We start from the raw sequence: 143,591 nt of genomic DNA, 5'->3' as shown, positions 1-143,591 counted from the left end.
TCAGAACTAACTCTACATTACTTCTAAACAAATGGATCTTTATAATTACCAAAGAAAATGGAGAACTATAGCAATGGAAATGTTGTTCTCGAACCCTAGGAAAGTTATCTCTGCTTTACAGTTTTAAGCTCTAATGGTGAGACTGGAAGAGCAGAGAGGTTGAGCTGCACAAGTGAAGCCTTTTAGCCAAAATATGCGCTTTACAAGGTTGAATCCGAGGCCTGCATAGCTATAGTTGACTTATCATTTCGCAGTGAATGCAATTATGAATGTGAGTGGCGATTTATGAAAGGTTTGAAGAGAGATATATTAGAGATCTGTTGCATGGTGTTGAATGATTAGCCGTTATTCATCTCATCAAATGTTAAATATGTTGGGAGGTTTTCTTCGCGCGATTTGGATGTTGAGTCGACCTGGATTCTAGCCTCTGCAATGGATAAACAGTAGCAGCACCTGGGTATCTTTGGCTAGGATAGCACCGGATACAGCTGCAATCGTAGTTACAGTATTATGCATAGCTCTTGTTACAGAGGAAACTGCATACATTACTAAATAAACCATGACTCCATTCCATGGTTTGTCCCAAACATGCACATCGGAAAGGAGAAACAGCATCCCAACCTCACAAGTACGGCCAAATTCAAACAGTGTGAAGATAAATAATCAGAAAGAGATTCAGTAAACTACCATCTCAGAAAATAAGCTCCATAATCTAGAATTTCAAATTAAAGTTTAAAGTTCCAACAATATAACTTCATCCTTGAAGCTACATACAGCCTCAAAAGTAAAGTGGTAAACCATACGTGATTTGGAACAATCAACACTGTTCAGAGTATTTATTCTATAAACAAAAGAATGAAACTATATTTCTGAAGTAGAAAAGCAACATTGAAATCAACAAAGGCAAGCGTCAACTGCTCCTGGGAAACACCACCAACTCCATCCCTCCATGAAATCCCCCATCAGCCTCATATGCATCCTCCGCAGCCAGCAACAAAATGCCTTTCGCCAACCTCAATGCTACCTCTGCCAAATCAAACCCCACACACAAAATACAAATCACAATCCAATCAATCGAACGAGCCAAGTTTTTAAAGCAAACAGAAAATAGAAAAACTTTGTAAAGAAATTATGCATACCTTGCCAGTTTCAGCTTCATCAGGAACCTTGTAGCAATCAGCACTAACCTCCGACAACCACTGACCAGGGAAAAGGGTCTGCACAAGAAAACCAAACTCAAGAGCTGTTTTTTCTTTTATTTAAGACACTCAAAACATAAGGAATGATATGAAATAACACATAACGAATTGATCAGCTTACATCCAATTGTTTCTGAGCGTTTCTGGGTCGCTTCTTGGGCCGGCGGGGAGGCCGGTGGCCCACCAAATTCATGAAATCCTCCTCAATCTCCTTCTTCGTCAGCGTCAGAGAAAACTTCACTGGTCGCTCCTCTTTCTCCGGCGACCCTCTTAATTTCGGCAACTTTCCGGCGCCGGAGAGACTCCTCAACGGCGAAAACGACGTCCCGACCCCGGCCTTCCTCTCGTCAATCCTGACCGCCACGGGGGCCCGCCGCGTCCGCAGATTCCACGTCCTCACTCCGGTGGCCGACGGCTGTGCCTCCTCTTCAACCGCCACCGTCACGGGCGGCGCGTCCTCGATGATAACATCATTGTCCTCGGCGACCTCCTTGCCGAGAATCGCGTCCTTCATCCTATCGGCCTCGGTTTTGAGATCGAGCATGAGCTTCTCCCTGACGGCGTCGATCCCCTCGTCGCCGAGGAATCGCGGCCGCTTGAGACGCAGTCGCGAGTCGGCATTTACCGGCGGTGGGGGGTCGAATTCCCGCGGCGCCGGAGATCGGCGATCTCCGGCGTCAGTGGAGGAGTCGGAGGCGAGTTTGGTGCAGCGGAGGTGGCGCTGACTCCCCCACTTCAAACAGGGCAACATGAAATTGTGAAGAGGCTTCGATCTCTCGGGTCCCATGGCCATGCTCTCTTCTTCCCCAGAACACGTAAACACCATTTAATCCAAACACAGCCCCAAAAGAAAAGAAAAAAACAGCGACAAGTGTATTGCTTTTCTTCTTCTTCTTCTTCAGCAGAGCCCAAGCGAGAACTTCTGAAGCTGAGAAATTTAACCCACGAGAAAGACGCAAGCTTTTGGCTTGGGTTTCGCACTTTTGCGACTTTCGCTTCGTTGCATACTCGCCGGGAAACGCAAACTCTTTATTTATAACTCAGAAAGAAAGAAAGAACGAAGCGAGGCGGTTTTAACGTTCGGGTTCGCCTTCTAGGCTCAACGCTAACCTGCGCCTCGAGGGGTTGCCTGCTTATACTTACCTCCTCTTTTTTTTCTTTCTTTTTTTTCCTTTTTTCCCGGGTTAAATACCTCGTTTATTTTAACTGCCCCTGCGCCGTTCATTTTCGTGATTTCGAAAAGGGGTGATTCGATCGAGGCCGTTCATTTTTGTTTCTGTATTTTGGATTAAAATTTGATTTCCGTGTGGTGCTAGGTCAACCGGACCATTGATTTTGGGTTCTTGGTGGTCAAGGATTTGAAAGGATGAGGATTAATATACCATCACGAACATTATCTTTTTTTTTTTGTTAGTTAACAATTTTACATTTTAATCATTTTGAGTGAAATAGATAGAATGCAATTTGGTTCGTGTGAGATGGATCCACTTTGTTTATAATTTGAATCAAATAAGATAAAATGCTCCTTTTAGTAAAAGATAAAATGTTATTTCAATAATATGATTTCAATAGATTGATAGGTTGTTACTGTATTTTAATTGAATTTTAAATATCAATTATTCGTAGCTTGAAATTTAAACATTAATTTTATTGTTTGGAATTCAATTTTAAATCAAAGTAAATTGTAAATAAATAGTGTTTTTTTTTTTTTGTGTTTGTAAAGGAGCATCGATGAAGATTATGCAAGTCTTCGTGCATTTAAGAATGATTAAATTTTCAATTTAATTATTTTTTTTATACATGTTCTAATAAAGTTGAAGAGAGCCTGTTATTTTAGACACAAATTTTCAATAAACGAATTTGAAATAGTAAGCATCTTATCATGACTATTTTTTTAAGGAAATCTTATCATGATTATTATAATTATTTCCATGTTTCTCAAAATCAAATCTTTCTAATTATAACGTACCTTTAAATAGGTTAATAATTCAAAAATTCATTTTTTGTATTCAAAAAATAAAATTTTGTACACACAGCTTCAGAGGATGAAAACGACAATACGATGGTTTAATCATCAAATTGGTGCGTTCTTTTAGAATTTTATTAGATAAATTGTTTTAAAAAGGTACCTAAATGAGCATGTGATGCTTTAAAATCTAAATTTACAAGAAAATTAAAATATAAGGTTTTTTTTTTTTAATATATGTGAAGAAGTTATGCATTAAAGCAGCAGTTCAGTCTCAAATAATATTTTTAAATATATAATTTACATGTGTGATATGATAGAAGATTTTCTTATCTATGTATAATTTTAAATATCAATTTGGAGTCCTTTTGTGCAATAATTCTTTCTCACATTCCCTTTTTAATTTATGTTATTATTTCACTAGTTTTATTTATGAGCTTATTTTGGCTATGGGTTGTTAGAAAAAATATCATTTGTAATATGCTGAGATTATTGTGAAAAAATTATCTTTGGCGAATGTAATTCCATATTGATTTGTGAATGCACAAGAATATTTTCACAGTGTCCTTTCTCCTTAAATGATTATATTTGGTCCTAAATAAAAACACAATCTTTTTTCGGCTAAATTAATATTTTAGCATTGAAGAAAATTATTTTAAAATTACTATTGCAAAATGGAGTAATTATTCTTCAGAAGTAACTTTACAAAAAAAATATATTAGATTAGTAACATTTGATCAATTGTAAAGCCATCTTTTTGACAACCAGATTTAAAAAACACTGATATTTGTTTAAGCTTCTCAAGAAAAATTGTGGGAAAGTTGTTTCCTCACTTTTGTCATTCTTCTGATAGTAAAGGAAATCAGGAAAAAAAAAGAGTTGTGCATTTAGGTCAAAGCATTCAAAAGTGACCAATTTAAACATTTCCATGTGATTCCATGATCCATCAAATTTAACATAATTAAGGTGTCATTGTTGGAAATCTCGTGGGACTTGAGAAAATATACGGAAAATATAGTGAGATTAAAATAAAATAAATAGAAAAAGATAAACAAATAAAATAAACATTAAAAGAGAAAAAATAAAATAAAATAAATGATACCCGGAATATAAATAAATAAAATAGTAAAAAATAAGGAAATAAAGATAAAATTAGGAAAATGAAAAACAGTAAATGACAAAGGAATAAAAATACGAATAAGATAAAACTATGAGGAATATTTTAACAGTTAATGTTTACAGCGAGAGAATTTTTAATTACAGATAAAATATTAAGATTGTGTACTCAAGCTAGCTGTATATCCATATGTAAAATTTTAACTAAATCAAACTAAATAATAAATTGGTTTTTATCTCAATTTAATGTTAATCAATCGAATAACTAACTTATATAATTGAAGGATTTGATAGATTTGTGTGGTTAAATCAATATAAAAATTCGCTATGTAGTATTTTTTTTTCTCTCCTCGAATTTTATTTAGTTTATATTCACTCATTAGTGGTTTCGGCTTCTTGAGGATACTTCTTACAAAATATTTATAGATTATTGTGATAAAATCTTTTTGTGGAAAAGACAGAAGGTAGCTTAACTGGTTAATGAGTGTTTGCTAGTTTACAACTAAATAACAACAAATTTTTAAGTCTAAATATCAAATAAGAAAAAGTTAGCTATACTTTTATAAAAAAAAAAAAAAGGCTTTTGACTATTCTTGCAAGATTAGGAAAAAAATGGTTTAGTTGTGATTAAAAAAAAATTATAAAATATGAAGATAATAAAAATAAACACTAAAAAAGTAAAGATGTATAAAACAAATAAAATAAAAATAAATAGTAAAAGATAAAAAAAGGATTAAAAGTAAAATTAACTCTAAAAGATAAATAGATAGAACCTTGAACAATTGAATTGGTATGTGTGATGAATAATATATATATATATATATATATATATATAAATTATAGTATAAATTATCATGTAAAATGTGAAAATCTTCAACTATATCCCTATGAAATAATATAATTTATCATAATGATTTTTGAAATATTTGTATTAAGTTGTGAGTGGTATCAATACCTAATTTAATGCTTAAAGTCATTGTGAGATAAGTACGTTGTTTTTTTTAGAGTTAGTTCATAGTATATATATGTATCATGTAGATAGCATGATACATATATTATGCTATCTACATGATATAATACATTTTATCATATGGTTTTTTAAATATTTGTATTAAGATGTGAGTGGTATCAATACCTAATTTAATGCTTAAAGTCACTGTGATAAGTATGTTTTTTTGGAGTTAGTTCATAGTATATATGTATCATATAGATAGCAGATAAGTGTTATTCTATTGTCTGTGACAAATTCAGCATTACTCAACTTTTCTTTTTAAGATGGATACCATTATACATAAAAGTGAATTAATGTTGATCAAGGTTTGAACAAAGATATCAATAACATGGGATAGTGTCTCTGACACATTCAACATTCTTTCACTTTTATTCCTAATATGGACACCACAATAGATAAGTGAATTAATGCTGATCAGGGTTTGAATGAAGATATCAATACCAGTGTCTCTGACACATTCAACATTCTTCAACTTTTATTCTTAACATGGACACCACAATAGATAAGTGAATTAATGTTGATCAGGGTTTGAATGAAGATATCATGTTACAATGAGACAATCAATATGAAATTACACCAACAAAATACAACAAGATGTAAGGAAATAAAGGAATGATTGCACCAACAAAACACAACAAGATGTAAGGAAATAAAGAAATCATATGGTATCTGCATTTTGTAATGGGACAACCACTATGAAACTGCACTAATAAAACACCAAGGAATGTAAGGAAAACAATAAATTATTTGATATGGTATATATAAACTTAAATTGTTTTGTAAAAATATTAGAATAACTCAAATATTTTAATATAATATATTATTGTCTTTCATTTTTCTTTTAAATAGTCTTGTAAAAATATTAAAATATCTCAAATATTTTAGTATTACTCTTTTACTGATAAAAAAAATTGTAATAAGCATGTTTCATGATATACTAAACTTAACATATCATACACACTATTAATATAAACCAACACATGTTAGTTATGTATGGATAGTTACTTCTATACATTATAAAACATAAAAAATAATAATATAAAAACTTTATGGATATATCATTCTTATAAAATACAGCATATGATTCATATAACACACAATTCAAAGGACTAAAATATATTTGACTAAATTATTTCAAATTCTTATAATTAAAAACATAATTGAATTTTCTTTTTCAATAATATTACATTTTTTGAAAAAAAAAAGACTTTATTTTGTATACTGCCAATGCTAAAATCTTTACATTGGTACCAGATAAATAAAAATATAATATAATTTTTAAAAGTTGTAGTAGTAAAATTCAATGTTGATTTATTAAGAATATTGATGCTTGAATACAGTTAATATCATAACTAATTCATTGATTTTATTAAAATACCGTTAATATCATATATTTTAAGAATATTAACCCTTGAATAATTAATTATTTATATTCGAAGATCAAACTCATGTACTCTTCAAATAATCAGTTTTTAACTTATATTCAAATATATATATATATATATATATATATATATATATATATATATATATATATATATATATATATATATATATATATATTAATTACGACAACAACTAATGTATAATTATTTACATTTCATTATTTCTTCATTTATTTTATTATCTCACAGATAAAACATAAAATACTAAATATATAATATTTTCTTATCTCACAAATAAAACATAAAACATAAAATACAAAATACTTAATATTTTATTGTGTTTATTTTATATACATGTAGTATATCATGATTTTAAAAAAAAAACATAACCTTTAATCTTATTTAATAAAAAATTGAACATAAAAACTTAAATAAAAAATATATTTTATATTTGGTATGAAAAAACAAGTAAATTAAAATAATTATTATTTCAAAATAAATGAAGAAAATGTATATAAAATAAAATATTTTTCAGATTATTTCTATTCGCAATTTATCAAACTCGTAATTTTATGAGTTAATAAATAATTGATTTATTTTTTATTATAATTGTTAAACTACTATAATTAGCTATTTGTTTGTCAGATTGGGTCATAAAGAATTTGATTTGGAAGAACAGTGATAAGGTTAGAAGAAGGTAAGCACCGTGAAGATTAAAGAAGTTCATACAGATGCTCAGTTGAGCTTTAAATTTTTTTCTTTTTTTAAAAGGGTTATATTATTTTTATAAATAGATTGAAATCATAGATTTGTTGATGTCTTATTTTTCATGGTTAGATATAAGGGAGGTACAAACAAAAAATAGTTTTGCATATCTCTAAAATACTATAAGATTATATTGAGTTATTTTACAATAACATTATAAAAAATATATTGTTTAATATTAAGTATAACAATAAAAAAGAGTTCAGAAAAAAAAAATAAAGAAAACTTGCTACAACTTTTTAGCACACAATACATACATGCACACATACACACCTAATATAATTAATAACCACATTAATAAATTCATAACCATTCTATTTCACTAATATTTTATATAAGAAAAAATTTGTTTACATATTATATATATATATATATATATATATATATATATTTATTTATATTCATTAATAACTTTAACATTTTGATCTAAATGACAAGACAAGTTTAAAGTATCTTCATATTCTTGTATTTTTATTAACTTGTTTTAGATGTGCATGATGATAAGATAAATTTCTCAACCGAATAATATCTAATATCATAACTTAAATTATTAGTAGCATTAGAAATTTTGATTACAGCATAGTTTTTTCATTAGTATATACATTCCACCATTATTCATAAATCATTTCAAACTTAATGACCCCAAAATTTATAGGCTTCATACATGCTTATAGTTTAAATCATTATTATAATTATTCATAACATTAATTAATTTTCAGAAATAATCTAGTTTCAATCAAGTATCAAAGTGAAATATACAAATATATATACTCATAATTTCACTTACAATAAATTAAATGTATTAATATCGTAATGATCTAAATAAAATAAATCATTAATATTCAACACAATGTTTACATGATATATAATATGTGTTCATTATTTATTATATCACAACAAAATTAAAAAAACAATTCATAAATATAAATTATTTTGCAACAAAACATAAAGATAACTATTTATATCAAAGTTCTACTCATCAATCGTATTTAAATATAATTCATAACAAACTTTTAAGAATAAATTATGATATGTATAAAGATATTGGTTAAAAAAACATATACTTAGATTAAAAGTCAAAAAATTAAGAACATGTTTACTAAAATTAATAATTTGACATTTTCTCACTAAAAGAGTCATAAGTATGGTTTTACACTTCTTTTTAAACCATTTCAAAATCATTACAATACTATCATCCAAAGAAACTTTCATTAAAACTACATTTAAAACCAGTAAAATAAGAAAGAACAAAAATACATATAACTTTAATAAAAGATGATAATAACAATTACATAAAAAAAAGTTAAATAAAGTATTATATAATTTATATAATATACTTGAAAAAAAAATTGAATGAACTAATAAAGTTTGATGAGGTTGGGAGAGGGATTCTTTGAAAAAGGTGTGAATTATGTTATAATAAAAAAATAAAAAAAAGTAAACCGATGGAGTGAATAAGAAAGGGATTGTGTGAAGGGAAAGGAAAGAAAACAACCGTTTGCCAAATCCCAATCCCATGTGCTACGATACTACCTCTTCTTCCTTTGTTACATTCTAATTCTTTCTAAATTAATATAAACAATTTTCGATTTCTCTCCTCAAGCATTTAACCATTGCCCCATTGAAATAAGCGATGAAAAACACGTGCATTACGATTCATGATACCACGTCACACATGTCATTTTCACACACCACACAGACCAACCCTCCAATGGATTCATACTTCAGACTCACCGATTGTGTCTCCCACAAGTAACCAACCACGTCACAATCGCTCACTCCACCACATTTTATAACTATCAAAAAACAACACTTGTAGACTGTGATAAATAATTACAGCTTTTTAACGTCTTTACAATGAATGATGCATTCAATTCTCTTTCTTTCATTATTATATATATATATATAAATAAATAAAAGTTCAATGCTCATTTATTACCCCAACTACAAAATATACATTTATATAGAATTTTACACCATACTAAAACCAACTCATCATACCGGTATACAGAATAAATTTATATTACATACACTTGTCACGATCTATATGTATATATATTTTTTAAATATATATAATATTATATTAGTAAATAAAGATAATATAATGTTATTAAATTAATATATAAAATAAAATTATATTTATTAAAAATAAAGTAAAATACAATAGAAAAAATAAGAGAATAATTGTTGATAAATAAAGAAAAAGAAAAAATACAGATAGACGATTTTATAAAAAAAATTGTAAAAATAACGATCAATTTTCAAAAATTTAATAAATAATTATATTTTAAAAGATAAAATTAATATTTTGAAATGTGGACACAAAATAAATAATCATGTTTATATATTGTAATATATAAATAAATAATTACAATTAATATATAATTTAAAGATAATTTTAAGACTTAAATAGTTATTTAGTCCTACTTTTGATTAATTTTTTCTCAATTTGGTCATATTTTATGATTTTTGTTCAATTTGGTCATAAATTTCAAAAATATCATTCAATGAAGTACTTTTATTTAATACGGTTAAAATAGTTAACAGAACAATATATACGTGTCACAGTTAACGTGGTACACGATGCACTATACAATGGCGTGACCGCCTAATTATTGTGACATAATAACATGATGTTTAATTGAAAGTGAGTTAGGTTTAGAAATTTGAGGAAATTGGATTGATAAAAAATCATAATATTTTCAAGATCAAAACTTGAATCACATAAATTTTGTCAATTGATGTTAGGGACAGTTTTCACAATATTATAAGCTATTAGTTCAAACGAGAAGTGATATCTAAAATCTCTTCTTCTCTGCAAATGAATTGTAAGACCACCTGTTAGATGTTTATATCCAAATTCTTCCTCGGCAAGAATCAACAATTCTTGAAATGACGTTTGCTTCAAGTATGATGTGAGGATCACAAACCTCTTAATTTTCTCTTCGGCATAAACGGTTACGTAGCCCTTCAGAGTGTTCACAAATTTTGAAGATACTTAGCTTCCTGCGAATGTTGCCTTTCTATTACCAAGTAAATGAAAACTCATTGTTATGTGAATAGACTTGAAAAGAGAATGTTATGGAAAAACACTTGTAAATATGATGCATATTTTTGAACTTGGAATATGATGGTCCTAAGTAATTAGTTGAGGGTTGTGAAATCGGAGTATTGGTCCATCTGGGAGAATTGGACTTTAATGTTCTCATCAATTTCAAGACTTGATAGTTATTAATAAATAATTTTTTATCATAAATAATTGGATCCTTCCTCGTATGTGCACGAACTTGTATTGTATGGATGGTTTTGATCTTCCGTCAAGCCATATTTCATATTTCCATTTACTAGGGATGGTTCACAAAAATCATAAAAGAAAGATGAAATCTAAATTGTTGAGTTTCACTAAGACTTATTCTTTCGATGAATTTTTTCTCTTTGTTGCACGAGTGATTTCTATTATCTATTAGCAGCAAACTCTCCCAAAAGTTTCTCTTAGCACCAAACCCAATCTGAATTTCCTCCAATTCCTAAACCTAATTCACTTTTAATCAAACATCATGTCATTATGTCACAATAAATAAACGGTCACGTCATTATACAATGCACCACGTCAGTGGAACAGTAACATGTATATACTGTTTTGTTAACTATTTTAACGGTGTTAAGTAAAATGACTTAATTGAATGATGTTTTCGAAAGTTGGGACCAAATTAAAAAAAAAGTCATAAGGTAAGACTAAATTAAAAAAAATTAACCAAAAGTAGAACCAAATGACTATTTAAACCCAATTTTAAATAGAAAAATGAGATAAAGACTAGGTCATTTATAAATATAATTAAATAAGTACTTACAGTCTTAAGTATAATTTAACATCTAAATAATCATTTATCAATAAAAAACGATGTGATTTCCATTTTGATAACTACTTATCATTTGATTAATCAACCTTCATTATTTTTGAATTAGTATCAAAATATAACTTAATTTAAATAAAATATATTGCTTAAATAACTTATGGACGTCATTTGAATAATATAAGAAAATAATACATGTAAAAATGTTTCTAGAATAATCATAAACTAAAATTAAAAGAAAAAAAAATCATATCAATTCAATTTCAGAACAACTCCAAATTTAGTGTAGGTGATTATATCCTTATCTAATGCATTAGAAATTAAATTTCAAACCTAACTTTTTACTCAAAATTCAAAAACCCAATAAACTTCCAATTGGCAAGACTCTGTCATTACCCGTAATAATTCAACTCAAATATGGAATAAAATCTTAACTACAAATCCAACGTAACTGTAATTCACTATTATAAGATAAACTAATACAGTTAATCTAATTATAATATTCAATTACAATTTTAATATTAAAATCAAATTTCAACAAGATGAATAAAAATCAATCACCTAAACATCAAAATTTTCAATTCCTTTTAATTTCACCTACCCTTGCGTTATATAAAAAAATATGATTCTACCTTGTGTTGAGAATCCTTATAAATACTCTATATCACTCTGAAATAAACACAAAAACAAAGCTTGTTAATATAAAGGAAGATGATTATTTAATACCATTTGACTACTACTTAACAATTTTTATAAGGATAAAATAATTTTAACAAAAGTGAGCTCTTGTATTTATAAAAGTTAAAGAAAGTGGAAATAGTTAAGGATAATATCAAATGGTATAAAAGAAATTATGATATCAAAATATCTGTGTCCGAATGTAAAATATATTTTTTGTATCGTCTTGTTATATATAAAACAATTTAAAGAATTACGTGGAGACTAAAACAAAATGAGAAAGCTTCAAAGCTAAAGAAAAGATATAAGTTTTAATCTAATTAAAAATGTATTCAATAAATTTTTATTTATTGTCAATCATATTCTGACCTATACATTCAAAAAGAAAAATAAATAAATGATTGCCGATGTAACTTAAAAAATTATATAAAAATTCAAATTTAAAAGAATAAATACATTTTTAATCCTTAAACTTTGATACGAAATTGAAATCTATCTTTGTTTCAAATTTTGATATAGTTTGATTTATAAACTTTAAAAATAAATATAATCTTTTTAACACAACTACATTACTTTTTTTTATGTGTCAAACAATATTTGAGATTGCTATTTGATCTATTTCCACCATGCTTGACACTATCTAACTTAAATGAATATCAATTTAAGATATAGTTCAACACATAATTTTTTTTAATGTTGTTTGGTTAAAATATTTATTTTTAAATATTCAAGACTAAAATGTATTAAAATTTTAAATAAGAATGAATTACATACATATTTAACTAAAGAAAAAAGAAAAAAGAAATAAAAATCCTTTTAAAACCATTTTCTAATATATTCTTAAAGACACCTTGTATAATAAGAAAACAATTTATTTTACTGTAAATCTGAATATTATTTCAGAATGCTTTTAATTATATTTTTATTCAAATTCGGTGAAAGTCTAATTTTTGAATTAAACAATTTTGACTGTAATATAATATATTATGATGTGATAAAGTTTACAGAAAAAAAACATTATATTATTATTTTTTATTTCCAAAATCTCCGTATTAAACAATTAACCAATCCATTTTAAATGTCATAATTTTCTAAATTCAAAATATTTATTTATTATAAAATTTAATTGTATAAAAAATGGTGACAAATTTAATTTTATTAACCACCTTAGAGATAAAAAAAACTATCTTGTCTCACATTATAATAATACTGGTTATTACGTATTAATATTGGTTATTGGAAAGAAGTGTAGATTAAGAAAGATGTGAACAATGTTGAAAGGGAAAAAAACATAGATAGTTGAAGTGAATGGAAAAAAGTGAATTTGGAGGGAAACCCTACCCATGAGAGGTTCAACGGCTAGTTCTGCACGTTCCCTCAACATGTTAACTACAAAACACAACCGACCACACCTTTTACAGCTTGGCTTCGATCTCTCCACCTTTTTCTAACCTTAAATCACTCTTCCTCTTCACTCTCTTCACCATGTCTCACTGTTCTTACTGCTACTGCATTATACCCCACCAATTTCTCTTTCTCCTTCCATCTTCTTCCAAAAAATGCCCAGAAAAGCATCACCCTTTTTCCACAAACTCTCCCTTCGTCTCCTCAGACTCTCTCTTCTCCTCCACAGATTAAGAAAACCCATATTCCCAAAGCTCCTCAAGAGGTTCAAGAAGTGTCAGGAGTTGAAGCTCCTCAAACACTCTGACTATGGAGACTACCAGTTCTCCGCCTCGACCACTCCCCTCATTCCTCGGTACCGTCGAAACCAATTCAAGAACAGTGTCCAACCAGGTCTGTGTTCTTTCTTGTATCTGTTTTGGTGCCTGGGGAACTTCAACGTAGAACGAAGTGGGGAGCGCCAGCTGGCACTGGAACCATTCGAAATTGGAGATGAAACAAGCCTAGCCCAGGATTTGTTCGAGTGTGGTTCAGGGGATGACGAAGGTGAATCCGTTGATCAGAAGGCTGAGAAGTTCATCCAGAATTTCTACCACCAGATGAGAATGCAGAGGCAGGAATCGCTCTAGCTCTTCAGATTCATTTTATATTTTTTCAATTCATTTCCTTTCTCAATTGTTTTATTCAATCTTTGCATTTCGCCTTGGTTTTCCTTAATTTAATTTTCAACCAGGAGAGTAATGGATTGCTTTCTTGCTTGATGGTTTACAATAAATGCTTTACATTGTTAAATATCTCTTGGCTTAATGATAGGCATTTTTTATTTTTTTCATTATAAATGAGTTGTGATGCTTGGTGTAATGAAGATTTTACTAATTTTTTCTGGTTTAGATGAAGATTGTATCACAGACCATTATTTCGTCTGAGATCTTGTGATATATTATATATCATACATTATTATGCAGCAAGATTTAAGATCTATTCTCTAAAATTTCCTCCAAAGGACAGAGAGGATGAGCATATATGATAAATGATTAACAACATTAGTGGTTTTTTAGGGTTCGGGATTGTCTGTTTAAACATCTCTGTCACGTTTGTTGTGTATTCCCTTCTGATTCTGAATAATATAAAATAAATGGAAGAAAACTGACCAGTTCACAATTTTGTTTTCAAATAGTTTTGTAACCATGTTATATTTATGTGGAGTTGATTTCCTATTAGGAAAAGTGATATCACCAAACCCTTTTTCCCTTGTGAAAAAAGAAAGAAAACTGAGAATTGGTTCAACTGGTCATGATTTTTTCTCTGAAATGATCCAGAATTCGTGTTTAAAATTGTTTAAAAAATCACATTAAAATGATATACCTTAACTCTGGAAAGGAAAAAGAAACTGGATTGTGAAATTCATAACCATATTCCACTTTTCTGGACCACTTTACTAAGAAAGGGAGATATCATTGTTACAATCCCATTATTATTATAATAAATTAAAGTATGAGGAATTGCCTAGTTTCTTTGGAGGGGCAAAAGGAAGAAAACCTTTATCTTCACTCATCGTCAAATGTTGTTAGTTTAACCAGTTAAAGGCTCTTTCATATACAACTTTATAAGTTTCTCTGAGTTCAAGTATAGAAATTGTCGAAATTAAATTCAAGAGCCTCATAATCCTCCTAAGATTTCAAAAATATAAATTGTTTTCAAAAGACTCACATGAACTTTATAAAATCATGTATTCTGGGCTTACTAATCACTGTATATGTAAATTTTCAGTTGATGGATATTTCTTGGTCTTAGCGAGTTTTGGTCTCGATCTTAGGGTCATATGTGAATAAGTGGGATATGCCTAAAGATGATATCTGTAAATATATTTCTACGCTCAAATAAGTGTATGAATATGGATAATGTAGTTATGGCATAAGTAATATTGTTAGGGATGATAACATGAATAAAATTAGAAATAACAAAAATAGAGGTTTTATTTGTGATAAAATAGTTTGAAATAAATAAGGTTTCAAACCTTCACAAAATAGTAATCAAATAATAAAAGATGTTAAAATAGAATTTTCACAATATAACTTAAATACTAAGAATCGTCAAAAATTTTAGTCAATAACTTGTGACGAATTTAACTACAGAGATTTTAAAAAGTTCGTATATTAATTTACAAAGGATAAAAACTACCTATTTAAATAAAAAATCCACTAATTATTAACTTTTTTTAGTGAGTAAATTATTTGATTTAAAAACTGATTAAAATGAATGAACATAAACTACTATAATAGATCCATATATTATAAAATAAAATACATATTCTTCATATATATTTTTTTATTTTTATTTTAATACAATAGAAAAAAAAAACAATTGATTAGTCTTCTAATAATATATCTATTTTCGTTTGAATTTTAGTTATTTGATTAAGGGAGTGGTTAACTATGTAGGTAGATTATACTTGATGAGCATAATTTAAATGGCAAGATATTAATTTATTTAACATAATTTTGTTTTTCATACAGCATAATTTTGACAATTTTCATTTTTAATGAAATTGTTTATAATTTTTATCTATGATATATTATTTTTGAGTAATTATTAAAATAAAATATAATTAAATATATACAATTAATTATATATTTTTAAATTATTTATTAATATGTTTTTTTATTATATATAGTTATTACTTTTATATTAAACAGTACTAATAAGATAAACCATGTTTTTATTTTTTTTATGATAATATTAATATATTATTTCACCTGTCATAATTAAGTGGCGATGAGATTTAAATGTCAAAATATTTTTTAATATTTAGTTAGAATTAATTTCTGATAGTTTCATTTTTTAAGAAATCATTTTACAAATTATTTTATTAAAATTTAAACAATTTTTAACTGTTAAAAATTGTTAGAAATTTCTATATCACATCGCAAAATCAGTTAAATTTGAGTAAATATTTTTCATTAAAAACAAAAATTAAAAAATATCTTATACCAACAAATAAAAATCATATGATCTAGTTAAAATTCAAATGGGCATAAACCCACCGTACCAAAATTAATAACCCTTTTATGTTTCAGAAAAAGTGTTTCCCGGTTTAAACATGGTCACATTGGGGTCGTAATTGCCGTTAACGAAATGGTGTCAGGAAAGTCATTATTGAAGGAAGAAACACAGGAACATTGAGGTGAAGGAGTAATTATTGCAAAGTACATGTATTGAAGGAAGAATAATAAGTTTTATTTCTTAGTTTATTTAATAACATAAATTTTTATGATGGATGCAAAAACACCATGCATGTTCCAAAGAGTGGTCCTTTTTTTGGTAAATAGAATATTCTAGTTTTCAACGAAGAAGTTTTCTGTTCATTTTATACAGTAATCACTTCAAACATTGCTATCAACTCGGCCCATAAAATCAATTCTGTTTCGATAAACTCATTATATTATTATTATTATTATTAGATTTTTTTGTTTTGAAAGTGAAGAATTAAGAAACATTGAATTAGAAATAATATCTTATTTTACTTTGACACGTTTCATACTAATCATCAAAATATTATTTTGTACACATTATTTTGACTATTGAGAATAAATGTATTAATCTATTATAATGTCAATAGTTGAAGTGTTGGTTAAAATGAAACATCACCTCTATACAACAACATCGAAGCCCGATATTTAAATATCGTGTTCTCAATTATAGATTTTCAATTCCAAGCTTGTTTGTCAAAGGAAAAAAAATAGCAATGTTTTTTTCTTTTTTTTAAGTCAATATATATTCCAAATGACTAGTTTCAAATGTTACTATTTTCTTTAGGAAAACTTTCCAATATTATTTAAAAATTTAGCCTATTTGGTTCTAGGAATAAATTTTGCGGATGTTACAAAAAATTAACATTGAAAACCTAATATAAAATTCGTAATCAGTTCTGGTTAAGCACCAGTTGCGGCCGGTAAGCAGGAGAGCATGGATCGGATCATAATTAGGGTTTGTTTTTTATTTTTTTCTTTTTACATTTGTTGGGCCTCATCTTAAATTGGGTGTGTTCATTCTATTGTCTTGTTTGAGCCCAATATGTTTTTCATAGTTAAACAAAATAAAAATATATCAGTTATTTAACTGATAATTGCTTTTTATTGTACAATATAATATATTTTGAAGAGCAAAAAGTTAAAAATTTAAACAATAGCATTTATAATATAACACAACAAGTAAATAATAATTATAATCAGTGTGGCTGCATGTATCTAAAATATCCGTAGTTTTATAGGATCATTTAGCCTTATAAGAAAATAACCTTATGAGAAAAAGAAATGCAATTCAATTATTTAATTAAAATACCAGACAGAGTCAAAGATTACAAGTTTTATTTCATCAAGAGTTAGATAATCAACTTGAGCGAAATAAAAGACATGCAAAAGTATAGAAAGTCAATTAGGTAATTCCAAGGAAGGAAACACTAAGTGAAAAGAAAGGAAAGAAATCACTTATTATATCAGTTAAGATGATAAATAAATAACCTCCATTAATAGATGAGAGAGATATGTTAAGGAACAATGCTGTCAGTTACGTAACTGAAAGGAAACCTAAACTTACAAGAAAATAAACAACAAAAAAGTAAATATTATATATTATATAACAGTAACATTTCCTTACAAATATTTAATCTTAATATATTATATTTAATAATAATAATAATAATATATCAAAGAACAATGCCGTCAACTCCGTAACTGAAAAAGAAACTTAAACTTGAAAGAAAATAGATAAGAAATCAATAATTATATATTATATAGATTAAAATGTGTGATTTTATAAAAAAACTCAATTAAATGTTTTATTTTTATTTAATTTAATTTAGTTTACTAATTTTAAAAAATATTCAATTATTTTTTTAAATTGACGTTAAGATTTATTTATAATTTATAAATTAAATCATTCTATTTATAAAATAAAAGTAATTTAAATATTTAAATTTTTTAAATAAATAATTTGATATTAATTTTAACAAAAAATTAACATAAATCTAAAAAAATTAAATTGATTATTTTATAAAATTAAAAACAAAATTGAATTAAATAAAAATTAAAGATTTAATTAAATTTTTTATAAAAATTAGTGTATTAAAAGAGTATTTTAATTTCAGTATATTATATTTAATAATAATAATAATAATAATTTATCTAGTACCAGTGGTTCTACCCTTTTTCACTCACATTTGACAGTAAGCACTTTCTTCTCTTCATTTCACAAACCCGCTGGTGGTTGGCTGCTGTGAATTTCATGGTTGATTGAAGGTTGCTTTGCCTGGGCAAACTAGTTCACTGCTCAGCCTTTGTCTTAATCGGTGAGTCTTTCCTTTCTTTGATATCCTCCCAACCCTTAACAGGGGCACTGTCGCCCTCTACTGGGTCGCCGACTCCTTTGTCCCCTACTCTCCCATCTTAATCTTGTTGGTCCTTGGAAGAAAAAAAAAAAAACAAAAAAGATCTCTTTTTCTATGTTGATTTGAAGTCACGGGTGTGGATGGTGTGGGTGTTAAAAATGTGACATTTTATAGGTTATGGGTGTCATAGGGGAGACAGGGATCCACCACGTTTATGGTGGCAACGCTGTTAGCATCTCTGGTATGCTCTGAATTGGGGGAAAAGCAAAGAGAGATAGGGTTTGAAGCTAAATTGTGATTTTTTGGATATTTGATTTGCTGCTGCTTTTATAAATGATTATACTAAGGGTTCAAATAATTTTTTTACTTGTTAAACTTTTGAAATTTGAATATCTATTATTTTGAAATTTGTGTTTTGGAACTGTTTGTTCTGTTAGATCTTTTATCTTTTATTACAATCACATAGTGTTTGTGAATAAAATTTCCAGTGTTTGGTGTTTGTGATCAATTATTGAAATAAAAATTGCACTTTGAGGTGAATGCTTGATTAACTCTTGTATAAATTAAATCCGAATAACCCGACAAATGTTAGGATTGGATTTTAAAATCTTACATATGGATTATGCTGGCAGGTTGAACCCGACCCAACTCCACTGCAGCTCAGTCCTATAAGGAACCGGGCTTAAAGAACAGGAAACAGAGTTAGGGCTGAACCGGGGATAGTGAAGAGTGGTGTGTGTGTGAGAGAGAATCTGCGTGTTGGTGTGCTGGTAGCAATGGCTGAAGAGGAGCTTGGTGGTTTCAGGATTTATAATTCCATGACACAGCAGAAAGAGATCTTTAAAACCAAGACCCCTGGTAAGGTTTCCATGTACGTTTGCGGAGTAACTGCCTACGACTTCAGCCATCTCGGCCACGCTCGTGCCGCGGTTTCCTTCGATATCCTCTACAGGTACTTTTTTCACCATCCCTTCTCCAATTCCCACCACCCCTCTTTTCACTTCGTTGCCATGCCTCAATTCATTCTAGTTCTTTCTGTACCATGAAATTGAGAATCTAGCATAGGATTGTAAAGTTGTTTCAGATGCTGTCTTTGCTGCATTTTGGTTCAGTTCGTATTCGGCTTTTTTGCTTTTGTTTATAACCATGTAAATGTGTAGTTGAATTGGTTTGTCTGACTGTTATTGTTAGCCAGATATAAGTAGGTTTAGATATTAGACTATCTCAGGGCATTTGAAAGGTTAAATTGGAATACTTCTTTTGAAACATTTGTTCTGTTCACTCTTTTTGTCTTAATTTCACTTTTCTTAGATGTGAAGATTGAGAGTTGACACATGATTTGTACTCTGTTTGACATGAAAACTTGTAGGTACCTTAGGCACTTGGGCTATGAAGTAACATATGTGCGGAATTTCACTGATGTTGATGACAAGGTGAGGATGAATACAATGTTTCTCACCAGTGTTTTATTGTCGCATTATAAGATTGTATCTTGTTGCAACCAGAGGTGCAACTCCCTGGTTTTTAGACCTTTTCACCATTCAGCTGTGATCTTTGCGATTTGTCATTCCGTTTTCTTTTTTTTGAGTAATTTTCATCCTTCTTTCCTTTGCATAATTCTGGTTGTTTATCACTCCTACATTTATGCCCCACTGTATCTATGAATGATACACAAGTGCAATATGAAACTATATGAATGTACACTGTCAATGTGATAACGATTGAAATAAGGTTTGTGTTCCTTCTCTGAAGTCTTAGTCAATATGTGGCAGTTCTCTCTCTAATAAATGTTGTAATTTTTCCATGATCTTTCCTTTTATGGTCAGTTTGGTATGGAGGTAAGAGTGGGTTATGTTATAAGTAGATCAGGTGGAGGTAGTGTGTATTATACATTAAGTGGATCTGGGTCAATATATGGTAGTTCCTTCTCTAACAAATGTTGTAATTTTTCCATGATTATTTTCTTTTATGGTCTGTTTTAGGTAAAAATGTGACTGAATGTTCTTTAATTATTATTATTATTATTAAATAAAATTTTAAATTTAATCAAATGGCTTGTAAGGTTATTCTGTCCATGTGCCGTTCTGCTATTGGATTAAGAGTAGTTTTCTTAGGAGTTTGCAAGAATCTCAATTTCTGTTACATATGCCATAACCCACTGTGAGAACAATAAATATATGAAATCATTTTAGAGATGAAAGGGTTTATTGGGAAATGGGGACATGGAGTGAATAATGATTTTAAATAATATTTTTTTTTCGAGTCAAAATATAAATTCTTTGATCCACACATCCAGTCACCCCTGTTAGTTACCATGTTCTGTTCTGTGACTTTAGGATTCATTTGTCAAAGTGATCCAAATTTATGGTAGAGGATTTAATTTTGTAGGTTTTCAATTGCTATCAAGTCTTATATTTTGTTTAGTATTATCTTCCAAAATGTTTTCAACTGGACAGAGAATTGCATTGAGTTAGGTTTAATCTGTGCTTTTAACTGTAACTTTTATGTGGACATAACTTTAAGAATAAGCCATTCAGACAGTACACATTTCTATGTTCTTCTGGAGTCTAGGTTTCTGGAGGCACCATTCTTTTTGAGAATAGCTCAAGTGTCAATCTTTAAATTTGGTGGTGTCTTTCTTTCTTTTTTCAATCGTTTGACCATTTTTATTTCTTTATAGTTGTTGACTTTTGTTCTTCTTACTTCTTTTCTATAAGTTGTCATCCTTTTGAATTTGAATGATGAGCCTATTTTTAGCAATGCTGGTTTACCTGCATGCTAAGTGATAACAATCATTGTTTGAGGCATTACTGTCAAAATTGCAACAATTTTTACTTACGGGATTGCATGATCCTGCAAGCTCTCACCTTTAACTTTTGTCCCTGCCTAGCTTTTTAATCTGGTGAGACTGGAGTTAGGTTGTCAGACAAACTCATAGGATATTGTAGGAGTCGTGAACCTGAAACGGGTGTGATTTCTGTTGGTTGTCTCTGGTGAAGCAGCACACCACCCTCCCCGTATTTTGACCTCAATCCTCCCCTATCAATCAACCTACTCCCCCTGCCCATTTTCCTGTCTTCCGTGTGGAGCTCAAATTTCCTTTGTCGGTGTCCCAAATCCATCTGTTCCTGTTCTAATCTCTACTCAGTCTCTATGTAGACTATTCCATACCAACATAGTTTTTGTAGTGGTTCTCTACCTCATGGGGTTTTGACTTGTTGAGTTGGCATTTGATCTTATTCATACTTAATTTAATTTTTAATTAAATTTTATAATTTTAAGATTATTTTCATTTCTCTGCTGTTTTATATGTATAAATACTTGCTGGAGCTTTAGGTTGGGTCTTCCCAATCCTTGGTTAGAAGTTTCATTTGTTGTTGAAAGCATATGACTTTACATAGGTTTCGTATCTGAATCTTTAATGTTTATTACAGACTGCTAATATCAGAATTGCTGCAGATAATTAAGCGAGCGAATGAGACCGGGGAGGATCCATTCATGTTGAGTAACCGGTTTTGCGATGAATATAATATTGATATGGCTGATCTTCAGTGTGAGACACCATCTAAGGAACCTCGTGTTTCTCAACACCTTGGAGAGATAAAGGACATGATAACCCAGGTTTAATTTTGCTAAACGTATTGCTGTCTCTGCTTTTGTTTAAATTATGAAGGGAATCTCCTTGCAAAAAAAAGTTCTTTGCTCCACTTTTTTAATTAAATTCCAGTTGACGGTTTTGCATGCTGTTTTATATTAATCAATACTTCCCTTTTTTCAAGTGCACTTGGAGTTCATATGTTTCTTTGAACAGGTTAAATTAAACCTTACGGGTTAATAAACTTCCTGTATACACTATTGTGCTATGTTGTGTACTATTTATAGGAATCTTGGATATTTACTCTTATTGTTCTAGTGACTAGTGGGAATGAATTTAGATTTTCTGTCCTCATGCTTTGACCACTCTGCTTCCCCAAACTATTGAACCGTCTATATGTTTACATATAATATTAAATATAAAATATTTTCCTTTTTCTTTCTTCAAGCAATGTAATGTAGTGTATCCTATTATGATAATTTAACTTGTTATCTTGTTAATAAATAGATTAAAACCATGCAGGAACTATGTAAGCGAAACAAGGGTTAAAAGGCTAGTTGTTTTATATATTTTAATATTGAGAGATATGAAGCTTGGAAGCTGCATTCAATCTCCAACTGAAATGTTAACGAGACTTCGAATGATAACAAACTTACAGCTTCTTTGCTTTGATATTTTTATTTTTAAAACTCTCTGTTTTTATCTCCCTTCCAAAGTTTCACCTTATATTTTTTCTTTATTTCTTGTTTTCATATATCTGCATAGGAAATTAAAACCTGTGACAAAGTAGCAGTTTTATTAATTAAGTAAAACATGAAACATATCTAGTTGAGGTTGCATGTCATTTTCATTTAAATATATGGCGTAAGAGTTCAATAATGAAAAATTACAATTTCATTGGATTTGGTTGTACTAATTGTCTTTATTTCTGAATTCTAAGGAATTAATTTAGAATTCAGAAGATGGTTAGTTCTTATTCATTAATGTACTTTGCAGATTATCAACAATGGATATGCATATGAAGTTGAGGGCGATGTTTTCTATGCTGTTGATAAATGTCCAAATTATGGTATGCTTTCTGGACAAAAGCTAGAACACAATAGAGCTGGGGAACGAGTGGCTGTGGACTCAAGAAAGCGTCACCCTGCTGATTTTGCTTTATGGAAGGTGTGAGAACCCTTTCTAGTTATTTTAAAATGTTTTATTGTTAACATTTGATCTCTTATATTTCTTAATAATAATAATTGCAGGCTGCTAAACCGGGTGAGCCTAGTTGGGACAGCCCTTGGGGTCCTGGAAGACCTGGGTGGCACATCGAATGCAGTGCAATGAGTTCTTGTTATTTAACTCATAAATTTGATATTCACGGTGGTGGAATTGATTTAATATTTCCTCATCATGAAAACGAGATTGCACAGAGCTGGGCTGCTGACAATGAGAGCCATATCAGTTATTGGATGCATAATGGCCATGTCACTAATAATAATGAAAAGATGTCAAAATCCTTAGGCAACTTTTTCACCATTCGCCAGGTCAGTTCTTAGCCAACTTCCATTCTCCTTGTTAATGATGGTTTTATTTCTTTTTAAATGTTTGTAGAAGGTTTCTCATGATACAAGTTCTTACAAGATGTATGGTGCATATTTTTCATGATATTTTTTCTTGCAGATCACTGAGCGTTATCATCCACTTGCGTTGAGACACTTTTTGATCAGTGCCCATTACAGATCTCCACTAAATTACTCTATCTCACAGCTGGAGAATTCATCAGATGCTATTTACTATATATTTCAGGTAAGCATCCTCCAAATAATCTGTATCAGAAATTGAGTGTTGTTGCTTAGATGTTGATGTGCGCAAGTTCATCTCTCAAGGTTGATAGTTTTTCCCTTATGTAATCTTTTATTGATTTGTTTTCATTTGGGTTAAGCCTGTGAAGTTTCGCCTTTATTGTGAATGTATAAGAAATTATCCTACCTAAATACTGCTATGTAAATTACGCAACTTGTATCTTAGAGATAGAATTTCATGTGCTTCTTTCCCGCCACTTTGATTTTTTGAGGATGAAGGTACTAATGCGATGAAAATCCCTAGTGTATATTATTAAATGTCCAAATGTTTCAAGGTTGATTCTTGTGAGTCTCATTATTAGGTAAATTATGTCTCCTCGATGTTCTTGTTATGACTTGTATCAGACAGTTTGATTTATAAAGGTTGGGTGGTATTCTTGCTGCAAAAATAATTTCTCTTAACTCTACCACAATTTTCACTATGATTTAGTTGCATCGACATAAATTATTAAAGCTACAGATAACTGCGACGCTGCTATTTTTTTTAGACTTAATGCCATTACGCTTGGGAAATTGGTTGAAACAGCTTCCTTTTTGTTTGTTAGACTCTTCAAGATTGTAAAGATGCTTTATCACCATTTCTTCAAGAAGGATCCGAGAAGAATGAAAAGTTGCCTCAAATTAACGAGGCTGCCAAGGAATGTATTAAGAAGTTGAGTGTTGAGTTTCAAACAAAAATGTCAGATGACTTGCAGACGCCAGTGATACTAACTGGTGCTATCCAAGAGGCGTTGAAATTTGTGAACAGTTCATTGAAGATGTTGAAGGTACGGAAATGGAACCAATTTCTTGCATTGCATGAGCGGTGCTGCTGCATTTATTTTTGTATGGGAATTGCATCAGTAATTTTTGAATATGTTTTCTCTATCTTACAGAAGAAAATGCAGAAAAGAGCACAGTTGCAATTGATTCAATCCTTACTGGAAGTTGAGAAGGAAGTTGCAAAAGTTTTGGACGTACTTGGATTATTGTCCTCTAAATCCTATGCTGAGGTGTTTCATTTTATTTACACGAGCTTAATTGCCCCGTTTTATGTAATCTAAAGATACATTCTTTCGGAAAACCATTGCAAATGTTAAAAGAATCGTTGTTGTTATTTGTTCATCAGATTCTGCAGCAGTTGAAAGAGAAGGCATTGAAGAGAGCAGGTCTGGCAGAAGGTGAATTGCTACATTTGATAGAAGAAAGAATTCAAGCTAGGGTTAATAAGGATTTTCTCAAAAGTGATAAGATTAGGACTGATTTGACTGCAAAGGGCATTGCACTTATGGATGTGGGCAACGAAATAATTTGGAGACCATGCATCCCGAGTGAACCAGTTGTTGGAGACCAGAGGGCACCTGTTGTTGAAGAAAAACAGTCCATACCTTCAGTGAATAAAAAAGGGGAAGAAATACCAGGTACAACCTAAAGGTAGGGTCAAAGTCCCTCCATAGCTATTCTGATTAATACAGAAATGTTATAATTTATAAAATACTACACAAGGCTTGAATATTGTATATCAGTTGAAGGTTATTTATGACCATACCTAGTAGTAGTCTAGGACAAAAATATTTTTTATACATTTCTCAGGTTGGGTCTTTTTCGGTCCTGTCCGTGGATTAGTTTAACTGATTTGACAATTGCATGAACAGTGCTCCATACGGAGATTTTGTTTTCGAGTCTCAGATTCGGTTTTTAGCTCTTCATTTGTACTACAGAATGCGGAATATTTTTTCAAGAATCCGGAGTCTGATTATCTTTTATCTTGTTTGCTGTTGATGAAACATTAGCATGATTTCTTAAATTATTCTATTAGTTTGCTTTATTGGTTTGCTATTTTATTTCTCTTGTTAGCGTGGTTACTAATTTGATTTTGTGCCAGACAAATAATTTGAGCAGTCTGAATTTATGATTTTTTCTTTGAAGTTTTATTGTAAATAGTAAAGCTAGATAAACAAATCAATGCAACCTTGATAACTATCTCTCCTGTATCGTATGAAGAGGGTATTTAAAGTTTCTTGAAATTATGAAATATGCCTCTCATTGGGTAAAGTTGGATTGGTTTAAATCATTGCTTAACTCTTTCGTAAGGACAGTTGTTTAAGAAGAACCACCATTTAAGCAGTTTCCTAATAAGCAAGGGTTTCTTAACTTTTACGTGGGTTTACGTGTTAGTTTTCTGTTTTCTTGAAATATAAAACTGATTTATATCTGGTTATTCTTTTATTTATTTTTAATTGACCAGGACATCTTTATTGCTAAAATGAGATTTGTGGGGTTTATTGAAGAAATTTTGAGATATTGGGTGCTTGGATCTTTTAAATGTTTTGACGGGTAAAGCAAACCCGTTTAAGCAAATTGATTAAATAAGTCACAAAAATGGATGAAAAGCTGTTTCAGATTTTATGCATTTTTTAAATGTTTTATTAGTTTTTATTTTACTAATTTTTTGTTAGATAAAAGTCAGAGTTACAAGGGTAATGCGCAGAGCCTGTATATATTTATTTATATTTTGAAAAGATAAAATTAGGTGTAATTTTAAAATTGTATCCATTTTGAGTTATTTTTTGGTAATTTATGCGTTAGTTCACTGTTCAATACTTTACAGAATATTAATATAAGGATTAAATTACACTATTTTCTTTCTGAGAGATTAATGAGTTACAATTTGCCTATTTTATTGTCAGTTTTTCTTCTTTTGTAACTTTAAGCATTGTTGACACGTACGAGAATTGAAATCCATTGGATTTAGGATTTCGAAAGATAAAATTAGGATTCAGTAAATTTGATTATATAAATAATTATTTGTAAAATTAAATACAATATGTCTATAAGGTTAACTTTTGTCGTCCAAGAAATAAATATAAGGAAAAGAAATTCTTGGAAAGTTATTTGTTCATCATCGCTTGTCAGCACCATTAAATAAATTCTTTCGCATTAAACTGAATTTTGTGTAACAAATATTGATCTTTCAAGAAAAAGAAATACAATACAAATTAATAAATATTATGATATTTACTTATCAGTGATGCCGAGAAGAAAGAAATTGATAACGATAAAAATTATAATATTTAGTTATGAAATATCGCCTCGACAAAACATGGATTGTTTCAAACATACTATTTTTAAATTTGTAAGCGTGTTTAAATCACACAAATCAATCAAATAATTAAAGAAAATGCTGATGTGAAACCACTTTTAATGGCGCAGGATCCGATGAATTGAACTTAGGATTTGGCAATCTTATGTTTTTACTTTTATAAAGAAAATTAAGACTTCTTATTTCATTGGAATAATTTAATTTTTAGGTACTAGTCAATTAGAATAAAAAAACTATGGTTTAGCTTAATTACACTTTGAGTATCCAATTCAATAAGAATATTTTGTACTCACGTCTTTGCTAAAAGAAGAGTTTTGAAGTGATCAGTTTATATTAACCGTATGATTTCACACTTCATAATGTTAAAATCATAACATATTCAGAATAAAATATATAAGGTCTTACTTATTAAAAAAAAATAATACATACAAATAGTGCAAAGTCTTTTTCTTTTGTTATATTTTTTTCTAATTATAAAATATCAGTTATACTAAGTATATTGGTTTTATAATATCTATCTTAATAGTTATGCAAAATCAACAATGAGGTAAATATTTATTTGTTGAGAATGGCTTGTGTCCAAATATTTACTTACAAATATCAGTGAGAATTATATGTATGCATAGTATCTATCTCATCCCATCCCATATTTCTTATGATTAATTATATTATATTATTATGATTAATTATTAGTTTAATTACTTAAAGGGGTTTAATGAAGTTTAAGAATTAACTTTTATAGTTTGTTGCAAGTTTAATTAAGTGTAAGAATTAAAACATTGACTATGATTAATTACATTTATAATATTTGGTTATGTTTAAATAATTTAAATTTGTATTTGGATGATTTAATGTTATGTTTGATTTTGATTGAAAAATAATTTTTTAATTGTTATTGTAATTTTTTAATTAATATTTATTATTCAATTTACATATAAATAAAATGCACATAAACAAAGTGAGGGTAATGCCGATGATTAATTACCGTTAAAAGATTGATTGATCATTTGTGAAATCTTTTTTTTCCACTGCATTTTCTATTTTATATTTTAGCACAAATATATAAATTATTGAATTTCAACTATTTCAATTACACAACTAAGATTCTTTTAACAATAAACCCGTGTCATCCATATTCAAAGAAAAACCGTAATGGTTAATTTATATTTTTAATATTGTTTAAGATGTTTTTTTTTATCAATGGGAGATTGAGACAATATTTTGACTTTGTAAGGACAAATGAATTAGTCATTTATATAGTATTTTTTAATTTATCATTACATCTTTTTCATAATATTTCAAATGAAAGGGTGACTGCCGAGTAATGAGTAATGGTAACTACTTAATCAATATTGTCCAAATTTTATTTATGAAATTTTTAGTAAATGTAGTTAAAAACCTTGTATCATCATGAGATCTAGTTAAACCAATTGTCATTTATTGGTTAAGACTTATATAATAAGAGTTAAATAAGTTAGATTAGACTTTTATAAGTCTTTAACAGAATATGATTTATAGATATAATCCTCACATAACAAAATTGTTATAAAATTGAATTTAAAATCTAAAATGATATTAATATGACAATTGAATCTAACAATAATATTTTAGGGAACTTGAAATTGTAGGATCGATTTCTTCCGTTAGAACAAAAAGAAAAAAAATTATCAATATTCTAGATTTAAATTTATTAAGATAAAATTATTATAATCAATCATCACACGTATGTAACATATTATTAACTTTTTAACTTAGTCACTTTTACCACAATTTTGTTTCTAAAAAATTTCTTTGAAGTATAAAATAGAATGATTAGTGAGTTTATTTTAAGCTAAAAAATAAATAACATCACAACTAAAAGGGTTGAAACGTATCAAGTGCTCCAATATATATACTTTGCCGATATGTTAAATTCAAATTAATTTATAAGATTCAACAATTAAAGTTGGAAGGGAGAGGTGAAGAAGTCGTGGGTTCGACTTCTCCATTAACATCTAAATGATGAGTAATATTACCTGTTAAGAAAAAAAAAATTATGATTAAACACTTTTAAATAAAAGTACATCAGAGGGAACAAATCCTAAGATGAAGCATGCTTGAAACATAGTGAGATGGATTGGAACAATAGGATCTTAAGAAGCTTAATTGATGAGTCGAAGCAAAAGATGCATTAAATATGTACATGTGGGTTTTGGGCAATTGGTTTGGTAGAGTGATAGCTGGGAATGAGTAGATGAGGAAGTTATAAAAGAGATCGATGCCGTTCTCCTCATCCCACTTTTGAGATACACCGAATCTCCCAAATAGATTATGATAATACTTCAACTTAACCATTAATGTCTTACATCTATTGATGATTTGGATTTCGTCACCACTAATTTCCACCGTGCATTTCACACTTTAGGACTATCCCAACTCACAAATGCCGTTCAACCTGTCCCCTTTCTTAAAGTTCAAAGTGCCTACAACCCAAGACCTTCGCATAAAGCAAATAGCCTGTTATTACCACACACCAAAATGCTCTTGTGTTGTGGGGACACTCACATTTCTTCCAAAAGCAACAAACATTGTTCTGCCAAAAAGGACCCGATACCACCATTTTTGCTTACCCTTTACCACCGATTCAAAACTTAAGATAAGATAAAGAAAAAAAGAAAAAAAAAAACAGCTCAATAATAAGTAATTGTGAGGTACGATGTTAGTGGTCGTGTGGGATGCATATATTTTGTTTTTTTCCGCGTCCTTTGAGGTTTTAACTAATAGCTTAAACTTACATTCATAAATCATGTCAATGTAGACACATGTAGTAGTCAATCAAGCTTTTTCTTGAGAGAACAATTTTGGGTCCCATCTTTATCTCTTTGTTAAATAAAAGCCCCTAGAGTTGAAGTACACGAAGAACCTTGAGCAGAGACCTCAACCAACTTTTTCTGCTAACTACTCTCATATGCACCGCAAACGTTTGTCTCCAACTTGACCACAGGAGCTTTTGGAGCCATAGAAATTAGAAAGACGTACGAAACAACTGTACCATTCCATTCCAACACTACTACTACACTACTACTATACTACTACTGCTACTACTTCCTCTCTAGCATGCATGTCAGACCTTAAAATATCTTCCACCCTTTCACCTTTATCAGTTATCTACTCCATCGATCTCCTCTTTCACAGTGGAAAAGGATAAAAAGATAAAACGGATAGAAATTCGAATGGTCTTGTCTTGCTTTTCAGCTTCACAAGTACCAAAGGGCATATTGTATTTCAAGTTTTCTGGTAAAACAAAACAATTAGCTATTTTGGTCACATATTCTCTATTCTCTCTATGACGTTATTGAGTTAACAAGGTTAGCCGTTCAAACAAAGAAAGCATCTCATCTCACTGCACAGTACCCTCTGGTTTTCGGCATCTTTACGACCGTAATTGGAAATTTCCTTCCAACAAAATGTCACAACTTATTTGTCAACAACAATACATGCATGCCTTAAGATAAGAATATGCCTCAAAAAGTTAAATAAACTTTAAGCCATATTTGTCTCTAAGTTGCTATCCATAAAAATATATCTATAGTATACAGTATAATGTGGTACAAAGAAAAACCTCTTTATACCTTGTATCTCCGTTGCTGCTTCCTATCCTGCAATCTTAGAATTTGTAACATTAGGGTCGTTAAATCTTGTAAGGTAGGTATATGCAAATCATGAGCCAAACCAAACTTGCATGAGAAGTAGTAGAAAAAAAGGAAAATTGAGAGTTACGCGTGAGAAAGGGATACAAGGTTTGGTTAAGTGATGAAAAATAACCTTTTCGGCGGTGAAGTAATAAATTTCGCATCTATTACAGGTGCACGCTAGGAAACAAGGCAATCTAACTTTATCAAAAGTACGAGACAAGTCGGGGACAATCACACATGTTTCACCTAAAATTTTGATTGGTAGTCACTGTAAAACACTTCATATAATCCAATAAAAGGAATAAGTGTTATAGTTTCGCATAAACTGGTCCTTACAGTTGCTACCACTTTATTTGTTACTGATAAGACTCCTGAATAGTTTATAACTAGCAGTGTGATCTGTGGTTGTTTGAGTGCGCCAAAAGAAGGATTGTTTATTAGCATGTTCGTAAAGTTTTTTCACTTGGAAAAGTTTTTGAGTTGTTCTTCTTATGAAAACAAATTATTTACAGAATAAGGTAAATGATTGAGACATCAGTTGAACTTAAAAATTTGTAATTTGTGATTACTTTTGAACCATTCTTTTCCAGTTTCGTACGTAATTTATTTCTGATGTGAAAATTATGTACTGTACTTGCAGTTACAAAGTAAAGAAGATGTAATTATATTACTACATATGAAAAGAAAAGTACAGGAGAAAACAATATACTGGATTGTAGTCAGAGCCTGACTCATGGTCAAGTCCAATGACTCATGGAACCCTAAGAACACGCACCCTATGTTGGGTTGTCTGAGTATTCTATTTAATGAATCCCTCACCTAAAGGCCCCCACTTTCACGGGAATAGGTTAGAATGTACGCACAATCACTGTTTTCATCACTCATTATCACTCCAATCTCGCAAATCATACACTTATAATTAGCTCAAGTACTCTTTCACCAATGTTATCTATTGTTCCACTCTTAAAAACCCTAACTACAAATTCATGGTATCTTTGTAGGTTCTAATTCCTGCATTATATCACTTGGAATCACTCACTGTTCGTAAAGGCAGTACCTGATCTACATGGTAGGTTTTGGGGGCACTAACTTTATAGTTTTTCTGTCAAAAATATAGATCCATGATTATAATAAATTATTCCATAACTTGAAAGATCATTGCTATCTGAGACTGATTTTCACATTAGAAAAATGAGCTTATTTCTTAACCTTTAGACATGGTTCACCTAAAACTTAATCCTTTGTAACAAGCTAAGGTACATAGATGGTTTTGGTAATATAGTTTGTTTTTGTTTTTGGCTGGAACTTTTTCCATTTTTGGTTGTTGGTGTTGTGATAAAATATGAAATGGGACATTAATTTGAGGTAGAGAGTTGCGTGAATAGTTAAAGACCCCACCCACGGCATTAACATCACGCAAAGCCGGATCGTGCGGCTTTGGATCAGTGTTCTTTTGTCGTCCTTTCTTTTTCCAACTTCCGAGATCTGGTTGGTTGACTGAATGGTTACCATCGATCGCGTGAGAAAAAGTTCAAACTAAACTTCGGATTGTTGCACACGAAAATCTTTCATTGCCACCATTTATCATAAATTCTCAAGAAGAGGACCATCTTTTGTTATTAGTTTTTCAATCACTCACGTAATTTAATCACTCGTGGTGCATGTCAACCAACAAATGAAGACTCATCACTCACTTTAATTTTTGAGTAAAAGGTTAAATCATTTCCATGGCTTCAAACAATTAAATAGTTTGTGTAGTGGACGCTTATATGTCACACACGCTTTCTTCATCTTTTATAACCCATCTTTATGGGCAATTAACAAATAAAGTTTTCTTAGGTACCTTAGGTTGATGACGATTGACACAAACTCCATGAAAAGGCACTGAAGTGCCTAAGATAAGACATCCAAATGCAGATTGAGACCTAGTATAAAGAAAGCCCTATAAGATAGGTCTTTCACCTCCCACATGTCATGTGATCATCATATATACTTTTCTTTTGTTTACAAAAATTTTCACATTTAATCAAGTTATGCTCCTTCCCGAAATAATTATAGCAAAATTTCTATATCATCTACTAAGAAGAAAAATTGGAGTAATTTCAGTATCATTAAGAATCGTGTGAAATAATTAGAAAAAAATATTCAAGGTGCGCGAACATCACTGCTCAAATTGACACATGCATTTTCTTACTCAAAAGTCTTTACACAAGTATTATATATAATTCATTTTTTTTTTAGTATCTGAAATATTTACAACTTCATTCGCATTATATATAACTTTTGAAAACTTATCTCAAAGTGTTGAAATTTTTAGGACTTTTAATAATATGAGAGATATAAGAGATATATGTGATATGTTATACGGAAGAACATATTTTTGTATTTTATTGATATACTCTATATATAGAACAAAATATAACAAAATATTAAGTATAAAATAATTACAATATCTCACTCTTAATATAAAATAATTAATTTTCTAAAACTGAAATATATCTCTAAAACTGAAATATTTTTTAAAAACTAATTTAAATAAAAAAGATATTAAGTAATATTCTCAACACAAAGCACATACTCTCTTATTTGTAACATTTACACATTTTTTTTATTCAAACATTTAGAGAAGACACAAAACCAGCCATTAATATGAATATGAAGTGCATTTTTTAGAGAATATAAAATGTTTCCACCCAGTCACATATTCTACTGTTGTGTGCTTATCAATTACCTAACAATCATCCTTACTTCATAAAATTAATACATTCTTGAAACACATCTATTTTTAAGTATTTGTAACATCATGCCAGAACAATCAATCCAAAGATTTTTGTTTCAAAAAATACTTTAATATTCTAATTCAAAAGATATTTGTGGCTACACTCTCTCCAATATTAAAATTCTTAAATATTACAATTTACAAAATTCTCTAATTGATTTTTTTTTAAATAACGACAAAGGATATTATTGCTATGAGAAAGAAGAGAAAGAAGAAGAAGGAGTGGCAGAGCGTTGCAAGTGAAGTACAACAAGCAAACAAAATGATAGCATTATAAGAAAACATGAAAATACTAGAGAAAGCTGTCATGAAAAAGTGCAAAACACAAGTGAACAAAAGTATCCTGAGTCAATAACTCTCGAAGTATCATAAAGACTAATTGAAAGTTTTACAGAAAACTTGAAATGTAAGTATACCACAGATTTAGTTTTATGGAATTTGCCAAAAAGAAGTGTTGCACAGTTTTGAGTTCATGATAGCACTAGCACAGATACTATTTGTGCTCATGATTCGTGCGATACAGCAAAACAAAGATTAAGAAGTCTCAGATTTTATCCCTTTTATTACTCTCTTTTTCAATTCCCCCGTCGAAAATAATTTTCTCAGCCATGATTATTCCACCTTTTCCCAACCATGCATATGCCAAATGGAAGCAAAAGGTCCAGCAAAAATGATTATACCTAATGCATCGGATTCAAAAAGCCACACTTTCATGCATTATTACTCTAGAGAACTCCAGCTAAATTTAACAACTTGTGTATTCTATAATGTCAAGAGCATATGTCACTGTATATATAATTATAATTTATAATTCTTCATATCTTATTGTTCACCATCTTATCTTTTATTCTCTTCATTTCATATTGATTGACATTTTTACTTTGAAGGAAATATTAAAAATTTTATTCCAGTGCTGTCTTCAATTAAATAATTTATTTCTAAATGCTGAGAAAAAAGTAACAATATTTTAGTAGTTTTTTTTCACCAATTTAAACATTTATGGTTTTCTTGAGATAAATTGTTTGTTAGAATTAATTGGACTTGTATCCTTCATTAAAATCTCAACATATCAATGAAAAATGTGAAATAACATATTCAATAATTTTAAAGATATAGTTACTAATATTTTAAAATTGTTGAAAGTGTGAATATACAAATAGAATTTTTGTACCAACAAAAGTCGGGTATAGAAAAAAAAAAAGAGAGACTAACTTTCAATGATGTAGCTAATTGAGACAAATCCCTACTAAGAAAGGTGGTAATATCTTTAATGAGTGAGAGTAATTTAATTAGGAATATTGGTCTAAAAGAGGATTTATTTTTTTAGAGGATAAATGGTACCAATCCTCATTGTAAAATATTGACTAAAATTGATTGAAAATCATAATTTTCCTTTTCATTTATTTTAAAAACCAACTACCTGCTTCGAAAGATAACATGGGGAGACCAATGAATGTCCAAGTTTGTGGGGATGGAGAATGAAAAAGAAAGGGAGAAAAATATTGTCTTAGTCATCTTCCAACTCCTACAATGTCCCTTTACATCTTAGTTGTGAAATCCTCATTGACCAATAGTGCAAACCTATGCTACGTAAACACAGACTTTCGGAGAAGAGTAATTTGCAAAAGTCACTATCTGCTATAACAAACAAACCTTCTTTTCGTGTAGATTGGGTATCATCACCTATTCTCTCTTAACTTCTTCATCAACCTCAAGCCAATTAGAACCAACGCAAACCAATTCAAATTTCATGGTCCCAACCCACATGCATGCTTTCAGTGCTATTTTATTAGGAAAAAAAATTGGTTAAAGTACATTCCATTTTTGGGATGTGTAAGTGGGTGAAAGACAAGAGAGAAAAATTTAACACATGTAGCCAGAAAACAAAAACAAAAATGGGAAAAAAAACATTTTTTTTTTCACAATATTATGAACACGTATACGAACTTAATCATGTCTGTAATTGGATTAAAGTGAGTAATAAGAAAGCAGAAGATGGTTTTGGGGTTAAAATTTACAAGAAAGCTTGACTAGTTGGTGACTTGCGTGTGTAAGCCATGTTAGATTAACTTGGGAGTTCAAACAGCTAATGGTGTTTTAATTCTATTGTGTAAGAAAGGTTTCTTAGTTTCTTTCTTCACCAACCACTAAGGATAATTAACTCTCATGTGTTGAAAAGCTCTAAAGAAAGCAACGATCTTTTTCTCTAACTGCCCAAGTTTTCAAATATCTCATCATCATGGTTCCAAAATGAACCAACCTTTTTGTTGTTCCACAAATGAAAAATCAAAATTACTGATCCAAGCAAGCAAAATAAGAGAAAGGTAAAACCGAAAGCATATCCAACCTCTTAATAAAATCTAAAAGTATTCTTATTTTTCCCTTAACCTCTCTTGCGAAAACCAACTCCACCTGTTTCCAACTAAAAGATAAATTAAAACCAAGATTTTTGCTAAGCTAGGCAGATAGAATCATCTTATAGCTTTTATTTAAAGTGACCAAATCTTCTTTTGGGTTTGACATGTTTGAATAAAAGATTTCGATAAATATTTGCATAATGGGTGCCAAAAGCACCGACCTTGTATTATCCTAATTCCATTTAATATACATTCAATATTTCTGAACTTCACTTTAAGTCTTGAGAAAGATAGAAAGATCGAGAATTTTGGGAATATACCACTTGTCAACATGACCGTTTCTGGCTACCTCATCACTCTCTTCCCCAAAATTTATTCCTTTCTGTCCTTAACAAAGTCTTCTTGTTGAGATATATAATCAATTTTGGTCCTCAAACTATTCATTTCTTCGCCACTGTTCTATATATTTACACTATCTCCTTTAATAAACTTTGAAAAAGATACTGATGTTAACAAGTTACCACAAATCATGGGATAGAAAGTTTTTACTATAAAATATAACTAATTTATTACATGTTTGCATATTTTTAATACCAGAACAAACCCTGACACAGTGATATAGTTGTGTCTCTATGGTGGGTTGAGCTCAAGATCGAAAATTGTCTCTTTACATATGCAATTATATAATAAAATAATTCGCTCTCATATTTTTACACAATAAACTTTCTAATGCTGGTGTGAGAAATAGTTTATTTTCTGAATTAAAAGTTTCCCTTTTAAATATTAGTGAAAGGCTTGTCTTACTCTTACCCACAAGTCTCTTCAGAGTAAGCACCAATTGTTGTCAATTATTTTCTCAACAAATGAAAACTCTGTCTGTCACCATCGTTGTGTTTGGACAGCAACTTATTGAACATAGATATGAAGCTTGTTGAGTGAATTATGGAAGACAACGAAAGATTGGCGTATTAGAATGAAACACTTTTTCTTCAATCAGCTAATCAAAATAAACTGTGCATTTTCCAATTGCCTTTTTCTCAGATATTAGTCTTCTTGCTATTGGTCCCACATTTTATCAACTCTTTCAAGTTCAAGAAGAAAATAAGGTACCAACAAACCATCGAAGGGTTAATATATTTATATAGAAGCTCTTAGTGTCTAGAAATATTGCAATAATATTTCACGTTCTTTGAGAGACATAATAAAGATCATGAAAATCAATTAAGGGAACGAGGGAATTAATTAATACATCAATCTTCATCCAAGATTCTATCTCTTTCTTGCATGGTTACTGTTATTGAAGCATATATATTAAATTGGTCATTTATGTAACAAGGGACACAATTATTTGGTTTTTCATTGATGTCTCCAATCAGCTATAAGGTATTCGTGTTTGATAAGGCATCAAATGTGGCATTATAACATGGTGACAGAAAGAAACAGATCAGTTATCATTCCCCTCCTCACCCATCATAAAATGTTTACCCAGAAACTTCCCATTTACACTTGAGTGAAATTTAATAATTATTGTTGATTTTTCGTTTTCAAACCATTCCTTGAATCGTGTCATTGCTCAATAATAGACATAGAGCTTCATGTGTTGTGACCACGTGATTCTGACACTATTGTTATTCTCACGATCACCACCTCTTTTAACCATTGATCCAAGGACAGAAGCAATAAAACCATGAAAGGAAGGTAAAAAAGATTGCGTACTACGTTCTGCATAATATGTGCAGAAAATGTATCTAACCTAATCAAATACACACTCATCATAAAATCTTCCTTCGTGGCTACCAATAATTTTTGCCATATTTATCTCAATTGAAGGTTATAATTATGAAAATGTGGCTACGAATCTAATTTAAAACTCTGGTAAGTTAGATTTGCATATATACAGATGTAAGATATATATTATATTCTGATACCATGTAATAACAGGTATTGGGCAGTTACCATACACGTTGGGATGCTTTATCCTTTTCACATTTTTCACCTCAGCTAAGTACAATACTTTCAAAGATCACTGATCATTTGAAGAAAAGTTTTGAAAATTTCACAATCCGCTGGACTTAAAGATTTGTGAAAATGCTTACTACTTAATTATGTGCTTTATATTGATACTGCTATTTTTTTTTTAATAAAAATACCTTTCAATAAAAAATTACTGCTAAAACAATTTTGAAACTCACTGTTACTATGTTTAATGGTTTGAAGTTATTTGAATGAATGGTATAATCTTTTCACATTGATTGTACTTTCTGTGTACAACCTGTCTAAACTAGTGAGGGCCGTTCTTGCTTATGTAAACACTTTTATTCATTTTTGGCCATAGGAATGAATATATGTGGTTATAATATTAACATACTGGTAAAAAATCCAAATCCAGACTTCAAATCTTCGACACGATGAAATAAATATCAGATAGGTCACTCTCCCCAATCCAGACATAAACATCTGATATACAAATTGATGTTTTAATTCTCTTTAATTAATGTAGTCGCTTGCCCACTAGCAAGACTTTTCTGGCATAAAAATTAATTAAAAAGCCAATCATATGTTTTCTGGGTATTGAAAGGTATATTAGCATCCTTTCATTATATTAATGGACCACAATGTGCTCAATAAAAATACCGCACCGATTCCATGCTAAAGATTACAAATATGAGCATCTTTATTAATGATACTAAATTCATTGTGGCAATAATTTTATATAAGTGAGTTAAAACTTTGAAGAGATCCAAAAAATAACTTATACAAGTTGTACTCTACATGTACAAAGTAACTCACTAAAGTATAATCGGTTAAGATACATTTTCTAGAGTTTAAGGTAACAATTTGATTTATTAATTAGGTACGTTTATCAACTATTTAATTACTAGTCTTCTTAAGTCCTTTTGGGTGCATAATAAGACGAAAATTAACAAAAAAAAATGGAATTACAAATGTAGATTGGTGATGTACAAATTTTGAATGGTATGGCAAAGAAAATTAAAAGGAAAATTAGTGGATGTGAATTTATATGAGCAATTGTAATGTGTACTAAGTGAAATAATTTACGTGAAAAAATAGCAATTAAATATGAAAATGTACAATATACGAAGCTGAAACAGCCAATATATATATGCCCTTAAACGGCGCGTCAAGCCTGAACAAAGAGACGGTTACACTCACTGAATTTTAAGCCGAGCCGAGCCGAGAAGTCACGGCGCAGCTGGCGCAAGGCTAAGGTGCAAGTCTAAGCCCCATGCATCATCAAATTTGGGCCCACCATCCCCTTTGGAGAACCTACTCAAAGAGGGCCCATCAACCGTAGCGTGGTGGGCCCGGGCCTGCACCTGCACCGTTGACAAAGCTAATTGCGAATCACCTACAACGCCAACATAGGGAAACATCCCTGCACCCGCGGCTTTCACACCCGTTATGGTAACGTTGCTACTGTTATTACTACTCAACCCGTTGTGGCCATTCGCCGACGGGAAGGCACAGCCGTGCGATACTGACACGTGGAAGGGAGGAGGCGCGGCACGTGGCGGCACGTACACCCACGGGGCTGCCGGGACCACCATGGAACCCGGAGGAGCCAGTAGGTGCGGCGGCGGGGCGAAGGCGGAGATCATGGGGTTACGCGCAAAGGAAACGGCGGCGTTTCGCGTGGCCTGTAATTGTGCACGCTTCAATTGCTGACGCTCTTTTTTGTGCGCGTTCTGGTGTCCACCAAGTGCTTGTGAATTTGCGAACTCTCGGCAGCAGTATTGGCACTCGTATTTCCGGTCGCCGGAGGACGGAGGTCCGGAACCGACACCGGCGGAGTCCGGCGAGGCAGATGGGGAAGTGGAAGAGGCCTTGGTGGTTGAGTCTTCCACGTCATCATGAATGACCACCTCGTCTTCCTCTTCCATGGTGATGTCTTCATGGACGCTGAAGCCAAAGAGCTTTAAGCTGGTCGGGGAAGTGGGGTTTGCTCTTTTGGCTTTGTAGTCAAGTTGGGTTTCCATGGGCGTGATTTGAGTTGAGTTGAGTCGAAGAAGGGGTAGTGAAAGTGTGGAACAAGAAAGGTAGGGGTAGTTTAATGTGCTTGTATTAAGGAGTAGTTTGTTGCATGTGTTTGGGTCTATTTATACCCAGGATTCAATGGGTTTTGACAAAAAGCAAATTTTGTGTAGAAATTTAGAAATAAAAGGTGAAGAAAGTGGGGTCATTGCGGATGTCCCAAGGAGAAGAAAGTGTGTGAAAATATGGGAACACCACCCTAGAAGACCCACAGCCAAGGGACCCAAAGGCTTGGAATTTGTCTCTTGATACAGTGTTTATCTCCATTGCCTTTTTACTCCCTTCTTCAAATTACAAAGGTGTCCCTCTTAAACCTGTGTTTGGATTCATAATCACTTTACAATTTCATTTAACGCAATTTTAAATGAATGTTCTGTATTTGGTTTAATCTTGAAACTGAATAGGAATTGAAATTATTTATATTTTACAAGAAACTTTTTTTTTCTTTCCAATTCTGCAGATGTTATTAGAAACACAGAATTCAGCAGCGTCTGAATGAATTATTTGACGTGTGAAGAGTTTGGGGTAAAAGAAAAAGACAGTAAAGAATATTGATATATGCAAAAGATGGGAGGGTGAGGTTTGAGAATGTGATGCATGTGATGGGAGTATGGCACGGGATGAAAGTCTTAATGATTGGGTTTGGAAGGGAGGCACATATCATTCTCTTTTCTGCTTCACACACTTAAACTCCCTCGTGTATGTACGAGGCACTGTACATAAAATTATATATGTTTAGTTGGTGTGACTCACCAACAAAAATAAAGGGTAGCTATTTTGAAGGGCAACTCCTAGTCTCTTTCAATCAACTTGCATCTGCTGAATTATTTATATGTAGCAGCATCAAACCCATTAAACTGGATGACTAACATATTCAAAATTAAATAGACAGTTGGACCCATTCCTTCGTTTATCATCCCAACCCATCACACACTTTAATAATTGGTATGTCTAACTCAAATCAGTAGAGAGAGAGAGAGAGAAACAAGAAAAAAAAAAGTCATTGGAGTCTCTGTTTATGAAATTAGGGTTTGGAGAATTTTCAAGCCATGCTGTCTTACTATAAATATTCTATTTATACATGTTTAGTTTTAGCGTAGTGTCTGATAAACCCCGCCCAAGAAGTTTTCAACAGGTTAGAAAAGTTTTGTGATATTTGGCAATTTTCAACCTAAGTTCATGCATTTGAACGTTGCGTAAGATGACCAATCAGAAGCTTACCACCTTGCATAATCTACTGATAAACATTTGTTAAAGGTCTGACTCAACATGAACTTCAGCATTGAGAGCCAATTCCTTGATGACACGTACACACACACATATATCACTCCATAATGCTCATGCCACCCTTTTCTCCATGACTTTATTTAAGATTGCTAAACAATTAATTAATCAGGCATCAATTCAGAAAACAGATGTTCCATTTGAAATCGAAAGTTCTCTTTATTGGACACTTTTGACATAACATATTCCATCCTTTAAAACATATATTATTATTGAAGATTGACGAAGGAACGAAACCCAATGAACCACCGTGAAGCCCATGTCTCTATCCTCCCACCCTGGCCTCTGCTGACTCCAACTAATTCTGCAGCTGATGCAAAGAATTATGAAATCCATCCATACCTCACTACCTTATTTTATTTGTTTCCATTTTTAGCTTCTCTCACAGCATCACGTGAATGAAAAATCCCACCACTCAACAACAAAATTTATAGAAAACTCATCTGAAAATTTTTATATTTACTAGTTTTTGTTGTCTGAATCTATAAACCGACAGCTTCACCCACCACCATTGCACATATCTGTGTCTAGAAAAAGCAGAAGGGGCCCTACAAGTGAGATAGAGAGAAGAACTTTCATAGTATAGCATCCAAGATCCTAAACCAGACCATATATGGCGTTCAGATCTAATTAACACCGCCCCACTAATCACTGCTGCATGTCCCACGTGTCAACATCGTATTCACTCCGTATTCATCTCAGGCTAGATACGCTTCTTTCACACAAGGGATGTGTTTTTTGGTACAGACACCGAAATGCTCCAACCAACACCTACATCATCTACTAGATCTACACATATTTTATATATTCAGTTTCTTTTTTTGCAGTGATATCTTGTGTGTAATTTGAGTGTCTGTGAGAAAGAGGAAGGAATTTGCATAATTATTCCAAGTTGGATTCTTGTTACACATGGCATGAGTAGGCATGATGGAAATTTAGTGAATAAAGTCAAAGTTAGAAGAATAAGGTTGTGGATGATACTAAGTTTAGTTCCGAGTTGGGGTTGTCTGAAAGGGCTTTGTAATGTTATGACATGGAGGGCATTGAATTGAATATTATAAGGTTCAGGTGTGTTTGCGAAACTTAGGGTTTGGGTCCCCACCGTTACGTGTTGATGATGATGAATTATTGTTTATGATGTTTGCGTGATTGACGTTGAAATCTATATATAATTTATATATTGGTTTTAGCTTTGAGAGAGATCTCTGCGAATCTTACTAACTCCGAGAGAGAGTGAGAGTGAGAGCTTTTTGTAGGCTTGTAGTCTCCCACTTATAAAGCATAATTAATCATACATAATCCTAATACTTATGCCAATATTTATCATATACCAAATTTTTAATTATAAAGTAAAGCCTTCTTCAATTCTAAAGTTTTCGTCACAACTCCTAATGTGACCCACCCTGTCCCCTCCTTCCAATATGCCTTATATTTTTAAACCATTCCCTCCGAATTAGTCAAATTTTCAAACAAAAATATTTCCAATATCCCTTCACACTTATAACCTTTACAGTGAATGTTTATATTCCTTTTTAATTGCTGCCTAGATTCGTAATAATAAATTATCATTAGCATAATCTCCCTGTCGGTTCCAATTAATTAAGAAGATGATGGATCCAATTCATTAAACGGACACACTTAATTAACTTCACCTTAAAAATCTGTTTTAATTATTTGATGAAGACGGAGAATAAATATTTAATCTGTTTTCAGAAGAATTTTATGGAGTTATATTTATATATAGATGTACAATCAAAAGATGAATTAATAATATATTTTAAAGTGAATAAAAAAATATAGGTTGGGCAAAGTAGGTGTAGCTGGGCCACTAAAATTGGAACATGAGGGTGAAGAGTGGCTACAGGCCCCCTCTGAAATGAACACACAACACAGAGAAACGAAATTGACAATCTCGTATTGATGTGTGTAGTGTGATTGAAAAAGGTTAAAAGGAGTTTCACGTAGAGACAGTAGTTGTTGTTGGGACCAGGGGTGACCAACCAAAATGTTTGTACCAATTTTTGGCTTCATCTTGTGTGTTGTTGCCTTCCATAAATGGCTTTCTTAATTTCTTCTTCTACCCACTTCGCTTTAATTTCTTTGATTACGATGTTTCACACTGTTAAGTAATTCCAAATCATATCCTCACAATCTGCTGCAGTGCCATTCCACTCTTCCTTCTACTATCTTCTATTTCTAACTCATTCATGCATCTGTCCAAATTTTTTATTTCTATAATTTACTTCATAAAATGGATTTTCAATCAAATTAATTTCAAACTGATATCATCTGTGTTTGAAATTTTCCTTCTAAAAAACCATCTTAATAGTAAAATCCAGAGTGTTCTTTTTTATCTAATGCATATAACTCATCTAAAATTACTTCAAACTTTCTATCAAAATCAATACTTTAATATGAAACTAAGCATGTAAAATTTGCATAAAATCATTTTAGATTTTAAAAGAGATAACCTATTTCACATTCAATTAAATTTAACCGACAAAAAATTTAAAAGTAAGGTAAATTCAAAGTAACCTTCTATATGGGACAAATGGTTTGATCTTTGGCTTGAAACTAAATCTATTTAAGTCACAAAGACTTTCACGACATTATTCTTTGAAACGTCGAAAATAGATGGAGAAAATGTTTAGACAGAATTAGAAATATACACTTTATGATTACTCACATTTTTGGGGAAGGAAACAAATATTTAGACAAACGAGTTAACTTGGGTATTGACTCACTTGTCAAGTTCTTTTGACTTTTCAATCTACCCTTAACTTGTTTTTTTTTTTTAATTTTTTAGAAACAGGTTTGATATGCCAAAATTTAGATTTAATTAATCTAACTCATTGTTTGTTTTTACATGAGCTTTGGCTTGATCCTCCCATATTGTACTTTCCTCTTTTTTATGATAATCTTTGGCTTGAAACTAACTCTATTTTTTGTCACAAAAGCTTTTGTGAATCACAACATTGATCCTTGGAACATCACGGGAACATACAATATTAATGAGACATGAGTCCAATCCACATATAAGGGATTGATATCATTCTTAATCAAAAACTTTAAGGCGATGAGTTTATGGATTTTCATCTTTATATGGCACTAAACTTTCTTATTTTTATTTAATGTGAGACTTACACTCATTTGGACTCCCAACAGTTTAGATAGAATTAGAAATATACACTTTATGATTACTCATATTTTTAGGAAAGAAAATAAATGTATAGACAAATGATTAATTTGACTCACGAGTCGAGTTCTTTTGACTTTCCGGTCTACCCTCAACTTATTCATTTGATTTTTCTAAAAACAGGTTTATATGCCAGAATTTAAATTTGATTAATCTAGCATATTGTTTACTTCTACATGGGATTTGACTTATCCTCTCCCATGTTGTACTTTTCTCTTTCTATGATATCTAAGCTTTTATAAAAAGAAAACCTCAAAAGTTTTTTCATTTAAGATGATATGTAGAGTGATCCATATTGATGTTGAAGTGGAGGTTCATATATACCAAGATATATACTAAAAGAAGGAAAAAAACTAACGAAAAGTGAAAGATAAAGAAAAAAAATATAGGGAAAAGATATTTATAATATATATATATATATATATATATTCGAGTGGATAACTATTTAAACATAAATATTTTGTAAGTATAAAGATCAAAATATAAAAAGAGCATATGTATAGAAACTAAAATGTAAGTAAAAACAATTAAGTGTTACGCCACAACATTGTTAAAGGTTTATTTAGTAATTAATAATAACTAATAAAGGTTTCTTTGGAATAAAATCTAAAACAAATAACTTTGTTTACATTAAAAAACTAGTAATTTAAAAGAATAGGAAATAAAATATAAAAATCATTCGAGTACTAGATAAAAAGGTTGAATATAACCCTTCGATAAAGTTAGGTCGTCTAGACTATAAAATTAAGAAATACGAAAGATGAATACTCTGATCTGAATATAAAAGTGCAGACTCTTTAAAATGACCCCAAAAATAGGACTGAAAAATCAAGTCATCTCAAAAGAGATTCATATCCAAGCTAAAATGTAAACCCAAAATAGGATAAAAAGGAGCAATATATATACAGGACCAAACTATTGCAAAAATAATCTATGATATAGCTTATTTGAAAACACTTTATTATAAAATAGCTTATGAAAAAGGTTAAACTTTGTTTCTCTTTAATATTGAAATGGCAAAAGCTTAATGATATTTTTCCTATTGTAACATTGTTTTATCCAAAAAATAGTGAGGTTTGGGACCATGCAGGAGCACTAGGCACTTGCTCACATGAACACTTAAAATGTGTCTTGACTTGATATAAGTTGGGGATGGTGGTGAGAGGATTGCCCAATCACACTTAACCATTCTTATTGATTGATTAACAACTGTCCTCAAAACAATTAAGTAAGAGTTAGTTCCTAATTAATTTTAAAAATTTGAAGTTCTTGTAATGGTTTCCACCATCAATTTTAGAAAAACCACTTCCGTGGAGGGCATTAATCATGCTTTCTTTTGTTGTTGTTGTTGATTGAAGTGACGCCGATATTATCATTAAGATCACCCGGATCCTAATTATGGCCCACCAACTTGTGCTTATAGTAAACTTAACCAATCAAATTACAAACCCAAATATTTAATTAGATTATTGATAGACATGATCCTATCATATTAGAACCCCATTAACTTTCTAATCATCTTTCTTTCTTTTTGCAACCATTACTTTGGAAGCATCCATAAAGGATTAAAAGATAACCTCAATGTGACTTAGATTTCAAGTTGGAAATCCTTTTTATAGATATGTTCCAAGTGCTTTTTTAAGCACCCCCAAACAATGTGCGTGTGACTCAATTAGCCCCTCCATGTATTCCAAGTGACATTACCTACTTCATTTTAAAAACCAATTTCTTCGATATTTTGTGGGGTGGAGTTACCTTTAAGTATGTCTACTTCTCTCTCTCTCTCATATAATTAACAAACCAACAATTAATTAATAATCTAATTAACGTGAAAGGTAAGCCTAAGTAGATTAGATAGTCAAGAATGTCCACACAGAAAAGAAAAGAAAAGAAGAAAAAAACGTAATTTGAAAACCCCTTGCACTTTTAACGAGTTTTAAATATGCATTTTAAAGTTTTGGAGAATGAAGTTTTTGATAGATGAGATGAGAGGGAACTGTTGTAGTCAATCAATGAGACAAGAACAAGTGCGTGGTTTGCTAATAAAGTGACCAACATTTATACCACTATATGCTAATGCAATATGCCACTCACATAACATATAACCCAAACTCATCCATGCTTAGGGAACATTTGCACGTGACATTTTTTATCTAACATTAATTATACATCACCCATTTATATATAATAATAATAAAAAAAAATCAATTTTGCAGATTATCTGCATTCACCAAATTAATGCCATTTTCTGCTGTTCCACCCTCGTTCCTATTTAATTAACTTTCATTATTTTCTATGATTGGAATGCTTTTTAATCTCTATGTGTTCGTCCCCAAACCTAGATTCTCCATCTTCATTCCCCCCCACTTTTGCCAAACATAAGACAACTTTCATTTTTCTGGAACTCTTGTCTTTCTTGTAAAGACAAGTGTTGAATCAGATTCCTATAATTAAAACTAATATGCAATCACAATAAAGTTAAGTAACATAAATTTAAAATTAGATGAAGGTGTCTCGAATCTTGCCATACCTCGACTATTGTTCACCAATATGATGCATAAATTTGCTATCTAATTTCAAATCACGCCTTATTCACTATTCTGATTTGATATTTTATGTATTTTTCAAATGCATGCTAAGGAAGTAGAAAATATAAACTGAATTGCAATAGAATTGATTATGAGTACGTAATCTTAGTGTGAGAGAACTTTCAAACCGAATTCAATAGAACCGTTGAGTAATTTAAGTTCTGTCCTTAAACAACGAAGAGTGATAAAAAAAAAAGGACATGCTTTACTTTGCTACCTACCTAGGTACGACAATTGGATAATAAATTGCAGGGAAAGTGTCCACGAAACCGTCGCATGTATAAACATAATTATTAGATTCTGGTTCCTTGAACGAAGGAGGAACCTAGTTGAGTAAATCCAATAACCCAAAATATATTTGGGCAACTTGCTTTTAATAGTCATTAAAAATTGTAATTATAAAAAAATAACGAAATAGTAGATATCCACTGATTTCATAATTTTGTTTGAGATGTTACTCTTGAATCTCTCGCTTCTACTTTTGCAACACAGTGAAGAATTCTTCACCAACAATTATTTTCAAAAGTTTCACCACATAAAATTACAATTATTGTCATAAATAAGATCATTTTATTTTTGATATAGATCTTGCATACATGAGTATTTAAATTTAGAGAGAGTTGTTTATAAATGAAAAGAATTGTTTTGATAAACAACTCCAATTTTAAACAATTTATGTATATAATCTATATTAAAATAATAAGTTTGTTTCAAATAACTCTTAAAAGTGACTTCAATTAAAGATGCTCTGATGAGAATTGATAGATTTTGTAGAATACTGTGATTAACTATAATTGAATTGATCTTTTAAATTGATAACTAAAATAGAATTAATTTTTAAATTAATTATTAACAATAACTAACAAAAGATTTAGACTATCAAATAAATTTATCTCTAAATTAATTTCTAAACATATTTTTTTGTCACTAAGTAATACGAGAATTTCATTACCCAATTTGTCACTGAATGATTATAAAAAGATATTGAGCATTGAGCACATATTTTTAGAAATGTTTTATTTAAAAATAATTTGAAAATAATTATTTTTCATTTTTTAATCCCATTCTAAAAATTCAGTCAACCGTTATTTTTTCAGTGATTTGATGATGTGTAAATTTGTGTATGTTATGTGGCAGTACTTAATTTTGTAACGAATCCATTGGAAAAGTAGGAAAATTATGGAGGTGATGTGTTGGTTAGGAATAAAAGGTGGGAAAGGAATAAAGTAAAACTAGGTGTAAAAGAAAGGTTGGTCGATTATGTTTGAAATTTATAGTTTGCAACTTAATGAAAAGATGGCAATAACATGTTAGACCCACTCTTCCTCAACTCCTTGTTGGGAGCAAAAGGTAAGGACAAAAACAGTTTTTTGTTTCATGGCTAATCAATCTATAATGGTAATCACAACTTAGGACTATAGTACTTCATATGTTGACTTGTCAATCTCTTTTCCCCCTAATGTAAGATCTATAATTTTATTAAAAGAAATCCAATAATAATAATGAATGAATAAGTTCATACCAAATTAAATCAAAGCAAATTACGTGGCAGCTTAACACATCAATATCAAAGCAGCAAGACGTTAGATAAAATTATAGGGCAGAAAAAACTGGTGTTTATGTTAGAATACTAATGAATATCATGCATATTGCATGGTATTTATAAATATACAAGAAATGTAAAAAAATAAGCACAAACTCATACTATTATATGTTATGCGGAAAAAATTAGCATGGAATCAAATTGATAATTATTAAATATGTAAAACGATAAATATGATTTACAATTATTAAAAGATAATAGTTTTAACATATGACAACATATGAATGGATATTAGGGTAAAGCATGTACTGCATTCTAATTAATTTCTATAGAAATCATCCTCTTTTCAAAAGTAAAGATTCAAACAGACAACATAAAAATATCTACAGTGTTTGTATATGCAGAGCAAGGATGAAGAAAGTGAGTTACAAGAATGAATTATCATTACAAATAACAATATCAAAATTATAAGTGTTGATGATAGGATTCTACAAGGAAATTGGATGGTGTGGATCCTGTTTGTTTGAAGGAGTGCAAAAATATAGGAAACAGTAAAACATATACTGTATACCTTCGAATGCATCACATACCAATGAACTGATTAACCAACTTGTCGGAACCAAGCAAATGAAAAATATTCCAGACATAAACTGCAACTGCAACTGCAACCCAAGCTGACTGACAGAGAAGCAAAACCATGGTTACTAACTAAAATATTAACCCAACCTCTTATCAGAACCCCTAATATTCAAGTTAAACCATTTCTTTTTGCCCGACTTGTCCTTCCCATCTGACCCTCCATCTTCACCGGGGCTCTCTTCACCAGTCATTTTGCTAGAACTTCCATTGCTAAAATTACTACCATTTCCACTGATATTGGTTGCCTTCACAATGGTGAAGGAAGAATGGATACCATCCCTTTGTTTCAGAAGCTCGTCTACCTGCATACCAAAGCAGATAAGGCCTCAATATAGGGTCACAAAGACATAAAACAAACTTTTAATTTATTCGCTTCACATATTGTTCACCAACAACTGCATAAGTATCCCTTTATAATTGGTAAAGGAAATGGTGAAATAAACTAAAACATGTTTTCCGCAATTTCACTTTTACAATTCCAAAACACACAACTCAAGTCATGTTAGACATAAACCCTGAATTCACGCGAAAACACCCAAAGAACATCTTATGCATTTAGGACTTCAGAGTAAGGGCCCTTTAACACCAGACAGGAGAAGGTTATCGAACTCTCAAGTCCAGAAACGGGTTAACAAGTTTTAAATCAAATGTAATTTTTGTGTGATTACCTCCACAATGACAGTGTTCTATTACGAATCAAATTGTTCAAAGAAATCAACACCTTTTTCAATTTCTTTCACATTAAGAATTTATATATGATTTAGGTGACTATGTAGTTTAATCTTATTTAGCACTAATGTACTATCATACTTTATTAATGTGATTTTCTACTTTTCTTTAATATGAAGTGGAAATATTTAACTATTGTTGTATTAAGAGTGTGCCTTTATGCATACATGTCTTACGAGTTGACTTTGGGTCTACGAAAGCTCCCCTCCTCAACCTCCCAAGTTTACAATCTTGGCATCAACGACAAAGTGATAGGGTCCGCTAGTTGCCTGGAAACTATAATTGCTAGAAAGGTCCGAGTGGGATATTCATGCTTGATGCTTCAACCCAAGTGACTAGAATTTGAATCTTATCCCAATGTTGAGTAACAAAATATGGTCATATTAGAGAAAGATAAAACCTTTATTAAACAAGGACTCACTATGATTTGTTGCATGGCCTGCTAATTATATTTGATAAATATTATGATTTCTGTCCAATATGACCATATCCTGTTGCTTAACAATAGAACTTCCAATCCTAGTGACCACTGTATAGGGATACATTAATAAGTTTATTTTAAAAGTTTGAATCTTATCCCAATGTTGAGTAACAAAATATGGTCATATTAGAGAAAGATAAAACCTTTATTAAACAAGGACTCACTATGATTTGTTGCATGGCCTGCTAATTATATTTGATAAATATTATGATTTCTGTCCAATATGACCATATCCTGTTGCTTAACAATAGAACTTCCAATCCTAGTGACCACTGTATAGGGATACATTAATAAGTTTATTTTAAAAGTCAATTCTTTGAAAAAGAGTACATGAATCATGTGATGATGTATATATTAAAGACAACCTAAGATGAGCATCATATGGCACAATAGTTGAATTATTACCTTTGTGTATTTTAGCCCGCCAACACTAAACCCCGGGAATAAAAAGAATGAAAATGTGTGCATTTATAAAAATATAGAGTTATGTAGTACAGTGGCACAAGTTGAAAGAACGTACAGATTGTTTTTCTTTTGTATATCTGTCTGTCACTTCCTGATAGCGCGCCAATGCCTGCAGGTATTAAGAGAAACAACAGTCCTTATAAGTCTCAAGAAAAACACTAACTACGAATGACTAAAGAAAATAATAACCTTTCTATATTCTGCTTCAAATTGGCGTAGCTCATTCCTCTTTCTTAAAATCTGAGCTTCAACATCCTTCAGTTTTTGGGTGGTATCTTCATACGATTTTGCACATACTGCCTCAATAGTATAGCTAGCAGTCTTAAAGAAGTTATCACCTAAACAATATTAAGTTGAATCAGGGTACATGTAACTTAAACCGATTTATTAACAAATAGCCTAAGTTGGCAAAAGAGCAATATGACAAAATAAATTATTCAGACCATAAACAGCAAATATGTGAGTGCCAGCCTTTAGATCTGAGACTTCACAAGGCTGAAGACCTTCCAACCTTTTAAAGAAGGCCCCTTCAGGGTCCTTGGCCATCGCTAACTGCACACAGCACTTACAGTAACCACCTTTTCCAAACAGCCCGCAGCAAAGGAAAAGAAACCTAAAGCACATAAATTTCATACCGCATTCACTGTTGAATCCATTCTATACACTTGAAAATGTAAGAAATACATTCCTGCAGATGTCACCTTGCCAGTCTTCTCACTATCTTCCTGTATAGAAAGACAGATGCATACAATATCAACAAAATATACACCTAATTGGGATTTTCACATACATTACATCAAAAGATAACTAGCTGCAGTTTGTGCAATCTGCAAATCAATTACAAGTAGCGAATAACCACATGATCTGTCTCAATATTATTTATAGAAATAATTGGTTACAACTTGTGGGCCATTCAAAGCTCTTTCACAGAAAAATGGTGTTATGATTCTCTGACTTGTGAGGAGCATCCACTTACTTTATATAATGTATCTGCATGAAGTGTTTTGCAAAGATTGGCTTTTTGGCAACTTGGTTTTATCCAGATGAGAAACACAATTACCATTAGTTTTAAATTTTTAACGGCAGTCATGGCAGTATTCGAAGTTGTGCCATCGTACTTTTCACTTTATTTAAATTAAAAAAATAACGTATTTTTTTCTAACTATCAATGACTATCAACATTATGTTACAAGGAAAAGACTAGAGAGAGTAGTTCAGCTATTTGTTAATGGATAACAGTTGAATAACCTAATAGTCTAGAGACTCTTCCACAGTTGAAGAAAACACAAGATTTGAACTCTCAAAGGTTATGTACCTTTCCCACAACAACAGGTTTTACTTTCACAAGATTTATACGCCCATTCTCAAGCCTAAATGGTTGATGGGGCTTACCACCTCAACTCACTCACTGATGGTATAATTATTTCAATCTTATATTAAACCCACGAATCCAAAGGGTAGAAGGGAGTAATTGTAGAGCAGTAGAAGCACTAGAACATGAAATTTACCTGCAATGCCAGACCGTAGCCTCCATTCACATCTTGTTCAAAGTAGAGCAACTGAAAAATCACCCTTCAATATTTCAATCCAATACCAAACCCAGAAGCAAAAAGCACAAACGGACAAGGGAATTGTTAATAAAGACATAAAAGAATAAGTGATACTTTGAATTTGCTTTGTGCTGTTGAAGTAACTCTAATTACAATGCCTGACTCGGCTTGTTGATCGTTTATTGTCACACCAAAAAAATGAGCACATTGCTTCTCTACCTGCAACAAATTGTGACATAAGTGGAACACATACACGACCAAGATGACTACTGTCTTGCTTCATCCATAGTGAAGAAAGTAAGAACCTTTCCGCTAACTGATGTTCCCATTGGAAGGGGTCTGACTGTAACAGTTCCGTTCAGAGCTTCTTCCAGAACATTAGCTGAAATGGTAGTCTTGATAGGGACACCCAGTTTACTGTAGCAAAATAAAATAAGAAAGAATTCAAAGCAAAGGAAGAACAATTTTGAAAACAAATAGTCTTGCACTAAATGTACACCTGAATAAAGCTGCAAACATTGTGTTCACTGTCCCAAGATTAGACAAATCAATCTCCATGTCCATGCTATCAGCATCAAGTGCCTGATATGTATTGGTGGAATATCTTAAAGAACGTTGCATATCAATATGAGAACTATATCGGGAAGAATATGAATTGAAATATTTAAAAGTTTGTAAGAAATACACACAGATAATACTACATAAATCAAGACATTTACGATACACCCATTAAAGGAGCAGAGCACTGAAGAAAATGAATTTTCAGATAATAACAAACCATTAGAATGAAGATGAATGCATGGATTGAGGGCAAAGAAAAAAGTCTAACAAAATAAAACATAGATAGGTAAACCAAAAAGTAGCACTTATGTACACGAAGTCAATACTGAAATAAATGACAAATATTCACAACTATCGTGTATGAAATACAGTTTTGGTTAACAAAATATCATAAATGTATATATATATATATATATATATATATATATATATATATATATATATATATTGCATTCCACTTGAATTTCAAGTTGCAGACAGGTAATATAAACGTTTTAGCTCCTCCCTCCCGGGATGTAAATGTCGAGTAATAATACAATCTAGCAGGTTCAATCATAGATCACAGGAAAATGAAGATGTTAAAACATGCTGATCATGCTCCCCAGAAAAAAAAAATACAGCTAACAAGAGAAAACACATTTTTTATCTGTTTGCTACTTTGCCCTGCCAGATAACTTAAGATTTGTCCAATGTCACATGCCATATTTTTGTTTTCATGCTGTAGGAAGAGTTTGGGAAAGAAACAGAAAAAGATGAGAAAACAGGGTTTGATTTCGTTTGGAAAAGAAAGGAACCTCAAATCCAGCACTGTCATACTGCCTTCTCTTTTCTGGGTCAGACAAGATACTATAAGAATATGCAACCTCTTTAAATAGCTCCGAAGCTTCAGGATTGCTGGCATTTTTGTCAGGGTGATACCTGTCGATTGTATAGAAATGGGTAAAGAGATCCCATGCATGTTTTCCATCATAATTGGCATACATAACCAGAAAACAACCAAACAAACTCTTGTTTTATAGAAAACCAAAACAAAAACTGACATCAGTACTAGTATACTGGTCTGAATTATGGACGAAACTTAAATGTAATTCCTTATAGATGCTTTTGGTGTTATTCTAGAATAAGAAATAGAGTTTCCAATCAATTTTGATCTGTAATGCAAACTCTGTTTTGAATCCCAAGCGGCCAACCTCAAAAACAATATAGCGGGATAGCTGTTATTTAGAAAGTTTTTACATACTTTATATAATATATACTACGTACATACACATTCTCAAAAATGATAGAAGTTACTCGATATATGATGTTCACAATTTACAATAGATAGTCACTGATGTCTTAAACATACAATTTAATACCAACAAAAAGTCAAATAAAACTTTCCTACACAGGAATCATCGATCATGATCTTCTAAATCCAATATTTCTTTATCATTTTCACCATCATTACCGAAGTAAATTTCCTTTTTGGAATTGAAACCCCAAAAACGGCCCTCGAGAAAAGCCCTGTAGTCACTTTTCAGAGGTTTCTGGAAACAACTCATACCACAGTCATCCCAGCCGCTATTCGGCCCATTATTTGATCTGTTACCGCAACCAAACTAAACAACTCAGCAGAGGCCCCTGTAGTAGCCATCTTCCGCTATGCTGCTACAGAACACCATTTAAAACCCCTAATGCAAACCTTTATTAAGTAGATAACTAAGGTGAAACTCCAAATAAGTTCTGTCCTTACCAGATTTAATCCTCCTCTCAGATCTCCGCTCCCTAGCCCCCTTCTTTGATTCAGTGCCATTTGTAACATGAGAAGTTATTACTACTACAGATTATATAAGAATGTTATCACCCTCAAAAGTTCTTCAATGAGCTATCTCACTTAAGAAGACACGCTAGCGTTTTACATAAGAAAAAAAAAATCAGGGAAACCCTCTTTCTCATTGAATAAAATTATCCAGAATCCAACAAGATGGACACTACTTCATTTGCATAGGAAAGGAAACCACTTAAAAACAAAACAAGAAAACCTAACGCACTTAAAGCAAACAAAGACAGCAACTTCCCAAACAGACAGAACGACATATGCAGGTACCCACATGAAAGTTTCAAACAATACTAAACACACACAAAATCAAGAGGGGAAATGAAAAACCAAAAGACAAGAAGGAAACGTACTTAAGAGCAAGCTTTCTGTACGCCGTTTTAATTTCTTGATCGGTTGAATCCCTTGACACGGACAATACCTCGTATGGGTCACGTCGATTGGCTGGGGTAGACGGTCCTTCCATTTTTGAACCCATTCCCATTTACTACCCCTTCTCTCTCTTTCTCTTCAAACACCGTGCAGCTCCAAAGGTAATAAAAAAACGACCTTTGTGTTTCAGAAACAGTGTGGCATGTTACTCATCGACCCAGCTGCCCCAAGATTCGAATTCAAAAGCAAATAAGATGTTCCCAGCGAAGGAGGACGGCACGCGATTCAAAGCAGCATTGGATCGGTCGTGAGTTGGCTTCTTTCCTCGGAATGGTAAAAAGCAGAAAATTTGCGATGTGGAATTTGGGATCTAAGCGAAACCGTGAGAGAGGTCAATTTGAAATGAAGGAAGCGAAAGAAATATTGGGATTGGATTTTGAATTTGCAGGAAGAGAAAGAAGCTCGATTGAGTCTCGTAGGTATGGCTTCTGTGTGATACGTGCCGCTCCAAGACAAGTTCTTTCTTTTTATTTATTTTATTTCATTTTTTAGTTTAATTGGGAATTACGAATGCTCAAGGGTTAACGTTTGACCCCAATTACACTCCGCAAGTTTTCATTCACCGGTTTTTTAAACTCGTGTGGCTGGATTTTATTTTTTTGACATGTAATTTAGACTTGTTACGATGACATCAAAACATTACAGGCAAATTATACTTTTAGATATTGGTAAATATTTTTTAGTCCGTTCAAAATAAAATTTTATTTATCTTTGATAAATTAAAGTATTAAGTTTTATTTTAATTTTTAACTATAAAATCCTAAAAATTAGATTAGTATCTAACTTGTTCAGCGAATAAATCGCATATTAAACTTTATTTCAATAAAGTACTGATAACTCAACCCAAGGTTTGAGCACAATAAGTTAATTTTGGCTCGTTCAAAGAATTGTTACAATTATCACGGACAGATTTTATAAAAAATTGTTTTGCTAGGTGAGAATATGGTTCGTCTAGTAACTTCAAACATTAACCGAGTCTCATCTAACAACTTTTTTTTTTTAAATCGAATGTTTTCACAAAATTAATTTTGTTCAATGAATTTACATTATTCAAAAAGACAAAATTGATAACCAGATTAACTCGGTTAATTAAAATTTAAATTATTCAAAATACTTAATTGAGATGCAAACTTGAGACGTGGACTTATGAAATTTTGATAATCATATTATAACATGAGATATTATGAGTTGTATAATTACAGTATGAAATATTATGAGTATTTAAAATTTTTAGAATTTGTAAATATATGAGAAATATAAAATATATAACAGGCTTAAGTAAAACTGTCAAAATGGGTTGGAACTTGCGAGCCAACCCTGCTCACCACGGGTTCGGGTTGGGTTGAAATTTTTTTACAAATTTCAATACGAGTTGATTTTTGACCCGACTCATCCGGGTTGAACCCGTGGTGAGCCGGATTGGCTCACCAACCCCCAGATAAAAGGGTTACACAAGTGTTTTTTATTAAGTTGGCCTTTACATTTGGGTAATGTTAGTTTTTGTTTTAACCAACACATAAATAATTTGTATTTTTTTTATTTTGGTTTGTATTTGGATTGTATTAAAGTTTATTTATATTTTAATTAGATTATAATTTAGTTTTGACTTAAAATAAAATAAATAAATATATATATATATATATATTATTTAATTAAGTGAACCCGTGAGCCAACCTGTTTACCCCGCCAACCCATGGTGGGTCGGGCTGGGTTCAAATTATTTTGGCTCGCTAAAAAGTGAGCTGGGTTGGGTTGACTCACTAAATCATCAAACCGTAGTGGGTCGAGCCGGATTGGATGTGTTATAAGAGGAATAATTTATTATATTATTTTATTCATATATATATATATATATATATATATATATATATATATATATATATATAATACAAAGTCAAATGAGTTCATGTATTCTTTCTGAAAGTAAAGTTACAAAATTATTGATCCAAGAATTTTCTCTTTTCAAATACAAATCTAAATAATATACAAACTTAAATGAGTACGAACTTAAGCGAATATTTATTATATCCTCCAATGTTATTAAAATTAATTTAGTCTTCCTTAGTAATAATAATATTCTAAAATTTGGAACCTAATACAAGATATATGATCATAACATATTTTTAAGTGGAGAGAATTAATTTTCTTATTTTGATTATAACAATGACAAAATCATAAAAAAATAAAAAATATATATTCTACTTAAAAACCTGTTTGATTAAAATTGATTATTATCTTCCACTATAATAAAATACGTTCAAACTAGGAGAAAGATGAGGTATTAAAGAAAAAAAATAAATAAAAGAGGGAACCGAGTCTAGCTTCATTAAATAAGTGATTTTCGCGATAAATAAACTCAAATGTTTAAAAAGGTTTAAGATAAAATATATTTTAGATTGATATTTTATTTTTAGTCCATACAAATATTTGGGTTGATTTTTAATAGTTGCGTCAAATTTAGTAAGTAATTTTGTACATAACAATATGTTTGACACGTCTATTAACTGTATTCATTATTTTAGTATTTCGTGTTGTTATCAATTAAATTAATCAAGTACATCGATATATATTTATTTTTGTTAAGCATTTTGGTTATGATCAAGAATAAATTGGTATCTATTTTTTTTTAATATTTTTTAAAGGTGGGTGAATAAATTATTTAAATGAGTTAAATATCAAAATAATAGGAGAACTACTTTTTTTTTCTCAATCCAAATAAAAGATAACAGCTTGAGTTTGTATAAGTATTCAAATTAAAAAAAAAAATTCGATAACAAGTAAATCTAATTAGTATACAATACCTTATATATATATATTTGCAAAGATATTTCGGGACCACTTAATAAAAAACATTGATCTTATTAAAGGAATCCATTTAATTTTGATGACCAAAAATAAAGTATCCAAATTTTATAGGACCAAATTCATAGATTAAAAGTGAATCAAATTTCTTTTGTCTCGTTTGTCTTTGTTCAATTTAGTAAAATTATTTATATTTAGGGTCCAATACCAGAAAAAACAAACTAAAATATAGTAGAGAGAAAATCCTACTTAATAAAGTATATATATATATATATATATATATATATATATATATATATATATATATATATATATATAAATTATTAAAATAAAGTAGATTGTTCTACTTATTATATTTTAGTTTGTTTTATCTAATAATCAACGTGGCAAAAAAAATCATAAAAAAATATACAGCTAAAGAATTGCCAATTTTATTATAAGTTGATGAAGTTTTTTTGTACCATGTAAAATTAGCAATTCAAATCAATAACTTTAACATTTTTTTTTGTGGTTATAAATTTAGGGAAAGGGATGTTGAACGTATTTTACTCTTTAAAAGAAGTACACATGTCCTTCACTTTCTTTTTAATCAAATGGGTCTAAACAATATTATACTTTTAACTCTTCGAGTAAGACAATGAAGAGAGAAAGCAAAAAATAATGTTTTTTAAATAATATACTCTAAGCCATTTAGGTTGGGGTTACGTGTATAGACTTTGAGAGGCTTCTTAATGGGTGCACACTAACAAAGAAAATAATGTTAATAATATTGTTTTAGATGTCTTTTTGCACAACATTATTGTCATTTTCCAAACCACGTACAAATTCCTCAGCTTTCGCCCTATGATTTAATTGCCTGCGTGGGGGAATTAGTGTGTTGAATTTTACTCAAGAAATTAATTTGAATTTAACTAAACTGGATTAAAAAAGATATGTATATTTTCAGCTCTTCTCTTCTAATTTATTCCTTGTTATGTTTTCAGCCTTCTGCTAAGACTTTACTCAATACAATTCAAACAACCTTTTTTTTATCTTTCTTACAATCTGGACAGATAAAAATAACCAAACCATGTCTATTATTTCTATTAATTAAGGGTGATTTGTTTTTCTATAATGTTGTATTTGCATTTGGAAAACCACATGCAACACTGCTTCAAACGTTGGATTAGGTTGAAGAAAAGAATTGTCCAAAAGTTTTTGGTTTGTGATCATGATCACGTAATGTTTTTTGCATATAAAAAAAAAAAAAAACACATGTTAAGTTTTGAACTTCACCTACTGCACTCAACTAACTCACAATAATTTAAATTTTGCACCCACCAGTGGTTGCCCATAAATGTTCGTAATACACTTTTCTGCTGAAGTTTGTTTCAACTATCTGTTTATTTTGGAAATAATAAGGTGGTTAGTTTGAAGTAAGAACTTCACTTCACTCCCTTAATTCATTCACAGTTGCTTTGGCAATGGCAGCTCACAGACTTGCTCTCGTAATCGAAAGCCCTTCAAAGGACGATGAATTTCTGCTCCTGAAGCAGCGACGCCCTCCCAAATTCCACGACGAAGAATACGACTCTTTCGTGGATTCTGATCTCTGGGACTTGCCCTCGGCGCCGTTAAACCTGCTGCCACCAGAGTCAGACCCACCGCCTCTGGTGGAAGTTGCTCCCTCTCATGCCGAATTCGAGGACTTCGATTTGAGGAAATTCGATATCCGTTCGGCACTCAACGAGGTAGTGTTCTTAAATTTTCAATGTATCGAGTCTTTGCGCTTTGGTGATGACGAATTTGTGTGAAACGATATTCCGATTAGGTGTTTGGACAACTAGGGTTTGGGGGAGTTGAAGGAGGAGGTTGGAAGTTCCTTAAGTATGTAAAGGAAGCTGCCTTTGGACCTGATTCGCCCGTTAACACAGTCTTCATTGCTGGGAAATTGGTAGCGGTTGAGGACAACAACTCTATAGGTTTGCTTGTTCTCATGTTTGTCTTTTGCACTTCTCATCATCATCATCATTACTAAAATTGTTTATTCTGGGGTGATGTATGAATTGGGTTGTGTGCTATAAATTTATTGTGCAATTATATTGAATTTTATCTGTGCCCATACCTTGGACTGCCTCAAGATGGTGATGCTTGTTTGTTTATCTCTGTTCAGCTAGTTTCTGTTGCTCTGTTTTGTTTAAATTAGATTAAAAACTAACGTGAATTCGTACCGGAAGGATCCTCGCTATGTGAAGGTGTGAGAGATGGTCATCGTAGGCAGCCTTATCTTTGCCTATGCAAAGAAGCTGTTTCTGGATTCAAAGCTTTGACCAACAAACAACTGTCGACATAGACTAAATTTTAGCCCCACCTTTGTTAAATTAGATCGTTGAGAAATTGTTCTGTCTAAGAAAATATGCATTTTTTTTCTTCTTTTGAACAGAACTTGGAAAGCTGAAGGGTGTTTGTGTCTGTTACTCTGTTACTTTGTTCGTTATTTGTGAAAGGTTAACTTCCTCTTTCATTTGGATTTTGGATGCGTTGCTAAAAGTTTTGATTCTCAGCATATGAAACAATCTTCCAAAGCAGCATAGTTTATTTACTGGTTATATGTTTACATATGCATGAGGTTAGAGATGATGCTAACGTGAACACTCAGCTTCACCTCTTGTTCATAAAATTGCCTCATCTATAACATTACATTATTATATATAACTATCATCCTTTTTGTTTTTATATTATTCCAATCATTAAACATGCATAAAATATATAATCTTTGTGATTTATTCCATGAAATCATTTTAGGAAGTGATGTTTGAGTACCACTTAATCAAGAAACAAGTGTCAGAGATAAAAAAATGTTGATAGAAACAACTTTCACTCTCAGCACTTGTTTGTATAAAATTATAATTGGTATATACATCTGAGTTTTCATAAGTTTAATTTAATAATGATTTTCAATTTGAATATGGTTTCACTCTCACCACTTGTTTGTATATACTATGTGTGTGTGCATAAATACATACTTAGTATATTTGAACATATCGTATTTTATGTTTTATTAAGATGAGACAAATCGTCATGTTGGATACGTGTATAGTATTCCTCCATCATAGAGCAAGTGTTTTCTCCGTGGGAGTTTTTCCCGTTGTATACTTTTTGTGAGCAATCTAGCTAGTTTGAATGAATCACAACCCATTCTCTAATGCAAATGTATACTTTCAAGCACCATTAATCTATCTTGTTTTGTTCATTTTTAAATTTCAATTGTGTCAATAACATTTTTTAATTAATTTTAGATATTTATAAATCTATTCAGATTCATACAGATGGATGTCTGTCCAAAGCTGTCTTAACTGGATCCAGGAATTGAAACCATGTGGAGATCGGGTTGGACCATTGGTTGTTCTTGGTCGTATAAATGAATCATCTTTTTCTACAAAGTGGGAAGTCCCACCAGCCATAAACCATCAGGTTTTCTTTCTTTAAATTTCCTCCATTTCCTTGGTGGGAGCATATATTATTATTGAATATTGGGAATTACAACTTTTAAATAAATAGGGAAGCTGTGATACTGGAGAAGCTGTAGTTTTCTAAATTAGGGCAAGAATTTAAATAAACTGTAAAGCCACTTGTTTTCAGTGGCTATTTTGAAAGATTTTGTCAAATCAAATCTCTGGGAGCAGTAATTTTCCAAATGCTGTCATGGCTTGTCAGTATTGCATCAATAATACACCCCAGACCCCACTCTAAAACATTACTTTTTGGATTTGTTTTCCTATGTTGAGGCAAGGCTCTAGCACTGAAATTTAGCATATGTTTAGTTTACTAGATTTTCACTGCCCTTCTATATCTTCACTGGCAAATCTGCTCAGTCACTTTGTTAAGTGCTTACGGGTTAAAAGGACAAAAGCATTCTTCAATTGAGTAACACATACGGTTAATCTTCAGCAAGTCAAAACTTTGTAGTCCAAGAACATAGCTGTATCTGGATATCTCTGTACATAGAAAGGAGAAAGGGGAAGCTGGCTTTTTATCCTTCAAAGTCATTATTTTATAATCTGCTGCAAAATGAAGTTTGTTTTCATTTTCAGGAGTATCCACCTGGTGTTATCATTATACCTATGAAAAGTAGGACATTAAGGCCTTTTCACACCACAAATTTGGTGGTGTTTGCACCTGAAAATGTTCCAAATAATTCTGAAGAAAATAATTTTGTTGTAAGTGGAGATGCACTCATAGTTGATCCAGGATGCCTATCTGAATTCCACGTAGAGGTATACTTCCAGATTTCATCTAGCTTGTGCATGTAGTCCATAGCATATGGCCTTTGATTCATCTTATATCCAGTTTTCAATTCCATATTCATGTTATGGGCATTTCAGTTTATACTTGATCATACTGAGTTAACTGTTTCTGCATTTAGTTTGATGTTACTTATGCAAAAGCAGAAATAAGTCATTTGTTTGAGTGTAATGACTGTAAGTTTTTTCTACTCTAGTGCAAGTCATGTGATTTTTGAGGAATTTACATGGAGATATATGTTTGATGTTTCATTCCCCTCCCCGATATATACCTTCTATTATTGGTTGATTTCTTGTTTGGCTTTTGAAATTTGGTCTTCTCATCAATTAAATCTTAACATGTCACTCTGTAATGATCAGCTAGAGAAAGTTGTTAATGCTTTGCCAAGACGGTTAGTGGTCTTTGTCACTCATCATCATCATGATCATGTAGACGGTGAGTCTTTATTTAACTTCATTGACTTATGCTTTTTAAGGTAGATTGTGCTACCAGTATAGTTGGTGAATGGTGAGGTAGCAATGATAAATAGTCATTTATACATTGTTAGACCTTAAAGCTAAATTAGAACCAAGAAGCAGCAAAGATATAATCTTATAATTGTTAATTTCCCATGTAAAAATCATTACTTGTTCCCCTCTTCTGGTATGATATTGACTGTAATGGACATACTGTTGTATTTCAGAAACAAACGTTTCAAATATATTTTTTCACCCTTTGTGACAGGTCTCTCAGTTATCCAGAAGTGCAATCCTGATGCTATTTTGTTAGCCCATGAAAAGACCAAGCATCGCATAAGCAGAGGTTATGTTGTTATTTTCATTTCAATAATGTTACATGTGTACAGTTTGCAACTTGTTTTTTTCTAGTTTTACATTGGATAATTTTTTCCTTAAGCACTTATAGGAGAAGAAAATAAGGAGGTAAAGTGGATTAAGCTTCTCCTACAAGTTAACAAATCAACTATGCCCTAAACTTTTACAGAAACACTTTCATTTAACTTCTCCAAAAGCTCTTGTCCATAAGTTTAGTTTAGTTTGATTTGTGGAAGAAAAAACACAAGGCCTTGTTATTTTCTGTTCCTAAAGGGACATGTGGGGGAATTTTTCCAAAAAATGCCTAACTTAATAGTTTAAAACTAGAACCGATAAAATAAATTTACACAACTAGGAACTAAATTACGCACATCCATGGTGATGCAAGATATATTATGTATTCGTGTTGATATTTCATAAAAACCTGGGTTTTGAGTAAAAACTTATGAATCGACTTTCATATGAACTTTAAAATGGTCACATTAAAGGTTCAAAACCCAAACTTTTGGTATCAACTTGATTAATACTTGTGATTCATGATAATTGTATTTGTTGCTATTTATATGTTAGGTGAGAGATGCTAAAGGATATGCTTGGTGTAGTATTATGCAATCAGGGTCTTGATAAAGTTAGTGAAATTTCAGGACAAGAGAGCAGAAGCAGTACAGCTGGTTGCATGTTTTTGGCGTCTTGGATCTTATTTTCTTACAATTAGACCCCAAAGATCAAAATTCGAACAGATTGTTTGGAATCATTAAAAATGGATTTTTGATTTGATTAAGAAACCAATTCCCAAGTCATTTAAAAAAAATATTCGCAACTCATTTAAAATATGTTTGGAACGTGTTACACATAAATTTAATTCATTTCATTCTCAACTTCCATTGCTTATTAGAATAATAGAATTTCTCCCTCAAAAAATCTAATTAGTGCTAAATAATCAATCCAAATCATTAAAACTAAATTTGAATCAAATCCACTAATATTCCATTTGCACCTGATTTGAGCTAATTTCTAAATGTACACAACACTTGTTTTCAAAGGATTTCAACATCTTATCCGTTTTGGTTTGATACTTTCCTTACAAATATATCAATATGCTTCCAAATTATGGTTGCAGATTGACTGGAAGTGAGTTATCCTTCACCGAAAATTTTTCCGTCATTTTCATGCATATTTTGATGACAGTGCTATAGGCATTCTTGTGTTGCATATTGGAGTCAATTCACAATTAAATTTGTTATTCATATATGTGTATATGACTACTGATATACAGTTCTATTAAATTTATATTTCATGATGACAGATGATTGGTCACTTGGCTATACCTCAGTTACAGGGGATGAAGACATTGTCATTGGTGGTCATAGATTGAGAGTAATTTATGCACCGGTACTTTTCACCTGCATAATCCTAGTTGGCTTGAAATATCTTGTCTTGATCTTATTTAAGGCACACCCACTATTTTAAAAGATTTGTATGAGATGCACATTACAAACCATTCAAGGGTAAATTTGAGCAGTTAAGCATATAGGAAGATAAACTTGAATAATGAAAGGAAATAAAGAAATATATTATTAATAACAATCATGCTATCACATTGTCAACTCTTCTATTTTTAACAACCACATTATCTTCAGAAGGGAAATAAAATCTGATGGAATGAATGTGAAGATTCTAATGACTTTTTTAACAACCACATTATCCAGTTAAATTAAGTATTACTTTAATTCTTAACGGAGTTTTTTTGAAGTCATAAGTATGGTGAGAACATATTTGTTCTCCATAAAGATGCTTTCGTTTTCTGCAAAATTTGAAAATTATGTTTGGTTCAGGGACATACAGATGGCCATATGGCACTGCTTCATGCAAATTCTCATTCCTTGATTGTTGGTGATCATTGTCTGGGGTAAGATTCCGTGCTAGATAATAGATAGTAAGTAAAGAAAGTTTAAATATCATGGATGGAATCGATACACTTTGAAAGTTCATATGTTTCATGTTTTTACTCATATTGGGATGGTTGTGAAACTTTCATTACATTTGAATGCTTATCATTTGAAATAATTTCTTAGTTGGGCTTTGGACTTCTGTTTTGTAGATACTTGAAATTGTAGTAAACTATTTTACTTTTAGAGTCCCGATGACTTTTTTGAAGTGTATGTCTGTGCTGTATTTTTTCTAATTATTACTTACATTTTTTATTTAATAAAAAAATAAACAAATATTGCATGTTACACAAGTTGGTGAACTTTCTGAGTTTATGAGATGATTGAAGTTAGCTCATTTGCTGTCTAGAAGTCAATAAAGAGTAAATTATCTACTTTCAACTTTACTCTTTTCTTTCTAGTTAGTGAATTTAGTAAAGACATAAAGGAGAATCAATCTGCTAGAATTACCTTCATCAAAATCCTCTTGTCAAGAATTGATGAGGGAATACATTGTCTACTTAGTTCTAATGCAGACAAAGAAATGGTTTGGCATGCTGAATTTGTGTTATTTTATCCAACGTTGAAGCCATCTCATTTCCTCTCTGCAGTTACAATTATTTCAAATACCTACTTATATTGAAGTTCTTTTGATAATTACTCTGTTAAATTATTAATTTATTTTGTTTCAGTCAGGGAAGTGCTGTGTTGGATGCAAGAGCTGGTGGAAATATGTTTGTAAGTGCAAAAAGACGTCATGTTGGAAATGCATATTATACAGTTTAAATTATAGACTAAGATTCGCTGATAAGAATGTTGAAGACTTGGAGTAAGACCCATTATTCTGCATTTCTGACAAAAGTATCTCTAGACCTAATGGGACAGTTCCTTTGAATGAGACTGTCTTTTAGGATCCAGTTCCCGGTAGTCTAGTGCTATCATCATTTTGCACCCTTTTTCTATATTATTTTAGTGACAGTAATAATTTAGTAGTTGGCTGCTCTTGTTGGAAAGTCTGAACTGACTTAAAGCAATCACCCTTAGCTTATTTTAATTGTGGTTTATGAAAATTCGTTAGCTGTCTCATATGAATACCTATAGAAGGGTTAACCTGGAAGGCAGTGAAGTATGAATGATTGTAATTGTCATCATTCCCTTTCTGTCATGCCAAGTCTCAAAACTTGTGTCATTTGACATGGTGCTTCTGTTAACTCTCAAAGTCAGCACTGTAGAAAAATAACCTTTAAGAGTTGTTGTGTTTATCTCTATGGATGTTACTTTTCATGGCACTAAACCTTTTCATACCCAGCCATTAGCTTCATGGGGAGAGTAATCTAGAGGTCAGCAATTGTTGAGTCATTACCTTTTCTTATGGTGCAAGATTCTCAAGACTCCATTCTTGAAGAAGATACCACTGAGGAAGCCATGGACGAGGCAGGAAAGGTAGATCAATTCTATGGGAAGAATTATCAAGGAGAAAGAAACCCTCTCTTGTCTTGTAGATAGTTTACTTGTTCCGTGCATTTAATTTGTAAAATTCTATTGAGGGTTTGTTCTAAAGTGTTATTAATGACCAATCAATTGCTTTGATCAATTGGCTTGAGAGGAAGGACACGGAAAAAATCTAAAGTACTTTCTTGGGATAGAGATAGCCTATTCCACACTAGGTATCTTTATCTCCCAAAGGAAATATGTACTTAGTCTTGTCAAAGAAACATGTAAATTGGGGTGCAAAACATTCAAAATTCTCATTGAGCAAAATTACAATTTTGGAATTGATAAGGAAAGTTCAACAATAGAGAAGGCTCAATACCAAAGAGTAGTGGAAAAACTCATTGATTACAAGTGTGGTAAGTCAATTTGTGCATAATCTTTAACAGAGATTCCTCGAACAATAGATGAAATTCTTCAATTTTTGAAAGCAAGTTTAGATAGAGGACTTTTATTCACAAGAGAAGATACATCATATTCATGGAAGTGTATACATATGTAAACATTGCAAACTTTGTAGTTGACAGAAGATCCAGCTCAAGGTATTGTGTTAAAGAAATCGTATGATATGTTGGAGTAAAAAAATACAATGTAATTGCTCAATCTAGTGTAGAAAAGAAGTTGTGACCTATGACACACACTATATCTGTTGTATGTTTGGTGAACATACTTGATTACCTAAAAATAAAGTATGGAGACCCTATGAAGCTGTTTTTTATAATAGTTAAACTATGTGCACTGCACATAACTACTTACAAAAGGACAAATCAAGCAATAAAGATTGATGGACACTACATCGAAGAGAAGCTGGACAATGGTCTAATAGCTACAACCTACACCCCTTATGGGGCTTCATTGGTTGATGTTGTCACCATGGGACACCCTATAGTGAGATTCCGAGAACTTACTAACAAATTAGGATTAATTTATATCCATTCATCAACTCGAGAGAAAGTGCTGTACATGCAATAAAATCCCACTGTGTATTTGTTACTGGGTTGATTTGTTTTTCTTTCCTACTTTCCCTACTTTTATTAATACGTTTAGTTTTCCTTTTTCTTTAGTAAGTTTAGCATATAAAAAGGTATAAAAGCTTGTATTGTAAACACAAAATACATTAAATTATTCTTTTTATAGTTGAAGTTGTCTTCCTAATATAGTGTGCTTGGAGGGAAACTAAGGGAAGGGGAGTGGATTATTTCTTAATCCATTCTCATCCTTTGTTAGGAGGAAACGGAGAGGAGCAAAATTCCTCCTTATTCAAAATTTTCTCTATTATGATATCAAGGGAATTTAGAGAGGAGGGGAGATGATTTATAAATTATAACATTTATAGTGTATTGACCAAAACAACACTATTTATATTGTGAACTCCAAAATTATATGGTATTAAAGTAAAATAATTTTAAGATCCCTCTTCTCTCCCTGTGAACCAAACAAGAAAAGGTTACTTTCCCTCTCTTCCATTGAAATCCCTCCCCCTCTCTCAACCAGACTTAATACATAATGTCTAATTAAAATTTGTCCCCTCCCTTCTTCACTCCATTAAAGTCCCTCCCCTCCCTTATAGATATGTGCAAAGTACAGTTACATCTCTGGAAGTGTTCCATGCATTGGGAAATATGTCTGTCTTCGTGATGCACCCCATAGCATCTTCACCTTCAAAAGAAGGCAACGTTTTTCCACTTTGCAAAACAGAGGAACTTATTTGACAAAGTGGGAGTGGAGTATGGTACTGCTTTTGGTGATCCCTGTGATATCAAACTAGAGAATGATGTTTGTTGGTGCTGCAGCTGGAATCCATCCTGCACTTCAGCTTGTAAAATTAGGACTTGATCTTAGTCACACTAGTCATCAATCGGTTGGGTTGTATGTTCTTTCTGTGTCATGTTATGTGAGTGCACCGGTTGATCTTGTCCCATGAGTAATAATACTTGGTTTCTCAAACTTGAACTATTAGTGGGCAACACATGTCTCTTGGACATCCAGTTGACCATTCTAATCAGAATTCGTATTACTAGGAATTAATTAAGATGGAAATGCTAGAAATTATGTGCAGAAGCTAGAGAGAGTTCTTTAGGCTCATAAAAATCAACTGTATTCTCCATATGATCCCATCTTATTCCCTCCTCCTTTATCTAACGTATTTAAAATTTTCTCTTTCTTTAACCAACTCTAACCTCCCACTAGAAATTCCCTCCTAAGGTTGTTCTAAGCACTTTGGCATCTAGGCTTATGTGTAGAGACTGAGAGGCTTCCCAAGAATAGTAGGCCTGGGTTCCCATAAAAAGTACACTAAGGGCATCTCTGATGCAGGAGTCATAACTAAGTTCATAAGTTTAAGCTTTAGATCTTATAAGATATTCTTACTAGAAAATGCTGATGTCGCATGAAATTTAAGACTCTGCTTGGATCATAAGAATAAAAAGAGTTTATTTTAGTTTTGAAAACTTAAACTGTAAATAAAAAATTATTAAAATGTGGGTCTTGTAAGACCTTTGCTTTGAAGAAAAAATTGCAAGGTCTTAAAAGTGATGTAACACAGTGAGACCCACATAAAGTTAAATAAGATACCATAGTAGGACCCTTGCATAGGAAATGACATAACAAATAAAATGAAGTTAATAATATTTGTTTTTTGGATGTCCTTTTGCTCAACATAAAGCTGCCATTTGCAGGAGTACTTCCAAACCACATACAAATTTCTGGAGCTTTCACCACATGCTTTAATACCAATGCACGGGAGGGTTAATGTCTGGCCAAAACAGATGCTGTGTGGATATCTAAAGTAGTGATCATATATTACTTTCTTCCCTTTACTAGATAGCTTAATGTTGATATCTTATGTCAGAGTCGACAACTAGGTGGATTTTTATCATTATTTTCAGGAACCGCAGAAATAGAGAAGCTAATATCCTGAAAGCAATTGAAGGTGGAGCAAAAACTTTGTTTGACATTGTACAATATGTGTATTCTGACGTTGACCGTGGTGCCTGGGTTGCTGCATCAGCAAATGTGAGGCTCCATGTGGATCATCTAGCTCAACAACAGAAGTTACCAAAGGTAATGACTCGTATTTATTTGAGAATCTTTAGTATCTGTTGGTGAAAGATCCTTGTCTAAGATTGCAGTCCTAGTCAGCTTTATTTGCTTAGTTGTTGGCATTTTAATATTTACTGCATGCTCTGCGTCTCTCCTTGAAGTCTCTTCCCTGAGTATTTTGGTACATTCTCTGGGAGTATCATTACACTACTCAAATAAGACTGTGATTTTTGAGATTATGCCTTTAGATACTGTCAAAGTGGTTTTAATTTTGAATAAATCAAGGTAAAAAGTGTTATTTTGCTAGAGAAAATAAGTTAGTTTCTGAGTTTATTTTCCATGATCAATAGTAGTTAGTAAAATCATGAAGCAGGGGATGGAGCCACTTGTAGTCTGATAATTACACTACTTTAGAGATAGTACAATTATAATATAAAAAAGTTATATTAAGAAAAAAGCTTGATGCGATGTTGTATGCACTTTTTCAGCTCCTCTTCTTTATTCGTTGTTTTGTTTTCATCCCTTATGAGCAAAATAGCCCTTTCTCATCTGACTTTCTTTCTAACCATGTAAAGAATCTGGTACCTGAAATGTCAAATAGCTCTGATCAACGTGGACAGAAAAAAATAACAAAACCTTGACAACTATTTCTAATAGGATAATGTTTTTCTAGAATGTTGGATTTTAGTTAGGGAAATCAGACTTAACTGCTTCTAACTTTGGCATTAATTACTTTCCTCCTGCATATCAATATTTATTGCTTTGTTCTTATATGATTGATTAGTTTGAATGGCAGAATAGTGCATAATTCATTGAATTGCAGTTTTACCATTTGTCTTGAGAAAATTGTTCAACGTAATTTGATAAGTGTTCCACATTGAATGAAACTTAGACAATTTTTGTGAGAATGTGCAGGATTTCTCTCTGGAAACATACAATTCCAGTTTGGTTACATTTGTTGACAATGTGGGTAAACTATAATCGTGAAGACCTGCATGATTGGCTGGGTGACTGTCGATTAGTTACTTCAATTGCATTTTTTTGAGAAAAATGAGTCTATCCTCCAAGTTGTTTGCGTTGAAATAGCCCTAGATAACCCTAGATAACGGGAACTCTGTGCAAACTATCCCTTGTTTAATAACTGAGGATAATGACTTGTGAGATTGGCTGTAATTCTTTCATGGAACTGACAGAACATGCTCTCCTTTAGGATTTTTCAACCCAGAAGTTCAAAAATACCTGTGGGCTGCATTTTTTATCTCGATGGATATGGGCTTACACTAGTGGCAGTTTATTACATCAAATAGGGAGGTCTTCATTTCTTATTGGGGGTGTTCTTGTATGCACTGCTGCATTATACTATCGAAACAAGTTCGCTAAATAACCAGGTGTATCTCTGAGAGAGTCATTTTCACTGTGATGATGGGGAAGTGGGATTGCTTAATGGCACAACATGTATGAGAAGGAAGTAGAGTGTAAATTGTGAGCTTTGATGTAACATGCTATTATATTATTGGAAGACCACTTCCAGACTTTAGAGGCGTTTGAGATGTTCTCAGCGAGTTTGTCGTCCATTTACTGGAAAACAGTTTTAATATTATTTTTTGTGCAATTTGCTTGAATAGTCTAATGGTTGAATCTTGTTTGCAGCATCACTTACCCAGTTTCTTAATTTTTTTTTTTAAAAATGATCCATTTTGATAAATTTAAAAAAAAATAAAAAATTCGAAGTCAACAAGTGTAGAAAAGTTGTCATCTCCTAACGAATAGAAAACTTACGGGAACATTTACAAAGTTCATAGTTTAATAATTATTTATAGTTTATCTTGCTAAATTAAAACAAACATTTTTATTATTGAATGTCTTATGTCTTATTTACGAAGTTAATTTTTCCATTTAATTTTGACAAATTAACTTACAAAAAGATTTTTGTTCTCTATCTTACACTTGGTTATGAAAAGGTTTGTTCAAATACACACTAGTAGCGTGTTTGGATGGACAAATTTATACAGTAATTTATTTTTATCAAATAATTTAAAATTTTACTTTCAGAACAAAATATGTTATTTGGATAATAAAAGTTAAAATAAATTTATAATAATAATTATGTTATTTAAATTATAGAAATTCAAAGTTAGAGAGAGGAAACAACGATACAACAATTAAAAATACCAAAGGATGAATAGAAATAATTATTCTAAACTCCCAACAATAAAAACTGATAGTGACAATTACAGAAAATGATACAAATAATTTTAACCCAAAAAAAAATTATGTGAGAAGTAAAAGATCACAAGTAAAAAAAGTAAAAATAAATCAATCAAGTTCCACGTGCTTCCAATTCTAATGCTTAATATGAAAAACAATATGCTACAAATCTCTTTTCAATTTTGAGCTCAATCAGAAGCTAAAATCGAAATTTGAAAATGTTCAATAAATATATAAATTAATGATTGAAAGTAGAGTTGTCAAAATGGGTTGGAACCCGCGGGCCAACTTGACTCACCACGGGTTTGGACCGGGCGAGTTGAAATTTTTTTACAAATTTCAATACGGGTTGATTTTTTACCCGATTCACGCAGGTTGAACCCGTGGTGAGCCGGGTTGGCTCACCAATCCGCAAATAAAAGGGTCACATAAGTATTTTTTTTTATTAAGTTGGGTTTTACATTTGGGTCATGTTAGGTTTTTTTAGCCAACGCATAAATAACTTGTATTTTTTTATTTTGGTTTGTATTTGGATTGTATTAAAGTTTATTTAAATTTTAATTGGAATTATAATTTAATTTTGACTGAAAAAGAAAATAAAAAAATTGTATTTTTTTTAATTAAGTGAACTCGTGAGCCAACCCGTGGTAAGCCAGGCCATGTTCAAATTTTTTGGCTCGCTAAAAGGTGAGTCGGGTTGGATTGGCTCACTAAATCATCAACCCGTGATGGGTCGAGCTGAGTCGGGCCAGGTTACCTATTATTAGTGGCAGATCTTACTCAATATTTGTGAAGATGCCAAAATACACTTAAAATTTATATATTTAATTATGGATCCGTAAGATTATTGAACTCAATAATAATAGAATCAGTACTAAAATTTTCAGTTATATTTTTGTTTTCAATGTAAATAATCATATCATCGGCAACAAATTCATCCTCCATTTTATTTTGCAATCTTATTTTAATAATTTTCATTGTAGAAAATTATCTTTCTATTATAGTTGTAGAAACAAAAAGAGTTAAAATAAGACGAGACATATTAAAGAATCAATAATCAAGTAAATGTAATTGACTTCCTATTTTTGTCAAAGATTGATTTTTTCTATTTTCTTTCTCACGGTAGCTTCCATTTTATCACTTTTAAATAATTAATTTACTCTTTTATTTCTTCATCAATATACTTATGGCTTTTTTTTAAAAAGACTAAAAGATAATTTATCATAATCTAAATAAAAATTGTGATACATAGTTAATAAAAGAAAAATAATGAAATACCAAATGAAACTAGTTATTAAAAAGCACTTAGTACATTATTTTTTCTTCTATATTTATAAAAATGAATATATCAAATACTCATAAGATAAAAAAAATTAAATTAATTATTAAACTAATATTTCACTATTAGTTGAGAAAAAAAGAATTAATTTTTTTCTTCAATAATAGAAGAAAGCATACAAAAAATGAGAGATGGCACAAAATAATTAATTTGTGTTCAACTTTTTTTTTCTTTATAAACAAAAAAAAAACAACAAAACAAATAAAAGTCTAAAGTAGGTACAATGAGAAATTCAAAAAATAGTGAGAGAGAAAATAAAAAATATCTTAATAAATTTGTTTATTTTTTATTAAATTTAATTTTATGCTTTATTATTTATTAACATTAAATGTTATATTTTATAAAATAAATAAAAAGATACCTATTTTAATTTTTATCAATTTCCAATATATACTTTTATTATTTAAAAAATTTCAAAAAATCAAAATTCTTATATATAATTTAAAAAATAAAAAACAAAACAATTTTCATATAACATAAATAAAAAGAATTTCAAAAAAAATTGGGGGGGCCACGGCTCCCCTGTCCCTTCAATGGTCTGCCATTGTTTGTTCTGACAGCTCTAGTTAGAAGTCTAACATCGATTAGAGATAAGGCAATTTCATAGTATATAAATTGATGCAAATATCATCTTATAAGCCGATTTTGTGGAATTAAGTTAAATTTAAAGTTCAATTTTTAATATAATAACAAAGTCATAATTAGAAAACCTATTTTAGCGAGATTTCTATTTCTTGAACATTCACCCACTATCTCAAATCACCCTCGTTCAATTTTATAAATAATTTTAATTCAATAAAAAAATCTTAAAATTGTGAAATTTTATATCCAACTAAATGTATCGTACCATTCAAAATCAAACTGAGTTGGAGTGAGATGATCAAGGCATCCCTCGTTGAAAAAATTATACAGAACATTTTATATTTTATCTTTTTTTTTCTATCTATATGAATAAATTATTGTAAATTTATATTTCTAAGGTTTGTCTTTTAATGGTTAATTTTGCTTTTACATATTTTATTATATTTTTAATTCTTTGAACATTTGATGTTTATTCATTCGAACGTTTTATTTGATCACTCAATTAATTTCACTGTGCTGCAATAATAATAATAATAATTATTATTATTACTATTACTTCATAATTTTCATCTTGTTAAATAATATTTATGTATAAATCATGATATTATGACTCTCATTCTTTATTTTTTTAATTTGATTTATGATAGATAATTAATTAATGCATCATTATTTTTTTTTTCTAAAAAAATCAATGATCTACGGTAAACCAAATCAACAAAAAATAAAAGATAAGAACCATAAAGTCTAAAATTGTTATGCACCTACTGTCGGGGTAGCAATGTTTTTCGGTTTTGTCACCTTATAATCACGATCAACCGGTTCTGTTTGGCATTAGTTATTTCTTTTAATTCATAAAAATTTATCACAAATGTCACGATCTTTAATCTGTTAAGTTAAATACTTTACGGTTTAATAATAGTTTTCAACTTCGTTCTTTTTTATGATAGAAGTATATATTAAATTGATTATGTAAAAAAATTCTGCCAATGACGTATAGTCATATATTATTATTCAACGCAATTTGTCAAATTATAAACAAACAATCTGTGAATTAAGTTATTGTAGCATCGTCTATGAACATTTGGCCACGAGATAAAAACAAGGAATATATTAAATTAGTTGAGAAATAATTGGTGGGAAGAAAGGGATTAACACATAACTTCGGTGGCAACGGATTCTCGTCGTGTCTTCAATACTTCTGACTAAAAAATGTTACGTTGAAAGCATCAGAATAATATGTTAATCTCAATCTCACCCTTTCGTTCTCTGGAATTTGAGAAAAAAAAAATTACATTTCCCTTTTTTGTTAAGTAAAATTGTAAATGTGTTTTTTGAAATAAGTTATGTAAAATACATCCTTAAAGTTCATTTTCTGTTTATGCATTAATTGAAATGCCAAAAATCTCAGTTAAACTGGTTTGAATGATTCTCCAAACTTACACTTAATTTATCTGTTTAGTTTCTACTTTCTCACCCTTTTCTTCGCCTTCTTGCCAGTGGTTTCTGAAAACTTTCTGATGGATAGGGATAAATCTAAATATAAGTATGTGAAAAAACAAATCTAGAATAAAAAAAGATTAAATTTTGCATCGATCACTATTTTCTACATAGTTTGGTCTTACTTTAAAAAAGAATAATTTAATATTTATATTTTTAAAGTGATTCAAATTGTTTCTTTGGTCAACTTAATCTTCATCTTTCACCTTTTTTATTTCTTTCTCTCCTTTCTCTACTCAAATGCATTTTTGTCCATTCTCTACCATACTTAACTTCTTCCTCCCTCCAACTTGCACCCACACCCAACCTCTTTTTAACAAAAGTAATAACATAAAAAAAAAAAAACTCGTTTCTTGGATAAATAAAGAAAAAACAATCTTTTTGTTATCCTTTTTAGTGTTGACAAAAATAAAATCCAAAAAGGTTTATATATACAATGCAAGAGAAGTTAAGTTGGAACAACATTTCAAATAAGGTTTCAAAACAAAGTTTTGTTTTCTATTTTTGAGAGAAAGAAAGAAGAATCGAATAAAAGGGAAAGAGAAAAAGATGAGTTTGAGTATAAGTATTTGGTGGGGAAAGAAAGGAAATGAGAATAAGGTTGATGGAGTGCAGTGGATAATGGGGGGAAGAAAAAGAAAATTGAGGAGGAAAGTTTTCAATAAATTTGTAAGAAAAATCTTATATAATATAAAAAATTTAGTAGATTCTAAGAATTTTTGTTGGTAATAGATTTCTTTTGCAACTTTTACTTATATTTGTAAGAACATATTTTCGTTATGTTTTTTTAAATTACTAAGGCGTATATATGAATTACATATTTATTTAAGAATGTATATTAACACTTTATCCAAAGAATAATATCCTATTATTTCATGGATCTCCTCCAAAAAGTTGATTACTATATATATATATATATATATATATATATATATATATATATATATATATATATATATATATATATATATATATATATATATATATATGTATATATTAATACATATAATTTTTAAACATAACTTGTCCTAGTTGAACTGAATAATTTCGCATAAATCAGTTGACATATGGTTGTGGTTATTTCAACTAGTTATTAAACTCTTATGGATAATAATATGTTTAAAAATATATAAATGTCAACTTTTATTTTATTTGGAAGAAACTAGTATACAATTCACACTTGACAATTTCTCTTCTTAAGATGTTTTGACATTAACAAACTCTCTCATATTTATCTTCACGTGAAAAATTATCTCTCACAAGAAAATTATTAGATGATTATTAAAGATTACGTATTATTTAAAAGTACTACTATATACGATATAGGCGTAAATTTGATGTTATCAAATTGGTATTAGATGTTAAATTAGGCTTAATTAAAGTCTAGTTTCCTAAGATGAGAATAGAGTTTGAACTATGGTGAACTATGGTGCTATATGCTATTATATTACTCTTTATTCTCAGGTTCCCATATTCTTATCATGGGAGAGAATGTTAGAAATTTTAACATTAATTAAATGAATGACCAAATTATACTATACAAATTTTTCATATCATAGGCCCTTTAAAACTCAAAAGATTAATGAAAGATTCTAAAAGTGTGGTTCTTATAACATCTTGTCATTTGAGCAAAATTTACAGAAAAAAGAAAAAGTCTTAAAAGTGATGAAACGTAATTTCTTATCACAATAAAAGTATTATTTAATTAGCTTAAACTTATATAAACTCACCTTATAAAAAATATTTATATATAATATGAGATATCCGCTTTAGATGTCTGCTTTAGAACATAGAATTTAGTCATCATTTGTATATAAGGAGTTCTATCATGGATTTATCTTTAAAAGACGTCTTAAAAGATGGAAGGAGATTAAAATATTTAAACTGCGCTGGACTTTGACTTCTAAGAGATGTAAGACTTATTGACTTATTAGATGTTTCGGAATACAAACAAATATAACTTAAAAATTTGTAAATGAAAACTTTATAGTTGACAATTAATTTTTTTAAGATAACATTTTTTTGCATTTTTTCTATCGTATTTTTTTTCTCTAAATGAGTAATTATAATTTTGAATGTATTTATCTTTTATTTTTGTACACTTTGTTTTATTTTCCTTTTTTTTTTTCAACTGAAAACAGAGTTACAATCTCACCCACCTCTCTTTCATAGGTTCAAAAAGTAAGGTCTTCTCCTCAACCCATTTTACACGGTTCAACTTATCTATGCACGACATGCGTTGTCCCATTCTATTATTAGCATTGCCACCCACATTGACTTTTCTTATAACCTTTTCAGAAACTACACTTTCACACCCTTTGGAAAAACCCACACCGCTTAACAACTCTACCCTAACAACACTATTATGAACAAGTACCAATATACAAGAGTCATCAAATTTTATTTGACAACAATTTTTTTCAAAAACACAAATTCACACGCGTCTAATATAACTACAATTCTATTAATGCTCATTTCTTGCATTATTCTCAGCATATCGTTTTTGATTATTGGATTGAATTTTAGTTTTGTGGAAGAAATTATTCAAGATGCTCCCATCTTCCACGAGACCTCTCTTCTGAATATAAAACACTTTTTTATTTGTTTTACGAAAAGTTCCACAGAAATGGAATGGTCGAAACTTCAGTGACCAAACACGTAAGAAAAGGAGGTGTTGAAAAATATGTAGTTGGCGGCTACATAACATAACCCTAACCAGGTCTTCGTCGTAACATACGTTTTGAGAGAAAGAAAACGTCTTTGTCGTTTCAGCATTGCACACTGTACCAGCAACAGGCGGCACCAATTAACGACAACAGAATCTGCATTTTCCTTGTAAACTTCAACGCGTTATTTAATGATTTCCTACTTCCAATCACCCACATGTAATATATTTATTGGTTTCTTGTAACGAATTTGTATATAATTAATCTTCGACGGGTTTCCTAAACCCGCCATAACTGTTTCTGGATTTTTCAACTTCAGCTTTTATTCAAAGCTGTTACTATTCTAGGAGAGCATAAAAAATAAAGGAATATACTCATCATAATAAGTGACCATCGAGGACAACATAGCAGAAAAAGTCACCTATTCCAAGCCATCGACTCCTGTTTTGAAGGGTCTGTTTGTGCCATAAATTGAGCAAAGGGATAGCTTTTCTTCTGCCTTTCTTGATCTCTCTCCACTTCCAGGGCTTTCTTTCTCTTTCACCCCTTTTCATTTTCTTTCTTTAAGCTTCCATCGATTTTTAAGTCTCAAACTAGGTAAACCTTATATATAGAAAACACTTTCATTTGATCTTTTATCGAGATATTTTAATCAGAAGATTAGTTCGTTGCTGATACAGTTGAGTTGAGTGTTTCATCAAGTAACGTATTTCTTATTGCTTCTTCTTTACAAGATTTTAACTTTGGCACCCATCGTATATACCCATATAGCAGAGTCATCAAGGAATTTGGTGTTTTTGTCCCCTGGAGAATGAAGGGCCAAAATAATCAATACCCCTTAAACTCTGTTTCCAAGTTTTTCAATGCTCAATTTCACTTTGTTCGGTTCCTCGCCTATATCGTTATTCTGGGCTTTGGTATAACCATTGGGGTTATCTTCAGTTTCTATCTAAGAAACTGCAACTTTAGTCTACAATTCACGCAGTTGTCACTCTCTTCCTTTCCGCGAACACAAATCCTGCCAACACCAACAACAAAACCAGAAATATCTAATCAAACTCAAATTCACACACTGATTCAAACTCAAACAGAAATCCAAACAGAAACTCGAGCTGAAATTCAAACTGAGAGTGTTCATGTAGGATTGAAGGATTTCCTTCAGCCTCCGCAAGTCGTGCATGATATGGACGATGAGGAATTGCTTTGGAGAGCTTCAATGACAGCAAAGATCCCTGATTACCCATTTGACCGTGTTCCGAAGGTTGCCTTCATGTTCTTGACAAGGGGTCCTCTGTTTTTGGCACCTTTGTGGGAGAAATTCTTCGAAGGGCATGAAGGTTTGTACTCAATTTACGTGCACTCCAATCCATCCTACAATGGATCACAACCGGAGAGTCCTGTATTTGAAGGTCGGAGAATTCCCAGTAAGGTCAGTTGGTTTCTTATCCAGTTCCCTGTTACATTTACTATTGGTTTATTGTCAATTATGGAAATGACTATTCTTTGTGTGGGTGGGATCATTAACGTAGTCAACGACAAATATATCATCTACTGAGAACCTATAGCTACCTAATTGGAATGCATCATACAATATGCAAATTTTTGTTACCAAAAAAAAAAGTTCATACCCTATGACTGTATTTGTATTCTCTGTTGCAGGTGTCTTGTTATATTCTTATACTTGTAGCTAGCTATGCAATTGTTTAATGGTAAGAACAATTAAAAAAACCAATAGAGGGAAATGTGGAGAAGAAAATAGAACAGAAGAAAACTGGTTACAGCTAGCTGCTACTGGTTTAGGGAAACATTTCTAAATTAGCAAACCCCAATTGATAAAAGGACAATGATATCTACTACCTTTTAGTGTAAATTGTACACCATGTCAAGTCTTTACAAATTGATTCATTTGTCTTATCAGAAAGTAGTACTCATATTTTGTGTGGATCATTTATTACAGCCATAATTTCTTGTGTATAAAAATAAAGTAAAACGAATCTTAGTCCTCACATGATAGGGTACTACAGGTTTTAATTTTATTTCCATTATCTAGTTCCAATACCGACAATTTGCTTCAATTTAGAAAGAAACATTGGTTCTTTCATTATCTCATTATCTGCTATTATCATAATGCAGGAAGTGGAATGGGGCAATGTGAACATGATTGAAGCTGAACGTCGCTTGCTGGCCAATGCACTTCTTGATATCTCAAACCAACGCTTTGTACTGCTGTCAGAATCATGCATACCACTCTTCAATTTCTCAACCATCTACACTTACTTGATGAACTCTACCGAAAACTATGTCATGGCTTTTGATGATCCAAGTTCGGTTGGGCGAGGCCGATATAATATCCAGATGTTGCCCGACATCTCCCTCAACCAATGGAGAAAAGGGTCCCAATGGTTTGAAATGGACAGAGAGCTTGCACTAGAAGTAGTATCTGACAGAAAATATTTCCCAGTTTTTCAAGACTACTGCAAAGGTTCATGTTACGCAGATGAACATTACTTGCCAACGTATGTGAGCATCAAGTTTTGGGAGGGGAATTCTAACAGGAGTTTGACTTGGGTTGATTGGTCAAAGGGTGGTCCACACCCAGCTAAATTTCTGAGGTCGGAGATTACTGTGAAGTTCCTAGAGAGTTTAAGGAATCACAAATGCAAGTATAATAACGGAGATAGCATCAATGTCTGTTTTCTGTTTGCTAGGAAATTTGCACCTAGTACTGTGTCAAAGCTCACGAAGATTGCACCCATGGTAATGCATTTCTAATACTACCATAGGTACACAAACACAGGTTACCATTATGACCATTCATTCATTCTTTTTATCTTGTAAGTTTGTAGACTTGTTTAATCAAATACAGTGAGTTTTCCATTGGTTCCATACATCTGTCAATGATAATTGGATGTTTCAAAAATGGTGACAAAGTCGAAGAAATACAAAACCATTAAAAGATAATACACCTATTATATTAGACATAAAAAATAAGGTAAGTGTGAAAGCACAAAAGAAAGAGCGAAACAAAATAATTTGGATACCTCCCTATTCCTTGACGGTCAAAAAAGACAACAAATGTTAATAATCAGTTAAATTTCGCTAATCAAACCAGGCATGCTTTACTTTTGAAACCCTTCTCATTACACAGTCCACGTCAACCATTATTGCACTGACCCAACAATGAGGTTCTTCACCCACATACCCCAAAACATATATTTGCCCTTTACCTCTCATTTTAGAGCTCTATTATGTTTAATAATTCATACAAACGCGTCATTAATTTCACGCAGCTTTAATTAGCGGAAAACCTCGAAACCAAAATCAATCTTGGCATTTAGGAAACTGGGCAAGGACTAGCACCAAACCAATACGAGATTAAAAATAATTAGGAAAACAAAACCCTCAATAATCTGATTTACAATACTACCACCATCCACACAACCTAGTTAGCACTCAGTCCCTTATTTCACTGACTTGTTCCACACGCATCTTCAGACAAGGAAGGTGACTCGGAAACAGAATCCGTCGAGTCATGACACGGCGACACCTCGACCCCACGCAACTCCTCAATCATCTTCACGACGTGGCTCATCCTGGGCCGTTGATCAGGGGCTGCCGCGGTACACGTCATCGCAATCTGAAGCAGCCCCACCATCTCCTCCTCTATATCCTTATACCTCATCAGCTCCAGATCAAACACTTCAGCCGTCCATTCCTCTCTCACCACTGACTGGACCCACCTCGGCAGGTCCACCACGCCACCGTAAGCACTGCCGGCACTCTCCACCACGGAGGGGCATTTCCCTGTCAGAATCTCGAGCAGGAGCACACCGAAAGAGTACACGTCAGACTTCTGGGTCTGTTTTCGACCATCCGATGCCTCCGGCGCGCGATAGCCGTTGGGCCTCCCACCCAATGGGCCTGGGCCCGCGAAAACCGAGAGCCCAAAATCAGACACGTGCGCGTTGCCCTGCTTGTCGAGTAAGACGTTGGTGGATTTGATGTTACCGTGGGTGAGTCTAAGGGACTTGCACGAGTTATGAATGAAAGCCACGCCTCTCGCCGCTCCCGCTGCTATTTTCAGCCTCGTGGTCCAGTCCAGTGGGGTTCGTCCGGGTCCTCGGTTCCCTGTCGGAAGCACACCAATTCGACCATCAGGTTCCATTTAATTACACATTTGCCACTACATATATAACTTTCAATTTCCTGATGCAAACACCTACTATGCACTTTTTCGACATTCAACTGCCAAAAGATAAAGCTAAAGGCCAAATGTTGCAGGAAAAGAACATAAAGCACTATACTTCTCCTATTCTTTAATTTTTTTATTATTGAAAAGCAGTCCAAGACAAAGAAAAATCAGTCTGCATGGTACAATACATTGTCCCGATTCCCAGGGGTTTATGATTGTGATTTGTACAGCAACTGTTCAGTTAACAGTTCCTTTATCTACAATTGCTGGAAACAATGTATTAAAAAATTACTACAGCGTTGCGAGGAGGGAGAAGGAAGGAATCATCATAAAGAGAACCCACCCAATGCACATGGTTCATGATCAAAATTTGAAGGAGACTCTAAGTGGACCCCCCAGTGAAACCAACTACATCTAACCTACATAGAGGGTAACCTATGGGTATGGTGCTGGCTGCAACGAAAATTAATTTCAAAGCAGTTAACCCACTCTTGAGCTGAGGAGCAGCTAAAGAACAAAAAAAATGTAAAACTTTGTTTTATTTCATTCATGTGGCCTATGACATACAAACAGACAAACAGAAACAGTCATGAAGGTGGAAATGGAAAAACGAAATGACGTAGGTAGGTTAGAGGTACCGTGAAGGAGCCAGAACAAGGTGGCATTGGGCATGTAATCATAGACCAGCAACTTCTCCTCGCGCGCAAAATAGTAAGCTCTCAAACTAACGACATTTGGATGCCTTAACCTTCCCAACACCTCCATGTGTTGCTCGAATTCCCTCTTCCCTGTAATCTGCGCGTCCTTCAGTCTCTTCACCGCAACCACGTTCCCATCATCGAGCACTGCCTTGTACGCGGTGCCAAACCCTCCCTTTCCAAGCATTTCCGCAGATGCTCGCAGCAAGTCCTCAAGTTCAAACCTTTTCTCACCCTCGAAGAACACCATGCGACCCCTCTCAAACCCTCCCTGAGCAGGGTACGGACTTGACGAATACACAATCTTCTCACTCTCAAAAAGCTTCGTTCCCTTCCCCTCTTTTAACTTGTAGTTTCTCCAGAAGTAACAATACAAAAGCAAAGACACTATTGCAAGAACCAAAACATCACCAACTATAATAGCTATAAGCGCCACCGGGCTTATTTTAGAAGCACCCTTCTCGTGGCTTTTACTACTTGACGTTGGTGTTGACGTTTTTGGCATTGAGCTTGGTGAAGATGATACGGTGGTTGTTGGGTTGTTATCGTTATGTGGTAACAACGGCGAAGCAATGGCGCCTTCTGATCCGGGTTTGGTTGGGTCGGATGCGCATTTTTTTACTGGGGCACCGCAGAGAAACGGGTTTTGCCCGAACGATGATTCGGGGAAACTTGATAATGGTTTGGGTATCTCGCCGGAGAGGCGGTTACCGGAGACGTTGAATTCTTGGAGGTCGGGGAGGTTGAAGTCAGGAATGTGGCCGGAGAACTTGTTCCCGTCGAGGCGGAGAGTTAGGAGGTGGGTCAAGTGAGAGACCGTCGCCGGAATCTCGCCGGAGAAGTTGTTGCTGGACAGATCGAGTCGGTAGAGGCGAAAGAGCGACGTGACGGTCCCCGGAAACTCGCCGGAGAAGGCGTTGCGAGACAGGAACAGGAGTTTGAGTGCAGTGAGGTTGGAGAGGTCGGGAACGGGACCGGAGAAACGGTTTCCTTTGAGACTGAGAACTCGGAGCTGAGTTAGTGAGGTCAAGGGATGAATGGAGCCTTGGAGGTCGAGGTTTTCGAGAACGAGTCGCGAGACACGGTCGCCAATGCACGACACGCCGCTCCAGGAACAGGGGCTGGTGCTGCTGGTGTTCCATGTTGTGAGCTTCTGGGAAGTGTCTGAAGCGGTTTTGAAGGCCACGAGAGCGTCGAAATCTGGGTTATTGGAACCTTGAACCGTGAGAAGAAGAAAATGAAAAACCAGAAAAGGAGCAAGGTGAGAGAGTGTCGCTGCCATTGTTACTCTCGCAGAGAGAGAGAGAGAGAGAGAGAGAGAGGAGCGAGCGAAGAGTGTTTGAGTCTGTGCCTATGTAAATGGTTGGTGTTAAATGTGGAATTAATGTGAAAATGAAAGGGCTTAACGGTAATAATTTGGTGGAGTTATTGTTATGGAGAGAGAGGGATTAATTGCAATGAGCGTATCGTGTTAATGCAATGCGTGGTTTTGGTGGTTTGGGAGTACTGACACATCGTTCTGCCTCAAAAGACTATACTAATATGCAACTTTTTGCTGTTACGTTCAACTGAAAGACCACTCTGTCCTTCCTGTCCTCAAATGTTTATCACCAATAATGGATTGTGTTATTGGTTAGTAGTGGTACTAATCTTTTATTATTTTCTAATACGTTTGATGGAGACTTCATCATTTATTACTCAAGTTTATATCCACCCTTCACGGTACCACATCCCTAATTCGTGACGAATACAGTTGCTAATTGCGGGGATTTATTTTGTGCGTGTATACAGGGTAATAGGTATTTTAATATTGGGTGGAAATATTATATTATTCATATATCATAAAAAATTTAAAATTAAATTTATATTTCATTAAGTTAAAATTTTAATTAATATTAAATTTTAATTTATGTTTTATTAAATATAATTTAAATTATATTTAATTTTACATTTTTAATGATTTTATTTAAACTTAATTTTAAATATTTATAAAATATGTTTTTTTAAATATTTGTCGATATTTACGGATATTCGCAAGTTTATTATCATGACTATCAGAAAGTAACTATTTTAATATCTTTATATAAACGTATTGGATGTGAGTATTATATTATTTGTATTTATGGATATTCGTTAATTATAAAAAGTTAAAATTAAAATTAAAATTATATTTTATTAAATTAAAAATTGAATTAAAATTATATTTGATTTTGCATTTTTTATAATTTTATTTAAACTTAATTTTAGATATTTATAAAATATGTTTTTTTTAAATATTTGTGAATATCTATATGTATCCATGAGTTTTAAAATATCTGTGAATATTTTTTAAACGGGTATCCATACGAATATCAAGACGGATAGCGGATAAATTTTTTTGTCGTAGGTCGAGTTACAGATAAACACTATCTGTGTTCAATCCGATCTATTATCATCCTTAACCACGTCTAAGAATAGTTTGAAAGTTTTTTTTTTTTAATTTATGCATAGTTATTAATATACTTCGATTATACCATATTAACATGCTGTGATTATAAAATGAGTTCATATTACTAGGTACAAAATGAGTTCATATTACTAGGTACAGTTAGGAAAACATTTTAGGTTTATTATCTTGGGTCTTTTTCTTTTTTCATTTCGATCGAAAATTGTCTTTCTATGTTTTAGTTTATTCTTATATTTTTATTTGTACTTTTTTTGTACTTATACACGTATAGTATTTAGTGAAATGTTGATACTCTCATGCAATAGTGCATCACATTAGTATACGTGTGTTGGTGTGACATTGTGGTAAAGTGTCACGTTTGTATTTTTATTAATTGTGACATGTTAAGACAACAAAGAAATAAAACCACACTATTCAAATTAGAGTTATTAAAACAGATAATTCGGTCCGACCCGACTCAATCCATCATGAGTTGATGATTTAGTGAGTCAATCCAACCTAGTTCACTTTTTAGCGAGCAAAAAAAATTCGAACCCGATCTAACTCACTACGGGTTGGCGAATTAAACGGGTTGGCTCACGGGTTCACTTAATTTAAAAAAATACAATTTTTTTTTACTTTTTTTCATTCAAAACTAAATTATAGTTATAATTAAAATCTAAATAAACTTTAATACAGTCCAACTACAAACCAAAATAAAAAAAATACAAATTATTGATGTGTTGGCTAAAAAAACTAACATAACCCAAATATAAAGCCCAACTTAATAAAAAACACTTGTATGATCCTTTTATCTACGGGTTGGTGAGCCAACCCGACTCACCACGGGTTCAACCCGGATGAGCCGGGTTCTAAATGAACCAAGTCAAAAATAAACCCGTATTGAAATTTGTAAAAAAATTTCAACGCAACCCAATCCAAATCTATAGTGAGTCGGATTGACTCGCGAATTGTAATCCATTTTTACGTCACTAATTCAAATTATAATAATAAAATTCGTGTAAAAGTGACAAGTTAATATTTTGTTGATTTAATTTGAAGAAATGAATGGAGTGGCAGAAGATAAATCTGGGATCCAAGAGTAAGTTGAATTATAGTATAATAGATGGTAATGAGCTTCACATTTTGGTTTTGGAGTTACTTGCACGTGTTGGCCCATCTCAATGAAGCATTAAATACTTCTCTTTCTGCAATTCTTCAGCGTTTTCTTCTTCTCAGTCCTTTCTCCGTCAAAATCTTCTTCATATTTTTTTTGCCCCTCCATGGGGAACTTCACTTTTTTTTATATTGCATAGCTTTGCATCGAGAAATGAAGAGTGGAGGATCAAAAACGGAGTTCAAATGGTATAAATAAAGGTCAATATGACAGAGACAGATCTTGGATTCAGCTGCGAAACACTTATTTATTTAATCTTCTGAACTAATACTCAATTATTCATTTTTTATTGCTAATTGGTAGAAGAATTGTTCAGAACTGAGGTGATCTGTGAGAAGCTACCTCTCTCTGTAATCCGTACTAGAACCTGCTACTGACACCCATGGCTTACTCTATCATGCCAAATTAATAAAAAATACGTTTCTAATGTACATTTCACATGACCAATCGATTAAAATTTAAAACAGTATTATTTAAATAATTCTCTCTAAATTTAAGGAACCTTTATATGTATAACTTATATTAACACAACATTTTTGTTTATAAATAATTATTATACCCAATTTTCATCGGAGATGTTCTCACACGTTTCGTACCATTTAATTTGTGTTTAGAATACTTGAAATAACTTTAAAAATAAAAGTGAAAGAGATATAAGATAGTTAAAAGTGATATTGTTTATCTGAAATGAGACAGAGCAGGAAAAAATGGAAAATTTAGGTGATTACGTATTTAATAGAAAAGAAAAGAAAATTCTTTATGTATGACTGTTATATTCATGGATTTTATTTTAATTTTTGTGTATAACTATCACATGTTTAAATTATTTACATAATAAAATATGTAAGAATGATAATATGATGATTGCACTCGATCTGTTAATAAATAAGTATTAAAATATTTATTATCTATAAGTAATAAATACTTATAGTATTTTATGAGTATTGTATCGTTAAAATACACCTGATATAAAGATAAATATTTTTGTTATCCTCGATATACCGTTATAAAATACACTGATTTTAGATATTAAAAAGTTTTAATATATTTTAAATTGTTAAAATTTATATATTTTGAAATGTAAACCACCCTAAAATAGAAAATACAAATTAGTAAAGACACAAAACCACTTTGGAAAGAAGTCTTGGAAGGAAGCAAGACTTGATCGAAGCTTTTTAGATTTTTTAGCCCAAGGCAGCTCGGTCACTGTATCTTATATTATTTTGTAATTGCTTCTTGCACCTCTGCAAATTTCAACCTTCATCCCCTCCAAAGGTATGAAATGTTATAATTTAATTACCCTTGTAGATTTTAAAATATCCCTACTATTTTTGTGTTTTCTTCCCGCTTTTTTTCCTTTCCCATTAGTACATTGCAGTGTTACATTCTCCCTTTCCCTTCTCCTGTCATTTCATTACAAAGTTATTTCTTTGTTCTTTTCTCTCTTTTTTGTTTTCCTCAGACTTGGGTTATGAATGATTTTACTGCAGACGAGTGTTGCGGATCGTTACCACCACTCAGGTAAAAATTTACTTTTTCTTTTTTTTACTTTCCCGATTAAAGATTCCAGAACACATCTACCTCTTTCTCCTGAAAATACTGTTACACTTTCCAGATAGATCTTTCCTAAACTCATTCACCTTCACTTCATTCTGGTTGTTAAATTATTCTTCTGAATAGTTGAATTCGAAAATACACTTTGCACATCCACATCTATTCTGATCATTTGTTCCAAAAGCATGTTTCCGGAACACGTATTCCGGTAGCTTCAACTTCGACACCGTCTCTAATTTTGACAAATCACCACTACCTCCACCAAAGTTTGCCGGTGAAATCTTTCATGTTACAATTACCACCACAAACCACTGTCTCCATGAATGATATCACTTTCAAATAAAATTCTCCCAATAATAAAGTTGAAATTTCAAAAAATGAGAGGTGCGGCTTCATGGCATGCACGAAGCTATTGTTTCGCTATTCCCAAATATTGAAACCATACTTTCTTTTCTGGTGCAAATTTTTGCTAGACCAAAATCTGAAATCTTAGACTTGAAATTCTCATCCAAGAGAATGTTATGAGGTTTTATGTCAAAATGTAGAATTCTTATATTGCAACCCTTATGTAGGTATCGTAGTCCTCGAGCAACACCAATTGCTATATGGTACAGCATTTGACAGTCCAATTCATTATCTGTCAATAGGGCATTTTCTTCCAAGATAAACTTCTCAAGCGACCCATTAGACATAAACTCATAAACCAAACCCCCTTTAGAACCTTCATAACAGAACCCCGAAAGAGTGACAATGAGAAGTTCTGCTGATACTTGCAATTTCATTGGTGAATTCCTCGTCTTTATCTTTCAATTCATTTAGGATCTTCACTGCACCATCACGTCCATCATGGAGTTTTCCTTTGTATACACTACCGAACCCCCCTTGGCCTAATTATTTGTGAAGGAGTTGGTCACTTTCTTTATCTCTGAATAACGATACCTCTTGGTTTGAAGGGGTCCATGCCTTTCCAAAAAGAGCTCAATCCGTTGATTGATTAGGGTTGTTGAAGATTTATATGACAAAGAGATAAGATAAGTTAAACAATATATAAATTGGGACAAACCTTACAAATTGAGTCAATCTTAAAAGACTAAACAAATAAACTGCAATCAATATTGAGTCAATCTTAAAAGACTAAACTGCAAGGGACAAAAGGTACGGAAATTGTTCTCTAATTAAATTTAAAATTTGATTTTGATAATTTGAATCTTATCAAATACATGGTATATCATCAAAAAACAACATATGTAAACAAGATTTAATGAGCCAACCTGATAATACAGGAGACATATGTTGCAGAAACTAATCAGTACTCAGAAGGATATGTAGTGTGAGACGTGCAGTTGGTGTGATCAGAGGAACTAGGAGGAGATCTTGGAGGTGAAGAGAGATAAGGTTTTGGTGGTATTTGCAACACCTCCAAGCTTCCTTCCATCATATCTACCACTCTACTCATTGCTGGCCTATTTGATGGGTCTGTCTGAATGCACCACAAGCTCACAATAATCAACTTTCGTATCATTTCTCTATCACTTTCATTTTTTATGCTTCGCAGTCTAGGCTCCTCATTCAGCTCAAGACGCTTGTAAACCCACTGTGGAAAATATACTTCACTTGAACCTTCACCTTCAACATTCTTATTCATCTTTGCCCCCACCATTTCCAAAACAACCATTCCATAGCTATATACATCAGATTTATGAGAAACACCTCCAAAATTTCTAGAAAATACCTCAGGAGCAATGTATCCTGCAGTTCCCCTAGTTCCCAATAAGGACACAATACTTTCCTTTTTCTGACATATCTTAGCCAATCCAAAATCTGAAATCTTAGGACAGAAATCCTCATCAACCAATATATTGTGAGGCTTTATATCAAAATGCAAGATTTTAGTGTTGCATCCTCTGTGTAAATACTCTAATCCTCGAGCAATGCCAATCGCAATATTGTAGATGGTTTTGCAGCTTAATCGAAGGCTAAGCTTGCGTGGATCCTTGTCTTCATATATGAACTTCTCAAGGGATCCATTAGGCATGTATTTATATATTAGAGCTCTTTTAGAACCTTCCTGACAGAATCCTAGTAAACTAACAATGTTAACATGAGAAGTGACACTGATGCTGGCAACCTCGTTGATGAATTCCTCACCGTTACCTTTGGAGTCGTTTAAGACTTTCACTGCCACAAGGCTTCCATCGTTTAATTTGCCCTTGTAGACGCTACCATAGCCTCCTGCACCCAATTTGTTTCTGAAGGAGTTGGTGGCCTTCTTTATCTCTGAATAACTGTATCTTTTGGCTGCAAGATGACCGTGGGTGTTCAGAAATATCTCAATGATCTGGTGGCTGGGGTTTTTCTTGTTGTAAAAGCGTCTTCTAATGCGCCAGCCACCCAAAACTATAACTCCGAGTGCTCCACTCACGCATGCAACTGCACAATTTATATATAACAGTTTAGTACACTTAAGGAGAGAACAAAAATAGATTTATCATATGATGTAATAAGAAGAGAGAGATAGAAAAAAAAATCTAGTATGTAATAAGTGTAAATAAAATCAAGATTATATATAATGTGATAAGAAGAGAGATAGAAAGAAAAAGAAAAATTAAGTATGTAACCGTGGAGGGAACGATCGACCTCATCATTCTCGTCCCGATTCCGACTCGATAAATATTTATTATAAAACGGTAAGTTTCATTAAATATTTGTCATGGGTAAAGGTGATGAGCAAGGAATCTGAGCAGGATTTGGGTAGAGCAGGATCTAAACCGAATAAGGAATCCAAACAAAATTTGGACTTAGCAGGATTTGGTTGAACAATGAATCCAAGCAGGATTTTGACCGAACAAAATCTAGACTGAGTTTCTTGATAGAGAATTAGGATAGGATTATTGGATATCGGGAAGATTCCCGACTTTGGGGGAGAGTGGGTAATCATGTAAAACTTCTCTTCTTCTATAAATAAAATACTCACTTCTCTTGCTAAGGGGAAAAATTATTTTGATCTTAGTGTTTTTAAGTTTACTTACATGGAGAAAGTTCTTTTTATATTTTATCTTTGATAAAAAAAATAAATAAAGAAATTATCTACTAACTTGAGTAGAGAACAAAATTTGTTCTTGATTTTATTTTCCTCAGATAGAGACCAGAACAATATATATAAACTATTCCTATTTAAAATAATTTAATTATTGCTCAATTGACAATTTTTTTATATAACGAAAATAAACACTGTACATAATGTTATTAGTTAAGGGTCGAAGGAATTTATTACTTACCTGCTATCACTATAAGACGAGTTTTTGTTGGTCCCTTTCCTGAAAATTGAAAATAATAAAAATTACAAAAACATGCAAATACTTCTTGATTAGCACAGCAACATAATCAGATAAAGAAACAAATTATTCTAAAGAATAAATGCGAAATCAATTAACATTTAAATGATAAAAATAATATTAATATAAACAAAATTATAAAGTAGGGTTACACTAAAGTTACTTGAAGAATGTATTTTAAAGTCTTAAATACTTTTTTCATCCTCACTTTCGTAGTGTTGGTTGCGGATGGTCCTCATTTTCACATAATGTTTAAAATGATCATCATTTTCGCAATTCGTGTTTTATTTGTTTTTTTTCTGTAATGCCGTTTAAACTAGTAACTGAGCACTGTACATGTGACACTGTTTGCATTACGTTGCATTGGTGTACTTACAGTGCTCCGTTATTGATTTAAACGACGTCACAGAAAATGACCAAATAAAATAAAAATTGCGAAAATAAGGATCATTTAAAACATTCGATAAAAGTGAGGATCATTTTAAACATTCTATCAAAATGAGGACTATCCACAATAAACACTACAAAAATAAAGACGAAAAAGGTATTTAAGTCTATTTTATAAAAGATTTGACATTACTAAAAAAAACTTATTCAAACACTGCATACCAAGTCAAACGAGCTTTTGAGATAAGAAAGGATAAAATAAAAGCTAGCTCAAACAATAATGTTCTTACATATCAAAACATTTGTAAATCTTCTTAAAATAAATCAAATCTCAAAAACATCTTATTCTAAAATGTTTTAATATTATTGCAATATTTTATTATTAACACCAATATTATAAGACTTCGACATCCCACACAGCGACGGTGGTAGAAACCAGGATTTTTTTTTCAAATTACAAAAAAAAAAGGGATTTTAATGTTAAAGGATGAAAACAAGTTTAATGGATTCTTGTATCATGTAATTGAGGGAACGAACCTTGGTCACAGTAAAACATTCCGGTGTTGTCAACTCGACATTGGCCTCCATTAGCATACAGACACCTAGAACAGTTCTGAGACAATTCTATTCCAATTTCGATTTCGAATGTAACGTACTTGAAAGGATCATTGGGATCAAGATCCACAAACCGAACGTCCAAGTTCGTAGGAAGCTGAACCATTGTACATCCTTTGAGATGAGTGTAGCTGGAAGAAGGGTCGTTGTCCACCACTGAATATATTGTTTCGTTTCTGCAAATTGCGGAGTTAGAAACAGAATTGTTTGGTGCAGCACCGAGGGCGGGGTTACATCGGAGTACGTCTACGTAATGATTTAAAGGAGAAGTCTTAGCCAAAGGCGAGCTCACAGTGAAAGTATAGTTCTGATTGAAGGCTTCACAACTTCGTTGTAGCAAAAAGTCTCGGAGTTCATCGTGTTGCACGGTAATCGTGAACTGCTCTAGCTTCAGAATATCAAACCATTTATTGTTGTTTTTTATGGTTTTTTTGGCCCCTGGTTCGTGGTCATCACAGCCATGTATCACCAATATTCCACAGTCTCGGTGACGCGTGTCGGTGAAAGGAAAACTGATGTTACCGAGATCGCCGCAGTTAATCAAGGAAGGACAGCTGCCACCCAATACTGCTTGTACTAGCCATGCCATCAAAACGACACCAAACACATGAAGTGCAGCCATCTTCGGGTTCCTTCTTTCTCGAGAGTGCTTTGTAATGGCCTCCTCAAAGAAAAGTCGTGAAGAACAGAGGAAACAGAGGTCATCACGGAAATGTTCGCAAGAGACAAGCAAAGAAAAACAACCAAATGATGTGTTATTTTCAACCACCGACTTTGGCATGCAGCCGTTTCTGACTGAGTCAACATCCAACAATATTGTTATTACATTGAACCTAAGATCAAACCAGTTTAAAAGTCTATTTTTGTCGAGTTTATGCGGCGGCAAACTCAGAAAGTAATCGTAGTTGTTACTGTATAACTTCCGGTAAATCACTGCAACCATCACAATTATTGCTCTATTTTAGAAAGTAAAACACAAAGAAGCAGAATAGAGTCGATATAAATTTGAAATACTGTAACATTTACTTCATCTTATGTAGTATCCTAGCTCACAAGTCACAAATTACAATGTCTCACTTGATAAATGGATGGGAGAAGTTGAAGGAGAAGACAATAAAGGTTTGGGTGGAATCTGCAATAACTCAACTTTGCTTTCTAGCATTTCCAACACTTTACTTATGGGAGGTCGGGCTGAAGGATGAGTTTGTATGCACCATAAGCCCACAATTGCCATCTTTCTTACCAATTTTTCATCACTTATATTTCGCATGTTTTGTAAACCAAGTTCCTGTTTTGATTCAAGACGACTGTATATCCAATCGGGAAAGTAAATTTCACTTGAGGGGTCTAGCCCAGTCACAGTGTTCTGTCTTCCTCCAATCATTTCTAAGACCATCATTCCATAACTGTAAACATCTGATTTATGTGAAACTACACCAAAATTTCTGGAAAAAACTTCTGGAGCAATATAGCCTGCTGTTCCTCTAGCACCAAATATTGACACCATACTTTCTTTTCTGGAGCAAATTTTTGCCAGACCAAAATCTGAAATCTTGGGATTGAAATTCTCATCCAACAGAATGTTATGAGGTTTGATGTCAAAGTGCAAAATTCTAGTATTGCAGCCTTTATGCAGGTATTGTAGTCCTCTAGCAACACCAATTACAATATGATACAACATTTGATAGTCCAATTGATGATGTGTGATTAGAGAATTTTCTTGATAGATAAGTTTTTCAAGTGATCCATTGGACATAAACTCATAAACCAAAGCTCGTTTAGAACCATCGCAACAGAACCCCAAAAGCGTAACAATGTTAACATGAGAAGTTCTGCTAATACTAGCAACTTCATTGATGAATTCCTCTCCGTCATCTTTTAATTCGTTTAGGATCTTCACTGCAACGTAACGTCCATCCTGTAGTTTTCCCTTGTACACACTACCGAATCCTCCTTGGCCTAGTTTGTTTCTGAAACAGTTGGTCACTTTCTTTATCTCAGAATAACCATACCTCTTAGTCTGAAGGGCTCCGTGTTTTTTCAGAAAGACCTCAATCCGTTGATTGGTTGGATTTTGCTTCTTCCTTCTTGTACGGTACATCTTGACCATCGCTAGCAGTAAAACAACTGTAACAGCTGTACAGGTTTTTCGTATCAGAGATTGTTTAAAAAGAATTAGAAAGAAAAGCTATACAGAGAAACATGATGATTTCGGTTATACATAGGATTAAAGAATTTAAACTAAGCAATAACTAATTAAGATACAAAGAAAGCCTAAACTCAGTAGATTGACAGCTAATTTTGATATTATGGCTGCTTTAAAGACCAGTTTGCTAATGGTTTTCAGCTTTTAGTAATCAAGAACAATAAAGAGCTTGAATAATGCTAAAGTCTTATAATGCCTAGTTTTTGATGCACTTTGATAAGGAAGCAATGTGAACAGACAAATAATCTAATTCCAACTTTTTGATAAACGATCCTTAAGTACGACACTCACTGGTTAAACTTTAAGATATGATGACTTGTATCATTGTTAACTATTTAGTGTTGTATATGAAGAAAGAAGAGAATACTCTACCATTACAACAAACTCACACATATATTAAGAAGCCCCAACATTACTTTTGTAAAGTTATAAAGACTGAGCACATTTATTTAGTAAGTGGTGTGTTAGTAATCGAAAACACTAAACTATGTTACCAAAAGTAATTTATTTTAATTAAAAAGTAAATAATAACAAAAGAACATAAAAAAAAAGAACTTTCTCAAATTCTAATTTATACCAATTAAAAGGAAAATTAATCTATATGCATTACCTAATGCGAGTCCCAGTACCATTTTCGGAACCCAGCTTCCACTCCCTGCATATGTTAGAATACAGTTAACAACTATTTTGGATAGAATTATTGAAACAAAATCAATCGTTAAAATTAGCCTTCGAATAAGAACACGAATACAGAGCAACTGTTTAGGCTCTAATTTTACTTAGAGTTTAGGGTATCATCTACCTTTTGCTAATTCAAGGTATCTGCTAAATTTATATATCAGATAGAGTATACTGTATATGTAGGTGTTAAAAATGTATAATATATCTGAATACCTGTGGCGCAGTAGAATTTTCCTTGAGTGTCAAGTAAACATCGTCCTTTTCCATGACGAAGACAACTTTCACATTGATTAGATAACTGAACTTCAATAGCGATACTACTTGTTAGAAATTGAAAGGGGTCGTCGGTAGGAATTCCTTCTACAGGAAGCTGAGTGGTTGAGCATGGTGCTAAAGAGCTGGGCCACTGGAAACCTGGAAGAGTTAGTGCATTTGGAGGGCCATAGATGATTTCGTACTCAGAACAGTTTGAATATTTATAAAAATCCTTTGAAAGGGAGGGCTTGATTGAGTGATTGCATCTGAAGATGGTGATATTATATTTGATGCTGAAAGAAGCTAAAGGAGAGGTTTGAGGAAGAGTAACATTCTTGCTGAACGCTTTGCAACTTCTGTTACTCAAATAACGTTGTTGTTTATCATCTGCGATAATTATGGTACGAGGTTCTACCTTTAGAACAGAGTACGAGGTTGATGGGGAGGTGCCTAGTTGGATAGTTTTGGGAGCGGAGGGAGAAAGTTGTTGACAGCCATGTATGGCCAATAGGCCGCAGTGTTGTTGCTCAGTGGTTGTGAAAGGAAACTGAAAGTGGCCAAGAAATCCACAATCAAAAGATGGTGGACACTTTCCTTTCTGAGCTGAAACAATAAGCACAAGCTGTGACAAATAGACTATGAGCAACTTCAAAACAATAACCCAGATCATTATTTCAATCTGCAAAGTAAATATGGTAGAATTTTTTAAAAACAATAAACGGCATTCAATGCCCCCTTTTCTAATTAGAGGTGGCGACGGACTTCAAAAGTTTAGAGTTAAGAACAAATGCCGTAGTAAGTTGTGATGCATATTGTTTTTCAAAGTGTCCCCAAAGTATCATCATTTTGAAGTAATTGAGACGCAGTTAACTTCGAAAATGACAGGCAGAAAATAGTTCTACTTAAATTGCGATTTTAATTCATACAAATATTCTTTTACGCTGTTAGTAGTAAGGAAAACAAGATAAATGGATGAAACAATAGTGAAAGGGCCTGTCGTGCTACGACAGTCAGTCATCCCTAAAGAAGTCCGCATAATGAATCCAGGGAAGATCTTGTACCAATTTAGGGTACATTTAGTCAATATTAAATACAATATGATTACAGCTGCTTGTTTATGTTTATAAAAAATAGGGTAAAATACTTCTTTTATTCATGTTTTTGTTGAAAAATTTCAAATAGGTTCTAAGATTTTTTTTAGTCTCAATTAGGTCCATATTTTTTAAAATGTGTAACAATATAAAGTTAACAGTGTTAAAGATGTGTCACGTGTCAGCTCCACATTTTTTTGAATTTTTTTGAATTTTTTTAAATTTTTTTTTTAAATTTTGAATTTTTTTTTAAATTTTTTGATTTTTTTTTTGAAAATTATGTATGCCACGTGTCACGTTTGTGGGTTAAATGCAGATTAGTATATTCTTGACTCTTTTTATTTTATTTTTTATTTTTTTAAATTAAAAATAGATTAATTAAGTAATTAATCTATTTTTAATTTAAAAAAATAAAAAATAAAATAAAAAGAGTCAAGAATATACTAATCTGCATTTAACCCACAAATTTGATTGTTTGAATCTCAATTTGGTTCATATTTGTTATTTTTATTACATTTCAGTCCATTTTTAAAATTTTTTTTTAAATATATTTATTTTAACTTTTTACAAAATTGTTTTAAAATTTTATATTTAAATTTATAAAATTGTTAATTTTAAACCAACTCTAACATTTGTATATAAATTATTTAAAACAATTTTGTAACAAGTTAAAATAAATATTTTAAAATTTTAAAACAAAATATAAAATAAACTTAATATTATTAAAATGTTTAATAAAAATATCATTATAAAATTTATATAAAAGTTAAATTTGATCTCAATTTGAAAATGATGAAATTGAAAATTAAAAAAAAATGGACTGAAATATAATTAAAATAACAAATATATGGACCAAATTGAGATTCAAACAATGACTTGATATGTGTCACCTTACTGATTTGACACGTGGCACAATATTAATGTGACACGTGGCATGAATAATTTTCAAAAAAATATTAAAAAAAAAATTAAAAAAAATTCAAAAATTCAAAAAAATGAGAAGTTGACACGTGGCATGCCCTTAACACCGTTAACTCTATATTAACGCAATGGGCCTAATTGTTACACATTTTCAAAAATATGGACCTAATTGAGACTAAAAAAAATCTTAGGACCTATTTGAGATTTTTCAACAAAAACATGGGTAAAGGAGTATTTTAACCTAAAAAATAAGGCGGTGTAAAATATTTTAAATATAATTCATAGTAATTTAAATTTATATTATTTTAATTCTATATAAATATTTTGTTTTAATTTAAAATTATATTTTTAAATTGTAAATTTAATTTATTTAATTTTTAATTTGATTTTTATATTCTTTTCAATTATTCTATTAGATTTTATGTCCAATAAATCTAATAATTAGATATATTGAATTTAATGTAATTAATAAGAAAAAATCAATCTATATTTAAAATATTTTAAATAAATTAAAAAAAATCTAAATCTAATTTAATAAATATATATATCCTATCTATTTTATCTTTATCCAATTTATATTTTATTAAATCTAAATTAAATTTTAGAAAACTCCAACTCATAAACGACTCTCTATCTATCAAGTGACAGGATTTAATAATTAGGTAATCAGTATACATTTAAACTTAACTATATATGCATGATGTTCTAGAATGCTTGTATGTTCCTACGTGACATTTTGTGAGAAAAATATTTGTAATATTTATAAGACTTGCTTTTAAGATGATTCTTATACTATTTATTTTTCAATTGAAAGTATATGTAACTATTTAATATTTTTGTAATTAATTATTCACAAATATTATGAATGTTTAACATAATAAACTAATTCTTTCTTATTAATTGAAAAAGATAAAAGCACACTTTCATCATATTAGATACAAATTAGACATGAGTAAACAAATCAGTTCAATCAATCCTAGATTATTTATTTGTTATCATTTTTAAATAAATAATAGTAATAATAATAATAATAAATATTTCTAACTTTACTAACATAATTTTAAAAAATAAATAAATTCATTGATTTTATTAATTGTAATAAAGTGGTTAAAATATTTTTATTTTAAGACTTTTAGTTCTATCCTAGAATAAATACACATGTTTAAACAAATTAAACGCTGAGGATGAACAGACATGATAAAGACATTAAGTAGTGTTGTTTTGAACTTTGAAAAAAGAAAATAAAACTCTTCCCATTACAAAAATTATTATTTTTATTGGAATATTAATGGTTTTAAAAATAATAATAAAAATAAAGTAAATGAAATTATAACTAATTAGTCTTACCAAAATTTTTACAAATTTAAAGTCAACATATATAATAGATAGCACCAAAATCGTTGGTGTAAAAGAAATAAAAAATAATAATTATAAAGATAGAAAGTTTTTATAAAGAAATCTATTGACATATTTGATAAACAAAATATATATATAAAAGAAATTAATAGGAGAACAATATAGAATGATAATAATTTGGTACTAATAAATTCATAGTGTACAATAATAATTGTTAAGTGAAGACAAAGATATTAAATACATATTGAAATAGCAACTAGGAATAGACAATGAAATTACTTAACTTTTGTCGTAATCTGAATAAAGGAGAAGAGGAGTGTTGCGTTGAGGTGTTGCACCAAATCTTACTATGAACATCAACATATTATAGAGTTATAATTAGATTTGTTTGAATACGAGTTTATAATCTCTAATCTTCTCCTAACCAATTAATTTGTTGTTGACTGAAATGATTATTATATTAATTTGATTAGTTGAAGAGCAATCACTCAAATAGTATGTATTTGTAATCCAAATTTATTGTATAATTAGTATTTAATGGTGATTAAGCTCTTGCTTAAATTAAAGATGCTTAAGAAATCTTTTTGACTCCAATAAATATTCTAATAAAAGATATTTTGTTTGAACTTCAAGTATCTTTGGGTTGGAAAATGAGTATGGAAGACTGAGTCTAATCCTGTCATTAAAGTGTGGATATGTAGTCAAGGTTCTCCTTCACCGTGTGCTAATCTGCTTCAAATTGTTTTGTTCTTCTATGGAGCCGTTCAAAAATCATTTTCATATCCTCGTTGGTGTTCTATTCAATCACATCAAAGTTCTTGTCATATTTTCTGAGTACGTGTATATAAGCATCTTTAACGTTTTCTAGACCCTACCAATGCTATTTTAGATTACACTTCTTATTAACAAAGACTTGCTAATTAAGTAGGATATATACAATAACTGCTATGGAACAACCAAAATAAAAAATAAGAGACTTATAACCGATGAAACATAGTTGACTTTGGCTTACATAATTGGTTTTGAAATATGTTACCTCTTTTATATTTTACTTTTACTTGTTAAATATATGTTTATATATAAATATTAATGATGCTATGCTGTTTATTTGTTGATAGAGTACTTTTTTATTATGTTGAATTTAAATTAATTATATCTCTCAATTTGTTCTGCATGTGTGATTCTTAAGTTGAAACTATTTTGTTATTCATCAAAATTTAAAATTGGTATGTACATTTTGGACAATATTTTACTTTCTGTTAATTTAAGGTTTTTTATATTTAATTATATTTTAACTTTTAATAATATTAAAATATAGTTATTTTATTATTTTATTATTTTTTTACCTTTTTATATGTGTTAGAAATAAATTATTAATTACAATTGTATATAATAATCATGAATAATTTTATCCTTTAAATAAAGTAAAATTATATTAATAATTGTTTCGGGTATAGGGACCAATTGTCTATCTCCAACACTCAAATTACTCCTAAGTCCTTTCTTTCGAAGTTCTCCTCTGCTTGTTGTTTCGTTCTTTTTCCTGTTCGATTTCCTTACTCCTTCCCGCTCGGTTGGTCGGACGATCGATGCAACTATTTAAGAGCCTCCGATGCTTAAGTCAGTTCAAGTCCTATCGGGAGATAACAATTAATGCTGTAATAAATACAAGTAAAAGTCCTCACCAACCTATCTTGAACTCCTATTTATAGTGTTTGGTGTGGGCATGTGATTAAGGTTTTCTTAATCATGGTCCAATTGTTTTTTAAACTTGATTACTGACATGTATTACTTTAATTTACTTCTTTTAACTTATTGACCTAGTTTTTGTGCGATCGTCCGACCAGAGGACCGTGCGTCCTAGCAGATGTCTCCATAAATGTGGAGACAAAGTTAAATTGAAATGAACGTGGAGACCGTTTGGTCGCGAGCTCCCTTAAAGCACTCCAGAAAGATTGTCACATCAACAACCCAAGGAAAGGTCTGCCTGTAACGGACGACCTGCGACCGCTTGTCCTTGAACCGCCTGAGTGGCGATAGGCCATTCAGTACAATAATTATTAAAGTCAACATTTATTTAATATCATAACTAATTATATTTATAAAATTTAATATTTATTAATTATATCTTAAATATTTAAACAGTACTAAAGTCACCTATCAGTAGGATTCTTTATTAATTTATTGGTGGTCAAAAAAGTTTATGTAAATTATTTGAGTTGTACTTGTTTTACTTGATATTAAAAAAAGAAAGTTATTAACCGGACGTAAACTGAAATCATGGTGAGATGAGCTAACTAATAAATTTGAATCTACTTCTACACTTCTAATAATTTTATCCTTGTAGAATAAAATTGTGTGGAGGAAGGAAACATTGTTGCTCTGAAAAAACATAAAAATGAAGTCTACAAAACTGTCAAAATTATTATAATAAGCAAAATTACAACACAAAATAGTAATCGTCAATCTAAGAAGTAAAACTAAATAAAAATATTTATAGTTGGATTTTGTACAAAAACAAAACAAAAATAGTCTACAAACCATCAACTTTTGCAAGAAAACTATAAAAATTATTATATTAAGCCAAACTCGCAACACAGGTACTCAAATTTATTGTTCAAACTAAAAGCAAATTATTCCAGGAATTAGTGTAATGTACTGTAATATATGTTACATATTAAAATTCTCACAAATTATAATGTCTGACCTGACAAGTTGACTGAAGAAGTTGAAGGATCTGATAAAAATGGTTTGGGTGGAATTTGCAATAACTCAACTTTACTTTCTAACATTTCCACTACTCTACTTATGGCTGGACGAGTTGAAGGATAGGTTTGGATGCACCATAAACCTACTATTGACATTTTTCTCACTATTTTGTCATCACTTTCATCTATCATATTCTCTAAACTAAGCTCCTGCTCTGATTCAAGAAAATTGTAAATCCACTGAGGAAAATATATTTCACTCGAACAGTCTACTTTAGCCTTAAAATTATGTTTCATTCCAACCATTTCTATGACCATCATTCCATAACTGTAGACGTCTGATTTATGCGACACTGGACCAAAGTTTCTCGAAAATATTTCTGGAGCAATATACCCTGCAGTTCCTCTTGCACCAAATATTGATACAGCACTTTCTTTTCTTGGACATAGTTTTGCAAGTCCAAAATCTGATATTTTTGGGCAGAATTCATCATCTAGTAATATGTTGTGAGGTTTTATGTCAAAATGCAAAATTCTAGTGTTGCAACCTCTGTGTAAGTACTCTAACCCACGTGCAATGCCAATTGCAATATCATATAATATTTCGTAATCCAATTGGCAAGAAACCCGCAATGAATTTTTGTCATGATATATAAACTTATCTAGAGATCCATTAGGCATAAACTCATATATTAGAGCCCGTTTAGACTTATCCAAACAAAACCCCAAAAGCCTAACAACGTTAACATGTGAAGTCCTGCTGATACTTGCCACTTCATTGATGAATTCTTCTTCTCCATTGTCTTCTGATCTATTTAAAATCTTCACCGCAACATGTCTGTCGTGTAACTTCCCCTTATATACACTACCGAATCCCCCTTGGCCTAATTTGTTTCTGAAAAAGTTTGTCATTTTCTTAACCTCCGAATAACTATACCTGGCTGTAGGAAGGGGTCCATGCTCCTTCAGAAACCCCTCAATAATCTGATGGGTTGGATCCCTCGGAAACAAAAGAGTATTGGCAGAGATGATATTTGTCCTGAAGCAGCAAGCCAGGACCATCACCAAAACTACGGCTCCAGCAACTACCAAGGTGGAAGCTCAAAATTGTATTCAATATACAAGGAAAATGCATGTTGGCTCGTGTATGATAAAAACAACAGTTAGTTTTAGTGAATTGCTAATTTGTGGACTATGGTCGATCCAAACAAAATGATAATCGAGTATGTAGTGTTCTACCTGTTACCACTACCAGCATCTTCTTTCCGGATTTCTCTGCACAAGAGAACAGAGATAGAACAAATCAAAGCAAATAATTTATTTAAACTAATTAATTCCAAGCATTTGCTGATGCAGCCTTTTGTATTTATTTTTTGATGGTGTAATATATAAAAAGCGCTTTCCATAACTGTTGTTGTATTGGCACATTCATGAGATAATTTTACGTGAGTGAAGACATCGGGCGGCTTTCAGCAATTATGAACGTGAATGGATCTCAAAGCGTTTTTCAATGGAAGCGTACCTTCGTGACAGTAGAACTGTTGATCGCGGTCAAGACTACATTGACCTCCTCTGTGATTATAGCAGTCATCACAATCCTTAGATAATAGTACTTGAACAACCATCTGAGCAGATACAAACGATAGAATGTCTCTGGTATCAGGCTTGTCCTTTTTCGATAACGTAAGAACCGAGCATGATGAGAAAAGTTTATGAGCCTCATCATTATTAGGGAAGGAAAGGCTGTCATAATAGATATCATAATCATACTCAGGGCATGAGTGATTGAAATAATGTGGTGGGGGTTTCATATTGAGGCCATGTTTGCATCGGAACAGTGTTACATTATATTTTATATAACAAGAGTATAAAGGAGAATGGGATGGAAGACTATAGCTATTATTCAAAGTGTCACAGATGTTGTTTTGTAAACGCTTGTGCAAATCTTCATCCGAAATTGAAATCCCATCCTGCTGAGTGATGCCTGTAAGCACAAAGTATTTTCCATTTTCCTCCAGCTGGATCTTTTTTTGGATTGATTGAGAATGATCACAATCATGTATAGGTATCAAGCCACAGTCTGGTTGTTCTGCCTTGGTAAAAGGGTAATGAAAAGACCCAAAAAGGCCACAGGTAAAGGAATGTGGACAACTTGCCCATATCCATAACCAGCACAGAGGATGAGTACAAGGTGGAAGCAGAGCAAAACAAGTAGAGCCATACGAAATTCCCAACAATTGGAGGGTCAAGTGATGAACTCTCTCGACAGTATCTGGGTTTTCTGTTATTGTAGTATATGTGAAGCTAGTATAAGGTGAGTGTTCCTTAATCTTACGCAGTTACACCGGCTACACAGTACATAAATGTCATGTATCAACTCGTCTAAAGGAACGCCTTTGATTCGCGAGTTGACTTGGAAAACGAGCACAGAAGACTTGGAAAAACAGAGAGGTAGATACAAACACGATAATTTCTTAATCATCACAACAATTAAGCCTGATCAACAACGTTTTCCGTTCAACTTCTTCTATTTCGCAGAAAGTGAGGACGGTAATTGACTCCTCCAAAATTCTTGCGTTCAATTTAAGTTCAAAGTTCGAACTTAGATCTTCGTTCCTTTGCTCAGGGAACAAAATGGGACCTTTGAGAAAACTTTTAATGATGATTAACCTTTTTACTTAAACTAAAGGATGTTTAATAAATCTTTTTGACTCCACCAAAATATTCTTATGAAGGATCTTTCCGTTCAACTTCTAGTATCTAAAAGATACCTACTCACATGGTGGGCTAAATACAAATTCGTAAAATTCCACTTTTAGTTGTTCTGTTTGAGCTGGAAAATGACTATGGAAGACTGAGTCTAATCCTGTCACTATATAGGGAAAAATCAGTAGTGGAGCAGCATTTGTGGGACATATTGAACCCTCCAACACAAAACAAAAGGTAAGAAGATAATAATCTGCTTCCAAATTGTTTTGTTCTTCTAGGAAACCGTTCAAAAGGGTGTATATAATCATTTTCATATCCCCGTTCGTATCCTAGTCAATCACATCAAAATTCTACGCACATTTTCTGAGTAGGTATATATAAGCATCTTTCCCCTCCCTCTAATCTAACACGTTTCCTAGACCCTACCAATGCTATTTTAGATTACACTACTTATTAACAAAGACTTGCTAATCAAGTAGGATCGGATAACACAAATTGTGTTTAAAGAGTTTAAATAAGTTTTTGGTCTTTTGATAAATTATTTTGTCTCCAACTTTTTTTTATTTCATATTAAATTTTCAAAATGCTATTTAAAATATTTTATTTCACTTTTCAAAACTTATTTAGGGGATAAAATCAAAATATAATAATCTATTAAAGACAAATATCTTAAGTCTTCTTTCACGCAGACTCGTATGTTCTCTTTTCAGAGAAAGGAAAGTGTGAATTATTTGTTGTGATAGTATGTATTTAAAGTCTAGAATCGGGAAGGAAGGAGGGGAGACCAAGATTGTTACCCCTTCATATGAGCTCATTTGAGAAGAAAGTAATTCATTTTCCTATTTTATCTTTAATTTCAACTCACCGGTAATTTAAAGAATAGATCTTTAAATCTTATTTAAAGATTCCCTTTTCCATTCACTATATCCCTTTTTCAAATATTTTTAAGTTAATTACCATGTATGAACAAGATTTATTATTTTTCATGTATTAACAAGATCTATTAAGATGGAAAAAGAAAAAAACTGTATAAATAAACTGCTCCTTTTTATTGTAAATATTGGTAATAGTATTACCCGTTAGGTTTACATTGAAGTTTCACCGGGGAGAACAATACCAATGAGACCTGAGTCCAATCACAAAAGAATTGACACTATGTTCAACCCAAAACCTTAAGACAATGAGTTTATGAGTTTTTATTCTTATATAGTGTTCTACTTTCTTATTTCTAACCAATGTAGAACTTAGACTCACACTTGAATTCTTAACATTACCAAAATTTTGAAAACATTTTACGATCAACCAAATGCAGTAGAAATATTTATATAAAAGAAAAGTACTTAATTTTACTTGTAAATAAGATTTTAAAAATTAATTAATAAACCAACATTACTTACTAAGAATAACAAATGAATTTAAACCAACAAAATTACATAATAAGAAAAAAAATAGTTTAAGTCAACAAAAGTTAGTTAAAATATAATTTTTTACAATTTTTTATTAATTTGTATTATTATTATTTTAATTTCATATGCTCGATTACGATCATTCAATAAGTATTTTTAAAACATTGGGATAAAATAACCCAAAATAGAAGAGACTTAGTACTTGTTTGATTGTACGTTAAACCAATGTATAATTAATTTTCTAATTTCTAAAATCAATAAAAGAGTAAAAAATTTACATGAGAAGACTGCTTTTGTATCAAAGAATTACTTTACCTTTAATGTCATATTTTTATCGTTAAGTGTATATTTATAAATAAATATTAATGATGTTATAAAGTCCAATTTATTTGTTATAAGCTCAACTTTGGTAAAAGGTTTAAGGTCAGCATATTTGTTTTTCTTTCAGGATGTTCTTTCACCTTTCCCTTCATTTTTTCACTCTTTGTCTCATGCATCCAAAACAATTTCAACTCTCCCCTCCTGTGGACCAGAAGTTGAGTTAAGGCACTGCGAAACTCTCCTCCGAACTAATCGAAAGCTTCCTCCACGTAAGTTGAACACCAAAACTTTATATTTTCTCGTCTTTTTCAGTTTGATAACGTTGGTTCAGCTTTGGAGTCGTCCTTATAGCCTAATTTTGTGTACCTTTGTTATTCTACTAAGTGTTTTTTCCTCCCCAAATTCAACTCTCAATCAAGGTATGGGAAGCTAGAACTTTTCACGTTTTTAAATTATATTGCTTGTTTTTAGTTTTGTTTCGTGTTTGTAATGCTTGGATGATGGTTGTGATGGTGTGATAATATAATGTATGTGATTTTTTGGCTGGATTTCTGATGTTGCATGCAGGAGCAGGAGAGAAACTGTTATTCTCGCTCAGACGAGAATCCTCTAGCCTAAGAGAGAGTAGTAGAGAACTCTCCTTTGCTACTACGCGAGTTGTCGCTCAAGTGAGATTTCTCGTCCAAGCGAGAACAGTCTCGCCTAAGCGAGGGAGTCCGGCTTAAGCGAGAACTCACAGTTGTGCATTGTGCTTGCTGTTTGAGTCCTCACCTAAGCGAAAAGTTTCTGGCTTGAGGGAGAGGCCCATGTTGCTTGAGCGAGACCTTCTAGCCTAAGCGAGAATGGTGCATACTTGTTTTTAATTCTCTTATTTAATCTGTGGTTGGCTGTATACCTTGAGAAAGCATGAAGTATATGACTATGCATATATTATGGGATTTTATGAACTGAAATTGTTGTGCTTGGTATGAAATGATTATGGATGTTGAGAATATGTACATGGTATGAACTTGACGTAATTCTATGAGGCTTTTTGGAGAGACCTCATGGTGATATTCTGTAGTGTATGTAATTGGATAAGGATTCAAGCAAGGTTATATTTTGACACTTTAAAGAATCAATCAGTCTCACATAAAGTAGATTGGTTCATGTGGCGAGAGTAGGAGGAAGTTCTAGTCTTTGGCAGGATAATGACCCTAGATAATCATGGACTAACCTTGTGTGTGGTAGGGTGAAATCCATTGGCAATGGCTTTGCAGAGCAGTAGAAGTCATCGCAAGTCCAAGCAACTAGTGAATTCAATCTCATCACATGTATCCGGATAATTGAGCCAGAGGGTCCTTATTGTTTGCTATCACATGCTTTGTGTGCTTACTAATTTTCCTATTTATAATATGTTTAATAAATTGCTTGCTCATTTATAGGAAAAGTTATTTTTCTCTAGCTTACCCTCTCATTTTGTGTTTGTTTCTTGTTTGGCTTCTCTTCTTGCGATGATCACTAATATTGATGTGAGCATATGTGGAAACCCCCTTGTAATCACCATGATGATGGAAATGTTGTGGTGTAGTTTAGTTATGATCTGGTTCACTGTTGGGTCTATTTTGAAGGACACTTATTTTAATTATAATTCATTGCTTTGCGAGCAATCCTTTTGAACAACATGTTTAAATTATGTTTATGACATTCGTTCTGTGCCTTAGTTTTTCTTTTCAGATTAAGATAAGTGTAATGGCTGATCATTTATACTTCTGTCTCGTGCTCTACCTTACATTATAAAATTATAAAGTGTGATGTTTGATTTACTAGAATTTATCTATTAAATGAAATGTGACATATGTTATGCTAATGTGTTGAGTATGTTAAATATAAATTAATTATATCTTTCAATTTAATCTGCATGTGTGATTTTTAAATTGAAAATATTTTGTTATTCATTAAAATTTAAAAGTAGTATGTAGATATTTTTTACATGATTTTTTTAAAAGATTTTATTTGTAATATTATTTACAGTTTTTAAAATTAGTTTACTTTAAAATTAACTTTTTCTCAATTTTAATCCATAACCATACCCATTCTTGTTCTTATTCTTATTACAATAAAATCAAAATATTTTTATAATTTATTATATTATTTAATTTATTCATTTTTAATAATATGAATCAAATCTTCTCTTAACTTTTCACTCATTTATATTCACTTTTCACTTTTTTATTATTTAAATCAAAAAAATCAGTTTCTTTTTCTTCCTTTATTTGCTTCTCAAATTAAACTTTTAAAAAGTTAAATAAATTAAATTATTTAAATTTGTTTTATTTTTAATTGTTGGGTCTATTTTGAGTTAGTAAATTTAACAAAAATTAAAATAATAATATTAAAAAGAATATTTTAATTAAGGTAAAGTTAAAGTTTTATACCCCTGTTAAATTTAACTTATTTAAACAAATTGAATTAGATTTTATGTCTTTTTTTTAATTTCAAAATAAGGCCATATTATACTAGAAATCAGATATTTCAGTTAATACTCCAAATTTCATCAATATATATATATATATATATATATATATATTTTTTTTTTTCATTTCACAAAGTTTTGCAAACATATAGTCTATAGATCAACTAGTTTACGATCTTTCATGAATTCAAACACATAATTAATCTTTATTTCCTTCTAAAACACTCTATATTGAGAATACCTTTACTACCAAATTCACTTGAAAGTTTAAATATAAGATTTTTTACTTAAATAGCTCTCAATATCTTAAAAAAAATTGTAGTCCAACAAAAATTAACTTAACAATTCAGAGAAAGATATAACGTTAGAGTAAAAGTTAAATAAAATTTTACATCTTGTGTAGCACAATAAATCTTACTAAAAAATAATATAAAATCTCAAAATAAGATATTGTATTAAACATGTTCTTAAAATCAAACTTATATTGAAAAGACATACAAGACAAAAATCTACTGTATATATTTTGGTAAAATATTTTTATTAAAATCAATAAAAAAATGACATTTTCTTTATTTTATTGTTAAAAATTATAGGAATTTTTGTGGTTTAAGTTTAGCTTTAAGTTTTTCGTGCATCCTTCTTTTGTTTTTCATAAATGAACTTTATTATCAATGAAATTTCACGTTATATTATTATATTTTTACAATATTCTTTGACATTTAACCCTTTCAAACAAGCCACGCATCATTTAGCAAAAAAACAAGTAAAACCTGTGAAGTTAGCACGTTACAAGTAACTATTAAAAAAAAAATGACCAACTTATGACATCAAACTAAAAGTAAAAAAGAATAGTAACACGGAATACATCTTAGTATCCTTATAAACTTTCATATGACAACTTAGTCGGAGATATTGGAGGAGAAGACAAATATGGTTTAGGTGGAATTTGCAAAAAATCAAGTTTACTTTCTAACATTTCCACCACTTTACTTATGGTCGGTCGAGTTGATGGATGAGTTTGTATGCACCACAAGCCCACTATTGTCATCTTTCTCACCATTTCGTCCTCACTTTCATTTCTCACATTTTCTAAACCAAGCTCTGTATTTGATTCAAGACGATTATAAATCCAATGGGGAAAGTATATTTCACTCGACCGGTCTACTTTTGTCTTAATATTCTTTCTTTTTCCAACCATTTCTAAGACCATCATTCCATAACTGTAAACATCTGACTTGTGTGACACAGCACCAAAGTTTCTGGAAAAAACTTCTGGAGCAATATACCCTGCAGTTCCTCTGGCACCAAATAGGGATACCATACTTTCTTTTCTAGGACATACTTTTGCAAGTCCAAAATCTGCAATTTTTGGACAGAAATCCTCGTCTAGTAATATGTTGTGAGGTTTTATGTCAAAATGTACAATTCTAGTGTTACAGCCTCTATATAAGTACTCTAATCCACGAGCTATGCCAGCTGCAATATCATTCAATATTTTCCAATCCAGTTGATGAACATCCTTTGATGCAATTTTGTCTTCATAGATGAACTTGTCAAGAGATCCGTTAGGCATAAACTCGTATACTAGAGCGCGGTGAGTATTCTCAAAACAAAATCCTAAAAGTCTAATGATATTAACATGTGAAGTCCTGCTAATACTCACAACTTCATTGATGAATTCTTCTCCATTGCCTTTAGATACAGTTAAAACTTTCACTGCAACAACACATCCATCATGTAATTTCCCTTTGTATACGCTACCGAATCCCCCTTGCCCTAATTTGTTTCTGAAAGAGTTGGTCATTTTCTTAACCTCTAAATAACTGAACCTGGCTGTGGGAAGGGGTCCGTGTTCCTTCAAAATGTCTTCAATAACGCGATGAGTTGGATTTTCCCTCCAAAACAAAGGATAAAAGATCTTTGCTCTGAAGCAACAAATCAAAACCATCAGCACTACAACTACAGAAGCCACCACGGTCAAAGCTGGAAAATTTATTAAATATAAAAGGAAAACAATTAGTGTATATAAGAGTAATGTCCTGTGTGTATGAATAAAAGACACCAAACATGTTTACAGGCTATCCTTTATGTCGATCAACTTGACTAGATTTTGTCTTTTAGCAATAAAACCAATGTGACATACAAATCTGCCCAGTATTTAGACTCGACCAGAATAATTAATTCTGGATCCTGATCGATCGTATAATAAAATATAATAAAATGATAAAACTGAATTGGGTGTGTTTAAAGTTAATAGTAATTCAATTAAAAATACTTATATCGAGATGAACTTCAATCTTAGTTAAGTTTTTTTTTTATTAAAATTGTATAAAAAAGTGTCACGTATACTAATAATATATTTTAAAAAAATACTTTTAATTATTAAAGGTATTAATTAATAATTTAGAGAAACTTTGTGGTGACGAAATCAATATGGCTTTCTAAAATGTTGTAAGGGGACGGGAATTCCCTATTAGATCTTATGTTAAATTTGTCACTTCAGTTCCCTTGGAGAAAACTAGAATGTAATTGTGAATAATTCTAAAACACTTTACAACTTTTTTGTAACAAGTATTAAATTTATTTTCTCTATAAAATATTAAAAGAACTTGTAAGAGAATATGCCATAATCATAAAACATATACGCATGGGACAACGTTTGGCTGTTGAGAAATTGATTCTCCCTAAGTTTTCACTTTATGGATGGAAAAACGTGTTTTATAGCAAACTTCGGAGTGAAAACTTAGATTTGGAAGGGGAATGTCAAGTTGTGTAAGTTACCTAGCATCAACGGAAGCTTCCGATTCCAAGCTCCACTTTTCCTGCATAATTTAAAGCAGAGCAGTTGTTCCGATTAGATGACAGAAGTGAAGTGAGCTAGTTCTATGTCGATCGCAAGATGGTAAAGCAAATTTCTACGATAAAATTGTCTAGTGCAAATATTGAAGTAATCAAAAAGAAATTAATTACATAATTTTAACTGTTGTGTTGATGGGAAAAAACATGCAGAGTTAACTTGCTTTTTAGTAGTTGTAGAAATATGGTTATATATGTAAATATTAATGAAGAAATTTTGTTGAGACATGGGTATTACCTCATGGCGCAATATAATTTTGCGTTGCTGTCTAGTCGGCAATTGCCCCCTCTATCCCGACACCGCCAACAGGCACTTGAAGACTGGAATTGAAAGGTAATTTGAGGATTTAAAAATCCAAAGGGGTCTTTGAAGAACTGGGAATCTTGTCTGACGGGAAGTTGAACCATTGAACATGAAGAGGTTAAAGAGCGTAGGTAGTTCTGATCAGAGGATGAAGGGGCGAAGTAAAAATCAAAGGGAGAACATCGAGTATAGTTGATGAAATCTTTTGAAAGGTTGAGGTTTTTGTGGTGGCTGCAATTGAGGGCGGTTATATTGTTTTCCAGGGAAAAATAACCGAAAGGGGAGGAGGGAGGGACGGTGATATTATAGCTCAAGGCATTACAACTAGAATTTTCAAGAAGATTGCGGTAATCCTTGTCTATAATGGAAATTTTCCATCTCCAACCACCAACAATGTTTGTAACTTGTAAAAGTTTTCCTCCACTGCTCAACCGGACTTGCTTCAGTGCTGTTTGGTTAGGATTATTACAGCCTTGGATTGCCAAAGCACCACAATTGGGGTGTTCAGAGGTGGTGAAGGGAAAGGAAATATTCCCCAAACTTCCGCAATCAAATAAGTCCGGACAATCAGAAGTGTGCTCATTTGCATTCCCAGCTGAGAGATGCAACACTGTCAGATGACAAAACAAAAGGATTACATAAACATCGTACATTTTCATTTTCATATGATACAATAGAAGCACCACAACCATGGAATGCCTCTATATATTGCTTCTTCACCCTCTATAAACCAACTCATACGCCAGTTGACTGCGAATATCAATGTAAATGGGACCAAGAATTTAGGTGATTTTGTTCTGCTCTTTAATCTCCGTGTTACTTAATATTAAATGCTTGAAGTCCTAAAGATCATAAAAATGTGATAAATTCTCATAATACTCACATCCACGCTGACGAACTCGGTTGCTGAGACTCTTGACTAGGTAGAAGTGTTTAACACTTTCTTTCTTGGAATTTGACTTTCAAAAGATCGCTTTCTCGCAACACGCCGCGGCGTGAAAATCGAATCAAACTCTTTGGTACACATGCACTCAACTCAACCAATGCATTTACTCTTGCATCTCTCACCAGATACGTCAAAAAAAACACAAATTCAAACAAACACAAACATTACAGATATTCTTTTTTTTCAAATTCTGACAAAATAATGAAAATAGGCTGATACGGTCACAACCCCCTACATTTTTTCTTATAAAATTTACTAAAAAGTTAAGGAGCGTGTAATATGTGTTTATTTAAATAATTTTACTAATAGATAAGATTTAATTAAGTTTTAAACTTCTCTTTTGATTTTGATTTTTATAATTTAATTTATATTGATTTTTTTAATTTATTAAATATTTATATAACTTTTATATATATTTTTTGTTATGATTGCTATCTTGTTCTACTATTTTTATGAATGATGTTTAATGCTCTCATTAAAAAACGTGTGAATTATAAAAGATGATTCTGATGACAAAAAGAACTCCTTAATTGTCATAAATAATTGTAAAAAGTTATTATTAATTTTAAGTAGTAAATAAAAAACAATGACACTTTATGCCATGCAAGATGCAGTCTGGAATATTAGATCATGTTTATTACCTATTATTAATCCTAGCTTCCAAGATGGACTTTTATCCTTCCTGCATAGTAGGAAAGATCGATCACATACTTAAAGATATATGAATTTGGTAAATATTAGAAATACCTTGTGGCGCAATGAAGGTTTCGTTGGTTGTCGAGGCGACAATGGGTTCTGGGACCCAAACAGTGCATGCACTCATCTGACGGATGGAACTGCAGGGGAATGTCAGCAGTTAAGAATGCAAAGGGATTTGCAGAGACTGCATAGCCATTGACGGGAAGCTGAACCAGGAGGAAGCTAGAGAATTGTGAGACACATCATCAGGGTGTGGAGGCCCAATGAAGATGTCATAGTCACAGCTTGTATTTTTGAGGAATGTTCTGGGGGTCTTAACATGGCGGGTGCGGTTACACTTGAAAAGGGTTATGTTGTTGTTGATAGTGAAGTAACCTAAGGGAGAGGTGGGAGGGAGTGAAATATTGTGGTTGAATGTCTCACAACTATCGGATTGCAAGAGATTATTGAGATGATCATCAATGAAGTAGACAGTAGTAGCAGCCCATTGCATCTCAAAATTTGTAACCCTAATCCACTATTGTGGTCGCTGGTTGTGGCTTTCCCCTTTCTCCATGGAGTGCAAACCTTGAGCAACAGCAGAACAGAGGTGGTGCAGAGAAAGCTAAGATGAAGGAAGACCAAGCATAGCAAAACTCAGGTAAGAGAAAAACTGAATCTTTTATTACTGATAATCTGTTTCTGAAAAACTTACATGGGGAGAACGAAACCTATGCTTAAATAGGTTTGGGGAAAGAGGGGAAAACACAACCCTAATAACTGATCTGAATCAGTTATTAGGTAACCAACCTCTAAAACAGAAAACCTAAGGGGTTATAACAACAGTAACAGAAAACCCTAAGATTAATATCCTCCCCTCAAGCTGGATGGTGGATGCTCATCATTCCGAGCTTGGAGACGTTGATTTTGAAGTTAGTGCGATGGAGAGCTTTGGTGAAAACATCTGCGAGTTGGTCGTTCGAGCTGATAGGGAGAAGACGAAATAAGTTGTGCTGTAGTCGCTCTCGAACAACATGACAGTCAATGTCTATGTGTTTGGTGCGTTCGTGGAAGGTGGGGTTGTTCGCGATGTGCCTTGCGGACTGATTGTCACAGTAAAGAACAGCGGGAAGATCGGTCTGAATTTGTAGATCGCGTAGGATGTAGGTGATCCATTGTATCTCGCACGTAGTAGTGGCGAGTGCTCTATATTCTGCTTCTGAAGAGGATCTGGAGACAGTGTTCTGTTTTTTTGTTTTCCAGGAAACTAGGGAATTTCCAAGGAATATACAAAATCCAGTAACACTCTTTCTGGTTTCTGGACAAGCAGCCCAATCAGAATCACTAAAACCTTTGATTTGAATATCAGTCTCGGCTGGGAAGAAAAGACCACGACCTGGATCAGCTTTGATGTATCTAAGAATGTGTTGGGCAGCTTGGTGATGGTGTATAGTTGGTCCCTGCACGAATTGACTGAGTAAATGAACAGAGAAACTAATGTCAGGTCTAGAATTAGTAAGATATAGAAGTTTCCCTATTAATCTTCGATAAGAGTCTGTGTTGTGAATATCCTTGTTGGTGTCAAAGAGATCCTTAGTATTACTCATGAGAGGGCTTTGACAGGGCTTGCTGTTAAGCATCCCAGTTTCTTCTAAGATGTCAAGAGCATACTTTCTTTGACATAAATGGATTCCTTTTGTTGTTCTAGCCACCTCAAAGCCCAAGAAAAACTTTAATTTTCCAAGATCCTTAATTCTAAAAGCTTGGTGCAGCAGATTTTTGGTTCTATTGATAGCTTCCATAGAATTTCCAGTTAGTATCACATCATCTACATAAACTAGCAAAGCAGTAAAATCATTAGTAGTATTCTGAACAAATAAGGAATAATCAGCCTTTGATTGAATAAAACCAAGACTTATAAGGAATGAAGATAGTTTAGCAAACCACTGTCGACTTGCTTGCTTGAGTCCATATAGAGATTTAGTTAGGCGACAAACTTGTCCTGGTTTTGAGATACTCAGTCCTGGTGGGGGTGACATATAGACCTCCTCATTCAGCTCTCCATGAAGGAAAGCATTATCTACGTCAAGTTGATGTAGGTGCCATTTTTTTGCAGCAGCTAGAGCTAAGAGAATTTTAACAGTGGTTAGTTTAGCAACAGGAGAAAAAGTGTCAAAATAATCAACCCCTTCTAGTTGAGAATACCCCTTAGCCACCAGCCTAGCTTTATATCTTTCTATAGTACCATCTGCATTATATTTGATTTTAAACACCCATTTACACCCTATAGGTTTCTTCCCTTTAGGGAGATCAGTTAGATACCAGGTTTTGTTCTGTTCTAAAGCATTTATTTCTTTATTTATGGCAGTCATCCATTCATTATTTTTACTGGCTTCAGTATAGCTTTGGGGTTCTTTATTAGTCGAAATGGCTAAGGTGTATTTAAAGTGATCTTTGGACAAGGATTTATAGGAAACAACAGAGCTAATGGGATAAGCAGATTTATGAGTATGATTTATGCATGTAGGAAGAGTAGAGTTTTTGACAGTAAAGGAACCATTGACCTGGTAATTCTTTAGGTACCCAGGAAGTTTTCTGCTCCTCTTTGATCGCCTTAGGTCCAGATCTTCAGTGTTAATGAGGTCTTGTTGAATATTGTCAGTATTTTGCTGGTTTTCTTGATCACTATCAGGCTGGACATTAGTCTGATCATGATGTTCAGTGATATCTTCTCTTATGTCATTCTCACTGCTGGAATTTGTAGTGTTATTATCAGCATTGAACTCTTCATCATCACTGTCTGTGATGTTGTGATCATTGACATAATTGTGAGGAACATCATTGTGTATACTGCTTGGTTCTAAGAACTCAATATTCTGTTCCTGTTCACAATTGTTAGAGAAATTGCAAGGAAAAATATTTTCATAAAATATGACATTTCTACTAACAAAAATCTCTCTACTTTTAATATCCAGAAGAATATAGCCTTTCATTCCAGGTTTAAAACCAATAAAAACACATTTTCTAGCCCTAGGATCAAGCTTATTTCTGTTAACATCACTGGTGGAAGCAAAACATAGACAACCAAAAGCCTTTAAATCAAGATAAGTAGGAGGTTTTTGATTAAGAATTTCATAGGGAGATTTATTCTTCAAAACAACAGAGGGCATCCTATTTATTAAGTGTACAGCATGATTAACAGCATAATACCAATAACATTTAGGCAATTTTGACTGAAATAAAAGACTTCTAGCAACATTAAGAATGTGTTGATGCTTTCTTTCTACAACAGAATTCTGTTCTGGAGTCCCAACACAGCTCTTTTGATGCTCAATGCCATAACTGTTATATAAATCGATGTAATCAAACTCAGGCCCATTGTCAGACCTTATGATTTTAATGCTCTTTTCAAACTGATTCTTGATGTAAATGACAAAATTTAGCAAAAGTTTTCTGGTTTCACTCTTAGAATGCATATGGAAGATCCAAGTATGTCTAGAACAATCATCAACCACAGTAAGGAAATATCTATGACCATGTATAGAAGGGACAGAAATAGGACCCCATATATCAGTATGTATCATGTCAAAGCAATTTAAAGAAGATGTAGTACTATGTTGAAAAGGAAGTTTATGTTGCTTAGAATAGTGGCAGATATCACAAATATTTTTACAAGAATCATTCACATAAGGGAAAACTTTACATATTTGTTTCATAACACTGTCACAAGGGTGTCCTAATCTGAGATGCCAAACATTTGCACTAGTTTTAGAACAATTGAGAGCTATATTCAGAGGCATATATTCTTCAGAGATGGAGGGGCAGTTATCAAGGTAGTATAAACCTTTTAGCATGCTAGCACGCCCAATCGTCTTGAATGAAGTATTGTGCTGGATCTGACAATTCTCATTAGAAAAAATTAGTCTGCAGTTTAGGTCCTTGATAAGGGACTGTACAGAAATCAAATTAAAAGAAAATTCTGGAATATAGAGAACATTGTAGATTATGAAATCATTAGTGAAGTATTTTGTTCCAGCATATTCAGCAATGACAGTAGAATTGTTAGGAAGTTTTACAGTTACAGGTTTGATTTTATAAAATGTTGAAAACTGATTCAGATCATGTGTTACATGATCAGTAGCTCCTGTATCTAAGATCCAGAATTTACCTTGTTGATCTTTGTAAGTAGATATATTGTTGCTAGAACTTTGAATGTGGCTGATAGCATGATTGGATTCACCCTTGTCTTCCAGAAGCCTCAGCAGTTTTTGTATTTGTTCAGTACTTAAGGAAGTACTTGTGTCAGTTTCCTTGATGGAAGTCTGATTAGTGGAGTCTTGTGCATCAGTCTTGACAGTTAGGTTGCATGTTTGCTGTGTGTTGACATTTTTGTCACTGTTGTAACTCCTTTCTTGGTCTCCTTTTTGTTTATACCATGGGGGATAACCATGTTTTGAGTAGCACTCATCAGCTGTATGGTTCATTTTGTGGCAGTATGTGCATTGTTTCCCTTGATTGGGATTTCTTCCTCTGCCCCTTCCTTGGCCACGAAAATTGTTTCCTCTGCCTTGACCTTTCCAAGAACCTTGTTCTTGAGCTTTGTAGTTGGTTTTCTCAGCAGTATTTAAAAGAACCTTATTTTCAGTATTTAAAGTTCCAGTACCATTGTATTTCCTTTCTTGTTGTATTATTAAAGAAAACACTTTGTTTATACTTGGTAAGGGATCCATTAGCAAAACTTGAGTTTTTACATTGCTGTAACAATCATTTAGGCCCTTCAAGAAGCAAATAGAATGTTCAATATCTCTCTGTTTTAAAAAGACTTTAGTAAGATCACACTCACAGGGTTTTCCACATGTGCAAGTTGGCAAGGGACGTAAGAAGTCCAGCTCTTCCCATAGCTTCTTCAATTCTGTAAAGTACTGGGTTATGGTCCTTTCTCCTTGCTTGATGGAGTGAACTTCCTGGAGGAGATCAGAGATCTGAAAATAGTCCCCTTGAGAGAACCTTTCTTTAAGTTCTTCCCACAAATCTTTAGCAGAATCAATGTATAGGACACTCTCAGCAATATCAGGAGAAAGAACCCTCATAATCCATGACAAGATCATAACATTGCATCTTTCCCATGCTTCATATGTGGGATCATTAGGAAGGGGAGTCTTGATGCTCCCATTGACAAACTTCAGCTTGTTTTTGGACAGCAGTGCACGCTGCATATTCCTGCTCCAAGAGGAGTAATTAGAATCATTCAGATTAGTGGAAACTAATGCCAAACCTGGGTTTTCTCCAGGATGTAGGTAATAAGGGCTGGTGGGTATGAGAGCTTGATCAAGATTAGTGTTCTGCATCCCACAGTTGGTGCTCTCAGTCTTGACCACGTCTTTATTTTCCATTTTCAAGAAAGGCTTCAAGAAACCTTGAGCCTGGTTTGTAACAGAATGCAGCGGAGGCAGAGCAGGTTAAAAACCTGCTCTGATACCATATTGTGGTCGCTGGTTGTGGCTTTCCCCTTTCTCCATGGAGTGCAAACCTTGAGCAACAGCAGAACAGAGGTGGTGCAGAGAAAGCTAAGATGAAGGAAGACCAAGCATAGCAAAACTCAGGTAAGAGAAAAACTGAATCTTTTATTACTGATAATCTGTTTCTGAAAAACTTACATGGGGAGAACGAAACCTATGCTTAAATAGGTTTGGGGAAAGAGGGGAAAACACAACCCTAATAACTGATCTGAATCAGTTATTAGGTAACCAACCTCTAAAACAGAAAACCTAAGGGGTTATAACAACAGTAACAGAAAACCCTAAGATTAATATCCACCTTGATCCGATCTTTAACGTTACCCCTTGCCCTGACTTTGGATTCTGATCATCACAACCATGGATTGGCCATATGCCACAGTCTTGGCGTTGTAGCGTGGTGAAAGGGTAACCGAATTTCCCATGGTTTCCACAATCAAACCACAACGGACAATCACCCTTGTGCCCATTCCCATTCCCAACCCACACAAGGAAAACCATAATGAACATGTAAACATGAAACATCCTCAGAGGATGGTAAAGAAAAGGTTGTGATTGAACCCAGAGAATAAAAACCCCATAATTTATAGATTTTTTTTCGCATGTAGCACACTCTTTCAAAAATATTCCTCGGATAGCATATTGTACACAATATTTACATTCATAGCACATTTTTATTTTACGTTGATAATTCGGTTTCCGGGCAACCGAATTCTAAATTCAATTTTGCAATTTTTTTTTCTTATACCAGTCTGAATTCGGTCCCAGGGACCCGAATTCTGTACTGGTTTTTTTTTTTTTAAATGATGGAAACATAAAGTTTTTTTAAAATAAATATAATTAATTTTTATTTTTGTCATCAATAAAATAGAAATAATTAAATAAATTATTTTAAATAATAGAATTATAAATGTGTTATTAGTTATTAGAAAAAAAAAATTTATTTGTTTTTGAATTTGTTGATTTTAAAATTGATATAATTAATTTTTTTTAAATAGATAAGAGTAAAAAAAATTAAAAAAATCGAATTAGTAATGTTTTATTAGTTATTTGAGGTGTTATTTGAAAAAAATAGTAAAATAAAGAATAATTTATTGTGTTTATGAATTTGTAAATTAAAAAAATGAATTTGTATTGTATAGTAAGTGATTTTATGTGTAATTTCAAAATATAAAATTCAATTTAATTTTAAATTTTGTTTCATAATTTGTGAAGTATGAATTTTTTTTAATATGTGTTAACAAAAATTGGAATTATAAGCTTCTTTTAATTTTGGATAATTGTTAAAAATTTTATATTTTAAACATCGTAAATTTGTCTAAATTAATTTAGAAATGAAGGAAATAATTAAAATAATTTAAAACGATTTTATTATTGTATATGAAATTAATTTTTTATATGTTTTTGGTTAATGTAAAATAAGTAAGAATAAAAGATAATAAGAAAAGATGTGTCATTGAATTGAATGAAGTTTATATTTATTGAAGACAAATCAAAGTACAACATAAACTAAGTGGTTTGATGCAGATCATGAAAGTGCAGGGTTATTAGGACAATGATTTCTTGTGTGTCCTTCAGTTCTACAATAGGAACACTTTCTTGATTGTCTTCCTTCCCTAATGTCCATCTCGTCCTAATTCTACTTGATTTAGGACGACCCTTCTCAGTCCTTTTTGTGGTAGGATGAGGCCAAACCTGTAGCCCTTGGTATGGTGGCCAATATTCTTCATGTCTTAACTCGCCAAATAAATTGTCATATACTTTGACGATGACATCCAGCCTGTAATGTGGACTTATGTATATGCTGAAGTCGTGATGTGCATGCTTGGAAGCTGCAATAACATGTGAACATGGTAGATGTAGTTTTTGAAACTTTCCACAATCGCACCACCTTTCATCTAACCTGACTACAAATTTTCCTATCGGACGAACCTCTCTGGGATTGACCATCTCCTCCACTCTAAATCTTGTGGTATTTCTATCAAATTCAACGACGTGATGCGTGTTGGACTTGGAGTCCGCATCTTGTAGGAAGTTCGTCGCATATTCAGAATACACATGACCAGCACTGAGCATTGCAGTTATTTGTCTACCTCTTTTGGTGAAGCTAGTATAAGGTGAGTGTTCCCTAATCTTACGCAGTTACACCGGCTACACAGTACATAAATGTCATGTATCAACTCGTCTAAACGAACGCCTTTTATTCGCGAGTTGACTTTGAAAACGAGCACAGAAGACTTGGAAAGAGGTAGATACAAACACGATAAGTTCTTAATCATCACAACAATTAAGCCTGACCAACAACGTTTTCCGTTCAACTTCTTCTATTTCGCAGAAAGTGAGGATGGTAATTGACTCCTCCAAAATTCTTGCGTTTCCCAATTTAAGTTCAAAGTTCGAACTTAGATCTTCGTTCCTTTGCTCAGGAAACAAAATGGGACCTTTGAGAAAACTTCTAATGATGATTAACCTTTTTACTTAAACTAAAGGATGTTTAATAAATCTTTTTGACTCCACCAAAATATTCTTATGAAGGATATTTTCTTTCAACTTCTAGTATCTAAAAGATACCTACTCACATGGTGGGCTAAATACAAATTCGTAAAATTCCACTATTAGTTGTTTTGTTTGAGCTGGAAAATGACTATGGAAGACCGAGTCTAATCCTGTCACTAAAGAGTGGAAAAATCAGTAGTGAAGCAGCATTTGTGGGACATATTGAACCCTCCAACACAAAACAAAAGGTAAGAAGATAATAATCTGCTTCCAAATTGTTTTGTTCTTCTAGGAAACCGTTCAAAAGGGTGTATATAATCATTTTCATATCCCCGTTCGTATTCTATTCAATCACATCAAAATTGGCACATTTTCTGAGTAAGTATTTATAAGCATCTTTCCCCTCCCTCTAACACGTTTCCTGGACCCTACCAATGCTATTTTAGATTACACTACTTATTAACAAAGACTTGCTAATTAAGTAGGATAGGATAACACAAATTGTGTTTAAAGAGTTTAAATAAGTTTTTGGTCTTTTGATAAATTATTTTGTCTCCAACTTTTTTCTTTATTTCATATTAAATTTTCAAAATGCTATTTAAAATATTTTATTTCACTTTTCAAAACTTATTTAGGGGATAAAATCAAAATATAATAATCTATTAAAGACAAATATCTTAAGTCTTCTTTCACGCAGACTCGTATGTTCTCTTTTCAGAGAAAGGAAAGTGTGAATTATTTGTTGTGATAGTATGTATTTAAAGTCTAGAATTGGGAAGGAAGGAGGGGAGACCAAGATTGTTACCCCTTCATATGAGCTCATTTGAGAAGAAAGTAATTCATTTTCCTATTTTATCTTTAATTTCAACTCACCGGTAATTTAAAGAATAGATCTTTAAATCTTATTTAAAGATTCCCTTTTCCATTCACTATATCCCTTTTTCAAATATTTTTAAGTTAATTACCATGTATGAACAAGATTTATTATTTTTCATGTATTAACAAGATCTATTAAGATGGAAAAAGAAAAAAACCGTATAAATAAACTGCTCCTTTTTATTGTAAATATTGGTAATAGTATTACCCGTTAGGTTTACATTGAAGTTTCACCGGGGAGAACAATACCAATGAGACCTGAGTCCAATCACAAAAGAATTGACACTATGTTCAACCCAAAACCTTAAGACAATGAGTTTATGAGTTTTTATTCTTATATAGTGTTCTACTTTCTTATTTCTAACCAATGTAGAACTTAGACTCACACTTGAATTCTTAACATTACCAAAATTTTGAAAACATTTTACGATCAACCAAATGCAGTAGAAATATTTATATAAAAGAAAAGTACTTAATTTTACTTGTAAATAAGATTTTAAAAATTAATTAATAAACCAACATTACTTACTAAGAATAACAAATGAATTTAAACCAACAAAATTACATAATAAGAAAAAAAATAGTTTAAGTCAACAAAAGTTAGTTAAAATATAATTTTTTACAATTTTTTATTAATTTGTATTATTATTATTTTAATTTCATATGCTCGATTACGATCATTCAATAAGTATTTTTAAAACATTGGGATAAAATAACCCAAAATAGAAGAGACTTAGTACTTGTTTGATTCTACGTTAAACCAATGTATAATTAATTTTCTAATTTCTAAAATCAATAAAAGAGTAAAAAATTTACATGAGAAGACTGCTTTTGTATCAAAGAATTACTTTACCTTTAATGTCATATTTTTATCGTTAAGTGTATATTTATAAATAAATATTAATGATGTTATAAAGTCCAATTTATTTGTTATAAGCTCAACTTTGGTAAAAGGTTTAAGGTCAGCATATTTGTTTTTCTTTCAGGATGTTCTTTCACCTTTCCCTTCATTTTTTCACTCTTTGTCTCATGCATCCAAAACAATTTCAACTCTCCCCTCCTGTGGACCAGAAGTTGAGTTAAGGCACTGCGAAACTCTCCTCCGAACTAATCGAAAGCTTCCTCCACGTAAGTTGAACACCAAAACTTTATATTTTCCCGTCTTTTTCAGTTTGATAACGTTGGTTCAGCTTTGGAGTCGTCCTTATAGCCTAATTTTGTGTACCTTTGTTATTCTACTAAGTGTTTTTTCCTCCCCAAATTCAACTCTTAATCAAGGTATGGGAAGCTAGAACTTTTCACGTTTTAAAATTATATTGCTTGTTTTTAGTTTTGTTTCGTGTTTGTAATGCTTGGATGATGGTTGTGATGGTGTGATAATATAATGTATGTGATTTTTTGGCTGGATTTCTGATGTTGCATGCAGGAGCAAGAGAGAAACTGTTATTCTCGCTCAAACGAGAATTCTCTAACCTAAGAGAGAGTAGTAGAGAACTCTCCTTTGCTACTACGCGAGTTGTCGCTCAAGTGAGATCTCTCGTCCAAGCGAGAGCAGTCTCGCCTAAGTGAGGGAGTCTAGCTTAAGCGAGAACTCGCAGTTGTGCATTGTGCTTGCTGTTCGAGTCCTCACCTAAGCGAAAAGTTTCTGGCTTGAGGGAGAGGTCAATGTTGCTTGAGCGAGACCTTCTAGCCTAAGCGAGAATGGTGCATACTTGTTTTTAATTCTCTTATTTAATCTGTGGTTGGCTGTATACCTTGAGAAAGCATGAAGTATATGACTATGCATATATTATGAGATTTTATGAACTGAAATTGTTGTGCTTGGTATGAAATGATTATGGATGTTGAGAATATGTACATGGTATGAACTTGACGTAATTCCATGAGGCTTTTTGGAGAGACCTCATGGTGATATTCTGTAGTGTATGTAATTGGATAAGGATTCAAGCAAGGTTATATTTTGACACTTTAAAGAATCAATCAGTCTCACATAAAGTAGATTGGTTCATGTGGCGAGAGTAGGAGGAAGTTCTAGTCTTTGGCAGGATAATGACCCTAGATAATCATGGACTAACCTTGTGTGTGGTAGGGTGAAATCCATTGGCAATGGCTTTGCAGAGCAGTAGAAGTCATCGCAAGTCCAAGCAACTAGTGAATTCAATCTCATCACATGTATCCGGATAATTGAGCCAGAGGGTCCTTATTGTTTGCTATCACATGCTTTGTGTGCTTACTAATTTTCCTATTTATAATATGTTTAATAAATTGCTTGCTCATTTATAGGAAAAGTTATTTTTCTCTAGCTTACCCTCTCATTTTGTGTTTGTTTCTTGTTTGGCTTCTCTTCTTGCGATGATCACTAATATTGATGTGAGCATATGTGGAAACCCCCTTGTAATCACCATGATGATGGAAATGTTGTGGTGTAGTTTAGTTATGATCTGGTTCACTGTTGGGTCTATTTTGAAGGACACTTATTTTAATTATAATTCATTGCTTTGCGAGCAATCCTTTTAAACAACATGTTTAAATTATGTTTATGACATTCGTTCTGTGCCTTAGTTTTTCTTTTCAGATTAAGATAAGTGTAATGGCTGATCATTTATATTTCTGTCTCGTGCTCTACCTTACATTATAAAATTATAAAGTGTGATGTTTGATTTACTAGAATTTATCTATTAAATGAAATGTGACATATGTTATGCTAATGTGTTGAGTATGTTAAATATAAATTAATTATATCTTTCAATTTAATCTGCATGTGTGATTTTTAAATTGAAAATATTTTGTTATTCATTAAAATTTAAAAGTAGTATGTAGATATTTTTTACATGATTTTTTTAAAAGATTTTATTTGTAATATTATTTACAGTTTTTAAAATTAGTTTACTTTAAAATTAACTTTTTCTCAATTTTAATCCATACACATTCTTGTTCTTATTCTTATTACAATAAAATCAAAATATTTTTATAATTTATTATATTATTTAATTTATTCATTTTTAATAATATGAATCAAATCTTCTCTTAACTTTTCACTCATTTATATTCACTTTTCACTTTTTTATTATTTAAATCAAAAAAATCAGTTTCTTTTTCTTCCTTTATTTGCTTCTCAAATTAAACTTTTAAAAAGTTAAATAAATTAAATTATTTAAATTTGTTTTATTTTAATTGTTGGGTCTATTTTGAGTTAGTAAATTTAACAAAAATTAAAATAATAATATTAAAAAGAATATTTTAATTAAGGTAAAGTTAAAGTTTTATACCCCTGTTAAATTTAACTTATTTAAACAAATTGAATTAGATTTTATGTCTTTTTTTTAATTTCAAAATAAGGCCATATTATACTAGAAATCAGATATTTCAGTTAATACTCCAAATTTCATCAATATATATATATATATATATATATATATATATATATTTTTCATTTCACAAAGTTTTGCAAACATATAGTCTATAGATCAACTAGTTTACGATCTTTCATGAATTCAAACACATAATTAATCTTTATTTCCTTCTAAAACACTCTATATTGAGAATACCTTTACTACCAAATTCACTTGAAAGTTTAAATATAAGATTTTTTACTTAAATAGCTCTCAATATCTTAAAAAAAATTGTAGTCCAACAAAAATTAACTTAACAATTCAGAGAAAGATATAACGTTAGAGTAAAAGTTAAATAAAATTTTACATCTTGTGTAGCACAATAAATCTTACTAAAAAATAATATAAAATCTCAAAATAAGATATTGTATTAAACATGTTCTTAAAATCAAACTTATATTGAAAAGACATACAAGACAAAAATCTACTGTATATATTTTGGTAAAATATTTTTATTAAAATCAATAAAAAAATGACATTTTCTTTATTTTATTGTTAAAAATTATAGGAATTTTTGTGGTTTAAGTTTAGCTTTAAGTTTTTCGTGCATCCTTCTTTTGTTTTTCATAAATGAACTTTATTATCAATGAAATTTCACGTTATATTATTATATTTTTACAATATTCTTTGACATTTAACCCTTTCAAACAAGCCACGCATCATTTAGCAAAAAAACAAGTAAAACCTGTGAAGTTAGCACGTTACAAGTAACTATTAAAAAAAAAATGACCAACTTATGACATCAAACTAAAAGTAAAAAAGAATAGTAACACGGAATACATCTTAGTATCCTTATAAACTTTCATATGACAACTTAGTCGGAGATATTGGAGGAGAAGACAAATATGGTTTAGGTGGAATTTGCAAAAAATCAAGTTTACTTTCTAACATTTCCACCACTTTACTTATGGTCGGTCGAGTTGATGGATGAGTTTGTATGCACCACAAGCCCACTATTGTCATCTTTCTCACCATTTCGTCCTCACTTTCATTTCTCACATTTTCTAAACCAAGCTCTGTATTTGATTCAAGACGATTATAAATCCAATGGGGAAAGTATATTTCACTCGACCGGTCTACTTTTGTCTTAATATTCTTTCTTTTTCCAACCATTTCTAAGACCATCATTCCATAACTGTAAACATCTGACTTGTGTGACACAGCACCAAAGTTTCTGGAAAAAACTTCTGGAGCAATATACCCTGCAGTTCCTCTGGCACCAAATAGGGATACCATACTTTCTTTTCTAGGACATACTTTTGCAAGTCCAAAATCTGCAATTTTTGGACAGAAATCCTCGTCTAGTAATATGTTGTGAGGTTTTATGTCAAAATGTACAATTCTAGTGTTACAGCCTCTATATAAGTACTCTAATCCACGAGCTATGCCAGCTGCAATATCATTCAATATTTTCCAATCCAGTTGATGAACATCCTTTGATGCAATTTTGTCTTCATAGATGAACTTGTCAAGAGATCCGTTAGGCATAAACTCGTATACTAGAGCGCGGTGAGTATTCTCAAAACAAAATCCTAAAAGTCTAATGATATTAACATGTGAAGTCCTGCTAATACTCACAACTTCATTGATGAATTCTTCTCCATTGCCTTTAGATACAGTTAAAACTTTCACTGCAACAACACATCCATCATGTAATTTCCCTTTGTATACGCTACCGAATCCCCCTTGCCCTAATTTGTTTCTGAAAGAGTTGGTCATTTTCTTAACCTCTAAATAACTGAACCTGGCTGTGGGAAGGGGTCCGTGTTCCTTCAAAATGTCTTCAATAACGCGATGAGTTGGATTTTCCCTCCAAAACAAAGGATAAAAGATCTTTGCTCTGAAGCAACAAATCAAAACCATCAGCACTACAACTACAGAAGCCACCACGGTCAAAGCTGGAAAATTTATTAAATATAAAAGGAAAACAATTAGTGTATATAAGAGTAATGTCCTGTGTGTATGAATAAAAGACACCAAACATGTTTACAGGCTATCCTTTATGTCGATCAACTTGACTAGATTTTGTCTTTTAGCAATAAAACCAATGTGACATACAAATCTGCCCAGTATTTAGACTCGACCAGAATAATTAATTCTGGATCCTGATCGATCGTATAATAAAATATAATAAAATGATAAAACTGAATTGGGTGTGTTTAAAGTTAATAGTAATTCAATTAAAAATACTTATATCGAGATGAACTTCAATCTTAGTTAAGTTTTTTTTTATTAAAATTGTATAAAAAAGTGTCACGTATACTAATAATATATTTTAAAAAAATACTTTTAATTATTAAAGGTATTAATTAATAATTTAGAGAAACTTTGTGGTGACGAAATCAATATGGCTTTCTAAAATGTTGTAAGGGGACGGGAATTCCCTATTAGATCTTATGTTAAATTTGTCACTTCAGTTCCCTTGGAGAAAACTAGAATGTAATTGTGAATAATTCTAAAACACTTTACAACTTTTTTGTAACAAGTATTAAATTTATTTTCTCTATAAAATATTAAAAGAACTTGTAAGAGAATATGCCATAATCATAAAACATATACGCATGGGACAACGTTTGGCTGTTGAGAAATTGATTCTCCCTAAGTTTTCACTTTATGGATGGAAAAACGTGTTTTATAGCAAACTTCGGAGTGAAAACTTAGATTTGGAAGGGGAATGTCAAGTTGTGTAAGTTACCTAGCATCAACGGAAGCTTCCGATTCCAAGCTCCACTTTTCCTGCATAATTTAAAGCAGAGCAGTTGTTCCGATTAGATGACAGAAGTGAAGTGAGCTAGTTCTATGTCGATCGCAAGATGGTAAAGCAAATTTCTACGATAAAATTGTCTAGTGCAAATATTGAAGTAATCAAAAAGAAATTAATTACATAATTTTAACTGTTGTGTTGATGGGAAAAAACATGCAGAGTTAACTTGCTTTTTAGTAGTTGTAGAAATATGGTTATATATGTAAATATTAATGAAGAAATTTTGTTGAGACATGGGTATTACCTCATGGCGCAATATAATTTTGCGTTGCTGTCTAGTCGGCAATTGCCCCCTCTATCCCGACACCGCCAACAGGCACTTGAAGACTGGAATTGAAAGGTAATTTGAGGATTTAAAAATCCAAAGGGGTCTTTGAAGAACTGGGAATCTTGTCTGACGGGAAGTTGAACCATTGAACATGAAGAGGTTAAAGAGCGTAGGTAGTTCTGATCAGAGGATGAAGGGGCGAAGTAAAAATCAAAGGGAGAACATCGAGTATAGTTGATGAAATCTTTTGAAAGGTTGAGGTTTTTGTGGTGGCTGCAATTGAGGGCGGTTATATTGTTTTCCAGGGAAAAATAACCGAAAGGGGAGGAGGGAGGGACGGTGATATTATAGCTCAAGGCATTACAACTAGAATTTTCAAGAAGATTGCGGTAATCCTTGTCTATAATGGAAATTTTCCATCTCCAACCACCAACAATGTTTGTAACTTGTAAAAGTTTTCCTCCACTGCTCAACCGGACTTGCTTCAGTGCTGTTTGGTTAGGATTATTACAGCCTTGGATTGCCAAAGCACCACAATTGGGGTGTTCAGAGGTGGTGAAGGGAAAGGAAATATTCCCCAAACTTCCGCAATCAAATAAGTCCGGACAATCAGAAGTGTGCTCATTTGCATTCCCAGCTGAGAGATGCAACACTGTCAGATGACAAAACAAAAGGATTACATAAACATCGTACATTTTCATTTTCATATGATACAATAGAAGCACCACAACCATGGAATGCCTCTATATATTGCTTCTTCACCCTCTATAAACCAACTCATACGCCAGTTGACTGCGAATATCAATGTAAATGGGACCAAGAATTTAGGTGATTTTGTTCTGCTCTTTAATCTCCGTGTTACTTAATATTAAATGCTTGAAGTCCTAAAGATCATAAAAATGTGATAAATTCTCATAATACTCACATCCACGCTGACGAACTCGGTTGCTGAGACTCTTGACTAGGTAGAAGTGTTTAACACTTTCTTTCTTGGAATTTGACTTTCAAAAGATCGCTTTCTCGCAACACGCCGCGGCGTGAAAATCGAATCAAACTCTTTGGTACACATGCACTCAACTCAACCAATGCATTTACTCTTGCATCTCTCACCAGATACGTCAAAAAAAACACAAATTCAAACAAACACAAACATTACAGATATTCTTTTTTTTCAAATTCTGACAAAATAATGAAAATAGGCTGATACGGTCACAACCCCCTACATTTTTTCTTATAAAATTTACTAAAAAGTTAAGGAGCGTGTAATATGTGTTTATTTAAATAATTTTACTAATAGATAAGATTTAATTAAGTTTTAAACTTCTCTTTTGATTTTGATTTTTATAATTTAATTTATATTGATTTTTTTAATTTATTAAATATTTATATAACTTTTATATATATTTTTTGTTATGATTGCTATCTTGTTCTACTATTTTTATGAATGATGTTTAATGCTCTCATTAAAAAACGTGTGAATTATAAAAGATGATTCTGATGACAAAAAGAACTCCTTAATTGTCATAAATAATTGTAAAAAGTTATTATTAATTTTAAGTAGTAAATAAAAAACAATGACACTTTATGCCATGCAAGATGCAGTCTGGAATATTAGATCATGTTTATTACCTATTATTAATCCTAGCTTCCAAGATGGACTTTTATCCTTCCTGCATAGTAGGAAAGATCGATCACATACTTAAAGATATATGAATTTGGTAAATATTAGAAATACCTTGTGGCGCAATGAAGGTTTCGTTGGTTGTCGAGGCGACAATGGGTTCTGGGACCCAAACAGTGCATGCACTCATCTGACGGATGGAACTGCAGGGGAATGTCAGCAGTTAAGAATGCAAAGGGATTTGCAGAGACTGCATAGCCATTGACGGGAAGCTGAACCAGGAGGAAGCTAGAGAATTGTGAGACACATCATCAGGGTGTGGAGGCCCAATGAAGATGTCATAGTCACAGCTTGTATTTTTGAGGAATGTTCTGGGGGTCTTAACATGGCGGGTGCGGTTACACTTGAAAAGGGTTATGTTGTTGTTGATAGTGAAGTAACCTAAGGGAGAGGTGGGAGGGAGTGAAATATTGTGGTTGAATGTCTCACAACTATCGGATTGCAAGAGATTATTGAGATGATCATCAATGAAGTAGACAGTAGTAGCAGCCCATTGCATCTCAAAATTTGTAACCCTAATCCACCTTGATCCGATCTTTAACGTTACCCCTTGCCCTGACTTTGGATTCTGATCATCACAACCATGGATTGGCCATATGCCACAGTCTTGGCGTTGTAGCGTGGTGAAAGGGTAACCGAATTTCCCATGGTTTCCACAATCAAACCACAACGGACAATCACCCTTGTGCCCATTCCCATTCCCAACCCACACAAGGAAAACCATAATGAACATGTAAACATGAAACATCCTCAGAGGATGGTAAAGAAAAGGTTGTGATTGAACCCAGAGAATAAAAACCCCATAATTTATAGATTTTTTTTCGCATGTAGCACACTCTTTCAAAAATATTCCTCGGATAGCATATTGTACACAATATTTACATTCATAGCACATTTTTATTTTACGTTGATAATTCGGTTTCCGGGCAACCGAATTCTAAATTCAATTTTGCAATTTTTTTTTTCTTATACCAGTCTGAATTCGGTCCCAGGGACCCGAATTCTGTACTGGTTTTTTTTTTTTTAAATGATGGAAACATAAAGTTTTTTTAAAATAAATATAATTAATTTTTATTTTTGTCATCAATAAAATAGAAATAATTAAATAAATTATTTTAAATAATAGAATTATAAATGTGTTATTAGTTATTAGAAAAAAAAAATTTATTTGTTTTTGAATTTGTTGATTTTAAAATTGATATAATTAATTTTTTTTAAATAGATAAGAGTAAAAAAAATTAAAAAAATCGAATTAGTAATGTTTTATTAGTTATTTGAGGTGTTATTTGAAAAAAATAGTAAAATAAAGAATAATTTATTGTGTTTATGAATTTGTAAATTAAAAAAATGAATTTGTATTGTATAGTAAGTGATTTTATGTGTAATTTCAAAATATAAAATTCAATTTAATTTTAAATTTTGTTTCATAATTTGTGAAGTATGAATTTTTTTAATATGTGTTAACAAAAATTGGAATTATAAGCTTCTTTTAATTTTGGATAATTGTTAAAAATTTTATATTTTAAACATCGTAAATTTGTCTAAATTAATTTAGAAATGAAGGAAATAATTAAAATAATTTAAAACGATTTTATTATTGTATATGAAATTAATTTTTTATATGTTTTTGGTTAATGTAAAATAAGTAAGAATAAAAGATAATAAGAAAAGATGTGTCATTGAATTGAATGAAGTTTATATTTATTGAAGACAAATCAAAGTACAACATAAACTAAGTGGTTTGATGCAGATCATGAAAGTGCAGGGTTATTAGGACAATGATTTCTTGTGTGTCCTTCAGTTCTACAATAGGAACACTTTCTTGATTGTCTTCCTTCCCTAATGTCCATCTCGTCCTAATTCTACTTGATTTAGGACGACCCTTCTCAGTCCTTTTTGTGGTAGGATGAGGCCAAACCTGTAGCCCTTGGTATGGTGGCCAATATTCTTCATGTCTTAACTCGCCAAATAAATTGTCATATACTTTGACGATGACATCCAGCCTGTAATGTGGACTTATGTATATGCTGAAGTCGTGATGTGCATGCTTGGAAGCTGCAATAACATGTGAACATGGTAGATGTAGTTTTTGAAACTTTCCACAATCGCACCACCTTTCATCTAACCTGACTACAAATTTTCCTATCGGACGAACCTCTCTGGGATTGACCATCTCCTCCACTCTAAATCTTGTGGTATTTCTATCAAATTCAACGACGTGATGCGTGTTGGACTTGGAGTCCGCATCTTGTAGGAAGTTCGTCGCATATTCAGAATACACATGACCAGCACTGAGCATTGCAGTTATTTGTCTACCTCTTTTGGTGAAGCTAGTATAAGGTGAGTGTTCCCTAATCTTACGCAGTTACACCGGCTACACAGTACATAAATGTCATGTATCAACTCGTCTAAACGAACGCCTTTTATTCGCGAGTTGACTTTGAAAACGAGCACAGAAGACTTGGAAAGAGGTAGATACAAACACGATAAGTTCTTAATCATCACAACAATTAAGCCTGACCAACAACGTTTTCCGTTCAACTTCTTCTATTTCGCAGAAAGTGAGGATGGTAATTGACTCCTCCAAAATTCTTGCGTTTCCCAATTTAAGTTCAAAGTTCGAACTTAGATCTTCGTTCCTTTGCTCAGGAAACAAAATGGGACCTTTGAGAAAACTTCTAATGATGATTAACCTTTTTACTTAAACTAAAGGATGTTTAATAAATCTTTTTGACTCCACCAAAATATTCTTATGAAGGATATTTTCTTTCAACTTCTAGTATCTAAAAGATACCTACTCACATGGTGGGCTAAATACAAATTCGTAAAATTCCACTATTAGTTGTTTTGTTTGAGCTGGAAAATGACTATGGAAGACCGAGTCTAATCCTGTCACTAAAGAGTGGAAAAATCAGTAGTGAAGCAGCATTTGTGGGACATATTGAACCCTCCAACACAAAACAAAAGGTAAGAAGATAATAATCTGCTTCCAAATTGTTTTGTTCTTCTAGGAAACCGTTCAAAAGGGTGTATATAATCATTTTCATATCCCCGTTCGTATTCTATTCAATCACATCAAAATTGGCACATTTTCTGAGTAAGTATTTATAAGCATCTTTCCCCTCCCTCTAACACGTTTCCTGGACCCTACCAATGCTATTTTAGATTACACTACTTATTAACAAAGACTTGCTAATTAAGTAGGATAGGATAACACAAATTGTGTTTAAAGAGTTTAAATAAGTTTTTGGTCTTTTGATAAATTATTTTGTCTCCAACTTTTTTCTTTATTTCATATTAAATTTTCAAAATGCTATTTAAAATATTTTATTTCACTTTTCAAAACTTATTTAGGGGATAAAATCAAAATATAATAATCTATTAAAGACAAATATCTTAAGTCTTCTTTCACGCAGACTCGTATGTTCTCTTTTCAGAGAAAGGAAAGTGTGAATTATTTGTTGTGATAGTATGTATTTAAAGTCTAGAATTGGGAAGGAAGGAGGGGAGACCAAGATTGTTACCCCTTCATATGAGCTCATTTGAGAAGAAAGTAATTCATTTTCCTATTTTATCTTTAATTTCAACTCACCGGTAATTTAAAGAATAGATCTTTAAATCTTATTTAAAGATTCCCTTTTCCATTCACTATATCCCTTTTTCAAATATTTTTAAGTTAATTACCATGTATGAACAAGATTTATTATTTTTCATGTATTAACAAGATCTATTAAGATGGAAAAAGAAAAAAACCGTATAAATAAACTGCTCCTTTTTATTGTAAATATTGGTAATAGTATTACCCGTTAGGTTTACATTGAAGTTTCACCGGGGAGAACAATACCAATGAGACCTGAGTCCAATCACAAAAGAATTGACACTATGTTCAACCCAAAACCTTAAGACAATGAGTTTATGAGTTTTTATTCTTATATAGTGTTCTACTTTCTTATTTCTAACCAATGTAGAACTTAGACTCACACTTGAATTCTTAACATTACCAAAATTTTGAAAACATTTTACGATCAACCAAATGCAGTAGAAATATTTATATAAAAGAAAAGTACTTAATTTTACTTGTAAATAAGATTTTAAAAATTAATTAATAAACCAACATTACTTACTAAGAATAACAAATGAATTTAAACCAACAAAATTACATAATAAGAAAAAAATAGTTTAAGTCAACAAAAGTTAGTTAAAATATAATTTTTTACAATTTTTTATTAATTTGTATTATTATTATTTTAATTTCATATGCTCGATTACGATCATTCAATAAGTATTTTTAAAACATTGGGATAAAATAACCCAAAATAGAAGAGACTTAGTACTTGTTTGATTCTACGTTAAACCAATGTATAATTAATTTTCTAATTTCTAAAATCAATAAAAGAGTAAAAAATTTACATGAGAAGACTGCTTTTGTATCAAAGAATTACTTTACCTTTAATGTCATATTTTTATCGTTAAGTGTATATTTATAAATAAATATTAATGATGTTATAAAGTCCAATTTATTTGTTATAAGCTCAACTTTGGTAAAAGGTTTAAGGTCAGCATATTTGTTTTTCTTTCAGGATGTTCTTTCACCTTTCCCTTCATTTTTTCACTCTTTGTCTCATGCATCCAAAACAATTTCAACTCTCCCCTCCTGTGGACCAGAAGTTGAGTTAAGGCACTGCGAAACTCTCCTCCGAACTAATCGAAAGCTTCCTCCACGTAAGTTGAACACCAAAACTTTATATTTTCCCGTCTTTTTCAGTTTGATAACGTTGGTTCAGCTTTGGAGTCGTCCTTATAGCCTAATTTTGTGTACCTTTGTTATTCTACTAAGTGTTTTTTCCTCCCCAAATTCAACTCTTAATCAAGGTATGGGAAGCTAGAACTTTTCACGTTTTAAAATTATATTGCTTGTTTTTAGTTTTGTTTCGTGTTTGTAATGCTTGGATGATGGTTGTGATGGTGTGATAATATAATGTATGTGATTTTTTGGCTGGATTTCTGATGTTGCATGCAGGAGCAAGAGAGAAACTGTTATTCTCGCTCAAACGAGAATTCTCTAACCTAAGAGAGAGTAGTAGAGAACTCTCCTTTGCTACTACGCGAGTTGTCGCTCAAGTGAGATCTCTCGTCCAAGCGAGAGCAGTCTCGCCTAAGTGAGGGAGTCTAGCTTAAGCGAGAACTCGCAGTTGTGCATTGTGCTTGCTGTTCGAGTCCTCACCTAAGCGAAAAGTTTCTGGCTTGAGGGAGAGGTCAATGTTGCTTGAGCGAGACCTTCTAGCCTAAGCGAGAATGGTGCATACTTGTTTTTAATTCTCTTATTTAATCTGTGGTTGGCTGTATACCTTGAGAAAGCATGAAGTATATGACTATGCATATATTATGAGATTTTATGAACTGAAATTGTTGTGCTTGGTATGAAATGATTATGGATGTTGAGAATATGTACATGGTATGAACTTGACGTAATTCCATGAGGCTTTTTGGAGAGACCTCATGGTGATATTCTGTAGTGTATGTAATTGGATAAGGATTCAAGCAAGGTTATATTTTGACACTTTAAAGAATCAATCAGTCTCACATAAAGTAGATTGGTTCATGTGGCGAGAGTAGGAGGAAGTTCTAGTCTTTGGCAGGATAATGACCCTAGATAATCATGGACTAACCTTGTGTGTGGTAGGGTGAAATCCATTGGCAATGGCTTTGCAGAGCAGTAGAAGTCATCGCAAGTCCAAGCAACTAGTGAATTCAATCTCATCACATGTATCCGGATAATTGAGCCAGAGGGTCCTTATTGTTTGCTATCACATGCTTTGTGTGCTTACTAATTTTCCTATTTATAATATGTTTAATAAATTGCTTGCTCATTTATAGGAAAAGTTATTTTTCTCTAGCTTACCCTCTCATTTTGTGTTTGTTTCTTGTTTGGCTTCTCTTCTTGCGATGATCACTAATATTGATGTGAGCATATGTGGAAACCCCCTTGTAATCACCATGATGATGGAAATGTTGTGGTGTAGTTTAGTTATGATCTGGTTCACTGTTGGGTCTATTTTGAAGGACACTTATTTTAATTATAATTCATTGCTTTGCGAGCAATCCTTTTAAACAACATGTTTAAATTATGTTTATGACATTCGTTCTGTGCCTTAGTTTTTCTTTTCAGATTAAGATAAGTGTAATGGCTGATCATTTATATTTCTGTCTCGTGCTCTACCTTACATTATAAAATTATAAAGTGTGATGTTTGATTTACTAGAATTTATCTATTAAATGAAATGTGACATATGTTATGCTAATGTGTTGAGTATGTTAAATATAAATTAATTATATCTTTCAATTTAATCTGCATGTGTGATTTTTAAATTGAAAATATTTTGTTATTCATTAAAATTTAAAAGTAGTATGTAGATATTTTTTACATGATTTTTTTAAAAGATTTTATTTGTAATATTATTTACAGTTTTTAAAATTAGTTTACTTTAAAATTAACTTTTTCTCAATTTTAATCCATACACATTCTTGTTCTTATTCTTATTACAATAAAATCAAAATATTTTTATAATTTATTATATTATTTAATTTATTCATTTTTAATAATATGAATCAAATCTTCTCTTAACTTTTCACTCATTTATATTCACTTTTCACTTTTTTATTATTTAAATCAAAAAAATCAGTTTCTTTTTCTTCCTTTATTTGCTTCTCAAATTAAACTTTTAAAAAGTTAAATAAATTAAATTATTTAAATTTGTTTTATTTTTAATTGTTGGGTCTATTTTGAGTTAGTAAATTTAACAAAAATTAAAATAATAATATTAAAAAGAATATTTTAATTAAGGTAAAGTTAAAGTTTTATACCCCTGTTAAATTTAACTTATTTAAACAAATTGAATTAGATTTTATGTCTTTTTTTTAATTTCAAAATAAGGCCATATTATACTAGAAATCAGATATTTCAGTTAATACTCCAAATTTCATCAATATATATATATATATATATATATATATATATATATTTTTCATTTCACAAAGTTTTGCAAACATATAGTCTATAGATCAACTAGTTTACGATCTTTCATGAATTCAAACACATAATTAATCTTTATTTCCTTCTAAAACACTCTATATTGAGAATACCTTTACTACCAAATTCACTTGAAAGTTTAAATATAAGATTTTTTACTTAAATAGCTCTCAATATCTTAAAAAAATTGTAGTCCAACAAAAATTAACTTAACAATTCAGAGAAAGATATAACGTTAGAGTAAAAGTTAAATAAAATTTTACATCTTGTGTAGCACAATAAATCTTACTAAAAAATAATATAAAATCTCAAAATAAGATATTGTATTAAACATGTTCTTAAAATCAAACTTATATTGAAAAGACATACAAGACAAAAATCTACTGTATATATTTTGGTAAAATATTTTTATTAAAATCAATAAAAAAATGACATTTTCTTTATTTTATTGTTAAAAATTATAGGAATTTTTGTGGTTTAAGTTTAGCTTTAAGTTTTTCGTGCATCCTTCTTTTGTTTTTCATAAATGAACTTTATTATCAATGAAATTTCACGTTATATTATTATATTTTTACAATATTCTTTGACATTTAACCCTTTCAAACAAGCCACGCATCATTTAGCAAAAAAACAAGTAAAACCTGTGAAGTTAGCACGTTACAAGTAACTATTAAAAAAAAAATGACCAACTTATGACATCAAACTAAAAGTAAAAAAGAATAGTAACACGGAATACATCTTAGTATCCTTATAAACTTTCATATGACAACTTAGTCGGAGATATTGGAGGAGAAGACAAATATGGTTTAGGTGGAATTTGCAAAAAATCAAGTTTACTTTCTAACATTTCCACCACTTTACTTATGGTCGGTCGAGTTGATGGATGAGTTTGTATGCACCACAAGCCCACTATTGTCATCTTTCTCACCATTTCGTCCTCACTTTCATTTCTCACATTTTCTAAACCAAGCTCTGTATTTGATTCAAGACGATTATAAATCCAATGGGGAAAGTATATTTCACTCGACCGGTCTACTTTTGTCTTAATATTCTTTCTTTTTCCAACCATTTCTAAGACCATCATTCCATAACTGTAAACATCTGACTTGTGTGACACAGCACCAAAGTTTCTGGAAAAAACTTCTGGAGCAATATACCCTGCAGTTCCTCTGGCACCAAATAGGGATACCATACTTTCTTTTCTAGGACATACTTTTGCAAGTCCAAAATCTGCAATTTTTGGACAGAAATCCTCGTCTAGTAATATGTTGTGAGGTTTTATGTCAAAATGTACAATTCTAGTGTTACAGCCTCTATATAAGTACTCTAATCCACGAGCTATGCCAGCTGCAATATCATTCAATATTTTCCAATCCAGTTGATGAACATCCTTTGATGCAATTTTGTCTTCATAGATGAACTTGTCAAGAGATCCGTTAGGCATAAACTCGTATACTAGAGCGCGGTGAGTATTCTCAAAACAAAATCCTAAAAGTCTAATGATATTAACATGTGAAGTCCTGCTAATACTCACAACTTCATTGATGAATTCTTCTCCATTGCCTTTAGATACAGTTAAAACTTTCACTGCAACAACACATCCATCATGTAATTTCCCTTTGTATACGCTACCGAATCCCCCTTGCCCTAATTTGTTTCTGAAAGAGTTGGTCATTTTCTTAACCTCTAAATAACTGAACCTGGCTGTGGGAAGGGGTCCGTGTTCCTTCAAAATGTCTTCAATAACGCGATGAGTTGGATTTTCCCTCCAAAACAAAGGATAAAAGATCTTTGCTCTGAAGCAACAAATCAAAACCATCAGCACTACAACTACAGAAGCCACCACGGTCAAAGCTGGAAAATTTATTAAATATAAAAGGAAAACAATTAGTGTATATAAGAGTAATGTCCTGTGTGTATGAATAAAAGACACCAAACATGTTTACAGGCTATCCTTTATGTCGATCAACTTGACTAGATTTTGTCTTTTAGCAATAAAACCAATGTGACATACAAATCTGCCCAGTATTTAGACTCGACCAGAATAATTAATTCTGGATCCTGATCGATCGTATAATAAAATATAATAAAATGATAAAACTGAATTGGGTGTGTTTAAAGTGCTTTACCTGTTGCCACTTTCGACATCTTTCTGGTTTCCTCTGCATGAGGAAAAGAAGAAGAAAAAAAATCAAAAGGAATAATTTTATGCAAACCCCTTAATTCATGTCAAACATTTTGGTAACGCAGTCTATTCTAGTTATTTTTTGATGATTTGAAATTGCAGAAGAATTGTACCGTAACTGTTGGCACAAGAAAATTGCTCTCTGCTGTCAAGTTGACACTGCCCTTCTTTGCGATAGTGGCAATCTGAACATTGATCTGTTAATTCTACGTTAATGGTGACATCCCCAGTTACGAAAGTAAAAGGGTCATTGGCGTCAGGCAAGTCTTTAATTGGAAGCAGGACCTTTTTACACGCTGTAAAAGAACTCGGAGACGCATCATCATCTGTAGTGAAGTGGTTGTAGTAGAGATCGTAGCCAAGGCACCCATTATACTTGCTCATATTTATATTTCTGGCATTGAGGGTCTTGTCGCACAAGAGCAGAGTTGCGTTGTGTGGCAATCTAAAAGCAGCAAAGTGAGAAATAAGAGGAAAAGTATAACTGTTTACAAAAGCTTTACAACTCCGGTTCTGCAGAAGGTCATAGAAATGTTCATCTCTGAATTGAAAAGTTGCGAAACGGGTAGTAGGGCTACTAAGAAGCTGAGATATGGCTACAACCTGAACCCAATTTTCATTTGCTTGTAATTGGATAAATTTGGGCGTATGTGGATCCTGATCATCACAATTTCCTATGGACAAGAAACCACAGTCGTGGCGTCCAGTTATAGTAAAAGGGAAACTGATATTGCCAAGATATCCACAATGAAATGAAGGTGGACACCTTCCTTGGTCTCCGGCCGCCAAGAGAAGTGGCATAAACTTACAAAACAGAAGCAGTAATACAAATTCATGAACCGAACTCATGCTTCTTCAATCTCACACTGCCTTTATGAATGAGTTAAATGTGTTATAAATAATTGAAGATGAGAAGAGTGTCTTCAACCATTTAAAGCGTTCTCGGCGTTGGCGTGACCGTATAAATTGCATAATACCTCAGTTGACTTGAAGAATGACATTCGAGGACTTAAAGTCTGAGAAATAAGTATGTAAAAATTATTACAGTAGGGTAGCCATCGTGAAGACTTCTTTCTATCATATTAGTGTGAGTGTAAAAACATTTATTAAATTTGCAAAGCTGAATGCTACAATTTAAAATCATTTTAAAAAATTTATAAAAGAAAAATAAATATTTAAATTAAAAAATATTTTAAAGATATGTTTACTTCAATTTTCTAAATTCAAATGAAATCTCATTTTCTAAATTCAAATGAAATCTCATTTTCTATCCCAAAATTATAATATATCATTTAATCAAAATTATACAAAGAACAAATATTAAATTAATAATAATTGAGATTTAACTTATATCTTTCATCTTTTGAAGTTCAATATGTGTTGGGTGGTGATCAAAAAATTCATGGCAATTACATTAAATTATTATATTATAGAAAATAAAATTTATTTATACAATTATAGTGATGAAATTACACGTATGATAATGAGTTAGAAAATAAAAATTATTATATAAAAAATATCAAAACAGTATTTTACATGATAAAAATTAACAACAAATAAAAATCAAATGGAAACAATTTGTTATATCGTTGAATGAAATCGCTCAAAGAAAAAAAAATGTATAGTTAAGGGTATAACGAGATAAAAAATACCATATAAATCTAATAAAATTTTTAAAATATTAACCTACTTGAATGATAGAGAGATAATAAAAATTGTTTTAGCGTAATAAAACAATTCTTCAAATGAAACAAAGTTAATGATAATAGAATGAATAAAATATACAATAGATTGATAGTGTTTAAACATTGTGAAAAGTCAATATACAATAAATAAAAATATTAAAAAAAAGTAGAAATATTCAAAAGTGAGAAATAAAAAATATTTAATCGATATACATTATTTGAACATAATTGCACAATGGTTGTAATATGAGAACAAATTTCTTGGATATGCGAATTAATTTCATGACAAGCTAAACAATGAGAAGAAATACAAATAGAAAGTGTAATATATATATATATATATATATATATATATATATATATATATATATATATATATATATATATATATATAAAAGGTTACTTATTAGAGTATAAGTATTTTAATAATTTAAACGGAGACGTGATAAGTACTATAACAGGTATGGGGACGAGATGGATATATTGATTCTTATCTCCATCTCATACCCAATTGAAAAAGTTAGGTATTCCTTACACTATACTCAGTGGAGATTCTCCGTCAAAACAATGACAAACTCGATCAATAACCACGGGGTTGAGTTTATTTGTCATTCCTAAGTAAATAAACAAAAATCAAACATCTTTATGAGTCAAAATCTATAACTTTGATCCAGATCAACTCGATTAAACCTTTGATTTGGACCGACTTGATTTGAATTTTGATTTAGGTTCGGATATATTTTTAAGCTGGGCTAGATTGACTCAACCTTTACCTTTATCGAAGCTAAATATATTGTATTAAAGAATAAATTAAAGCCTTGTAGTAAGGTCAAACTCACTTTAACCTTGACTCTAATCTACTTTTACAAGAGAACTTTGGAAGTTGAGACTTTATTTTAGTCCACTCATTTCTTGGCTCTATAAAAAGAGCTTATTCAATAGTGAATTAGGATGGAGGCATAAGCAAATTCACACCTATAACTTGTATTTAGTATCTTAACAAGCAATTTCTTTTTCTAATTTTTATAGACAAAACGACCTTGACACAAACTTTGTTTACCCGCAGTTTCTTCATGCACTACCATAAATTTCTTTCGACCTTCTTAAATTCTTATATTACAGAAATTCAGAATGTAAATTTTATATTTGGAACAATTGAAAGTGTAAATTTTGTATTTTAAAATACACTTTTTATTTTATTTTTCAAAATATACAATTTGAAATACAATTTTTTTATATGCACATTTCAAAATATAAAACACATTTATATTTTATATTTTGAATTATGCTGGAATACATTTTTTTATTATTTTGCAATCCAAAAATGTATCATACGAAATACATTTTCTTATATTCTTATCTGTACGTTTCATAATACAAAGATGTATGTGAGTACAGTTTGAAATTATGGAGGTGCTCAAAGAAATTAGACTCGTGTGTGAAATGGGTTTGTATATGATAACAAGAAAATTTTGATAAAAGTGATTGGGGTGTGCCTGTAGCAGGGAGCTTCTCCCTGCACCTCCAATAAAATCTCCTGTACCCCCAAAACGTCCTTTATTTCCAACGCTGCCCCTGGTTAAAAAAAAAGTTACTGTGTCTGTTTTAATTTACTGCGCACCCCAAATACCCTGCACTCCTCACACCCCTCACCACACTGCACCCCCAAAACCCCTCTACCCGCACCCCAATAAAAAAAAGCAGATTCTCTCCCTCTCCCTCTGCACGCTGCACACACTGCACACACTCTTGAGAATCTTTGACCTATCTCCCCACCCCCACAAAGTTTCCTTCTCCCCTTCTCCCCCACTGCACCCCACAAAGCTTCCTTCTCCCCTTCTCCGTTTCTTTATTTTTATTTTTTGCAAAACGGATTGTGTAATCCGTTTCACTTTTTTTTTTTTTTACAAAACGGATTTTGGAATCCGTTTCGTTATTTTTTTTTTTGAAACGGATTGTGTAATCCGTTTCAATTTTTTTTTTAAAGAAACGGATTTTGGAATCCGTTTCGTCAATTTTTTTTTTTTAAAAAACGGATTTTGGAATCCGTTTCACGTTTATTTATTTATTTTTTTTCAAGATTCGTTTCTGTTTGTTTTTTTGTATGCGTTTAATGTTTTTTATATAAAAATTCGTTTGATGAAATTGAACGTGCACTTGTCTTTGTATGGGGAAAAGAAAATAAGGAAAGATGAGTGCGAGTATTTATTCTTTTTTACATCTTTAACACACGGATTATGTAATCCGTTTAGAAAAACAAAATTTTGGTTTCTATTTCATGTTCAAGTGTTTGGACTTTATGTGTTGGACAAAACATCCATACAAATAA

At 31.7% G+C, this 143,591-nt stretch overlaps 17 protein-coding genes and 1 pseudogene across 19 annotated transcripts; 4 read left to right on the top strand and 14 right to left on the bottom strand.

The window, feature by feature from the left end:
- Window positions 1-663: 663 nt before the first annotated feature.
- LOC114189834 lies at window positions 664-2,329 on the bottom strand. The gene is made up of 3 exons (XM_028078544.1): window positions 1,321-2,329; window positions 1,140-1,217; window positions 664-1,026 (listed from the first exon to the last, which is right to left on the bottom strand). Exons 1-3 carry the CDS (start codon window positions 2,023-2,025, stop codon window positions 1,021-1,023), a joined length of 789 nt encoding a protein of 262 aa, XP_027934345.1. The 5' UTR covers window positions 2,026-2,329; the 3' UTR covers window positions 664-1,020.
- An 11,082-nt stretch (window positions 2,330-13,411) lies between these two features.
- LOC114192541 lies at window positions 13,412-14,315 on the top strand. The gene has a single exon (XM_028082291.1). The coding sequence runs from the start codon at window positions 13,535-13,537 to the stop codon at window positions 14,006-14,008; it is 474 nt and encodes a 157-aa protein (XP_027938092.1). The 5' UTR covers window positions 13,412-13,534; the 3' UTR covers window positions 14,009-14,315.
- A 4,265-nt stretch (window positions 14,316-18,580) lies between these two features.
- Window positions 18,581-25,976, top strand: LOC114191982 (cysteine--tRNA ligase 2, cytoplasmic-like). Its single transcript, XM_028081471.1, has 10 exons — window positions 18,581-18,726; window positions 19,398-19,717; window positions 20,135-20,198; window positions 22,225-22,386; window positions 23,357-23,527; window positions 23,611-23,892; window positions 24,029-24,154; window positions 24,756-24,977; window positions 25,086-25,202; window positions 25,319-25,976. The coding sequence occupies exons 2-10, from the start codon at window positions 19,542-19,544 to the stop codon at window positions 25,619-25,621; spliced, it is 1,623 nt and encodes a 540-aa protein (XP_027937272.1). The 5' UTR covers window positions 18,581-18,726; window positions 19,398-19,541; the 3' UTR covers window positions 25,622-25,976.
- Window positions 25,977-39,123: 13,147 nt separating this feature from the next.
- LOC114190286 (zinc finger protein GIS3) lies at window positions 39,124-40,326 on the bottom strand. Its single transcript, XM_028079113.1, has one exon. The coding sequence runs from the start codon at window positions 40,098-40,100 to the stop codon at window positions 39,306-39,308; it is 795 nt and encodes a 264-aa protein (XP_027934914.1). The 5' UTR covers window positions 40,101-40,326; the 3' UTR covers window positions 39,124-39,305.
- Window positions 40,327-49,140: 8,814 nt separating this feature from the next.
- Window positions 49,141-55,905, bottom strand: LOC114192185 (chaperone protein dnaJ 15). The gene is made up of 11 exons (XM_028081819.1): window positions 55,364-55,905; window positions 53,986-54,109; window positions 53,130-53,212; window positions 52,936-53,047; window positions 52,745-52,849; window positions 52,589-52,639; window positions 51,716-51,805; window positions 51,524-51,632; window positions 51,270-51,418; window positions 51,136-51,189; window positions 49,141-49,707 (listed from the first exon to the last, which is right to left on the bottom strand). Exons 1-11 carry the CDS (start codon window positions 55,492-55,494, stop codon window positions 49,483-49,485), a joined length of 1,233 nt encoding a protein of 410 aa, XP_027937620.1. The 5' UTR covers window positions 55,495-55,905; the 3' UTR covers window positions 49,141-49,482.
- Window positions 55,906-59,555: 3,650 nt separating this feature from the next.
- LOC114190180 lies at window positions 59,556-71,453 on the top strand. 2 transcript variants are annotated; one of them, XM_028078975.1, is made up of 12 exons: window positions 59,556-59,974; window positions 60,055-60,205; window positions 61,543-61,697; window positions 62,318-62,500; window positions 62,888-62,963; window positions 63,252-63,329; window positions 64,647-64,732; window positions 65,176-65,249; window positions 65,961-66,006; window positions 69,438-69,547; window positions 69,648-69,822; window positions 71,012-71,453. In XM_028078975.1, exons 1-12 carry the CDS (start codon window positions 59,708-59,710, stop codon window positions 71,183-71,185), a joined length of 1,575 nt encoding a protein of 524 aa, XP_027934776.1. In that variant the 5' UTR covers window positions 59,556-59,707; the 3' UTR covers window positions 71,186-71,453. The 2 variants fall into 2 exon arrangements, with proteins under 2 accessions (XP_027934776.1, XP_027934777.1); XM_028078976.1 differs by having other exon boundaries at window positions 59,557-59,974; window positions 70,717-71,453.
- Window positions 71,454-78,354: 6,901 nt separating this feature from the next.
- On the top strand, window positions 78,355-80,979 carry LOC114191486 (glycosyltransferase BC10-like). Its single transcript, XM_028080673.1, has 2 exons — window positions 78,355-79,522; window positions 80,227-80,979. The coding sequence occupies exons 1-2, from the start codon at window positions 78,905-78,907 to the stop codon at window positions 80,863-80,865; spliced, it is 1,257 nt and encodes a 418-aa protein (XP_027936474.1). The 5' UTR covers window positions 78,355-78,904; the 3' UTR covers window positions 80,866-80,979.
- A 213-nt stretch (window positions 80,980-81,192) lies between these two features.
- Window positions 81,193-84,400, bottom strand: LOC114191484 (probable leucine-rich repeat receptor-like protein kinase At1g68400). The gene is made up of 2 exons (XM_028080671.1): window positions 82,924-84,400; window positions 81,193-82,221 (listed from the first exon to the last, which is right to left on the bottom strand). The coding sequence occupies exons 1-2, from the start codon at window positions 84,263-84,265 to the stop codon at window positions 81,560-81,562; spliced, it is 2,004 nt and encodes a 667-aa protein (XP_027936472.1). The 5' UTR covers window positions 84,266-84,400; the 3' UTR covers window positions 81,193-81,559.
- Window positions 84,401-88,116: 3,716 nt separating this feature from the next.
- On the bottom strand, window positions 88,117-89,429 carry LOC114191439 (annotated as a pseudogene).
- On the bottom strand, window positions 89,039-93,479 carry LOC114191483 (LEAF RUST 10 DISEASE-RESISTANCE LOCUS RECEPTOR-LIKE PROTEIN KINASE-like 2.1). 2 transcript variants are annotated; one of them, XM_028080669.1, is made up of 4 exons: window positions 92,399-93,479; window positions 91,418-91,456; window positions 89,411-90,569; window positions 89,039-89,122 (listed from the first exon to the last, which is right to left on the bottom strand). In XM_028080669.1, exons 1-3 carry the CDS (start codon window positions 93,417-93,419, stop codon window positions 89,446-89,448), a joined length of 2,184 nt encoding a protein of 727 aa, XP_027936470.1. In that variant the 5' UTR covers window positions 93,420-93,479; the 3' UTR covers window positions 89,039-89,122; window positions 89,411-89,445. The 2 variants fall into 2 exon arrangements, with proteins under 2 accessions (XP_027936470.1, XP_027936469.1); XM_028080668.1 differs by lacking the exon at window positions 89,039-89,122 and having other exon boundaries at window positions 89,144-90,569.
- Window positions 93,446-96,354, bottom strand: LOC114191485 (LEAF RUST 10 DISEASE-RESISTANCE LOCUS RECEPTOR-LIKE PROTEIN KINASE-like 2.1). Its single transcript, XM_028080672.1, has 3 exons — window positions 95,577-96,354; window positions 95,293-95,337; window positions 93,446-94,612 (listed from the first exon to the last, which is right to left on the bottom strand). Exons 1-3 carry the CDS (start codon window positions 96,286-96,288, stop codon window positions 93,540-93,542), a joined length of 1,830 nt encoding a protein of 609 aa, XP_027936473.1. The 5' UTR covers window positions 96,289-96,354; the 3' UTR covers window positions 93,446-93,539.
- Window positions 96,355-101,630: 5,276 nt separating this feature from the next.
- On the bottom strand, window positions 101,631-102,792 carry LOC114190908 (PR5-like receptor kinase; the record flags this gene model as incomplete). Its single annotated transcript, XM_028079977.1, has 1 exon — window positions 101,631-102,792. A coding segment is annotated over one exon (1,113 nt), but the record flags the coding sequence as incomplete, so codon positions are not given.
- A 6-nt stretch (window positions 102,793-102,798) lies between these two features.
- On the bottom strand, window positions 102,799-106,136 carry LOC114191438. Its single transcript, XM_028080610.1, has 3 exons — window positions 106,125-106,136; window positions 103,217-104,024; window positions 102,799-102,969 (listed from the first exon to the last, which is right to left on the bottom strand). The coding sequence occupies exons 1-3, from the start codon at window positions 106,134-106,136 to the stop codon at window positions 102,887-102,889; spliced, it is 903 nt and encodes a 300-aa protein (XP_027936411.1). The 3' UTR covers window positions 102,799-102,886.
- Window positions 106,137-109,313: 3,177 nt separating this feature from the next.
- Window positions 109,314-112,606, bottom strand: LOC114192528 (LEAF RUST 10 DISEASE-RESISTANCE LOCUS RECEPTOR-LIKE PROTEIN KINASE-like 2.8). The gene is made up of 3 exons (XM_028082276.1): window positions 111,680-112,606; window positions 111,367-111,407; window positions 109,314-110,568 (listed from the first exon to the last, which is right to left on the bottom strand). The coding sequence occupies exons 1-3, from the start codon at window positions 112,435-112,437 to the stop codon at window positions 109,463-109,465; spliced, it is 1,905 nt and encodes a 634-aa protein (XP_027938077.1). The 5' UTR covers window positions 112,438-112,606; the 3' UTR covers window positions 109,314-109,462.
- Window positions 112,607-120,394: 7,788 nt separating this feature from the next.
- LOC114191437 lies at window positions 120,395-120,961 on the bottom strand. Its single transcript, XM_028080608.1, has one exon. The coding sequence runs from the start codon at window positions 120,959-120,961 to the stop codon at window positions 120,395-120,397; it is 567 nt and encodes a 188-aa protein (XP_027936409.1).
- Window positions 120,962-126,292: 5,331 nt separating this feature from the next.
- Window positions 126,293-129,584, bottom strand: LOC114190653 (LEAF RUST 10 DISEASE-RESISTANCE LOCUS RECEPTOR-LIKE PROTEIN KINASE-like 2.8). The gene is made up of 3 exons (XM_028079618.1): window positions 128,658-129,584; window positions 128,345-128,385; window positions 126,293-127,547 (listed from the first exon to the last, which is right to left on the bottom strand). The coding sequence occupies exons 1-3, from the start codon at window positions 129,413-129,415 to the stop codon at window positions 126,442-126,444; spliced, it is 1,905 nt and encodes a 634-aa protein (XP_027935419.1). The 5' UTR covers window positions 129,416-129,584; the 3' UTR covers window positions 126,293-126,441.
- A 2,510-nt stretch (window positions 129,585-132,094) lies between these two features.
- Window positions 132,095-132,661, bottom strand: LOC114191435. The gene has a single exon (XM_028080607.1). It carries the CDS (start codon window positions 132,659-132,661, stop codon window positions 132,095-132,097), a length of 567 nt encoding a protein of 188 aa, XP_027936408.1.
- A 5,330-nt stretch (window positions 132,662-137,991) lies between these two features.
- LOC114192057 (LEAF RUST 10 DISEASE-RESISTANCE LOCUS RECEPTOR-LIKE PROTEIN KINASE-like 2.5) lies at window positions 137,992-140,504 on the bottom strand. Its single transcript, XM_028081613.1, has 3 exons — window positions 139,691-140,504; window positions 139,522-139,554; window positions 137,992-139,246 (listed from the first exon to the last, which is right to left on the bottom strand). The coding sequence occupies exons 1-3, from the start codon at window positions 140,424-140,426 to the stop codon at window positions 138,141-138,143; spliced, it is 1,875 nt and encodes a 624-aa protein (XP_027937414.1). The 5' UTR covers window positions 140,427-140,504; the 3' UTR covers window positions 137,992-138,140.
- Window positions 140,505-143,591: the final 3,087 nt, after the last annotated feature.

This window comes from Vigna unguiculata, chromosome 7, assembly GCF_004118075.2.
Source record: "Vigna unguiculata cultivar IT97K-499-35 chromosome 7, ASM411807v1, whole genome shotgun sequence".
Taxonomy (NCBI): domain Eukaryota; kingdom Viridiplantae; phylum Streptophyta; class Magnoliopsida; order Fabales; family Fabaceae; genus Vigna; species Vigna unguiculata.
This window is presented reverse-complemented; position numbering and strand designations above follow the sequence as displayed.

Excerpts from the sequence above, each read along its gene's own strand:
- LOC114189834 (XM_028078544.1), bottom strand. The coding sequence starts at position 2,025 with ATGGTGTTTACGTGTTCTGGGGAAGAAGAGAGCATGGCCATGGGACCC. Across the intron at positions 1,218-1,320 it reads ACGCTCAGAAACAATTGGAT|ACCCTTTTCCCTGGTCAGTG; the intron begins GTAAGCTGATCA and ends TTTCTTGTGCAG.
- LOC114192541 (XM_028082291.1), top strand. The coding sequence starts at position 13,535 with ATGCCCAGAAAAGCATCACCCTTTTTCCACAAACTCTCCCTTCGTCTC.
- LOC114191982 (XM_028081471.1), top strand. The coding sequence starts at position 19,542 with ATGGCTGAAGAGGAGCTTGGTGGTTTCAGGATTTATAATTCCATGACA. Across the intron at positions 23,528-23,610 it reads CTGATTTTGCTTTATGGAAG|GCTGCTAAACCGGGTGAGCC; the intron begins GTGTGAGAACCC and ends TAATAATTGCAG. Across the intron at positions 24,978-25,085 it reads GTTCATTGAAGATGTTGAAG|AAGAAAATGCAGAAAAGAGC; the intron begins GTACGGAAATGG and ends TCTATCTTACAG.
- LOC114190286 (XM_028079113.1), bottom strand. The coding sequence starts at position 40,100 with ATGGAAACCCAACTTGACTACAAAGCCAAAAGAGCAAACCCCACTTCC.
- LOC114192185 (XM_028081819.1), bottom strand. The coding sequence starts at position 55,494 with ATGGGAATGGGTTCAAAAATGGAAGGACCGTCTACCCCAGCCAATCGA. Across the intron at positions 52,850-52,935 it reads GAACATCAGTTAGCGGAAAG|GTAGAGAAGCAATGTGCTCA; the intron begins GTTCTTACTTTC and ends AATTTGTTGCAG. Across the intron at positions 51,633-51,715 it reads TGGATTCAACAGTGAATGCG|TTAGCGATGGCCAAGGACCC; the intron begins GTATGAAATTTA and ends TGCTGTGTGCAG.
- LOC114190180 (XM_028078975.1), top strand. The coding sequence starts at position 59,708 with ATGGCAGCTCACAGACTTGCTCTCGTAATCGAAAGCCCTTCAAAGGAC. Across the intron at positions 60,206-61,542 it reads TGAGGACAACAACTCTATAG|ATTCATACAGATGGATGTCT; the intron begins GTTTGCTTGTTC and ends AAATCTATTCAG. Across the intron at positions 62,964-63,251 it reads TCATCATGATCATGTAGACG|GTCTCTCAGTTATCCAGAAG; the intron begins GTGAGTCTTTAT and ends CCTTTGTGACAG.
- LOC114191486 (XM_028080673.1), top strand. The coding sequence starts at position 78,905 with ATGAAGGGCCAAAATAATCAATACCCCTTAAACTCTGTTTCCAAGTTT. Across the intron at positions 79,523-80,226 it reads GTCGGAGAATTCCCAGTAAG|GAAGTGGAATGGGGCAATGT; the intron begins GTCAGTTGGTTT and ends ATCATAATGCAG.
- LOC114191484 (XM_028080671.1), bottom strand. The coding sequence starts at position 84,265 with ATGGCAGCGACACTCTCTCACCTTGCTCCTTTTCTGGTTTTTCATTTT. Across the intron at positions 82,222-82,923 it reads CTTGTTCTGGCTCCTTCACG|GGAACCGAGGACCCGGACGA; the intron begins GTACCTCTAACC and ends TGCTTCCGACAG.
- LOC114191483 (XM_028080669.1), bottom strand. The coding sequence starts at position 93,419 with ATGGTTGCAGTGATTTACCGGAAGTTATACAGTAACAACTACGATTAC. Across the intron at positions 91,457-92,398 it reads AATGTTTTACTGTGACCAAG|GAAAGGGACCAACAAAAACT; the intron begins GTTCGTTCCCTC and ends TTCAATTTTCAG. Across the intron at positions 90,570-91,417 it reads TCGTCTTATAGTGATAGCAG|TTGCATGCGTGAGTGGAGCA; the intron begins GTAAGTAATAAA and ends TAAATTGTGCAG.
- LOC114191485 (XM_028080672.1), bottom strand. The coding sequence starts at position 96,288 with ATGATCTGGGTTATTGTTTTGAAGTTGCTCATAGTCTATTTGTCACAG. Across the intron at positions 95,338-95,576 it reads AAAATTCTACTGCGCCACAG|GGAGTGGAAGCTGGGTTCCG; the intron begins GTATTCAGATAT and ends TAACATATGCAG. Across the intron at positions 94,613-95,292 it reads GGTACTGGGACTCGCATTAG|CTGTTACAGTTGTTTTACTG; the intron begins GTAATGCATATA and ends AAACCTGTACAG.
- LOC114191438 (XM_028080610.1), bottom strand. Across the intron at positions 102,970-103,216 it reads ACAGTTCTACTGTCACGAAG|AGAAATCCGGAAAGAAGATG; the intron begins GTACGCTTCCAT and ends TCTCTTGTGCAG.
- LOC114192528 (XM_028082276.1), bottom strand. The coding sequence starts at position 112,437 with ATGGTTGTGGTGCTTCTATTGTATCATATGAAAATGAAAATGTACGAT. Across the intron at positions 111,408-111,679 it reads AAATTATATTGCGCCATGAG|GAAAAGTGGAGCTTGGAATC; the intron begins GTAATACCCATG and ends TAAATTATGCAG. Across the intron at positions 110,569-111,366 it reads GAAGCTTCCGTTGATGCTAG|CTTTGACCGTGGTGGCTTCT; the intron begins GTAACTTACACA and ends TAAATTTTCCAG.
- LOC114191437 (XM_028080608.1), bottom strand. The coding sequence starts at position 120,961 with ATGCTCAGTGCTGGTCATGTGTATTCTGAATATGCGACGAACTTCCTA.
- LOC114190653 (XM_028079618.1), bottom strand. The coding sequence starts at position 129,415 with ATGGTTGTGGTGCTTCTATTGTATCATATGAAAATGAAAATGTACGAT. Across the intron at positions 128,386-128,657 it reads AAATTATATTGCGCCATGAG|GAAAAGTGGAGCTTGGAATC; the intron begins GTAATACCCATG and ends TAAATTATGCAG. Across the intron at positions 127,548-128,344 it reads GAAGCTTCCGTTGATGCTAG|CTTTGACCGTGGTGGCTTCT; the intron begins GTAACTTACACA and ends TAAATTTTCCAG.
- LOC114191435 (XM_028080607.1), bottom strand. The coding sequence starts at position 132,661 with ATGCTCAGTGCTGGTCATGTGTATTCTGAATATGCGACGAACTTCCTA.
- LOC114192057 (XM_028081613.1), bottom strand. The coding sequence starts at position 140,426 with ATGAGTTCGGTTCATGAATTTGTATTACTGCTTCTGTTTTGTAAGTTT. Across the intron at positions 139,555-139,690 it reads TTCTTGTGCCAACAGTTACG|AGGAAACCAGAAAGATGTCG; the intron begins GTACAATTCTTC and ends TTCCTCATGCAG. Across the intron at positions 139,247-139,521 it reads GATGTCGAAAGTGGCAACAG|CTTTGACCGTGGTGGCTTCT; the intron begins GTAAAGCACTTT and ends TAAATTTTCCAG.